Raw genomic sequence first — 126,248 nt, 5'->3', positions numbered from 1 at the left:
TGGGAGCCGGGGGGCACAGGCAGGCCAGGAGCACCTGGGAGCCGGGGGGGGGGAGGCACAGGCAGGCCAGGGGTACCTGGGAGCCGGGGGGGGGGGGGCACAGGCAGGCCAGGAGCACCTGGGAGCCGGGGGGGGGCACAGGCAGGCCAGGAGCACCTGGGAGCCGGGGGGGGAGGCACAGGCAGGCCAGGGGTACCTGGGAGCCGGGGGGGGGCACAGGCAGGCCAGGGGTACCTGGGAGCCGGGGGGGCACAGGCAGGCCAGGAGCACCTGGGAGCTGGGGGGGGGGGGGCACAGGCAGGCCAGGGGTACCTGGGAGCCGGGGGGGGGGCACAGGCAGGCCAGGAGCACCTGGGAACTGGGGGGGCACACAGGCAGGCCAGGAGCACCTGGGAGCTGGGGGGGGGGCACAGGCAGGCCAGAAGCACCTGGGAGCTGGGGGGGGGGCACAGGCAGGCCAGGAGCACCTGGGCGCCGGGGGGGCACAGGCAGGCCAGCGGTACCTGGGAGCCGGGGGGGGAGGCACAGGCAGGCCAGGAGCACCTGGGAGCCAGGGGGGCACAGGCAGGCCAGGAGCACCTGGGAGCCGGGGGGGGGGGGGGCACAGGCAGGCCAGGAGCACCTGGGCGCCGGGGGGGCACAGGCAGGCCAGGGGTACCTGGGAGCCGGGGGGGGGGGCACAGGAAGGCCAGGGGTACCTGGGAGCCGGGGGGGCACAGGCAGGCCAGGAGCACCTGGGAGCCGGGGGGGCACAGGCAGGCCAGGGGTACCTGGGAGCCGGGGGGGAGGCACAGGCAGGCCAGGAGCACCTGGGAGCCGGGGGGGAGGCACAGGCAGGCCAGGAGCACCTGGGAGCCAGGGGGGCACAGGCAGGCCAGGAGCACCTGGGCGCCGGGGGGGCACAGGCAGGCCAGGGGTACCTGGGAGCCGGGGGGGAGGCACAGGCAGGCCAGGGGTACCTGGGAGCCGGGGGGGCACAGGCAGGCCAGGGGCACCTGGGAGCCGGGGAGGGGGCCACAGGCAGGCCAGGAGCACCTGGGAGCTGGGGGGGCACACAGGCAGGCCAGGAGCACCTGGGAGCTGGGGGGGCACACAGGCAGACCAGGGGTACCTGGGAGCCGGGGGGGCACAGGCAGGCCAGGGGTACCTGGGCGCCGGGGGGGGGGGCACAGGCAGGCCAGGGGCACCTGGGAGTCGGGGGGGGGGGGGGCACAGGCAGGCCAGGGGCACCTGGGAGTCGGGGGGGGGCACAGGCAGGCCCGGGGTACCTGGGGCTGCCCCTCGGCCGCCGTGCTGAGGTGGGAGCTTACAGGAACAAATGCTGCTGCCCCCCCCTTGCCCCACACCACCACTGAACCCACACCCAGCCGGAAGGGAGACACCTACAGACGGAGAAACTGAGGCCCAGCAGTCCTGGGACTGCCTGGCGCAGCCTCAGACTCTGGCTGCTGCCGCCCTCCCCTCCCAGAACCCCCTGCGTCCTGCGCCGATGCCCCAGGACAGGCCTCGCCTCCACCCCCCGCCCTCAGGGGTGCCCCCTACTCCCCACCCCAGGCTTCCACTGCTCCCCCTTGCCCGCTGGCACGTCAACGCCAGTGGCCCAGGTCTCCAAGCCAGGGGGCCCCCAGACCAAACCCGCAGCAGCTCCTCCCCTGGACAGCCCACGATGCCCACCCAAGCTCAGGCCAGAGCCCCAAGCTGCCCCCGCCCCCTCCATCCTCTGGGGTGAAGACACCTCCATGCCCCTCTGACCTCCCCCTACCCCCAGGGCCACCAGGACCCGCTGCAGCCGCAGGGCACAGAGGCCTGCCCCTCCAGGCTCCCAGGCGCCCACCTCCCACCCCCAGAGCCCCTGCTCGGCCTCCGCATGCGCCCTGCGCCCAGCCCCTCCACCGTGCCCCTCGCCCACCCCGCCGCCCTCCAGCCCCCGCTCCTGCAGCCGCCCCCACGCCTGCCCCCTGGCTTTCACACGCCCTGCGCTGCCTCCGGGGACAGCCACGGCACCTGCTCCTGCCTGACGCGCATGCGTGTTTCACGACTGTGCCGGGCCCAGACCTGGAAGCGACGACCCCGGCCCCCGTGAGCTCGGGGAAGACGGTAAAGTGAGGGGCCGGGGGCTTGGGGACAGAAGGGCCAGGAAGAGGTGCCGTTGGAGCAGACGCCGTGGACAGCCGGGGAGAAAACGGGGCCGAGGGACGGACAGTCCAGGCAGAGGCCGGAGGGGTGGCTGGGGCGGCGAGGGGGCCCACGCGGCCAGGAGAGGCCGGGCGACGGGACGGGGTGTGGGGTGCAGAACGCAGAGGCGGCGGGCCCGGGACGGACTCGATGACACTGTGCGGGACACGTGGTGCTGTGCACAAAGACGCAGCCCCGCAGCCAACGCAGGGGGACCACCTGCTGCGAGCCACACCCACCCACGGGGCAGGCCCGCCCACCGGGCAGGGCAGTGGAGGCCGGGCCGGGGACCCCCAGGCCCTGGGCTCCGGCGCGGGGGCTCCCACCGGCTCCCAGGAAGCCCCGGGCGGGTGCTCAGGTTACGCCACCTCGCGGGGCCCGGGCTCCAGTTTCCTGCTCCCGTGGGGACACGGACGCGCACCGCCCGCCAGCTGGCCTCCCGCACCTGGACGGCAGGAGTCACCTGGGGAGAGAGGAGCCGGGCGCAGCACCCAGCAGCCCCCCCCGCCCCTTGGCCAGCCCACCTCCCGGGCCTGCTGCCCCCGCCCCATGGCTCGGCGCTCACCCCCACAGAGCGGACTCTCGTCCTTGCCCTTCCCACGTCACGTGATCCAAAAGGGGGACGTCAACCCCAACCCCTCCAGGGCCAGCGGAGCCCCTAGGGCTGTGGGAGGGCCTGGGCACCAGCGGGCGGGGGCTGGGGGACCAGGTGGTGCAGTGGGGTCTGGGGGCTGCAGTCTGGGTACAGAGTGCCATAGGGACAATAGGAGCTGGGAGGAGAGTGCACTGGGCGGGGGAGGGGTTGGCAGGGAAGGGGGCTGGGGCAGTGGGGGGACTGGCAGGGAAGGGGGCTGGCAGGGAAGGGGGCTGGCAGGGAAGGGGGCTGGAAGAGGAAGGGGCTGGGGAGGCGGGGGGGGCTGGCAGGAGAGGGGGCTGGGGAGGCAAGGGGCTGGCAAGATAGGGGGCTGGGACGGTGGGAGGGCTGGCAAGAGAGGGGGCTGGGGAGGCAGGGGCCTGGCAGGGGAGGGGGTTGGGGAGGCAAAGGGCTGGCAAAATAGGGGGCTGGGACGGTGGGGGGCTGGCAGAGAGGGGGCAGGAGAGGGGGCTGGCAGGAGGGGCTGGCAGGGAAGGGGGCTGGGGAGGCAGGGGCCTGGCAGGGGAGGGGGTTGGGGAGGCAAGGGGCTGGCAAAATAGGGGGCTGGGATGGTGGGGGGGCTGGCAGGAGAGGGGGCTGGCAGGGAAGGGGGCTGGGGAGGCAGGGGCCTGGCAGGGGAGGGAGCTGGGGTGGTGGGGGGGCTGGCAGGGGAGAGGGCTGGGGAGGTGGGAGGCCGGCAGGGGAGGGGCCTGGGGCAGCGGGGGACGCGGGTGGGCGTTGGCAGGGTACAGCGGGGGCAGCTCAGAGTCCTGCACGCCCACCCTGGCTTCCCAGCAAGCAGGGTCACCACGCCAAGCCCTCCTCCCACGCCAGCCCAAGTAGGGCTACCGGCCGGCCTGCGCCCAGAGCCCACCCAGGGAAGGGCCCGGTCTTCTTCCAGCAAGCGCACCCAGACCACCCACGGGCCCCAGCCAGGCGCACTGGGTCCCCAGCCTGGACCGAGGCGGAGTCCCAAGTGTGACGGAGCAGCAGCCAGACACGGAGACGCACAGGGCAGGCAGCTGGGACGCTGGAGCGCGGGCACTGCCTCCTGGCCCAATGCCCGAGGCCCACGACCCCGGCCTGAGCCCTTCCCACTGCGTCTGTGTCTGGCCCCCCGCGGGGCACAGCTCTGGGTGCCGGCGCAGGAGCTCCAGGCAGATACGTTTCCTGAAACCGGAGCCGTGGAGAGCTTGGCTACCATTGTCACCGGCAGGAGAGCGGGGAGCCTCCGAGGCCACCCCAGGCAGGGACCCCAACCCCAGGGCTAGGCCCGAGACACCCCCCAGACCCGCCATCCTGGCTAGGCCTCGGGGTTCCCCCCTGGAAAGAGGGAGAGCACCCAAGCTCTCCAAGCACCTCCCTGCAAAGCCCGTCCAGCCCAGACCCGGGCTCGGGAGGACAGGGACCTCGGCTCCGGCCTGGGGTCCAGGATTGGGACCACCGTGGAGCAGCCCAAGCAGGTCCTGCGAGCCGGGTGCCCCAGTGGTCCCTGCTGCAGACCTTCAAGCACCTGCTCACTGCTCGGCAGGCTCGCCGCTCCCACCCGCCCCGAGCCCAGGGACTGAGCCCCCGAAACACTTCCAGACCTCCCGGGGGCTGGGCGTGGAGTCTTCACCGTGCCCAAGTGCCAATGACGCCTCCCGCCGCCATCCTGAGCCTTCAGGACGGCCCCGCGCAGCAGAGCAAGGGTGTGGCACCGAGCAGACTGGGGACACGGGGGAGGGGGGTGTGGGGGCCGCCCTGAGCCCGTGACCAGGACCCCAGGGCTGGGGACACAGGAAGGAGGGCGCTCCCGGCCCAAAGCCTGGCAACGTCTCCCCAGCGCCCCTCGGGGTGGAAGGTGCTGCAGGGCACAGAGCCCCTCCCCCACAGCATCGCGCCAGGGCCAGCAGCCCCCGGGGCCGAGAGGGTCTCCGAGAGGAAGGACAGAAGCAGGAGAGCAGGTGCCTGGGGCCCGAGGAGCCCTGCAGGCAGGGGCGGCTCAGGCCTCCCAGCGCGGCCACGGCGTCCTGAGGTGGGTGAGTGGGAGGGGACCAGACCCCCCAGCCCCCAGCTCCTTCCAAGGGCCGGGCAGCACAGGGCGCAGTCAGCCGGCCCGGCCCCCACGGCACCAGGCTCGGTGTCCGCCCCCAGGCCCCCTGCACTCACCTGGGCCCGTCTGTGGGCAGCACCACCCAAGGGGCGGGGCAGCGGCTACACCCACACCGAGCCCACGGCGCCTGCCAGCCCTCCCCTGTGCATACCACGCCGCGAACACACAGGGGCCCCTGCCCATCTCAGGCAGCGCGTCCTCAAGAGCAGGCAGCCGGCCCAGGCGAGGGAGCACCGCACCCCACCCCAGTAGGCCTACGGGTGCCTCCTCCCCACCCAAGGCTCTGGCCACGCGTGTTCAGGCCAGGTGCAGCGCAGGGCACAGGCCGAGGGCCAGTCGCAGGGCAGGGGCGGACCCCACCTGGACTCCCCAGGCCCAGGGAGCGGCGCCTCCAGTCCTTCCACGGCCGGCCCACCCTTCCATCTCCAGCCGCCTTCCAGGCCCCCTCCCACCCCATCCGTTCCAAGCTGGCCCGGGGTGGTGTGCGCCGCTCCTGTGACCTGAGCCCCCTCCCCATGCCCAGGGGCTAGAGCCGCCCCACAGCCGGAAGACAGAGCTATCCACACGGGCCTTGCTCTCCCCGTGGGTGCCAGGTGCTGCGGTGGGCGCCAGGTTCTGGAGCGGTGCAGAGCAGCACAGCCGCCAAACTGGGACGGCGTGGCCACAGGGGCTGCCAGCAGATCGGAAATACCACGGGGCTGGCATCGCCATGGCGGCTCTGCGCCACCGCATGGCACGTGGGAAGGGGGTAGGCGGGGATGGGAGCCGCCCCCCCAGGTACCAGCACCCAACCCTGGGGAAGACAGGCGGGCAGGGGAAGGGGGCGAGCTGGCCCCGAAAGCGAGGCTCCCGGGCCTGCCCGGTCCCGCTCGAGCGAGGGGGCGGCCGGAGGGCTGGGGGAGGGCCACGAGGGCCACGCGTCAGCCCGCCACATTCCTCCAAGGCCTCCCTGCCCCCACGCCCGCCGCTGCCAACTCGAGCAGAAAACACATCCCCAGGTAGCGATTTGGAGCTGCGCTGGCGCCGGCCCAAGCAAAAATGACAGGCCGCGGGTCCTGCTCAGACCTGCCTGCGCCACGGCTGCGGGGGCGCCCAGGGCTGGGCCGGCTGCAGCCGCCCGGGGCCTGCGCCATGCCCGCTGCCCTTCCCACCACTGGGATGAGGGAGACCAGGGAGGGGGCGGCCAGAGGGGGTGCGGCCCTTGAAGTGGGGGCCAAGACTCTGGCCCCGAGCCTCCCGCAGGCTGGGCCAGCGAGGCCCCAGTGGGGCCGCGCCCAGGGTCCGGCCACGTGGTGAGGCCCCGTCCCCAGCTCCTCAGCTTCTCCTAGGCTCGCCCACAGACCCCAGCCTGATTCTCCATGCCAGCGCCCGCGTGGCAGCACCCTGTCTCATTACTGCCTGCACCCCACTTCAGCTCTAAGGTCTCCCGGAGCTGTGTGCCCCTGTGCACCATGACCAGAAATGCCCAGCACTAAGGAAACCTGAGGGGCCCACACAGGCCTCCCACGAGCTCCAGGAGCAGCAGCCGCTGCCTGCAGCCCCCAGCTCCCCCCCCTCCTCCAGCCCCTCCCGCCTGCCCAGCCACCCTCAAAGGCAGGGAGGGCTCCCCTCGCTCACCTAGCCCCTCCCAAAAGGGAACACGACCCCCCCCACCCCAACACTAGCCCAACAAGGGGGCAGAGAAGAGAAGGTCGCAGCACCTGGGACCCGGGGCCCCCCGGGGCTCAGCGCGGCGCGCTCGCGCACCCAGCCCTCCTGGGCACGGCCCCCGGGCATCCGGGAAACGGCGGGGCGGGCGCAGGCTGGCGGCGGGCCCGGGGCGGCTCCGCCAGGGCCTGCCCCGGACCAGCCCCAGCACGCGCGGTGCACAAGCCTCCGCGGCCTGCCCCGGCCCCAGGCGCCCCGCCGCGCCTCCCCGCCAGGGCAGCCACGCGCAGCGCGACGCAGCACACGCCGCGGGACGCCGCGCACACGGGCCGGGGCAGTCCACGAGGCCAGACCGGCCCACGAGGCCAGCCCGCCGCCGGACGCCCCGCCGCCGCCCCCACCGGGCCCACGCCGCGGCCCCGCGCGCCCACGTGGCCGCGGCGTAGACGGCGCCCCCACAAAGCGCACGCCCCGAGCCGGCCGCGGCGCCCCCTGCCGGCCCAGCCGCGTCGGGCGAGCGCGCGCCGGGGCCTAGGCCGCAGGTGCCGGGCGCGCCCCGGGCGGCCGCGGGGCAGGGGCGGCGGCGCGGCCCACGGAGGCCCGGGCGGCGGCGCGCGGGGACGCGAGCGCAGCACGAGGGGCGCGCGGGGCGGCGAGCACGTACCGGCCAGGCGAACTGGAAGGGGATGACGACGAGGCCCGGGTCCTGGTCGCCGCCGGCCCGCGCCCGGGCCCGTGCCCGCGCTCGCTCCCCCGCGGGAGCCGCCGGCGGCAGGTGGAAGGAGTTGCCGCCCAGCACGGGCGTGGCGCCGTGGCCGTAGCTGCAGGGCCCCGTGGGCGTCACCTTGGCCTGGTACTCCTTGAGGCACACGCGCACGTACGTGTCGCACTCGTCGTGGCCGCAGCCCCCCGCGCGCGTCGTCCGGCCGTCGCCGTCACAGCAGGCGCCGCTCAGCAGCTCGCCATTCACGTTCCGAAGCGCGCTCAGCTGCAGCTCGAAATAGCCCATGGGCCGCGCCGCCTAAAAATAAGGCCGCGGGAGCCGGGAGGGAGGCGCGGGCCGGGGTCGGCGGGCCCGGAAACGCCGCCCCGCCCCCACCCGCCCGCGCCCGCGGCGGCGCGCGCCCCGAGGACTGCGCGCTCGGCCGCGGCGGCGCCCGGAGGCGGTGCCCGCCCGGCCCCGAGGGGCTGCGGTGCGCCCCGTCCCGCGCCCCCGCCCGCCGCCGCCGCGCCCGCCTCACCTGCACGCAGAGCGCCAGCAGCAGCAGCGGCAGCCGGGGCCCGCGCCCCCGGGCCCGCGCCCGCATCGCCGCCGCGGCCCGCCGCCCGCCGGGCCCCCGCCGCCGCCGCCCGCGCCCGGCCCCGGCCGCCCGCGCCCGCGGCCTCGCCCGCCCGCCCTCCGAGCGCCGGCGGCGGGGGCAGCGGCGGCGGCGGGCGGGGTCTAGCGGCGCGAGCCCGGGCGAGCGGCCGGCGGCGGCGGGCGGCAGGGGCGGCGGCGGCTGCGGCTCCCGAGCTCCCGCGCCCGCGACCCGGCCCGGCTCCCCACGCGGCGGCGGCGGCGGCGGCGGCGGCGGGTCCGGCCTCGGCTCTGCTCGCCCGCGCTCCCGGCGCCCGCAGCCCGCAAGTTCGGGCCGAGACTGACAGCTCGCTCGCCCATTCGTCACCCGCGCACCTGCATATGCATGAGGGGGCGGGGCCGCGCGCGGGGTGGGGCCGGGCCGGGGGCGCCCGGGACTTTAAAGGCGGCCGCGGGCGCCGCCTCCCCGCGCCGGGCCGGGCGCGCGCCGCCCGCCGCTCCCGCGCCTCCCGGGGCGCTCGGGGGCTCCGCGGACCGCAACGCCAGGGCCGGAGGGGCGGGGGCGGCCTCGCCTGGCCCACGCGAGCCCCCCGGGGTCGGGAGCCGGGGGGCTGGGGAGCCCCTGGGGTCGCCGCGGCCGCCCCCTCCATCGGCGCGCCCCGGCCGTCGCCTGTCCCCGCGCAGAGGCCGCCGCCTTCGCGCACCGGGTGGGGCCGGCGCCTCTGCGCGCCCGCCTGCCCGGGGAGCCCCCAGCCCCGCGCCGCTCCCGCCTCCCCGACCGCAGGGGGCGCTGCTCCCCGCCGACGCCCCTCCCGCCCGCGCCTCTCGCCTGCCCGGCAGCGGGTCGCCTCCGCCGGGAGCTGCGCCGCCTGCTCGGCGAGGGCGCGGGTGGCCGGGCCGTGCCCTCGAGGGACGCCCAGCACGCGGGTCCGGGGTGGCAACGGGAGGAGCAAGGCCCGCGCGGCCCGGCGGGAAGCTCAAGGGCGCCCCTGCCCCGCCCTGCGCCCTTGTCTCTAGACCTCGCCCCCCACCCCACTGAGGGGCGTCCCTGGCCGAGGCTGCCGGCCACCTTGGCACTTAGGGAGGCCGGTGCCAGCTGGCGGGCCCATCATCACCTCCAGTACCAAGCAGGCCTCTCCCCAGGGCCCCACGCAGCCAATCCCTGCGAGGGGGCTGACTCCGGGGCTCCGAGGGCACAGACCACCGCCTGGAGAGCTTCCCGGGGGATGGAGCCTGAAGGAGGCCTGGTACTGGCCAGGTCCTGAGCTCGCAGTGCCACGGAGGGCACAGGCCACTCTCACTGGCATGGACAGGACGCCACCCCCCAGGCCCGAGGGGCGGGCCAGGCCTGTAGAGCTTCCCCTCCAGACCCCACTCTCCACCCAACTGTCCCCCACCTTAGCAACCCCCTCGAGGTCGCAGAGCTGCAGGAGCAGCTGGGGACCCTTGATAGCAGGGGCCAGCGTCCCCCACCCGTGCCCAGAGGTGGGGAGGCTGGGTGGGGGCAGGACACAAGGCAGGCACAGCCACAGGCAGTGACCCCTGCCAAACGAGGGAATGCTAGGCTAGGGTCAGCATCCTCCTGAGCAGTGGGCAGGAGTCCTGCCTGGGGAGGGGGCTTGCTGGGGACACTCCTCCCTTTTGCTCTGGTGGGGGGTACTTAGAGAGGGGGCGTCTCAAGAGCTCCCTCTCCTCCACCTGCCCCTGGCCCATCCCCAGGGAGCTCCTAGTGGGGTGGACAGAAGACGTGGACGAAGGACCCAGAAGGGCAAATGGCAGGGCTGAGGCAGAGGCACAAACCCAGGGGGCTGGGGGCTCTGCTGAGATCCAGGGGGCAGGCAAGAGTCCGTCCAGCATGGAGCTGGGACAGCACGTGCAAAGGCCCTGGGCCTGAGTGCTGAGCCTAATGCAGGCACGTGGGCAAGCTCAGTGATCCAGGCAGAGGCGTGAGGCACAGGTGAGTATGGGTGGCCGGTGCAGGGCCACGCTCGACCTCGACCAGCCTTCCTGCCAAGGGCAGGGCAAGTCCCAGAAGGCAACTGATGTACGTTTTCACAAAGATTCCTGGCTACTGAGGGAGGGGCATCACGGAGCAAGGACGTGGGCAGGGAGGTCTGTCTGCGGCCTCTGCCCTTGCGCAGGTGACGGGCTGGTGACTGCACCAGGGCCCGGCAGTGGATGCCACGGGCAGGGGGATTCCAGGGTAAGAGATGGAGTCGACAGACCCATTCCCTGGCGGCCCCTGGCCCTGCCCCCGCCCCTCTGCACCCACCTCCCAGGTTCCCGCTGGAAGGAAAGGACTCTGTCCACCAGCTCACTCCTGACCGGTGGGGGTTCCAGAAGCTTCCTCGGCTCCATCTCAGGATGACCTGCTCCCGTGTGGGCAGCTCAAACTGTCAGGAAATTCAGCCTCCCTGGAGCCCTCCCTGCTGGCCCGTCCTGCAGAGCTGGGGGTCAGGCTCCCTGGGCCCCGAGCAGCCCCCGCCCAGCCCGCTGCCTCCCTGTCCAGGGCGCAGAAGCTGCTGGGGCATCCTTTCCCCTCCTCCCCCCAACGGGGCCTGGGGGGCTGGGGGGCGGAAGACAGCCCACCTGTGCTCGGGAGGGGCTGGCACAGCCGCGGGAGGGGCGCCGGCCTCTGCACCCAGCTTTTCCATGGAGTCGCAGGGCCGGGGGGGTCTCCAATGAGGCCTCCACCACCTGTGCTGAGTAGGCTCAAAATACCTCGAGACCCCCGGGCCAGGGTTCCTGGCCCCCTGCCCAGCCAAGCTGCCTCTTCCCAACAAGCTCCCCCCGCCCCGTTCTGGGTCCACCCCGCAGTCTCCAGGCTGAAGGGGCTCCCTCGCAACCTCCCAGCTCAGGGGAGGGCTCAGTCGTGCTCTCAGCCGGGCACGGCATGGGTGGGGTTGCTCAGCCCAGCCAGGGGCTTCGGGTCAGGAGGGGTCCCTGGGGCCTGGCCTGGGCACAGCCTGCCCGGGCTCTGGGCAGAGCCGGTGGGCCTCAGCACGAGCCGTGCTTCCACCGTCCTGCAGTGCTAAATATAGCGGCCGGGGAGGGGAGTTTCCGGTTACACCCCCCCCCCCCAAGTGCCGGGAAATCGATGCCAGCTCCATTAGGCCCGCAGCGGTGCCGGCCAGCCTGCCCATCCGGCCGCAGGGCCGTGAGGGGCCTGGAGGAGGCCCAGGACACCTCATCGCCGCCGGCCCCCCCAGCAGCGCCAGGCCCTCCAGGCTGGCACCGGGGCTGCCCTGCAGCTCGCTCTCCAGGCCCCATGGGCAGGGCGAGGCTGGGGCTGGGCAAGGGGTACAGCCTCTCCCCAGCAGCCCTGCTGCTCGCCCGCCTGGACTCCCAGGAGGCCCCACCTGGGCGGCCCCACCTCGGTCCCAGGCCGCATTTGCATACAGGTGGCGCTGCCGTGGGCGCCAGGCCCATGGGCTGTCCAGCACTGTGCCGCAGGGGCCCCTCTTCCACTTCCGGCCAGGCTCAGCCAGGAGGCTCCCGGCCCGAGGTAGGGGGGGCCTGGGGACCCCACCCCGCGCTCTCGCGAGGGGTCTGCCTACAGCAGGCGTGCAGGAGGGCAGGCGCCCCCAGCCGAGAGCGAGGGGCCACCCCCGGACGCCGACTGTCCGGGCCAAGCCAGGGGCGGGGTGCGCGCTCCGCGCCCCCACTGAATGCCATCCTGTCAGCACGGGGGGGGGCACGGGGCGCCAGGTGCGAGGTGACGCCCCAGTGCCCCCCAACTGCCACATTCCAGGCTGTCTCCCCACCTCGCCACACCCCAGGTTTGGGGGACTCTGGGGAAGGGGTGGGCGGCACCCCCACCTCAAGGGGCCCCGGGCTGCAGACCCCATCACCACGCTGATGTCGGCAGCGATCGGATCTGCGGCCCAGGCCCCCTGCCCGCGGGGGCCCTGTCGCGTGCCTGGGCCCCTGGACCGAGCAGCTGCTGGACTGAGGCCCGCTGTGGCCCTCTGCGCGTGAAGGGGAAGGGGTGTGGGGCGATGGCCCCAAGCCATGTGCAGCCCGCGCCCTTCGGGAGACGGCGGAGGGGGCAGGGGCAGGGCAGGGACACACACCAGGGGCCAGCGGAGCCCAGGCGGGGCCCAGCACCCATGCCCCTGGCCCAAGTCGAGGGGGCTGCTTGATGGCCCCCGCCCAGGGCAGACCTGCAGAGACCTCCCTGCACACCCCGCAGGCAGGGCCAGGCGTCCCAGCTCAGCCAGGGACACCCCCAGGCCGGGGCGCGTGAGGACAGAGACGCTTCGCTTGCTCCCAGAGTTCGGAGCTGGCGGCTGCAGGCATGCGCTTGCATTGTCCCCTCCTCGGGCCGCTTCCTGGGCCACATCTGGGGTTCGGGGACGAGGGTTCCACAGAGCGCGCCCCTCTGCAGCATCGGTCACCCAGAGCTACTGAGGCCCACCTGGGGGGCCACACTCCCTCCACCCTCCCCACGTCAGTGGCCACAGCCCCTCCACCCTCTCCCAGGTCAGTGGGTGCGAGCAGACAAGCCAGAGCTACCCGAGCTTTTATTGGGCCTGCAGGGCGGGGGGACGCAGGGCAGGCCGGCCCCTGCCTGGACCCCTGGAGTCTCACCGGGGACCCGGGCCGGGGTCCACGTGGCTGAGGAACCACGAGATGCCGAAGATGACGCCGAGGGTCTTGGGGACGTCGGGGTCGTCCACGAAGGCCTGGGCACCGTCCAGGGGCAGGTGCACGACCTCGATGAGCTCGCCCTCCTCCTCCAGGCCCCCGCCCGGGCCCCCCCGCGCGGCGTCGGCCACCTCCGCGAAGAACATGGTCTGGCTGGAGCCGGTCAGCCCTACCCCAGACCTGCAGGGAGAACGGGGGACAGGGTCTGCTCGGCTACCCGCGAGGCCCTCCCGCCCCCACCACCTCCCTCCAGCAGGCCGGCCGCTAGGACGCCTGCCGCACCTGGAGACCCCCTGCCCTGTAACCTGCCCCCTTGAGCATGGGCTTTGACCACGTGATATGAGAAAGGGCACTTTTGAGACGGCCTCCTGGGTGGGCCTGGCCTGACCTGGCGAGGTCTCCTGTGGCCCCAGGGCTGACCGCACTCCACGGCCAGGGGGCAGGGAGCTCGGTCCCACAGCCACACGCATAGGCGCCTGGGAGGTGGCCCTGGCGTCCAGCAGCCCTGCCAGCAGATGGCCGCAGCCCGGCCAGTCCCTCAGCAGGGACCCAGCCCACCCGCGCGCAGACCCCGGACGCCTGCAAGCGGCGAGAAGAGACACGCCTTGAGCCACTGCGCCCGTGGCATGTCGTCACGCCGCACGGGGAAGCAGCCCGGCCCGCAGAGCTACATGCTGCGCCCTTGGCCGGGCTGGCTGGGGGCAGGGGCAGCCCCAGCAGGCCTGAGCCCCGAGCCCCCCATGCGGGACCCAAGTCGCAGGCTGGGAACACGCAGGGCCGGGGAACCAGGCCAGCGTGTCCTCCCTGAGAGGGCAAGGGCGGCAGGAGGGGCCAGGCGCTGGCCAGTGGGCAGGATGGCAGTAGTGCCCGGTGTCCGGGAGGGGACCAGGCCTGTGGCCCGGGAGGGGCCACCGGGGGCGTGCGCCCAGGCCTGACGGAGGTCCCTCCAGGCGGGCAGGAGCAGGTCCCGTCCCCGGCCCCCGCCTGCCCGGCAGCTCCAGCTGCTTCCTCCGCGCCTCCAGCCCTTATCTCCACAGCCCCTTCCTGAGGGCCGCCGCCGGCGCTGCCTTTGATGGAGGCCCGGCCCGGCGCTTCCGCTCCGCTTCCGCAGCCTGAGGCCAGAGCCTGCCCCAATCTCGGCTGCCCGCTTGTCGCCGGGTGTCCTCAGGGCCCTTCTCCGCCCCGGGCCTCAGCTGGCCACCTGTCACCTGTCACCTGTCCCCGGCGGGTGGGAAACCGCTCGCCTGGCAGGCCCGCAGCCACGGCACCCGGACCACCACTCGCGCCCTCCTCCTCTCCGCGGGGCGCCGGGGGCTGACCCTCCTAGCCTCTGCTCCCGCCACCCTCCCCGCCCGCTGGCCACGAGGCCCCGGAGCAGGGCGGCCCCAGGCCGGCCAAGGAGGACGCACGGGAGGTCGGGCCTGCCCCATCAGGCCCACGCCGTCCCCCTCGGGGGGGAAATCCTGCCTCTGACGAGGAGGCTCCCAGGCCACCCCCTGCCGCGCACGGGGTGTGCAGCATGAGGGGGGTCAGAGGCCGGGGGCTGCCCCTGCTCTCAGCCCAGGGGCCAGGGGCACGGGCAGGGAGCCTTGAGGCCCGGAAGCCACCTGCCAGGCCTTGGAGGGGTGCGCTGGGGGCAACGTGGGCTTCTGCCCCTTCCCCCGCGGGCCCCCCACCCCTCCCCCATTCCTAAGCCGCCCGGAGGACAGATCCGTGGCTCGCCCCGCCCCCCGCCGCCGGCCTTAATCCCACAGGAAGTAGCGGCATCTGTCAGCAGCAGCTGCCACCCGGAGCCCGGCCCCACGTGGCGCGGGCCGCAGGGGGCCCGTGGGGCCCACCAGCGCCACGAGCGGCCCAGGGCCCAGGTTCCGGCCCTGAGTACCCTCCCCGCACGCCCCCACCGGCAGCCCCCCGAGCCCAGCTCCCACCCACCTGTACGAGGCGACCCGGCGCAGGTTGGACGGGGCCAGGCGGTAGCCGCACTCCTCCCAAGCCTCCTTGCACGCCACCTCCTCCAGAGAGAGCCCGGGCTGGTCCACGAGCCCGGCGCACAGCTCGTACGTGACGCCTGCCGCGCCGGGCAGCTCGGGCAGTGGCCGCGGCGCGTCCTGCTCTGCGGTGGCCAGGGACCCTGGGAAGTGGCGCTCCACCTCGCCGGCATACACGGCTGGGGGGGCGGGGCACGGTGGTCACGGCCCCCACCCACGCCCCCATCACCGCCTCAGGACCCCCGGCCCCGCAGCCCCCCGGCTCGCACCCCGGCCCCGCAGCCCCCCGGCCCCGCACCCCGGCCCTCACCCGGCCGGAACTGCTTCACCAGCACGAGGCTCCGCAGGGTCTGGTTGAAAATCAGGACCGCGACGCTGCAAGAGGGGCGAGGGGCGGGGGGCGGGGGCACGCTCACACAGCAGCACCCCCGCTGGCCTGGGCTCCCGCCCCGCCAGACACACCCATCTCCCCTTCCCTCTCTGTAGCCCGGGAGGGCTGGACCTCTTGCTCTGGTGGGGAAACTGAGGCCCAGGCCGGGCAGGGCCACACGCTCAGGGCCAGGCCACGCCCACTGCACTCCGGCCAGATGGGGGGTGGCTGGAGAAGGACGGCTGGGCAGCTGAGGCCGGGGGCTGGTGGGACACAGCCGCCCCCAGCCGCCCGCCGCGAGCCACGTCCCTGTCCAGCCCAGGCCCCGACGCCAGGGCACGCGGGCGCCAGGACGGCCACTCCCAGCCCCGGCCACAGCGGCTGAGCAGGGCAGGCCCAGCCCTGGAATACAGGCACGGCTGACCCCTCGTCCTGGGACACAGGCACAGCTGGCCCCTTGTCCTGGGACACAGGCACAGCTGGCCCCTCCCCTGGCCCCAGGTCCCGCGGGCACCGTCCCGGCCACGGGGCTCTCACCTGTCGTGCGTCCTCATGAAGTCCCACGACTTCCGGACGCCGTTCTGAAAGAGGCACAGCAGCGGTCAGGGTGGGCAAGAGGAGGCCCTGGGGAGGCCGGACAGCCCCTGCAGCGTCAGACCCGACCCAGGGAGGCCACCGGGCCCACGGGGCCGGGCTGTGGCAGGGGTAGGGGAGGCAGGAGGCAGCCGGAGCTGAGTGGGGTGGTCGAGGACGGCCGGGCACTGCAAGGGTGAGGCAGAGAACCAGGGCAAAGGGTGCAAACGGTGTCCCAGGCACAGCACAGGGCACAGCGCCAGGCACGAGGGCGTGGAAGGAGGCATACGCTGTCACCAAGTGAGGGAAGGACAGGGGTGACTGGGCAGAACGGAGGCTGGGGAGACGGGAGGGGCGGGCCAGCCCAGGAGCGGGTCACCCACCGTCCTTGGCGATTCCATGGTGGGGACCAGACCGTGAAGTTTGGGGGGGGCAGCCACAACACCAGGGACACCCACCCCCTGTTCATGGCTCTGGCCACCTCTTGTGTGAATGTGGCCCCACGGCCACGCTGCGCCCTGGTTCTGGGCACTGGACAAAGAGGTGGGCAGGACAGGACCAGGGCAGGACAACTCAGGGTGGATGGCTCCAGCCATGAGGGGCACAAGGGACCCAAACCCAGCCAGGCGGATGCTGCTGGGCAAGGCAGCTCCCACTCGAGGGCCAGCGAGGCCCTGAGGCCAGGCCAGGGGGCTGCAGCGGGCAGTGGCCATCCCACCTGGCCGTGTACCCTCCCCGAGGGGGCCCTGCTGCTGGGGCTGGGACCTGGGCTGACGGTCGTTGGTCAGCTCTGGGGCACTGAGGGCCACGGCCCTCCCCATGGGGCTCCATCCAGGTGGGAGACACAGGAAAGGCAGCAAGGCCGCTGGAGGGCTGGGGGCCCCGTGAGGGCTTCCTGAGGTGGCCGGCAGCTCGGGGGTGCACCCAGAGGCCGGTGGCCAGGGAGGGTGGGCAGGGGGCCTGGGCTCGGCCCGGAGGCAGAGGCGTTCCTGGGGGCCGGCGCTGGCAGCCTCTGTCTCCAGGGGAGGGCTCCGGTGCCCTGGGGTGAGCCGGGCTGCCCAGCTGGCTGTTGAGATGCCGCCCAGTAGGGCGAGCCCAGGCCTGCCCGACCGCCCAGGCCGGCCGCCCCCGCCTGCCGGCCCCGCGGCATCGGCCTCCTTCCGGTCAGTGTTGCCCCATGCGGGCTCAAGGACCCTCTCGGCTCTGAGTCCACCAGAAACTTAGGTCCAGCCAAGGCGGGGTCCAGGGGAAGGTCCAACAAGGCCCACTGAGGCCAGCAGCGCCTCCACGGGTCCCCAGGCCAAGGGCATGGGGCAGGCTGGGGGCGGAGCTGGCTGGGGGCGGAGCTGGCTGGGGGCGGAGCTGGCTGGGGGCGGGGCAGGCTGGGGGTGGAGCTGGCCGGCAGCGGTACCTGGGCTACAGTGAGTGGCCAGTGTCCACGGCTGCCGACAGAAGGTTGCCTGCCCCCTCCACCCCCATGTGCTGCAGGTGCCAGCTCAGCTCGTCAGCAGCGCCCGTCAGTGTGGCAGTGGAGAGCTCTGCAGTGGCAGCCCTCCCTGAGCCCACCGGTGCCCCCTGAGACCACCCTCCAGGGGCTGTGCAGCCAGAGCCAGTGACCTCACACCCACCAGTCCTGCCGGCCAGTGCCAGGGCCTGCTGCCCCAGGCCAGCCTTGCCATCCTGGGCCGTCCCTCCAGAGCCAAGAGGACAAGGAATGGTGGGGGGGGGGGGTGGCAGGGGAGGGGAAGAGCAGCCTCCACAGAGCTGCCCCCAAGGGGCTGGAGAGACGGGGAGGCCAGGGGAGCAGCAGGGCACAGCACCCGGGAGGCCTGAGCTGGCCGAGGCATGGGGGCTACCCTGCCCTGGCCAAGAGGGCACGGGGAGCTGTAGGCAGAGGCGGCCCTGGGGCAGGCGGCCCTGGGGCAGGTGAGGCCAGCACGGGGAGAGCAAAGGTGAGGCCCGGGCCACACAGCACCCAGCGAGAGCCTCCCAGAGGTGCGTGGGGGGCGGGGGGGCAATGGCCAGACTTGGAGACTGGGCCCCGTGTGTCCCCCACTCTTTACACGTGGCTCTGGGGGAACCTGTGGCTCTCCTGCCTGCTCCCCCAGGCCACTGTCCCCTGGCCTGCCCGGAACTCCTCCATCCCCCCCTCCGCCCAGATATCTCCTCCTTCGCGGCACCGCCGCCAGGCCGCCACCTCCGGGAAGCCTTCCCTGAACTCCGCCGCGCCCAGTGGGTTGCACTGCATAAAGGGACGGATGTGGACAGGGTGGCTTCCGCGGAGGGTTGAGCGGTCCCCCAAGCCGTCCCTCCAAGACCCGTCAGACGCTCGCCCTTTCGCGAACCTGCGATCCGCGGGGCAGAGGCGGGGCCCACGCGCAGAACTCGGGCGGGGGCGGGACCCGGAAGGGCCGCGGGCTCGGGGGGTCACCTGGCGGTAGTGCAGCGTGAGTGGGCGCAAGTAGGGCGAGGCGGCGCAGCTGCCCACGGCCGCCCCCTCGATGCGCTCCATGGCGCGGGGCGCGGGGCGCGGGGCCCGGGGCGGTGCGGGCGGGAGCGGGCGGTGCGGCCTCTGGGCATGCCCAGTGCGCGGGCGGGGCGGGGCGAGGGGGGCGGGATGCGGCGAGGCGGGGCGGGGCGAGGCTATGCGGGGCGGGGCGAGGCGGGGCGGGGCGCGCCTGCGGGGCGCGCCTGCGGGGCGCTGCGCGCAGGTGCGCGTGTGGAGTGGGTGGGCGCGCAGGTCCGGCAGGGGACTCGGGCTGCGGGTGGGGGTCCGGGGAGCCCGCGGGGCCGCGGAGAGAGGAGGGGGTCGCAAGAGCGGGTGGGCTGGACTCGGCCGGGCCTGAGACCTCTCCGGTGGGAAGCAGGGCTTGGCGATGCGGGGACTCCTACGGGGAGGCGGGAACAGCTCTGGGGGGACGTGACCGAGTTGGTGCCTCCCCGCCGGGGTGGCCAGAACCCCGAGGTTAGGTCCCGCAGGGAGGGGCGACAGCCCAGATGGAATGGCAGGAGACAAGTGGGCAGGTGATGCCCGCCGCCCCCTCCCCCAGCACAGGGAGGGGAGGAGGGGTCCTTGGGAGGGAATGGGTCCCAGAACCTGCCGGACAGAGAAGGCCCTGGAGGGAGGCAAGGAGCGAGGAAGCAGAGGGGGAGGCAGAGCCTGTGGGCGGTGGCCTGGGGCCTGGGCGGGACTGGACTGACCAGCCCCCAGGGAGGCACTGCCCCACCCTGTCCCCGGGGCGGCCCCCTCCCTGTGCCCAGGGCGGACCCTTCCTTGGGGCAAGAAGCCGGGCCCCTGACTGCTCCTGGCTGTGGAAGGGCCCAGTGACCGGCTCCTCACTGGGCTGGGCCCTGAGGACCCCCGAAAGCCTGGCCTCTTTGAGGAGAGCCGTTAGCACGGCCTATCCGGCGCCAGCACTGTGGCAGGGGCGGGTAAAAGCGATCCCGCCTTTTCAAAACCCCAGCCCGCGGCTCGCTGTGCCCTGCCCTGGGGCAGCCGTGTGATCGCGCAGCCGGCACCTACATCCCAGGAGGCCCCTGCTGAGCAGCAAGCCCCCAGCCCGCGATGCCACCCCTCCCCGTCTGGGGGTCGCCCTGGCCCAGCCAGGCGTCTCCAGCGCAGTTGCCATCAGGTGGCCGCGGGGGCTGGTGTCACCGGGGGGCCGAGGGCTGTGGACATCCAGGATGGCCTCTTCTCCATGCCTGCTGCCCCAGCTGGGGGCGGGCCGGCCACCCGGCCACACCTGGCCCCTCTGCGTGGCTGCTGTGGACTTGGAACTGGGCACAGGCGGAGCAGCTCACAGCCCGGCCCCAGAAGCCTAAGCGGGCCTTTCCAGCACGTTCCGTGGTCGGAAGAGGTCAGGGCACCCCAGGTTGGAGGGGAGGGACCTGCTCAGGGTGGGACACTGGGGCCACAGGAAACTCGGAGCTGTCACCCCCACCCCCGCCCTGTAGGGTCGTGAGCGTCCCACCCTGGGCTCGGCCGCCAGGGTCCTGGGCCCGAGGGCCCACCCACCCTAGACCCATCCCAGAGGGCCACCACCCCAGCACCGCCACCCCACCTGGGCTCCCTCCCTCGCGCCCGGGCTGCGTCCTGCCGGTGCTTGCTGGGAGGTGAGGATGGCTGCAGGGAGGTGACGACAGGGACGCAAGCGGGGGGCCGCCTCCTCCCCACCCTCGCCCTGCTCTGATCCTCGGCTGAGAGCACCTGGGGTTAACCAGCGGCTCCTCAGAGCCCCCGTTGCTTCACGTTTTGAGGGAAAAATAACATTTTCATATTAACTCAGGCTGAGGCGGCTTGGGGTGTAGATGGCAGATGTATGGGCCTTTAAACTTGCGGGAAACAATCCGGCGGTTCCTCAGAACGTTGGACAGTGGCCGTGGGACCAGGCGGAGTTGAGTGCCGGGACACAGTGTCGTGACGGTGCCTGCTGCAGCCTTATTCACAACCGCCAGGGGTGGACACTGCCTCGGTGCCACCAGGGCAAAGGGGTGAGCAAGGAGCACCAGCCACACCGCGGGATACCCCACGGCAGGGAAAAGGAGCGGGTTTCTGACACGGGACACGGGCGAGCCTTGAGCGCCCTGCCAGGCGCGAGGGCACATGCGGCCCGCGCCGAGGCGCCCAGGGCAGGCACATCCGTCCAGACGGCCGACTCGGGGCCAGAGGGGGCGCTGGGGACAGGGCTTCTCTCTGGGGCAATGAGAATATCCTGGAACCAGACAGAGGTGTCGTACCGGATTGCACGCTCTCGTGTGCTTGTGTTCTGTGAATTTCACCTCGACTGTTTGAAAAGGGGAAGGTACATGGGGCGGCCTCAGGAGGGCTCCCTGCTGGCGGGGGCCACCAGCCTGTCCCCCCCGGGCCCGACCCCCCCGAACCTCAAGCGCGTTTCCCGGGCCCAGCGCGGCTCCTGGGAGCCACGGGGCGCACGGCCTCTCGCTCAGGGCACGGCTGTTCAGGTGGGGACGGGAGATGCCGGAGAACGAGCTGAAGGGCTGGAGTAGCACTGGGAGCCGCAGAAGGTTCCGGCAGGGATGCCGTGGTCGGGAGTGTGCACCTGGAGGCCCGCGCCATTGTCCAGGGCGGCCGGGGGTCCTGGGTCCCCACGTGGGATGGAGCAGGCGCCCTGGGTGACCTGCAGCTCGCCTGGCGCTGGGTGGGGCGTGTCAGTCCTTACTGGCCCCAGGCCCACCTGAGCGAGGCCACGGGGGCTGGGAAGCAGAACCCGGGGGTCCTGGGGGGACACGGCCACGCGGGCCGGGCGGGGCCTCACCCGGAGGCTGGGGACTTTGGACGTGGAGGAAAGTCGGACGTGGCCATCAGGAGCCGGGGGTTGGCGAGGCGGAGGAGCACCCCGTGGAGGGGGCTATGGGGCCGCCGGGCGCAGCAGGCCCCCGCCCGCCCGCCTCCTGGCCCCGGCAGTGTGGCGAGGCCGGGCCGCCGATCGGGCCCCCGGGGACCACGTGGCAGTTTGGGGCGGTCGTGCAGACACGTGGCCGCGTCCGAAGGATGGTGGGGACGGGCTCTCTCCGGTTGTTGCCGAGTGACCACCAGCTCGGCTGGGAACGGTGCGGTCGCTCCCTGCCTGGCTGTAGGCCAGCGGTCCCGCGTGTGGCCCCTGCGGCACCTCCCTGGGGCTCGGGGGCCCCCTGCCTGCCCCCCGGCCTCGCCGCCCACCCTTGGCTCCCTAGCAGACAGGACACACTCCCACCCCCGCCGGGGAAGGGCACATGCTCCTGTGCTCCAGGCGGCGGCTGCGGACGGGAGGCCACACCGGGGGCCAGGCCCAGCAGGGCCGGGCTGCATCCAGGAAGGCGTGGCCAGCGGCCTGGGCGGGTTCAGACGCCGCCGAGGGCCTGCAGGACTCGCTTCCGGGATGCTGAGCTGCCACCTTCGCCTCGTGAGGGGGTTGGGGGGCAAGGACGGGGGAGCCGAGGGTCGCCGCGCACAGGGCAGCTGGGGCCCTGGGAGCAGGACCCCCTGGAGGGGCCCAGGGGCCGGGCAGGGCGGGAGGTGGACGCTGCCTTCCTCCAGGCTCGACGGCTCCCGGGAGCTGAGGGTGCCGAGCAGGGAGCCCGTGGCAGGAGGGACGCTGGGGTGGGCGGGCAGGGGCGGCAGGGCCTGGACGGCCGGCTGGCAGGAATCCACCGGGTGCAAGAGCAAGTGCTCCAGAGGGTGGGTCAGCGGGGGGCACGGAGGCCCCCTGGGGGCCAGGGGGTGCAGAGTCCCCATGAGGGACGGGCGTGGTGGGGTCCCGGGTCGTGGCAGGTGAAGACTGTGCTCCGAGGAACGGGTGCCCCGAAGGCAGGGAGCGGGGCAGAGCAAGGCGAGCACAAGGTATGTGGCTCCGCCGAGGGAGGCGGGGCAGCACTGTCCGTGGGAGCCCAGCGGGGGGCTTGGCTCCCAGCCTCTGTGCCACGGCAGGGGCTTGAGGAAGAGCTCACACCTGTCCTTCAGGGAGGACGCAGGGGGGGAGGGGCCGGGCAGGGGCCTCTGCTGGCCCTTCGGGGCGAGGGCCCGGCACCCCCGCTGGGATGGGGTACCCACGGCCTGGGAACAGGGAGCCGAGGGCCTGGGGCGCAGGAAGGGGGCTCAACGTACAACTGCCCTGGCGCCCCTGGAAAAGCCTCCTCTTTCCACCTGACTTAGAAAGGAGTTTCGGTGAGGCGGTTCTCTTGCAGTTTTCATACTAATTTTTATTTTTATCCAAGTGATACGCGTCCACATCCAAAAGGAAGAAGTCAGGTGTTAGCCTACAGCTGGCGGAAACCAGCAGGTGCGTGCCTGCCCTCCTCCCTGGCCTGCCCCAGGCCACCGCCCCCAGGCCCCACCCTCAGCTCTGAGCTGATTTGTCCGCCGGCTCCTCAGTGTCCGACCTCGTGCTGCTGTTTCTTGAGCTTTCGCTTGTCTGCACGTCCTCTGGCCGCCTGGCCTGAGCACTGCGGCCGGCTCAGCTGCAGGTACGAGAAGAGTCACCCAAGGCAGCTCAAACGGTACGGGGCTGGCAGTGGCATGTCTGGAGGGGGTGGCAGCTGGGGTTGGTTAATTCAGGCCCCCGGTGCTGTCCGATGGTGGGCTCCACCACGCACGGGTGTGGGCCCACCTCCCCTCGTGGTGACGCTATGGCTGCCACATCCTGGCCATCACCTACAGACGCGGTGGCACCAGTGAGGAAGAGGCAAAGCCCTCGCTGTGAGGGCCCTTCCCCTCCAAGGTCTGCGTGGGGTTGGGGTCATCCTCCCTGGCCACGCACGGGCGCGGCTCTGCCTGTGAGGCGGCAAGGCTGCGGGGCCGCTGCGCCCACAGCGTGGCGGGATCTCCCCTTCCCTCGAACGCACGGCTCCTCCCTCTCAGTCGGTCCCCGCGGGGTCTCTAGTGGCCTCGATTTGGGGGCTGGCTTCCGGCGAGCGTGCACAGCTCCAGGTCTCAGTGCAGATGCTTTGGGGCGGCTCCTGCGCTCCTCCCGGGGCTGCGGCGCCCCCAGGCTGCTCCTGCCCGCCTGGGACGGCGCCCCTCCCGCCTCCAGGAGCCCCTTCCTCGCCCCCCTTGGCTCACACGTCTCCTTGCTTCACGCCCCTCGGTCCCCGGGGTCCTGAGAGCCGGTCAGCGCGGCGATGGGGTGCCCTGCGCGGCCCTTCCTCGGGTACCGACGGCCCCGTCTGGAGCCTGCGCCTCCCCCAGCTGCTGGAAGCTCCAGCGGGGCCTTCGGCCCGGGCGCCTGGAGAACCCGCCGCCTGGAAGCTGCGCAGCCCCGCCCCTTCCCTCCGCTCTTTGGGACGCCGGTTGGATGTTGCATTTTGTAGACTGGCCTAATTTTCTGAATTTTTCTCTTTTATCTTTTTTGTCCTTCAGTTCTACTTTACAAAGGGGTTTCTCAATTTTTCCTCCAACATGCCTACTTTTTGTGTCCACCTTCATCACTTCAATCTTCTCCAGGTCGTGCTGGTCCTCTTGGGGCTGCGCTTCACCGTGTGCGGGTCCTGTCGTGTGGATGCGGGCTCTTACTCTCTGAGGACACCGGCGCTGTTTTCCCCCTGGTCCAATGTGTACATTTCCTTTAATTCCCGGGGGATAAGGAGGGCCCTCTTGTTTTGGCCTCCGCCCAGCTCTGTGTGGCCTGTCGGCTGCACTGCAGGGGCACGGCAGCCCCTTTTCTGGGGTCCCCTGGTTTTGGCAGCTGGGGAGTCTTTCCTGGGGGGCCTTTGGAATCCGCACAAATGGGCGTCAGCCAGCAACTGCTCCCTGCCCCCGCCAGGGTGGGCGCCCGTCCCCGGGCCGTACTGGCCTTTGCTCTGTGGTGGGAGGTGGGTCTTGGCCCCTGGCGGGGCAAGTCCCACCCTTTGTTGTTTCTGCAAATGCAGGTGGAGTCTTCAGCAACCACAGCACAGCCAGCGAGGGGAGGGTCCGCCCCACGGCACCGCCGGGACCACATGGGCCGCCCCACCCGCGGCCCCACAGCGCCACCGCGGCCCGCTGGCCAGGCCGTCCTCAGCCTCCACCTCCTGTGGCCTTGACAGTCTGCACCGTCCGGCCAGTTCTTTGCAGAACGGCCTCGGCTTGGGTTTCCCATCGTGCTCTCCCGATTCTGTTGTGCATTTCTGGCGAGGGCACCACGGGCCGCGTGCCCCACTCGGGCCGCGTCTCGGCCGGCGGCTGATACGATCAGGCGGGCATTGGCGTGAGCGCCTCGCTGGGATGCCCCGCGCCAGGCACGGCGCTATGGACTGACGCCGCGGGAAGAGCTGCTCTGGGCGCTGCAGACGTGCGCCTTAGCCTCCAGCTTTGACCACTGACCCGCACCCACCCCTGGCACCTGCCATGGCGGTGATTTTCTGTTTGTTTTTCCATCTTTTTTATGTTTACAAGCAAACTTTCACCCTTCCCCTCCCCCTTTCCCCAATAGCCTCTGTCCTACCTCTGCGAATTCAGCACATCTAGTCACCTCTTAAGTGACACCTTACGGTTTTTGTCCCAACGTATCTTATTATTTTACTGTGTTCATTGCAGATCGCAAAACTCCACTCCTTTTGTTTCGTTTTTTCATTTTGCCCTTTATTATCTTTTTTTTAAAAGACACATAAATTACACAAAATCTATTCCTTTTTATGGCCAAATAATACCCCGTTGTGTGCAGGCCCCATTTTCTGTGGCTGTCTTTTGCTGGCAGACACGTGGGCTGCTTCTAGCTTTTGGCTGTTGTGAATTATGCCACGATGGACGCTGGCGTGCAAGTACTGTGTTTGCAACCTGTTTTCACTTACCTAGAAGTGGGATTGCTGGGTCAAATGGTAAATCTGCATTTAACCTTTGGAGGAAGTTGCTTTCACAGCGGCCGCACCATTTTACATTCCTGGCAGCGTCTAGAGTTCCAGTTTCTCCATATCATCCCCCGTACTTGTTACTGTTGTTTTTAATTTAAAAAATAGCCATCCTTGTAGGCATGAAGTGGTACCTCATTATGCTTTTAATTTGCGTTTCCCTAATGGCTTCACATTTCCTTATAAATTTTAGAACACATTGGAAGAGCCCTTTAAAGCCAGCTGCTGAGTTTTCACTGGAATTGCGCAGGGCGCAGATTCTGGGCAGGGCTCGTCTTCCCACACTGAGGCGCGCCGAGCTGCGCCGGGGACTCGCCTCCCTGCGTCCAGGTTTTCTCCCGAAGGCTCTGCCCATTGCTGGGCGGCTCTTCAGTGCCCCCTCTTCTAGCAGCTCCGCTGGTTTCTTTAAACGCTGAAACTGTGAAACGCAGCATACACACAGAACGTATGGAGTGCACAAGTCGTAATAAACCAAATGTGCGGGACCCTCCCTGCCCCGCGCCGTCCCCAAGCTGGACACTGCTCCTGTTCCCAAACCAGAGCGCACCCCTCTGGCACACCCCTCCAGCAGCTCCGCCACCCCGAGCCCACCGAGGACCGGGTCAGAGAAGCGGAGGCGCTCTGGGTACAGGGCTGGTTTCCACCTCCCCATGCAGCGGCGAGAGCCCCAGGGACCCCCGGGCCCCGCAGCAGGTTTCGGGCTGCTTCCAAGCCCCCGGGGCCCGGCGCGGGTCCCAGCCGACGTTCCTGGGGACGCACCCCCCATGGAGCCGTCCAGGCGCTGCCTCCCAGCAGGGCACGTGCTCCAGACTCCCCCACTGCGTCCTGGGGACTCAGCCCAGTATGGCCGGACCCCGAGGGCCGGCGTGCGGCTTTCTCCTCCTCATGCGCACTCGCCCGGCCGGAGCGGGTGCTCCAGGGGCTTCTGGAGAAGAGCAGCTCCCGGCACCTCCCGCGGCCGCAGATGCCTCCCCCGCCTCCTACAGGTGACGGCCCAGCTGGACCTAAAACCCCAGGTGGGAAGTCACTTTCCTCCAGCGCTGCGCAGGAACCGGCTCGCTGTCCGCCGCCAGCGTGGCTGCGCCACGTCTTGGTCGCTCTGAGGCCTCCTGTGGGATTTCATTCATGCCGATGTGAAGAACGGTCCGTCTGTACTAGAAAAGCGGGTGTGCTGTCTATTGCGTTACAAATGGGCCACCCCTGGCCTGTGGGTGCTTGACCGTCCAGGCAGTCACTGTGTGTGCGTCCCAGCCCCAGGTGCTGGCCGGTGGTCAGTCTTCGCAGGCTGTGTCTAGCTCTGTGTATCTCACGCTTTCTTATCTGCTGCGCCTCCCGCAGTCCAGTGGCGCCCTCCTCGTCCTTCGCAATGGCGCCGCCTCAGAAGCCGCCGCCTATCCCTGTCTCTGTCTTCCTTCCTCTCCATCTACCGAGTTCCTGGCTCATGAGTTCTTTCCTCTCCACCTGAGCCTCTCTTCATGGTCACTGAGTTTGTATCCACCATAATTACTGTTACTAATCTATCGATTTACTTTAGCTGTCTTATTTTACGTTTACTGTTTACTAAACTTTTGTTTTTTCCATTCCGACAATCCATTGAAAAAAATAGTTTTTATTTGCTGCTTTGAAAGTTACACGTTCTGTGTTTATTCTCTTGGTAGTTACCCATAACTTACTAAGACCCACATTTCTGCTTTCTTGTCCTGATGGAACATATCAAAATCTCAACACTGAAATGCATCCTCCTCCCCCGTGTGCTTTCAGCAAACTCTCTCCCACCTCCACCATTTTGGCATGGCCGAGGATTTTGTTCCGATTCATCCATTTAGTAAATACGTGGCCACCGGCGTGTGGCAGGCGTGGCTCGTGGTGGTGGCAGCAGAGGCAGAGCAGCCAGGGCCTGGCTGGAACTTCCGTTGCAGGAGGGGACCGGGAAAAACTAGAAGCAAGTACCTGGAGACGCGTGCAGATGGGCCGAGGGCTTCGGGGATGAGGGGCTCGAGACCAGGGGAAGGCAGCCTGGGTTAAGTCCAGAGGCAGCCAAGCAGGCGCCCGGCGACAAGGGGGCAAGCCGAGGCCACGGCGCAGAGCGCTGGAGCGGGCGGGACTGGCCTGTAGGGCGACGCTCACCTCGGCAGCTGTGTGGCCAGAGCTGGGGGGCAGAGGGGCGGGTGGCGCCCGGTGGAGCTGGTCACTGCTGCGGTACTCGGGGAAAGCGGTGGAGCTGGTGGGACCGCGTGGCCCCAAGCAGCCCCCAGGACACCTGCCGTCCAACTGAGGGACACTCAGCAGAGGTGGGGAGTGAACCGCGAGTGCAAGGAGCAGGGCGGGGGCCTCGGGGCAGCAGGGGACCTGGGCCTCCTAGGCGTGGGAGGGGAGCGGGGCCTGGCCACAGCCGGGGGGCCACGCTGCACGAGGTGTGGCCAGGCCCTGCCCCAGCACCCCGAGAGGCCACTCGGGGAGACTGTAAGCTGGGGGTGGGAAGCTGCGGGCAGGGTGGGCCCCAGGGCAGCCGTTGGAGCAACTGGGGAGGAAGCTCAGGGCAGCGGGGGCTGACCCGGGGGCCCCTGATGCCGGGCCAGAGGCTCAGGGGACGGCTCAGCGACTGGGGCCTGGGAGTCCAGCCCAGGCAGAAGAGCAGGTCAGCTCCTCCTCCTCGAGCTCGGTGCCTGGCTCCCCGTGGAGCTGGCCTCGCCGCGACAGAAATGGGCCGGGCTGGGGGGGGCCTCCTCCCCTGTGCAGCCCAGTGGCCAGTTCTCGCCTGTCTGGCCTCCACCTCGCAGCCCGGGCCCCCACAGGCCCATCCTGCACCTCCGCCCTCCCGTGCCGCCCGCCCCTCTCCCCCAGGCCCCCTCCCGGCCTGTATAGCCCGGCCTAGCCCCCCCCATCCCCTGACTTCCCGGCTGTGTGCCGGCTCTAGATCTGGGGCTTGGGCAGGGGGGTCCTGGGATCTGTGGCCCCTCCCTGCTCCCCTTCCCCAGGCCCCCTCTCGTGGGCGGGCCCAGGCCTGGGGGGGGGGAAGCCCCTGTCCCTCACAGGCACGTTCGTGGGGGCTTCGTGGCAGCCCCCCAGGCAGGTGCACCTGTCGACCCCATTTACAGGTGGGAAAACGGGGACACAGGTGGCACCACTGCCCGTCAGCAGCACCAGCCCAGGTGGGACTTAAAGGTAAGCCGGGGGCGGCCTCGGGGGTCTGGGGCTCCCACGCCCCTCTGCTCCCAAATGCAGAAGGTTCCCAGCAGGGGCTGCCATCGGGTGGGACAGGCGCCTCTGGGACCCCTCCCCCACCAGGCCCCCCAGACCAACACCGCACCCCGGGCCCCCTTGCCCTGACCCCCCACCCGGCGTCCCCCCACAGGGTGCGCCCAGGGCCCTGCCTGCCGTCACCCGCGTGGGAGGTAGGCCTGGCAGGCCCAGAGGCTGCAGGGGCAGAGGAGGGAGGGGGCCCCCGAGGCTGGCGGGGAGGGGGAACCCCAGGACCCTGCCCTGCCCCCTCCCGCCGGCTCCCACCCGCCCCGCCTGTGGACGTGCTGGGATCGCCCCGAGGCTGCTGGGGGCCCAAGCCCCCCACCCCTGCCCGCCAGGCGCCCCTGGGTCTCGAAGGGAAACAGCTCAGCCCAGAGCCCCGGGAGCGCACGAGCCCGGCGCGGTCGGAGCCCAAGCCCACCCGGAAAGCGCTGGCCCTGGAACAATGGCCTCCGTGCGACAGACTTTCCCTCTTGTGAGAGAAAATAGAGTTTAATAGAATGGGGATTTCCTGCATTTGTGGCTGCCCCGAGGAGTGATTCATGCACAGACCTCCCACGAGGAGAGGCCCCGTGCGCCCGGTCCAGAGCCCGCCAGGCTGGGTGCCCCGGCCGCCAGGGCCACTGCTGGCCCCAGCCCCGGAGGCCTGACGAGGGCAGGGGGCTGGCCGGCCACCAGGCGTCCTGGAGGAGGGGCCGCAAGGGGGCGCTTGCCGCTGTGCAAGGGCACCCGGGTGGACCGTGGCCGAGGGGCCGCGGGCCGCAGGTCAGGGCCGAGCAGAAGCCCTGTGGGCTTGGACTCGAGGCCCTGGCGAGGGCACAGCGGCTCCGGGCGGACGCGCCAGGCCTCTCCCATGGAACACGTCCACCTCGCTCTCCTTCGTGGAGCCTTAAGGATGCAGAAGCTTCCGGGACCAGCCTGCATCCCCTTCCACGGTGACGCGACGGTTTCAGACCCCTTCCCAGTGCATCCTGGGAGAATCTCCTGGCCAGCCTCCAGGCCCAGGCTGGTTCTCGGGGGTCCCGGGCCCTCGCTTCCACCCCGTGCCCTCTGGCTGCACAGCGCGGCTCCTGGGTGGGGTCTGTGCACAGCCTGTCCGCCCACTGCCCACCCTGCTCCCACTGCCCCCACCCAACACGCCGCCAGCTGCGGCCTCCGCGGCTCTCCTGGACGAGGCGGTCACTCCACCCAACCTCTGGGGCTCTCTGCCACGCCTTTCTCCCACCACTAGGTGCCGGCCCAGCCTTCCGCCCGGGCTCTGCCCTCACCAGGGCCGCGTGTCCGAGCTCTGCTCACACGTCCTGCCGTGGCAGCTCCCAGCTGACACCGCGCAGGGGTGGCCGGGGGCTCCTCCGAGCGGGCTGCGCCCTGGCCCGGGACCCCGCCTGCCGGGACTCCTTTCTCCCCTCTCCTCCCCAGTGCTGGCCCTGCGGGGTGGTCTGGGCTCCCCTCGCCTCGACGTGCCCCAGGTCTCCTCCTTGGCGATTCCGCTGGAGGACCTGAGGGGGCTCAAATTTGCGCCCTGGCTGCCCGCTGCCCGCCTCGCTGCTGGGCCCGCTCCTCGCGCTGTGTGGGCCCAGCTCTGCTGGCTCCTCGGGGTGCCCAGGCCTTCCCCACTAACCGCCTTGGAAGAGCTGCCCACCCGCTCTGGGCACCGCGGGGGCTTTCCACGGCCACTGTGCTGCTTCTGCATCCGCCCTATTCCGTGGCCAAGACACCCCGGCAGCTGGGGAGCGGGGCCCAGCCACCCTCCAGGCACGTGGTGAGAGCAGCTGGCAGGGTGCCGACGGCCACTTGCCTGCGCCCCCATCCCTGCTGCCCGGGAGCTGGACGCTGTTGGTCTCTCGGCTCCATGCAGGCCCCTAAGACCGCCAGGGACGCCTGCCGTCCCTTTCCAGACCCCCTTGCAGGATGGCGGCCGCGGCCGCTCTGCCCACGTAGGTCGTGGCAGGCGCTGGGAGGCAGTGGGGACGGCTGCTCACACAGTGGGCCCCGCGGGGCGGCCTGTCGGGACACAGCCACGCGGGCTACAGGGGGCGCCCACGCCGGCTCCCCCCCGAGCCCACGGAGCGGAATCCACGTATTAAATTCTGCTGCCAGGAACCCCCAGGCAGCTTGTTTTCCCGGCGGACAGGAGGGGCTCTGAGCGCCTTCTCAGGCAGCGCAGGGCCACGCGTTGGGGCAGCCCCCTTCTCCCACCGGAGCCGCAGATCCCACTCCCCAGGCAGGAAGAGCACGTGGCCCAAGGCCGCCAATCAGAGTGCTGCGCTGGCCGGGGGTGGACTGTCCGCCGGGCCAGGGTTCCCACGCCGCCCCTGGCACACTGCCGTCCGCTTCCGTGGGAGCTGGGGCTGCCCTTACCCTCTGTCCCCCTGGGGGTCAAGGAGGACTCAGACCTGGGGGGCCCCCTGTTGAGGACCTTCCTCCTCCTTCCTGCGCGCCCCCCTTTCCCAGGAGACCCCAGGACACTCCTGCTCCCTGCGCCTCCTGCGGCCGCCGGTCGGCTCGCCCCCTCCTCCAGGGTGCCCTCCTGCCCCCGCGGCCCGTGCGGGCCCCAGCTCGAGACTCGTCGTCCACGCCGGGGCAGCCGCCTTCGCCTCGGACCCGGGGGGCGGTCTCCACGTCGAGGCCTCAGCTGGGGGCGTTTCCTGCCCGCCCGCCCCCCACTTGATTCCTGCAGGAAGTGGCCGCCCCCTGAACAAAGGGGCCGGCGGACAATGGCCATTGAATTGGGCCGGGGCGCTCGGCGCGGGGACCTGCCGCCAGCTGCCCGCGCTGATAAGGCCGAGCCCCGCGCGTGGGGCGGCGCGGGCCGCGCTCCGCAAGCCGGCTGGGGAGGGGCGCCCGCTGGCTCGCTGAGCCCCGGACCCCGCCTCCCCGCCGGCCCCGCCCCGGCCTGCGCCCGGAGCGGGTTGAGAGCCGGTCACCCAGAGCCACGGGCGCCCTCCCGGCCTTGCCCGCCCCCGCGCGCTCGCTGCCGTATTCCTGGGAATGCTAGGGAGCCCCGGACCCCTGCGCCCCCCGCGGGACGGGGCTGCGCCCCCTCAGGACGCACGCTGCAGGCGGGGCCCCGGGCCCACCACCCCATCCAGGGAGGCTGCCCCAGAGCTGTCATTAGGAGAAACTGCCTAATGTGGGGGGGTGGGCAGGGGGTCCTGGCCTCCCCAGGGTTAGAGACGCACAGGCACGGAGGAGTCGGGAGGGGCTGGCAGGGCCGCGGGCACGGAAGGGGGTCGAGGTTTGGGGGAACCAGAGGCCGGCTCGCCCTCCCTGGAGCTTCCAGGGCACCCAGGCCCTGGGGGCGCGGGCGGTGGGAGGTGTCTGTGCTCAGCTGACCCCACAGCCTGAGTCCACAGCAACACCTCCTGAGGTCACTTTTGTGCCAGCCGGCAGGCCCCTGGCCTCTCAGCACAAGGGGAGCCAAAGTAAGGTCAGAGGGACACTTGCCGGCTGCAGGAGCCCCAAAGAGCTGCAACCCAGCCATGGGCGTGGCAAGGAAGGCTTCTTGGAGGAGGTGGCCATAGCGTCGGAGTTTGTCAAGAGAGGAAGGACCCAGCAGGTGTACAGGCTGGACTCGAGAAGGGTCAGGTGTTGGGGTGGGCAGGGAGTCCGGAGGTAGAGCGCAGAGCGGCCTGAGGGCAGCAGGGGAGACCTGGAGGGCGCGTCCAGGCCTCTCGCCCTCCTGCCTGTCCCACCGCGGAGGTCAGGGTGACTAGCCAAGGCGGTAGCGCTGGGGCTGGCGGGGGCACCGCGCTGTGGCCCCGGTGGCGGATGGGGTCGCGCCCACGGGATGGCAGAGGTGCCGAGGGGCATGGGGCTGCGGCGAGGGGGGCGGCGGCCGCTCGGCAGCCCGGGGTCCCGCCCTCAGGGCCTGGCCCCCTCTCCACCTGCCGCCCCCGCTGCAGGCGGCGCCTGGGGCTCCCCCCACCCGGGGCACTCGACCCTCGCCCTGCCGCCCCTCCCCCGCCTCTCCACGGCCGAGCCCCCCCCCCCCCCCCCGCCCCTCGCTGGCGGCGCCCGCCGCGCCCTCTGCGCCCTCGCGTGGGGCGCGCCCCGGACCCCCGCCCGCCCCCGCCCGCGCCGCAGGAAGCGGGGGGCCGGCCGGCTTCCGACCCCCGCCCCTTATCTGCCCCCGCCGCTTCCTGCGGCCGGCGAGGCGCCCGGACGCCAGCGCGGCAGTGACTCACCGGAGCCGGCGCGGGGACGCCCCGGCCCGCGGAGGGGCGCGCCTCGGAGCCGGGCGCTTGCCGCCGCCGCCACCGCCTTCCCCGTCCTCTAGGGTCCGGCTCAGCTGCCTCCGCCCTCCTCACCCGCCCCCCAGCCCACTTGATGTCGCCCCCAGCCCGAGCGCCCACCCTCTGCGGCCAACGAGCGCCTTCTGTTCCTGTAGAGCGCAGGGCACCCCACGTCCGTGGGGCGGGGCCTGGCCACCTCTCCCCTCCTCTCCTGCGCCCCGCCCTCACCTGGACGCCTGGGGAACCCTACCTGCCTCCTAGTAAGCTGGAACCTTCTGTACCCCTTTGCAGCCTGGCCAGTGCCTCCTCCTCCAGGAAGCCCTCCGACCCCAAGGGCTACACACCTCCCATCCTGGGCCTCTAGATGGCTGTCCTTGCCCTTCCCATCACGATGTCATCAGTCACCACACCCCCCTGCACCCCCCACCGCACACCCTCTCTCAAAGGGCCGGGGGCGATCTCCGCACGCCCCTTCCCAAGGGGAAGGGCCTCTCCTCCCTCGGCAGGCCTCGGGCCGCCCTCCGCAGCGCACCAGCGCCCCCCACGCGCAGCCCGCGGCCGGGGCTCCCTGGGGCACACGCACAAACGCACGCAAAACCGACAAGACGGCCCTCCGCACAGAGGCATGCGCGCAGCCCGCGGCGGGTGGAGCCCCCACGCGCACGCACGCCCACGCAGCCGGAGCCCCCTCCCCGCTCCCGACGGCCGGGCCATCCTGCAGCGCCGCCTGCTGGCCGGGGCCGAGCGACCCCTCCGTCCCCAGCCCGCCGGGTCCGGTCAGCCGGCCTATGTGCGCATGCGCGCGCTGCTGCCCACGCGACCCGGGTCGTGGGCCCCCACGCCCTTCCCCCGCGTTCGCAGGACCCCCGGCCAGGGCCAGGCTGGACACACCGTGGGGGCCCCCAGAGGGCTCTGAATGCCACTCCCACCGTGGCCTCTCCACCACCCGCCTCCCTCCCCAGCCTCCTCCGCGCCTCCGGCCCCTCCTCGGGCAGCTAAATGGCCGCCCCAGCCTGGGGACCCAGACCCCTGCCCGCGCTGCTCGCCCCTCCCCCAGCAGCAGCCAGCGGGGCCTTGGTGACAGCTGGTGGCGGCACTGGTTTCCCATCCCCGCCCCCCCCCCCCCCCCCCAAGGACCACGGCCTGGAGAGAGCGAGGCCGCTCTCCAGGCCCCTTGCCGCTCCGCAGGCTCGCTGGGCGCTGCTCTCCCGTTTGATTTCCCCCTCGCATCTGTGTGCACACGCGTGCACGCTCAGCCCTGAGGAAGGGGCCTGTGTGTTGAGGGCACACAGCTGGGAAACGCGCTGTCCAGAACGCCTGCCCAGCAGTCCCAGGCGTGGGGGAGGAGCCAGGATTGGGGCTGGGAGGGGGTCAGTTACAGAAACATGAGTGTTACCCCCTCCGTTTCCCATCCATGATAGGGCTGGGAGTCCAGCACCTGGACTCATGTGGTCCTGAGCAAGGCCAGCGTGTGCGTGTCTCCACAGGTGTGTGCACCTGCACTGCTGACTGACCTTGAACAATCTTCCCGCACCTGTGGTCGACCCCGCCCCGACCCCTCCCCTCCAGGAAGACCCTCTGGAGCCGCCCCCAGGAGGCCTCCCTGCCAGTCACCACCCTCCCCATAGCCAGACCCCACTGGAGCTCCCCCCACCAGCTGCGCCAGGGGCAGTGTCAGAGCTGGGGGGGGCGTTTTGTTGACCAGGCAAGGTGGTGGTGAGGGCTGCAGGCAGGGCAGGGGTTATGATGTCAGAGCTGGGGTCAGGGTCAGGGTAAGGGCTGGCCCTGGGGGCCCAGCCAAGCCTATTGTGTGAGGACAATGGCTCATGAGGCAGCCCCTCCTGCAGGAAAACCTTCAAGAGCCTCCCCTCTGCCCCACGCCCACACCCCCACCCAGGCACCTCTGACAGCCTGGGCAGGCTAGGGCCCTTGCTCCAGGTGTGGAAATGCCCCCCTCCCGCCCCCACAGCCCCAGGACCTGGCCAGCAGGCACTGGGTTGGCCCAGGCCCAGGCCCACTGGCAGGGGGAGCCCCTCTTCAAGTCCACGTCAGCTGGGAAACGCCCCTCAGGGGTCCCCACTCCTCCCAGGAGGCAGAGTGCCCCTGGAGGCCAAGGGTCACTGTGTGTGGGGACAGCACAGGGGCCTGCAGGGTTCACCCCAGGGCAGGTGGCTCCGGGCAGGGGAGGGGGCCACTAGGAACACCGGTGCCTCTCAAGGTAGCAAGGCCAGAGGCTTGGGGGACCCCACGGCAGGGCAGAGTGGGGGCCCAGGCAGCTGGCTGCGGACTTCCTTGCACCCAAGCAGTGCAGATGGGGCTCGGTCCCCACAGGCCCACAGGGTCACACCGCCGTCCCTCCCGGGCAGGGCTGGGACCCCTCGTGCCTGCCGTCTTCTTGCTGCTGGGAGAGCAGGGTCCTTGGACCCGAGGGGACCAGGTCGGGGGGACACAGTGGTGCCCACGCGATGGTCCAGTGTGGGGAACACCAATCCACTCCCCAAAAGCCCCTCCTTCCTCTAGCCACGGCCCAGGGGACACCCCATGACAGGCAGCCCTGGCGCCTGGCCGGGCAGGGGTCCCATGAGAACTCAGGCCGTACTAAGAGCCCCCAGGCGTGCCCGCAGCCTCTCCAGGGTCAGAACCCAGGCTAAGGCCCTGGCACCCACACCTCCCCGAGGGTTGTAAAGTGCTACGTGTGGGCGCCCACCTCTTCCCCCTGCCTCAAGCAAGCGCTTTCTGTGGCCACCGGGACAGCCCAGCTCTGGCCCCTGCCCCTCAGGCCCTGGTGGCTGAGACCCCCACAGGGCCTGCACAGGCCGCTCTCCACCAAGTCCAAACTGAGCCCCAGCCCCAGGGCCCCACGGGCACACCCCACCAGCAGCCTCCACGCGGGGCAGCGTGGCACAGCACAGACTAGCCGCAGGGGCCAGGAAGATGGGGTGCAACCTACTTGGCTCGAGTTTTGACAGGCACCAGGAAGGTGGAGCAGTGGTGTAGCTGGGGGCCGACAGCCCTGGACCGCCCCCTACCCCTGCTGGATGCTCTCATCTAGCCAGCGCAGCCAGGGAGGCGGCGAGGGCGCAAGGGCACACGGCACCGACGTGTGCAGTCGTGTTACACGGCCCCTGGCCTCAGCCGGGCCCCTGCTCCTGCCCAGCAGGGAGCGCGTTCAGTGCAGGCTGTGCCCTGGGTGGCAGGTGCTCTCGACAGCAGCAGAGGCTGGGGCGCCGGAGGCTTCTGCTCAGGGATGGAGCTGGGCCCTGCAGAGAGCAGCTCTGCAGCTTCCAGTTGCGGGGGAGGCACACTGGGCCCCACCACCGTGTCCTCCGGAGCCCAGCTCCCACCCACCCCCAGCGATGGACCAGCACATCTGAACACACAGACATGCGTGAGCACGCAGATGCCAGACACTGCCCTCTTCTGCACGGTGAACGCATGCTCTGCAGCCATCCAGCTGGCACGGCCGGAGAGCCCCCTCTGCCCAAGCTCCCGGAGCCTGGGACTGGATACCTGGCAGGGGAGGGGGCTCCCAGGAGGGCAGGGCCTCTGGGGGAGGAGACTGCGGTTGTGTAGTACCCACACGTGCACGGTGCATGAACAGCCGCGTGCTCCTTAGTGCAGGTGGACACAAACGTGTGAACAGCATACATGTTCAGGCACGGACCGCAGGCACCTGTGTGGGCTGAGCCGATGTGGGCAGCACCAGGTGGGCTGCCCAGGGGCTGGGGCTGTGTGCTGACCTTGGGCTCCAGCTCAGCATCCACGACCTCGGTGGCCCCTCCCAGGGCCCCTCCATCCTCAGCCCCTCCCCAGTCCTCTGCTGCAGGCTGTGGGGCAGGCGGGTGAGCGGGGGTATGACAGGGCAGGACCCTGGTGCTGTGCCCGATGGGGGAGGTGACTGCCGCTGGCTCCGGCCCCAGGCTCATCTAGGCCACCCACCCCCGATGGCCCCGCCTGCACCTCAGCCCTCCGCCCACGAGCCAGTCACAGCCAAACCCAAGCGGGGCCAGCCCTGCGCCTCCAGGGCAGGCGTGGGCCTGGACCACCTGGGGCCCGGACAGGGGGCTGCCCACCCAGCCCAAGATGCTGCCGCTGCAGCCGGATACCTCCAGGGACCAACTCCCAAACCCTGCAATGCCCTTGGCTGGGCGCCCAGTAGGGTCTGGCACAGCCCATGGGGGTCCGAGTTCCCCGGAGCCCGGGACTGCAGGCGCTGGGAGGCCCCTGCGGTGACTGGTTCCTGCAGCTGATGCCCCCTGTGCCCAGGGGCTGTGCACGAGTTGCAAGGTGCCCCAGCCGCCTGGGGCTGATGCCAGCACGCTCTCCTGAGCGGCAAGGCCGGCCCTGGGCCCACGGGAGGCACTCTGGGGTGGCGGGGCCCCATGGCCGGCTCTCAGTCCCACGTCTTGGGCTCGTCCTCTTCAGGGTTGGCTCCATGCAGGGCTGGGGAGGGACGGGGTGGGGCTCCCCCCCAGGTCAGAGGCCGAGCATCTGGGGGAGGGCTGCTGCAAACCCACCGCCAAGGGCCCGTCCGGGGCGCTCTCCCCTGCTCAGTGGCCTGGAACGGTACAGCAGGTTCCCGCTGCCGCTCTGTCCTTGTGGCCCTGCAGCTTAGCCGCCTGCCCTCAGCATCCAGTGCACTGCGCCCTCCCCAAGCTCAGCCTGGACCACGGGCATGTGGATGGCGGGGGGCCCAGGCTGCAGCGGGTGCCGCATCACTGCACACCCCCTCCCGGCCCGCAGCGCAAGTGCCACGAGGGCGCCCGGCCTGCGCCTTCCGTGCCTCCTGCCAGGCCTGACACCCGGCATGCCTGCGCACGGAGGCGCCGAGGGCCCGCAGCTCCACGGAGGGCAGGGTGGGGAAGCCAGCCTCCCCAGGCCGGGCGGTCGGGGCCGAGAACCACTCCCAGGGTGACACGCAGGGGCCGGGGCGGGCTGGCGCACCCTGTGGTCTCCGTACCACGAAGTGGACAGTGGAGCCATGTGCCCCGCTTCCTTCCCGGGGTCATGGCCAGGTGGACATCCCCCCGGACAAGCTGGCAGAGCCCACGGGCCGCCAGGCTCAGCTCACCAAGCAGCCCGTGCGCTGGCCAGGGGCGCAGCAGCTGACAGCCCCAGACCCGGCCTGCGAGGGTGGAGGCAGCCTGTAAGACCCCTGGGGCGCCTCCCCCGGGCGCCAGCTGCCTGCCACCTACCTCCCCTGCCCCTGCCGCCCCCGAGGGTCAGAGCTGGGCAGCATCACCAGCCCAATGCGGTGCAGGCGCAGGCCCAGGCGCCACGCCCCGGAGCCACGCCCCCGGAGCAGCATGCACTGAGCATCTCCTCTCGCCCCTCCCCAACCCCGAGCCTTGTACCCCTCAGGGCCCCTCCCCCTGGCTCCTCCCTCCCAGGGCTCCTCCCCCAGGGCCCCCCCCCAAGGGCACCACCACTGCACCGCCCCTCTCCGTGTCACGGGTCGCCCTGGCCCTGCCCGGGCAGCTCCCGCTCTACCAGGCCCTTCAGAACGGCCACAACGAGCCCTTAGAGCCACCCATCCGGGCAGAGGGCCCTGCCCCAGGGCTGTCCTCCCACCCCAGCAGGGCTCCACCCCAGGCACTGCCCCGCCCTCACCTCCGCCTGCACAGCAGCCCTGGCTCCAGCGCCACGCCCTTCCCACCGAGACGCCCAGCAGCGCCCGTCTGCCCCGTCCAGCTGCCAGTGCCCCCACCCACGAGCACTTGACACACCAAACGTGGGTCACCCACCCCACCTGCGCCAGGCAGGACGCCAGGGCCCTTGACTCTGCAAGTTCTGCCGACGTCCCCTCGAGCACCCCAAACCTGCCCACCTCTGTCTCCACCCCAAGCCTGGTCCCCCGGCCAGCCCCCCAGAGGCCCCGCTGCTCCCTGCCCGCCTGCCTGCTGCCTCGCTGCCCGTCCTCCTCCTGCCCTGCTGGGGAGAACACGCCCCATGCAGCCAAGGACCCCGCAGCCAGGCCCCGCCCAGCCCGAGGGGCTCTGCCCCATGCAGGACGGCCTATGGGCTCCCTCCAGGAGGGAGGACGGCTCGGCAGGGCACGCCCAAGCCCATCCTCGCCGTCCCACAGCTGGACTCGAAGGCCCGATGCAAGCCCACATGGGGCGAGGAGACCTGCTCCAGCTGACCCCCCACACGCCCACGGCCACACCCGCTCCAGCTGACCCCCCACACCCACACCTGCTCCACCTGACCCCCGCACCCACGGCCACACCTGCTCCAGCTGAGACCCCCCTGCACGCCCACGGCCACACCTGCTCCAGCTGACCCCCCCATGCCCACACCCACACCTGCTCCACCTGACCCCCGCACCCACGGCCACACCTGCTCCAGCTGATCCCCGCACCCACGGCCACACCTGCTCCAGCTGAGACCCCCCTGCACGCCCACAGCCACACCTGCTCCAGCTGAGACCCCCCTGCACGCCCACGGCCACACCTGCTCCAGCTGAGACCCCCCTGCACGCCCACGGTCACACCTGCTCCAGCTGAGACCCCCCTGCACGCCCACGGCCACACCTGCTCCAGCTGAGACCCCCCTGCACGCCCACGGCCACACCTGCTCCAGCTGAACCCCCCCTGCACGCCCACGGCCACACCTGCTCCAGCTGAGACCCCCCTGCACGCCCACGGCCACACCTGCTCCAGCTGAGACCCCCCTGCACGCCCACGGCCACACCTGCTCCAGCTGACACCCCCCTGCACACCCACAGCCACACCTGCTCCAGCTGACCCCCCCCTGCACACCCACGGCCACACCTGCTCCAGCTGACCCCCCCCTGCACACCCACGGCCACACCTGCTCCAGCTGAGACCCCCCTGCACGCCCACGGCCACACCTGCTCCAGCTGAGACCCCCCTGCACGCCCACGGCCACACCTGCTCCAGCTGACCCCCCTGCACGCCCACGGCCACACCTGCTCCAGCTGACCCCCCCCCGCACGCCCACGGCCACACCTGCTCCAGCTGAGACCCCCCTGCACGCCCACGGCCACACCTGCTCCAGCTGAGACCCCCCTGCACGCCCACGGCCACACCTGCTCCAGCTGAGACCCCCCTGCACGCCCACGGCCACACCTGCTCCAGCTGACCCCCCCCCCCGCACGCCCACGGCCACACCTGCTCCAGCTGAGACCCCCCTGCACGCCCACGGCCACACCTGCTCCAGCTGAGACCCCCCTGCACGCCCACGGCCACACCTGCTCCAGCTGAGACCCCCCTGCACGCCCACGGCCACACCTGCTCCAGCTGAGACCCCCCTGCACGCCCACGGCCACACCTGCGCCAGAGACGAGCCTCAGACGACCTCTGGTCAATCCAGATCTTTCTGCTTCTCTGCAGTGGTCCTCCCACCACCTCCCAGGAGCCCCGGATGCAGTGCCACAGGGGGCGGAGGGTGCCCGGAAGGGGAGGGGCCTGGCCCGCTGGGGCTGAGCTGTGGGGGCTTCCCCCCTCCCTCCCTGGAGGCTGAGCCCAGTCCCAGCTCAGATGGGTCCACCCTGCCTTGCAGGGCAGTGGGGCCAGACAAAGGCCCCACCAGCTGCTCCGCCTGCGCCTGCTGCTTCGCCTGCGCTGGCTGCTCCACGCCTGCTGCTCCGCCCGTGCCTGCTGCTCCCCCACGCTGGCTGCTCCGCTGGTTCAGTCCGCCCTCTGGCTGAGTGGGGCCGGGCGACTTTGGGGGCTGCTGGTGGGCTGCTCCAGGCAGCACCCTCAGAGTCAGCTGCCGTGGCTGCTGCTGGACAAGCGCTGGGAGCACGGCGGGCCCACGGCCGCCCGGCTGCACAGACACTCAGTGCAGTCTCCTTGCTGGGTGGAAACGTTCCATACATTGCTCAAAACATGATCCTGAGGAGGAGGGTCCTCAGGGCCCGCTCTGGCCTGGGATGCGGCTGGCGGGCGGGTGGGAAGTGCAGCCTGCTCTTCACCCGGAGGTGCGCTGTTGATGCACTGGCTACAGCCATGGAGCCCCTGGGCTCCTGTGCAGTGAGGCCCACGCGGGGTCTGCTGCCGGCAGGCCGCCCTGGCCACAAGAGGCCCTCAGTAGCCGTCGTCGTCGTCGCCATCACAGCCGTAATCTGCAGGGCACAGGGACAAGGACGGATGCCGTGTGCTCGTGGCGATGCAGCCCAGGCCGGCTCCTGCCTCCCCTCCCCGTGAGCCACCCCCGCGCCCGCCTGCACGGCCTGGCCCCACTGAGCCTCGGACCCGCAGCAGGACCAGGTCGGGTCCTGGGCTCAGCCCTCGGCGCTGGATGCTCCCAGCTCAGGGGCGGGGGGCAGCGCAGCCACGCGCCCATGTGCAGGCAGGAACCGCAGCCTCTCTGCCTCAGGCCAGTGCCTTCCAGCACCTTCAGGGCCTCAACACTGATGCGGGCAGTTAACAAGCGTCTTCATGCAAAGCGCTGCCCTCCAGGGTCAAGGCCTGAGTCTGGGGTCCTGGGGCAGGTGGCGTGTGGAGCCCGCCCGGCCCGCCCCGCGCTGCCCTCACCCACCGCTGCCGCCCATCATCTGCAGGGCGCTCACGCAGTGCTCCCCCTCCTCCTCATCGGGGTCGTCATCGTCCACGTCGTCGTCCGCGTGATAGGACACGGGTCCACTCTCCACCACCACGGCTGCCGGCCTGGCGAGCTCAGCCCCAGGGTCGGGGGTTCCGGGGGGCCAGGGCTGGAACAAGGGGCAGGGGGCTCAGGGAGGCCGGGGGGCGACGCCGCTGGGCATGTACCGTTGGGGGGACCCCACCAAGGCCACGCCAGGGGCTGCTCCCCCGAGTGGCAGCATCCACTAGTTGTCAGGGGAATGGCTCCCACCCCACGAAGCCCCCGTGCAGACCCCACTTCAGCAGGTGCTCCTGGCCCTGTGTCCCCACCCACCTCGGGCATCTCCGCCACATGAAGCAAAGGAGGGGGCTCCCCGAGGCCCCAGGCCCCTCCCGTGGGCTGCACCTGCGCCCCAGGCCCCACGTACCTCTCCCACTACAGCAGCCTTCTTTGCTGCCTGGGTCGGCACCAGTGGCCTCGACCTGGAAAAGAGAGCACTGTGGCCTCAGACCACGCCTGCCTGCCACGGCCCACAAGCCACAGCCCACACCCGTCGCGGGGGTGGGGGGGTGGCAGGAGGCAGGCCTGAGGGTCCTGGACCCTGGAAGGTACTCTGAGGTGCAGCTGCCTCATGCCTCACCCAGCAGATGCCACTACCAGGGTTCCTCATGCCAGCCCCTGCCTTGCCCCCAGCAGCTCCGCTGCAGGCTCCACGCAGCACAGGGGCCAGGAAATGGGGGGACGAGGGAGGGGTGGGGGGAACGGGGGGACGCGGGGGACGCGCCACCCGCAGAGCTGCACCTCCAGAGGCTCCCGCAGCCACAGGCCCCCTTCCCAACGACTCCCACAGCCCACGTCGTCTGACCCGCCCCTCTCTGGGGAGCAACCACCCCCTCTAGGCTGGAGCGGCAGCACTCAACGAATAAACCTGGCTGGGTCACCCCGAACTCCCAGCCTTCGGTGCCCCCTGCTCCACGGAACCAAGTCCTGAGGCACAGCCTGCGCCCCCTGCACCCTCAGCCTCCCTGGCCTTCCCTCGCCACTGCATCACCCCACCCGCATGCCAAGCCACAGCTGCTGCCCCGGGTGCACCCGACCCCGAGAGGCCCCTGGCTGCCTGGAGCTCTCCATCAGGTCCACGTGCCCCCGTCTGGGGGCCACACCCCTGCCTCCCCACAACTCCCTGGGCCTGCGCAGGTGCCATCCTGTCCTGCTTGGACCCCACCTCCTCACACACCCCCTCCCGAGCGGGGCCCAATGGGTCTGTGGGCTTGTGGCCGTGCTCTCCAGGTCTCTCCACTAGGCCTGGCCTGGACCGGCTGCCCTGGGCAAGGGGCACAGCGCACACTGGAGAGAGGACCCCAACCCCTGGTTCTGGCCTAGGGCAGATGCCCCCAGCCCAGCAGGGCTGCTGCCAGGGTAGAGGGCACGGAGCGCTCAGATGCTGGAGGCGGCTGGCACGGGCACTGGCCGTGGCCGGAGGCGGGGTGGGGACGTGGCTGCCTTGAAGCTGGTCTCTGCACACGCGTCCTGAGTGTGGCACTGACACTGGCGGCTGGGGGCAGAAGGAAATTCCGGGCCCCAGGGGCAGAGCTGCTGGTCCCTAGCACATGAGGAGCCCCCGCCCCTCAGCAGCTGCGGCCAGAGAGCAGGACACAGCACGCCAGGCTTACGGCCACGCAGTGCTGGAAAGGACTCGCAGCTCAAGCGCTCAGCTGAGAGAAGGAAGACCGCAAATCAGAGACTCGACTTAGAAACTGAGGAGAAGAAAGGAAATAAAGACTGAAGCGGAGAAAATGAAGTAGACTAGAAAAACTAAAGAGAGCACCAACGAACCCAAGAGGCGGCTTGTTGAAAACACTGATTCCCCAAACCAACAGCCAGACTAAGAAAGAATGTTTAAAAAAAAAAAATAAGAAAACACAAATAACTAAAATCAGAAAGGAAAGGAAGACATTGCTACTGAATTACAACCACCGAAATAAAAAAGATCTTAAGAGGATACAGTGAACAACCGGGTGCCAGCAAACTAGACAACTGAGATGAAACAGACAAACGCCGAGAAACGCGTGAGAGCCGACACAGACTCTGGAAGAAACAGAAGACTCAATGACCAGGCACAAGTGGAGAGACTGAGTCAGTCACCAAAATGCTTCCAATAGGGAAGCGGATATGGCTCAGCAATTGAGCTCCTGCCTACCAAATGGGAGGTCCCAGGGCCTCCTGGAAAAGGCAAGCAAGACAGTGAGCTGGTGTGATGGGCTGGCGCAGCGAGCTGATGCACCAAGATGACGCAACAAGGAGAAACAGAGAGGTAACAAAATCGGGAGCGGAGGTAGCTCAAGCGACTGAGAGCCTCTCCCAAATGGGAGGTCAGATCAGTTCAGTTCTCAGTGCCTCCTAAAGAGAAGATAAGCACACAGCTACCAAAAAAAATGGGGGGGGGAAGAGGGGGAGGATAAATAAAATAAATCTTAAAAAAACACACAAAACCTCTCAACAAAGAGGAGCCCAGGGCTGAAGGCTTCGCAGGTGAATTCTACCGCTCGTTCCAAGAATTAACACCAATCCTGCTCAAACTCTTCCAAAAAATTGGAGAGGAAACAGTAGTACCTAAATCATTCTGCGAGGCCAACATGCCCCTAAATATCAAAGCCGGATTAAGACACTGCAAGAATCCTACACGCTAATCTCTCCTATGGACATAGATGCAAAAGTTCTCAATAAAATACTAGCAAACCAGGAAGTGGACTTGGCCCAGTGGTTAGGGCGTCAGTCTACCACATGGGAGGTCTGTGGTTCAAACACAGGGCCTCCTGACCTGTGTGGAGCTGGCCCACGTGCAGTGCTGATGCGCACAAGGAGTGCCGTGCCACGCAGGGGTGTCCCCCGCGTAGGGGAGCCCCACGCGCAAAGAGTGTGCCCATAAGGAGAGCTGCCCCAGCACGAAAGAAAGTGCAGCCTGCCCAGGAATGGCGCCGCCCACACGGAGAGCTGACACAGCAAGATGATACAACAAAAAGAAACAGATTCCCCTGCCGCTGATAAGGATAGAAGTGAACACAGAAGAACACAGCAAATGGACACAGAGAGCAGACAACAGGGCGCAGGGGGGGGGGGGGGGGGGGGGAAGAAATAAATAAGTAAATCTTTAAAAAAAAAAAAAAATACTAGCAAAGATCCAACAGCACATCCGAAGGACTACACACCATGACCAAGTGGGATTTATTCCTGGTACGCGAGGGTATTTCAAAGTGAAAAAATCTATTCATGTAACATGTTAACAGAATGAAGGGAAAACCACACGATCATCTTGACTGACACAGAAAAGGCCCCTGACAAGGCCCGCACCCCTTCCCGAAACACTTAAGGAACCGCCTCCAAGCGATGGGGGCATCTATGGAGAGCCCGCTGGTCCACCCCCAGCGGTGGGGTTGAGGCTCTCCCCCCTGGTGCCCGTCATGTTCCCAGCATGGCTCTGGCAGAGCGGGTGGGCTGACTGGCATGAGAGCCACTAGGTCTCCCAAGGGGCTGGTGCAGGCGATTGCTTCCAGACCGTGGAGCCGGCAGCGAAAACCCGCGGCCGGTCCCAGCACACAGGGCCGTGCGTGCCGCAGCGCCTATGGGTGGGGAGGCGCCTGCTGCTGCAGGGAGGAAACGGGAATCCCTGCTTCTACTGCTGGAATGACAGTGAATTTCTTGGCAATTTGGGTCCCTTTGAAGCTCAGCCATGTTCTTGCTCGTGAGAGAGTAGACATGCAGCCGACAAAAGCGACGGGCAGCTCAGGGTCTACAATGGAAGTCATTTTTAAAGAAGTAACAAAAGACGTAAAACTTTCTCTAGTTGCAGATGACACGACCCTACATATACAAAGTCCTGAAAGAGCTAATAAATGAATTCAGCAAGGTGGCAAAGTATGAGATCAACACCCCAAAACCAGGAGTGTTTCTATACATGAGCAATGAATAATCAGATGAAGAAATCAAGAAAAGATTTGGAGACTGGATGTAGCTCTGTGGCTGAGTGCCTGTTTCCCAATTACGAGGTCCTGGGTTCAATCCCAGGTACCTCTTAAAAAGAAAAATGAAAAATAACTCTCATTGGGGAGCGGATGTTGCTCCGTGGTTGTGCACCTGCTCCTCATTTACAAGGTCCTGGTTTGATCCCCAGTGCCCCCTTTAAGGAAATACTCCACTCACGATAGCAACTAAAAGAGCAGACTGTTTAGGGATGAACGTAACCAAGGGCGTAAAGGACTTGTCTGCAAGCCACAGGTGCGACAAGGACACCTAAGGAACTGCAAGGACGCTCTGCATTCATGGACGGAGACCAGCGCTACGAGGTCAGCGCCACCCACACTGGTTTACGGGTCCAACGCACTCCCAGTCAAACTCCAGGCCTTCTTCTGCAGAGACGTAAAGCCAACCACCGGGCTCACCGCGGGCAGCGGCCGAGAGCCGAAGCCCTCGTGAAGAGCGCAGGGCGCACTCGCTGAGGGCGGGGAGCTCAGCTCGGCATGGACAAGGGCCCAGGCTCAATCCTGGAACCTCCTAAAAACACGAAGACCTCACCGCGGTAATCAAGGCACAGACCAGGGACAGAGCTGAGGGCCCAGAAGTCCACCTGACCACGTGTGAATGGGCCCTGGGGCCTGGGGAGACGGGGGAGGCCAGGTCTCCAGGGGCAGCCATGTGCGGGGAGCTCCCTGACACCCCAGCTGCAGCCGGGACCCTGCAGCCCTGGCCTGGGGCCCCCGTGGGCCGTGTGCAGAGTGGCAGTCCAGCCCCAGCCGAGGCGAGAATGCGTACCAAGCAGCACGGCACCCAGCCTGCTCCGCTGGACCAAGGCTGACCGAGGGCGGATGGGGCTGGATGGTGCGAGGGCCACAGCGCAGGCGGTGGGCGCCAGCTGGTGGCTCGGTCAAGGGCAGCCACTCCACCCGCCAGCCGCGGCGCTCACTGGGAAGCCCGCTCTCCCCAGCTCTGTTCCCCCAGCAGCTCCAGATGGAGGAAAACTGCAGGCCCAGCAAAGCCCCGGGCTCACCCCACCCTCCCTGGGACTGGGCAGGAAGGTCTGCCCTCGCTGGGGCCCGCCCCCCTTGGGGACCTTCCTTGTGGTAGGACCCCAGGTCTGGTCCCAGGGCCCAGAGTGCCCCCTGCCCCTGCCCCACATGAGCCCAGGGCACGAGGAGCGCCCGTGCTGCCCGCAGGTGCCCACACTGCAGGGCTGGCTCTCCCCTGGGCCAGTGCGTCCCGAGGTGCTATCGTTCCTTTTGTCAGGGAAGCCGTCCAGCGGCCGTGGGCTCCCCAGACTTTCCAGAAAGCTCAGCACTGAGCGGGGTGACTCTGAACCTCAGGCCATTTGGGGGCCTCCTTTCAACACCCCAGCCCCAAGCACCACGTCATGAGACAGACGAACGGCTCTCGTAATGGAGAAAGAAACAAAAACATCAACATCGAGAGACGGCAGATTGGGAAAACCGCTTGTATAAAGACATTTCCTGGGAAATGGATGTGGCCCAACTGATAGAGCGTCTGCCTACCATATGGGGGATCCAGGGTTCAAACCCTGACCCTGTGGTGAGCCGGCCCATGAGCAGGGCTGTTGTGAACAAGTGCCCTGCCACGCAGGGGTGTACCCTGTGTAGGGGAGCCCCACGTGCAAGGAGTGCACCTGCAAGGAGAACTGCCCCATGTGAAAAAAAAAGCACAACCTGCCCAGGACTGGCGCTGCACACACAGAGAGCTGATGCAGCATGATGATGCAACAAAGAGAGACACAGATTTCCAGTGCTGCTGACAAGAATGCAAGCGCACACAGAAGAACACACAGTGAATGGACACAGAGAGCAGACAACTGGGTGGGGGGGAAGGAGAGAGAAATAAAAAAAATTATTTTCTGCACACACACACACACACACACACACACACAGCTCTTCCAAACCTATAAGAAAAGGCCAAGAGTCTAATGAAACACAGGCAAGGACTCAACCAAGTCTCAAAAACAGTGCTGTGAAAGTATTACATAGATATGGCTATATAGCAACAAAACTCCTTAATAAATCAGTAATTGCAGAAGAATAGCCAGAAATAGCAGCTGTGTACAGCAGGGGAAACAGATTGAGAGGTGGAAAGTTTTCTTATTATTACCAAAATAATGAAAATGCTCTAAAAACGACTGAAGAGGTGAATGTACAACGGTGCGATTATACCCAATACCACTGATTGTACATTTTGGTTGGATCACTTGCTTCCTGATACGTATCAATAACACTGATTAAAGAGTATTGTGAGACACAGGAAAAGATGCTTATCCTCAACCATGAGAAAAGGAGGACAAATGGAAACATCCTCGCTTCTCTGATGGATCATGATTAAAATCCAGGAATGACCATGAAAACGGGGAGGTGGGAGCGCAGACTCCACCCGAGCCGCAGGCGCACCTGCGGGTGCTCCGGGTGCTGCAGCACAAGGGGGAAGCGAGGAGTAGGGCCGGACCCCACGCACCACGCAGCAGCGGGCCCTGAGCCAGCTGGACTGTTCGTGCACTGAGCTGCCCTGGCGTGTGCCGCAGACCACACACGCGAGGCGGGGCCGAGCCGAGGCCGCAGCACCCCGACTCGCCTGCCCCACGCAGGGACACCATGGGTGCGCACTTCCCCCTCCGCTGACGCCTGCTCTGGCCCCTTTCCCTCCCCTCTACTTCGTGGCAGGAAAGGGGCTGGGGGCCTGGCCCAGGGCTGCCCCTCGGGACGTCCGGCCACCGTCTCAGAGCCTCTGGCCCTCCCACACTGCAGCCTTCGGAGGCCTGGAGCCCCACACGGGCCGGGCGCACAGGCAGGCAGGCAGGCCCCGGGGCCAGGGCCTCGCCAGGCCAGACGCCACGCCCTTCCCAGTGTGTGGGTGGCGACCCCCACCCCGCAGCGGCTTGCCCCCACCCGAGTGCGTCTGCGGAGCATGGTACCTCTTGCTCACGCTGACCGCAGGGTCAGCCCTGGCCCTGCTGGCCGGCGTTCTCCTGCGTGCCAGCTTCCTGGAGCCGGCCCTCTCCTCCGGCTGCGCGCCGCCCCTCTGGGGGCTGCCCCCGGCCTTGCCGTCCAGGTCGCGCAGCACGTTGTAGTTGATCTTACTCGAGATCTTCTTCTGCTCCAGCATCTTCTCGATGGCCTCCCCGGCCGTGCTCGCTTGGATCTGCTCCCGCTTCTTGCAGGACTTCTTTGGCTTAACAGAGACACAGATAAGGACTCCTGCAGGGGCCGAGCGACCCCAGGGGTGGGCCGGGGCTGCAGACGAGTGACTGGTGGGGGTGCAGGGACCCAGGGCCTCGGCTTACGCAGATCCACGGGCTCAAAGCAGTGGGGGAGGCCCCAGCGGACCTGCCCCCAGCCCCTGCGCAGGCCCCGCCCAAGCCCCGTGGACGAGACGGAGGACACTGCTCCCTGGGCAGGAGTCACCACAGCTGGGACAGCGCCCAGATGAGATGTGGCGCGCCCCAGAGCAGCAGCCCCAGGAGCGAAGAGCCGCCTGGGACAGCGGTGCATGGCGGCCAAGGACGCCACGCCATCCCTGCGCTCCCTGGGCGCCCTGCCCCTGTCCTGGGGAGCAGCCTGAGTGCCGGGGGCTCCCCGAGGGCAAACTCCACACCACCTCCCGCCTGCTCTGCTCCTGGCTCTGAGAAAAGCGCGCACAAGGCCGTTCCCACCGGCCCCTGGCCTCGCTCGGCTTCGAACTGGGCCCAGACAGCAGGCCAGGCCCCCGTGATACTGCCCAGCTACGACCAGCACGAGGGGCGCAAGCCTGCAGGGAGGCTGAGGCCAGCCCTCTGCTTCCCAGACGCAGCGGCTGCCCGACATGGCTCAACCTGTGTGTCCAGGTCCAATCAGCCTGACCCACCAGCGCCCCAGAGCCCTCCCCAGCAGGAGGGCGGCCCCTGGTGCCTGGTGGGCAGTGCCGCCTCCTGCCACCTGGTGCAGGGCCTGGCCCTCCTGCCCTGGGGCCCTGAGCCGCTGTGGAGGCTGCACCCGAGCAGACTGAGCCCCATACCTTGTGCTCCTTGTAGATGCCCAGCTCCTTCTCCTTGGCAATGCGCGCCTCTTTCTCTGAAAGGCGAACAAGCAGCCAGCGTCAGCGGGGACCGAGTCACAGCCGGGGTGGGGCAGGCCGGCACTCACCCCTCTGCTCCTTCAGGTACTCAGCGTTCTCCCGCATCCACAGCTCGGCCTTCACGCGGGCTTCTGACTCGCTGAGGATGTACTGGGGACAGAGCACAGGGCGCGGCTCCACCACCTTCCACGCCGACAGCCACGCAACAGCCTCGTGCGCGTAACTGTCAAGGGTAGAGGGGCTTGGGCGGCAGGGGGCGAGCGGACCAGGCCGTGTCACTACCGCCTGCCCTGCCCACGCCAGCACGCTGCTCCTTCCTGCACAGGGCACCGCAGGTCCGTCCCACTGGCCCGAGGGCCCGGCCCCGATCGGGACACGGGCCCTGGAGGACCCCAGTCAGGTACACAGGAGCAGTGCCCACGCAGGAGGGCAGCAGGCAGCTGGCCCCAGCACCTGGGCACGCTGGCACCGGGGTTTTAGGTCAGGGGCCATTCCGAGTGGAGCCAGCCAGTGGGGCTGGCATTTGCTGCCACAGTCGGGCTGCCTTCCGGTGGGTGGGGTGCGTGGCGTGGACGGGCGCAGCGTCAGACTGGGCACCAGCGGCCGCAAGGCCCAAGGCAAGGGCAGGCCCTGGGCTTCTGGGCTGCCTGGCACACGCCACTCGCCTCCTCCAGGGCCGCGCGAGAGGAGCACAAAGCGCTTACTTTGTCAATTTCGAGGTCGTCGATGCCGCTGAGGTCCAGCTCGCCGTCCTCCGAGGCGTCCTCTAGGGGAAGCAGCCGTTCAGGGGCGCGTGGGCCACGAGAGCACGGGCACCCGGGCTTGGCCTCCAAGGCTGGGCGTCCTCACCCCGCGGGACACGCGCTTTCAAGCAGCCCTTTGGGGGCCCATGGCCCAGCAGACCCCGACTCTGGCAGCTTGGCTGCGGCTGCCAGCACCGCGGTGCCCAGCGAGGACAGCAGGGCCCGGGCTCAAGCCAGAGCTGAAGAGGCCCCTGCACGCGAGGCCACCACGGCCTTTCTGGTAGGAAACTTGGTTTTCACAGGCACCCTGACGAGGCGTCAGCCGGGTGGGGGGCCTGGGCTCAGGCTGACCCCCTGGCCCAGGGGGCGGGGCCGGGCTGGCGGGGGGCGGGCCCAGGCGTGGGGCCCTGTGTGATGTCCCCAGCTAGGCCAAGAGCACAGTCTGCACAGCCTGGGAACAGGGCAGCCCTGCTCCCCACCAGCCTGCTGCCCGGGCTCACTGAGCCCCTCCCCCCCCAGCCTCCTGACAGGGTCTCCTGCTGCTCTCGGCCTCAGGACAAGCTGCTGCCCCTCAACCCCACCCCCACCAGTCTCCCACCCTGTCCTGCAGTGGCCCCATGTGCTCGAGGGTCACACTGGGTCACAGCTCCCCCTCCCCCCAGGCTGCCCCAGGGCCTTTGCATGTGCCTCCACCCGGAGCCCCGGGGGACCCACCCTGCCCAACAGCAGCTTGTGCTGCAGCTGCACCAAGGTGCTGGGCCTGCACGACTGACTCTCTCCCACCAGAATGACCGGCCAGCCGTCTCCAAGCAGCCCTCACAGGGGCCACACCTGGCGGCTGGACAGGCAGGCCAACAGGCAGGATCTCTCCCACAGCTGTCAGCGAGTGGGGCCGTTTCGGCACTGGCCTCGGGCATGGCTCTGAGAAGGGGGCGGAGGGCAGCAAGGCCGCCGCTCCGCCCTGGCCCACCGTGTGGGGGAGGCCCGAGGCTGTGGGGACCGGGGCGCACCCTGGGCACAGAGCGGAACCGCGTGGCCTCAGGCACCTGGCCAGGACCCTGGTCAAGCCGGAAGGGGACAGTGAGTTCCGCAGAGGGCAGCGAGGCCCCGGCTCCCGCTCTGAGGCCCAGGGACACTCCTGGCCAGCAGAGACTGCTCCTTGAGGGAGGAGGGGCCCTGCTGGACTTGCCCTTCCAGGTCCCTCTCGGGGGCTCGGGCCAAACCCGGCCTGGACAGCAGGGCGACGGCCTCTGCACTGCAGGTGCACACTCTCCTCGCCGGCCAGCGTGGGCCTGGGCGGTGGGAGCTCCGCAGCCTCATGCTTGACACCTGTTCACACCCAGAGATGCACACCGCCCTCAAAGGCGCTTACGGAGACAGCGCAGCCCCCTGTGCGCGGTGCCCGCTCTCCTGCAGGCGGCTTCTGGGCTGTGGGATGACACCAGTGCCAGCCTGAGCAGTGTCCCCAGGGTGCAGGGCCCCCGCCACCGTAAGGGCCAAAGCCCGTGTGCAGCATCGTCCGACCCCGGGGTGTGCCCTGCGATGGACACAGCGTCAGCTCAAGCCCCGAGGCACAGCCGCCATGGACAGAGACCTTCCTGCCACGGTGGACAAGCAACGTGAGCCCTGCTGCCCAAGGCCCTGTCCACAAAGCGGCCACGGCGTCTGTCCCTTGTAGGAGGCCTGCTGCGCCAACCAGCACCAGGGTCAGGGTAGGTGCCTGCCCTTGCCGCGCCGCAGGGGAGTCCACCCACCGCACGAGACTTGGCCACACAAGTGGACAGGGGGTGGGTGGCCAAGGAGCCTGGTGGACCTGCCCTGCCGAGGAGGGCAGCGGCTGGAGTCCACTGCCCAGCCCCCGGCCTGGAGCAGGCCTTCCCTGCCTGCCCCGTCAGCCCCCGCCTGGAGCAGGCCCTCTCTGCCCTCCACTGCCCGGCCCCCGGCCTTGAGCAGGCCCTCCCCCCCGCCCCCCCCGCCTTCCCTGTCACCCAGGCCTTGAGCAGGCCCTCCACCGCCTGGCCACCCGCCTGGAGCAGGCCCCTCCCTCCCCACCCTCCCAGTAGCCCCAGCCTGGAGTAGGCCCCCTCCCCGCCCGCCCTGCCCACCCCGCCCTCCCCCGCACTCACTGGGGTCCCGGCTGTGGGAGGAGATGCACTCGCGGATGGACTCTGAGATGCCCAGGCTGGCTGCCGTGGGCAGGGGCCCCAGCAGGCACTCCAGGGCCGGGGGTCTGCTGCCCCTCCCGGCGGCCCCCGCCGACTCCGGGCTGCCCGGCGGGCGGCCGAGGAGCTCCTGGTAGAAGTCCTTGTTGAGGTGGCTGGCGGCGGCCTCCAGCTCCTCGTCCTCGGCGTCCTCCTCGCCCAGCAAGCTGGACGTGCCGTCCTCTGCGGGCCCTAGAAATAGGTCCACAGAGCACCCATGAGCCAGGCCAAGCACCACGGAGGACGAAGCCTCGTGGAAAAGGAAACCTCCACCACGCACAGGAGACGCTTCCTCTACAGCGTCACGCAGCGAGCAGCAGCACCGGGAGCCGAGCCTCTGTCGGGGAAGCGAGGAGAGGCCCCGCAACCAACGGGCCACAACAATTGGACATCCACAGCCAAGAGTGGACCTCGACCTGCACCTCACACTTCACGGACAAGTTAACTCAGGACGGATCACAGAGCCAAGTATGAGTGACAGCTGCAAGTGTGACAGACTGTGGATGAGGCAAGTTTCTTAAATACGACACCAAAACCCTAACTGACGAAGGAAACACTGATGAACTGGATTTTATCGAAGAACCTCTGCTCTCTGAAAGATGCTGTGAAGAGGCCAAACCACAACCTAGACCGGGAGAAAACACTTGCTAATTACACTTAAAAAGGACTTTACCTAGAACACATAAAGAACTCGCAAACTTCCTTAGCGACAAAGCACACAGCCCCACTGAGACATGGGGATGGCTAGAGCCGCCCTTCGTCTGGAAGTCACAGGGACGGCAGAGATGCTCGGGGTCTCCCGGCACACGGAGGCCGACGGCGGGACTGGCCGCTCCAGGCGCTGCAGGGGGCGGTGGTGCTGGAGCCTCATGCCGCTGACGAGGATGGTGCATCTGCTTTGGGCGCCCCCGTGGTGTAGCCATGACGCCTCATGGGCAGGGCCACGGGCAGTGCCATCTGTCACAGCCCCACACGTCCTTTCCAGGTGCAGCCACCAGGTGTGCTCGTGGGTGGGCCCCCCACAAGAGAGAGGAAGGCACCACCGAGTCACACAGAAACAGAACCCTGAGGAAAGCGGATCTGGCTCAAATGGTAAGAGTGTCCGCCTACCACACAGGAGGTCCGCGATTCAAACCCAGGGCCTCCTGACCCATGTGGAGCTGGCCCATGTGTAGTACTGATGCGCGCAAGGAGTGCCGTGCCACGCAGGGGTGTCCCCGTGTAGGGGAGCCCCACGCACAAGGAATGTGCCCCACAAGAAGACCTGCCCAGGAAAGGCAACGCACACACGGAGAGCTGATGCAGCAAGATGATGCAACAATAAGAGACACAGATTCCCGGTGCCGCTGACAGGAATGCAAGCGGACACAGAAGAACACACACCAAGTGGACACAGAGAGCAGACAATGGGGGGGAGAGAAATAAGTCTTTTAAAAATCTTAAAAAAAACCAACAGAACCTTGAAAGAATGACCAAGTGGAAAGAGCCAGACCAGAGAAAAAAGAATGAGAATGGGTAAAATGGCTGCTATTAGAAACAAGGAAGCGGAGGATGTGGAGAGGGCCCTTGTTCGGTGCTGCGGCGCAGCCGGCGGCTCCTTGCAGGTGTCGCCCACCACGCGGGCTGCCGTTCCCGCCCTGGTGAGAACCCAGCAGAACTGAAAGCAGAGACTCGAGACGACACACCGGTGTTCACAGTGGCACCACCGACAACTGCCAACAGGAGCAACCCAGGTGCCCGCCAACCGAAGGACGGTCAACAAACGCGGTTTACACACGCGATGGGATGCTAACAGCCCTAAGAAGGAATGAAGCTCTGATCAAACGCGGTTTACACACGCGATGGGATGCTAACAGCCCTAAGAAGGAATGAAGCTCTGATCAAACGCGGTTTACACACGCGATGGGATGCTAACAGCCCTAAGAAGGAATGAAGCTCTGATCAAATGCCGTTTACACACGCGATGGGATGCTAACAGCCCTAAGAAGGAATGAAGCTCTGATCAAACGCCGTTTACACACGCGATGGGATGCTAACAGCCCTAAGAAGGAATGAAGCTCTGATCAAACGCGGTTTACACACGCGATGGGATGCTAACAGCCCTAAGAAGGAATGAAGCTCTGATCAAACGCCGTTTACACACGCGATGGGATGCTAACAGCCCTAAGAAGGAATGAAGCTCTGATCAAACGCCGTTTACACACGCGATGGGATGCTAACAGCCCTAAGAAGGAATGAAGCTCTGATCAAACGCCGTTTACACACGCGATGGGATGCTAACAGCCCTAAGAAGGAATGAAGCTCTGATCAAACGCGGTTTACACACGCGATGGGATGCTAACAGCCCTAAGAAGGAATGAAGCTCTGATCACACGACGACGTCATGTTGAGTGGCTAAGCCAGACACAGAAGGACAGACAGTGTGTGGTCCCCTGAGGGGAAGCAGACTAAGCAAAGTTACCACGTCGAATCTAGAACCCGGGTACCAGGGAGCGGGGCGGGGACAGGGCCTGGGAGTTAAGGCTTAAAATGCACAGGAATGAGGGAAAGGTTTTGGTTATGGAGGGTGGCGATGGGAGCCTACATTGTGAATGCAGTAACAGCCCACGTGAATGTGATTAAAAGGGGCTGTATCTATGACAACAACAAAGAAATCCATGGACTTGCGCTACACAGTGAACCCTGAGTTAGCCACGGAGTGTACTGTATAGTACAAGTATAAAAACGTGCTTTCATCAGTTGTAGCAAGTGCCTGACACGGATGCAGGGTGGTAGGTCGGAATTCTGTATTTTATTCATGATCGTTCTATCAACGCACAACTTGCCTAATAAACACAACTTTTAAGAGTCTATATCCCATGATTCCAGGTATAAAGTCCGAGCACATGAGTGGCTACCTGGACGGGGAAGAAGGGAAGGGCTGCCAGTGACAGGACAGCTCCTCGACCCTTGTGGAGAAGGTTCAAATTCACTACATCTGTGCAGTTTACTGTGTCAATTATAACCCAGTAAAGCTGTTAAAAACCCATTTAACGGCACAACTTTAACAAAAAGACTTGCTTGTGAAGCCTTACTCTACATTTTAAATGGCCTTCTTTTAAAGGCATCATTTTAACAGTTCTCAGCAGCAGGTGTGAAACCAGGGCTTTGTCATGTTGAAAAGCATTTCCCTGGGGAGAAGACCAATAAGAATTTCCGGGAGCAGGGAAACCACTGGAGTGGGGCCCCCTGGCCAGGCTCCTACCCCCACCTCAGCGGCGCCTCACTAGGCAGCCGCCCCACAACATCCCAGTCCCATGTCCAGCCCGGCCGGGAAAGCTCCCCAGAACCCGACCTCCACCTGCCTCTGGGCACAGAAACCGCAGCTAGGCTGCTCAGGCACCCAAGGAAGCCTCACCGATGCGACCCACAGGCCAGCCCCGGGGCCCCGAGCCCTCGGCGCACTCAGTGGCACCAAGCAGCCAGGACTAGGCATGAGGAGAGGCCGGAGAGCAACGCCCGCACAGGCGCAGGCCACGGGACGGGCCAGGAGGCTGCAGGGCAACAGTCCTGCCCAGGCGCAGAGTGCCGCACTTCCAAGCTGGACCAGACTCAAACCCAACCCTCAGCTGCATGGAGGTGAGCAGGGGACACAGATGCCGGGAGAACAGCAACCATGACTGGGCACTCGCAGCCCGCAAAGGGGCGCCCAGGGCCTGGCGCGGACTGCGGCAACGCCGCGCAGAGCTCTGCCAAATCCCACCCAGCCACGGGGATGGATGGCGGACAGCAGGGGCCGGGGACACAGCAGAGGGTGACGGGCAGGCTCAAGGACAACAGGACACTGACAGGCACCGCTCTGGACCCTGCAAATGGGTCCCCGGAGTCTCAGCAACGGACTTTCCATGGGCCCCAGGGAAATGAGCCAGCAGCGCTGACAGCAGAGGCACCGGCCAGGGAGCAGTGCCCTTGCAGGGCTTAAACACAACACGCACAACCCTTCCACGTCGACGGCAGACAACTCTTCGGCATCAAGCACTTTGACAAGCCTGTGTAGCCTTCTCCACTCTCTATTTCCAGATGACGTTCATCAGCCCAAAACAAAACTCATACTCGTTTAGCGTAACTCTCCATCCCGTCCCCACCCCTGGGAACCACGGCTCTGCCTCTAGGAATCTGCTTACGGTATTTCTTACAAGAGACACACAGTATCTGCCCTTTTTTGTCTAGCTCATTTCCCTTAACACGATACTTCGAGGCTCACCCACGATACAGCAAATACCAGCACTTCACTCCTTTTCGTGGCTGAATAACACCCCTTCGTTTACTTCATCCATTCCTGAGCTGATTAGGTTGCTTTCATCTTTTGGCCATTGTGGATAATGCTGCAATGAACACTGGTGTGCAAATATCTGTTTGAGTCCTTATTTTCAATTCTTTCAGGTACAGACCCAGAAGTAGAATTTTTGGGTCATATGGTAATTCTACACTAACTTTCAGAGGAACTGCTAAAGTGTTTCACAGCAGCTGTATCCTCGTACATTCTCGTCAACAATGGACAAGGGTTCCTGTTTCTCTACATCCTCTCCAACATGTTATTTTCCAATTTTTGAATAATAACCACCCTAGAGGGCATAAATTGGTATTTCATCATAGTCTTAATTTGCATTTCTCTAACAACTATTGATACTGAGCATATTTTCGTGCATACTTACTGGCCATCTGAAAATTTTCTTTGGAGAAATGGCTATTCAAATCCATGTCCCTTTTTTGGTTTTTGTTTTTCAATTCATTTTGCCTTTTTTTTAAAAAAAGCTACATAGACCATGCAATTTTGTTTTTTAATGTTTAATGTTTAATGTTTACCAGGACAACTCACCAAGGTCAAAGACGTGAAGTTGCCATGTTTAAAGAAAATGGGGGGGGGGGGGGGGAGGGAATCACTCTGAAGACTACCAACGTGGTATACGGTAAGAATGCACACTTTAACATAAACCCCGTATACAAACAGTAGTTTCAAGAACCGACGTCACTCCTGGCTTGTAGAAATGATGCTCTGGATTTCAGGGTAAAGTAGCCACCCTCGGCGCTCCAGGTAGCAGGAACCTTGCCATCACTTCCCAGTTCTCCCCAGGTCTGCAGTGACTTTTCCAGACTGTCCGTGCACCTACTCCTGTCATGCCTCCAAGGACCCGGGCAGACAGCCTGACGCGTAACTCGTGTCCCGCCTCACCGAGGGACGCTTCCACCAGCCCTGGCCAGAATTGCCGCCTCCCCCGGTCCCAGCGTGGCGGAGGGCCTCGCATTAGCCCTGCGCTTCTGGCTGTCGAGAGGCAAGAAGGCCGCGGCTGGCCACGTCCCACTTTGAAATTGGGATGTCTGTCTCTATGTTGTCAAGTTTCAGGAGTTCTTTATATATTCTGGATACTAAACCCTTATCAGATACATAGTTTTCAAATATTTTCTCCCATCCTCTAAATTATCTTTCCATTTTTTAAAAAACTTTTGAAATAATTCCAAACTTACAGGAAGATCGCAAAACGAACATAGAAACGGCACGCTGAACCGCAGTGCTCCCCACACAGATACCTGGATGTACCACCACTGGAGTTCTGCTACACAGCAGGCCATCTGATCTAGTGACACCAGCCCACCAGCTACGTTTACCCATGTCTGTTTCACCTATCGTCTACCTATCTAACATGAGTAGGTTGTACACATCATCATGTTTGTGATATCCTCTGATGAACAGAAATTCTTAATTCAGATAGTCCCCTTTTATCTGTTTTTACTTCTGTTGCTTACATATTTGGTATGAAATCTAAAACTCCATTGCCTACCACAAGGTCCTGCTGATAGTACCCTATGTCTTCTTGTAAGAGTTTTACATATTAGCTTTTATATTTAGGTTGTTGACCCATCTTCAATTTTTTTTTTTTAAATAACTATGCTCAAACACACATTTATTAATCAAAATAGGAACCATTACAATCAACATTTTGCCAATGAGAAATAAGTTTGTTTAGACCTATAGCATAAAAATCCATGCTTCAGGATTCAACAAACTCTAGAAAGCATTTTCTGCATCCTGCTGTCTGTGGAAGCGTTTTCCCTGCAACAGGTTGTCAAGATGCTGGAAGAAGAGGTGGTTGGCTGACAAGAGGTCAGGTGAATACGGCAGATGAGGCAAAACTTTGTAGCCCAATTCGTTCAACTTTTTAAGCATTGGCTGTGCGACATGCACTGGGGTGTTGTCGTGAAGAGTTGGGCCCTTCCTGATGGCCTATGCCGGCTGCAGGCGCTGCAGTTTTTGGTGCATCTCATCGATTTGCTGAGCATATTCTCAGGTGTAATGGTTTCACAGGGATTTGGAAAGCTGTCGTGCATCAGACGCGCAGCAGACCTCCAAACAGTGACATCACCTTTTTTTTGGTCCAAGTTTGGCTTTGGGAACTGCTTTGGAACTTCTGGGTCCAACCACTGAGCTGGTCATTGCCGGCTGTTTTATAAAATCCAGTTTTTGGCGCATGTCACAATCCGATTGAGAAATGGTTCGTTGTTATGTACAGTAATAGAAGACAACACTTCAAACGACTATTTTTTAAATTTTTGGTCAGCTCATGAGGCACCCACTTATAGGGCTTTTTCACCTTTCCACTTTGTTCCAAATGCCAAACAACTGTAGAATGGCTGACGTTGAGTTCTTCGGCAACGTCTCATGTAGTTTAAGAGGATCAGTTTCAATGATTGCTCTCAACTTCGGATGGCTGGCCACTATGCGCATCTTCAATGCTATCGTCTCCTTTGCAAAACTTATTGAACGACCACTGCACTGAACTTTCGTCAGCAGCTCCTGGCCAAATGCATTGCTGATGTTGCGAGTTGTCTCTGCTGCTTTACAACCCATTTTGAACTCAAATAAGAAATCACTAGAATTTGCTTCTAACATCATTTCCATAGTCTAGCAATTTTTTCTTCTCTTTGGCAGACAGTTTTGAATCTCCATCAATAGTTTTTAGTAAGTTCAACAGCTCATCTTTGGTTGTCTTCTGTGTACTACTGGAATAATCATTTTGATCCATTCTCTGGCAATAAATATATCCTGTGTCTCTGTTTGGATCTCTTCCCTTCTGCATGGCCATGAGCTTAACACTAACAATTTTATGTAGAGTTCCAGGAATCTTAAAAACATCTTTTTGATGATCAATTAGAAAGAGTACTAGAAGATCAGTTTTGCCTTTGGATACATTTTTATTGTCAATGATAGCTTTCGAGAATATCCTTTTCACAACCATTCGGTTGTCACTTTCTTTCTGTAATTTAAATTCAGAAGGATGTGCTGCAACAGCCATGAAATACAGTAGTCTTCTAAATTCTTCTCTCTTTTGAGACTCCAAAAGCTTTAGAAAGAGCTGAGTAGCTTCTAATGCTATTTCAGTCTTCCCATTCACCAAGAGTTCTGCAATTGCATTGTGAACATCAGGTAAATGTCTTAACAGAGGTTCCCTGGTACTGTAATATTTGCCAAGGGCATCAAAGAGAAGTTCTTTTATTAAGTCTGTTCTATCTGGTTGCTCAGGGAAGTTTCTGCTTATGTCCACCACCATCTGGTCTGGAAGGTATTCTAAGCAGTCAATTGCTGCAGAAAGCCACTCATCTTCCTGAGAGTTGCTATAAGCCTTGAGAATCCCTCGATCCAGATAGCTACTATCGTAGATCAAGTCAGGATGCCTCTTGGGTTGAGGAACTTTAGGTACAACCTCTTGCTGTTTGAGTAAGGACTCAAGAAGTGGAAGGTCTACAAGTTGTAATAGGCGCCCAATTGTTTCCTCTTGCCATACTTCATTAATAACTTCTGGAGACAGGGCTGCAGAGCTATTTACATTAGGGAAGTTAGCTGGCTTTAAACTCAGATTTTTCCACAGATCCTCTAAACTTGCTGATTTCAAATCAGATGACTTAAATAATGCTTCTGCATACCTGGAAGGTGAATATAGTTTGTTCTCTTTGCCTAACTGACTGTCTTGGTCAGGTATTGTGGTAAACCTATAAAGGCTGCAACTACTATCTTCAAATGTAGGTTTTTTGTCTTTTCCAAAGACTTTGGTTGGAACTGCTTCAAACACTTTGTAGTCCATAAGTGCTTGACACACTTTCACCACTTTGGCCCGAGGAATATCTACATCACCAAAATACTTATTCTGAATTAGATGAGAAAAAATGACATCCACAGCCTCTGAACCAACAAAGCAGTCATTGTGCCGTTTTAAATGGTGCCTTCGTCTCTTCACTTCCACCTGTGCGTGAAGGGTGCTTATAATGCTGCTCCATATATATGTGGCTCCAAATGACTTCTGGGCTACAGTGAAACTTGTTGTCTACTCTCTGTGTCTGCTTGTCATCTTTTCTCGTCTTTCTCTTTAGGAGGCACTGGGAACCGATCCTGGGACCTGGAGGCCTCTGCGCGGGGCTCTGGAGAGCCGAGTTCAGCGCGGTTGCCTTCTCCCGCACCGTGGCCATGGCCGCCGCCGCCGCCGCACAGCCGAGGCAGCCCCCACGCCACCTTCAATTAATTTTTGTACGCAGTCATTCTTTTCCACGTGGATTTCCAGCTGTCCCAGCACCATTTGTTGAAGGGATCACTCATTCCCCATCGAGTGGACTTGCACCCATGTCAAAAATCAACAGGCCACAGAGGCGTGTATTTACCAGTGGACTCAATTCTACCATTGGTCCGTAAGTCCGACCTTATGCTGGCACCACACTTTTAAATTAAGGTAGCTTTGTAGTAAATTTTTAAATCAGGAAATGCAAATCGTCCAACTTGTTTTTCTTCAAGATTGTATTTTATTTGTTGCAATTCTATATGAATTTGAGAATTGACTTTTCCATTTCTGCAAAAAAAGGCTGCTGGTATTTTGGTCTGGGTTTCACTGAAGCCGTAGATTGCATCAGGCAGCGTTGACGTATTAACGCCATCAAGTCTTCCACACGAACAGGGGATGTCTTTCCATCTATTTCACTTTAAAAAAAAAAAAGATTTATTTATTTATTTCTCTCCCCCCTGACCCCAGTTGTCTGTTCTCTGTGTCTATTTGCTGCGTCTTCTTTGTCCGCTTCTGTTGTTGTCAGAGGCAGGGGAATCTGTGTTTCTTTTTGTTGCGTCATCTTGTTGTGTCAGCTCTCCATGTGTGCGGTGCCATTCCTGGGCAGGCTGCACTTTCTTTTGTGCTGGGCGGCTCTCCTTACGGGGCACACTCCTTGTGCATGGGGCTCCCCTACGTGGGGACACCCCTACGTGGGGGTACGGCACTCCTTGCACACATCAGCACTGCGCGTGGGCCAGCTCCACATGGGTCAAGGAGGCCTGGGGTTTGAACTGCGGACCTCCCATGTGGTAGACGGATGCCCTAACCACTGGGCCAAGTCCACCACCTCATTCTTTTTTTAAAAAGCAGTTTTATTGAGACCTATTCATATGCCATACTATTTAAGTCTTCTTTAGTTCCTTTCAGCACTGTCTTGTTTTCAATATACGAGATTTTCACCCCCTTGGTTAAATTTATGTCCAGGTATTTCATTCTTTTGGATGCTGCTGTAAAAGGGAGTGTCCTGATACCCTCTCCAGACTGTTCTTTCCTGGTGTACAGAAAGCTGGTATCAGGGTACTGCGGGCCTCAGAATGAGTCAGGAAGCATCTCTCCCCTTGCATACTCTGGAAGCAATGGAGGAAGATTTTGCCCCCTTGGTTAGATTTGCTTTCCTGTGCCTGTGGTGCTCTAATGGCTACACTCATGTGTCAACTCAGCCAGGTCCTGGCATCCAGCTGTTTGGTCGAGTCAGTTGGCTGATCTATGACTGTCGACACCTACAACTGAGACCGCCTTCAGCAACGAGACGCCTCATCCAATCAGCTGAAGCCTTGAAAGGAGGAGGGAGGAGTCCTGCAGTCGGACAGAACTGCCATCCCTGCCTCCGCGGGCCAGCTACCCCGGGACCCACTGGAAACCTGCGTCGGCGTCCCCAGCTTGCAGCCTGCCCTTCGAATTTGGACTTGCCCACCGTCACGGTCACGTGAGCCAATTTCTATTAAAAAACAACTCATTGCATTTACGTTAGATCTACGCATATACAGCCTGTCACTTCTGCTTCCCTAGAGGAACCTGACTGAAAAGTCGAGAGCCAGACATTCTGAGTAGTACATCCTTGTAACTCTGAAGTCTACTTCTCTCTCCTCTCTGGCATTGCTGGCTTTTGTTGTTGTTGCCAAGGAATGGAGCCGTCAATCTGGGACGTTTCCAAGCTACTTTTGCTCCCAAACCCGAAAGGATAAATGGGGCAGGGGAGGGAATTGGGCGCCGCCTCTTCCAGGCACCTCTGCTGCTTTGCCTGAGGGGCTGGAGCAGGGCCTCATGGGGAACCCACCACCAGAAGAGGCCGGTCAGAGCAGTGGACTCTAGAGGCTCCGTCCTGCGGAACACGAGCCGCCCCAAGGGCTTGGCTGCCGACACCTGCCTGTGGCTAGGGCCAGAGGATGAGCAGCAAGAGCTTGATGTTCGTATTTACTGCAATTTACCAGCCTCTTTCTCCAGTTTTTCTCTGGATGCCGCACAGAGCTGCACTAGACTCCAGGGTTTCAAAGCAGTGGATTCAGATGGTTCCTGCCAGCTCAACAGCGGTTTCGTGGAGGAACTGATTCCTGGAGTGTACTCCTGTTTTCTAGAGCTTTTAGAACTCCCTCAGACAATTCTCGTGCTCAAAGAGGAAACACAGCCTGAGACTGAGGATTCTGGAACAGCAGAATGCAGGGAAGGCAGACCAGGGAATGGGGCTTACCTTCACTGCCTCAAATGTGCATGGCTACAAAGACAGCAGAACCAAGGGAAGTGGATATGGCTTAGGCAATTGGGTTCCTGGACCTCCATCTAGGAGGTCCAGGGTTTGATGCCCAGGGCCTCCTGGTGAAGGCAAGCTGGCCCACATGGCGAGCTGGCGCACGCAGAGTGCTGGCCTGCACAGTGTACTGCCCTGTGCAGGAGTGCGGCCCCATGTGGGAGCGCCAGCCCACTTGGAGAGCTGGTGCAGCAAGATGACAGAATAAAAAGAGACACAGAGAAGAGAAATAAGAGACGCAGCAGATCAGGAAGCTGAAGTGGCACAAGAGAGTAATCACCTCTCTCCCACTCCGGAAGGTTCCAGGATCGGTTCTGGGAGCCACGTGATGAGAATACAAGCAAACACAAAAGAACACACAGCAAATGGACGCAGAGAGCAGACAACGAGGGGGGCAGGGGAATAAATAAATCTTTAAAACAAATTAAAAAAAACCCCCAAGGACATGACTCAAAAAGTGAGAAAACAGTGAAACGAACTCAGAGCATGGAAGGGGAGAGAGGTGAGAACAGAAACAACTGCCTCAGCAGGACAGAGCTAATGAGCAAACACAAAACCGGCCCGGAGGGAAACCACCAGCCTAGCTAGGAAGAGATCATAAGACAAACACATGCAAAGTAAGAGATGGTGAAGAAAGAAAGAAAACACGGAAACAACAGAATCCACACAGCTGACGGTTCACCCCAGAGAGGAGGCGCCCACAGAAGGCACAGCCTTCCAGCCGAGCCTGCACCCTGCGGAGGCACCTGAGGCGCTGCCCGAATCAGGGAGACGTGCCTCTGCCACCAGACCGAGCCGAGCCACGGGCCCAATGAGGGGGCGTTCCAGGCCTCAAAACCGGAGCACACTCCGAAAGTCGGGCACGAGCAGAAGGCACATGACCGGGGCCACGGCCTCGCACCAAGAGGAAAGAGAAGCGGAAGGAGGGGCAGCGGAGGAGAGGCCATGGTGACGCCACAGAGGAGGGGTCCTTGGGAACCCGGGTTGCCAAGAGAGCAGGGCCCAGACACGCCCGAAACCAAAACGGGTGTGCCCAGGCCTTCCTGGTGAGGAGGGGCACCACAGTCAAGGGGCACGCGCCCAGGGAGTGCAGCCACCTGTGGGAAGGGCAGATGGAAGGGCGCCCCGGGGCCAGGACTCAGGCGAGGAGCAGGCCAGGTGTGCGGTGGGCAAGAGGACATGGGAGGGGACAGGAACAGGACACTGGTCTAGGCAAGGCCACACCACGGACACGGTGCTGGCGGCCTGTGGGTGGGGCTGAGCAGCAGGGGCCAGCGTCGGACAGGGACCCCGCACGTTTGGTGTGGGAGGCTGGGGGACGGCTGGGGGCAGCAGGGTGGTGTGAGGTGTCAGGCCGGGCGGTGGCCGGGGTCCTGGGCCGCAGAGGGATCCTGCCACTTGGGAACGTGAGCAGGGGGTGCATGGGGGCGGCCAAGGCGGAGCAGCCGTGAGGGCAGGGCTGGACTCACCATCCTTCGCCAGGTTGGCGAATGTGCCCTTTGCCTTGGGCCGGCTGCTCTCCAGCTCAACCTCGATCGCGTCCTGGTAGCTGGAAATCTCCCCTGGAGCGTGAGGTCAAGAGTGGAGAGTGAGCACACGTGCAGCTCCCGGGGGACTAAACAGGCTGCACAGTAAGACCAGCCAGGTACCTTCCACTTCCTCCAGCTTTTTGGACAGGACTTGCTCGAGCTGAAAGAGAAGAGGAGAGCACTGGGCAATGGCAAGGGACCGCAGCCTCGTGGCACTGGCTTGGCCCCACTCGTCTAAAGACGTCTTGTTGGGCACTTGCTCCGTCAGGTCAAGGGAGCGAGGAGCAGGAGGTCCACGGCCATGTCTGCCCCCGAGGGTGCCTGGTCCCTTCAGGGCTGCAGGCTAAAGATGCAGCTGGGCCGAATGGACGGTGGCTACATGGTGCCCACCACCCCTACCTGGAGGACTGCAGCAGGAGAGGAGTGGCCCACACCCTCTCCAGAGCACGGACCCCGCCTGCTGCCCCTCTCCCCACCACCTCCAGCGGTCCCCGAGGTGTGTGGCACCATTTCCTGCCAGAACCCTGGCTGTGTCAGAACTACTAACGCCTCTAGCTGGTATGTGGGGAAGGCTTGTGCTTCCAACTTTGGGGTACCTTCCAAATCACACACTGCTTTTGCAATCCATCTCACAGGACAACCTCCAGGGCAAGGGCAGGACCGAGCACGTGGCCCAGGGGCACTGCAGGGCCATGGAGCAGCTCTGGGATGCTGAGCTCCTCAGCGGCTGCATGCCCTCCCTGTCCGGCCCTGCCAGCACCTGGGGGGCCAGCCCAGCCCTCTCGCCCCACAGGGGCCCTCCACACTGCCCCAGCACCCTGGGGCCCAGCATGCAGCAGCCACATTGCCACCCAAGCTCCTGGAGCTGACGCCTGAGGTCCGCAAGGTCAGGCCAGGAGGCAATGCCCACGAGGCAGCATGACGGGCATGGGAAGGAGGCAGGCAGGAGCAGCGCAGAGCCCGGGTCTTCTGGGCAGCCACAGGCCTCGGGGACAGGCAGCCCAGGCTGGGGCGGAGGATGCAACGGGGCTCAAGGCACACTCCAGAGGCCTTCCTCCAGCCCCAGCCCTTCTTGGCAAAGCAGGACCAAAAGGCCTTGCAGACCCAGGCACAGCAAGAGTGCCCAGCAGGCAAAGCGTTATCTGAGGTGTCAAGGACACCTGGGTGCCTGGGCTCCCAAGGGTGGGCGGGCTCCGAGATGCCATGCCCCGGTGGGAGCACCCGCTGTGTGTGGCAAGAGCTGCCCAGCCAGTCCCGGGAGGCACCTGCCCAGAAAGAAAGGCTCCCAGCTGGTGCCCACCCGCAGTCCCCAGCTCGGCTTCCTCACAGCCCACTCCCGGCAGCCTGCCCTGTCTGCTCGTTTGGGGCCCGCAGTCGCCCCAGCTGCCCCTGGGGCATGCGGCTGAACAGAGACTGGACAAGGACAGAGCTCAACCTCAGGAGCAGCGACACCACTGGGGCGCTACCTGCTTCATGCGCAGCTTCCTCTGCCCGGCGGTGTAGGAGGGGGGGTCGCACTCCTCCTCCAGGTCGATCTTCATGAACTCGTCGATCGTCAGCTGGCTGGTGGGAGTGTCTTCAAACTCAGTGAGCCTGAAAGACGCCAGTGGCTGGGACCCGAGACCTTGAAAGGCTCGTTTCTGAAACTCTGAGCTCACAAGATGGTCCTGCGAAGGCTGGGGCTGCTGGCACCGAGCACCACGCGCGGCCAGAGAACACCCCAGGCACCTTTCGGCAGCTTCTCAGTCCCTGCCCGGTTCCGCCAATAGCTTCGGTCCGAGGGAAAAGAGCCCAGGTCCCTCCTCGCTCCCACACGTGGGACCCAGCGTCCTGCTGGTCAGAGGACAGGCCGGCAAGGGGGGCCTGAGCCATGCCTCGCCTCTCCTCACGCTAGGGCATGCAGCAGCCCCCCACGGCCGGCAGGCACAGTGCACACCAGCAGGAGCAACTCGCGGTCTGCAGTCTACAGCCACCGGAATGCTTAATGAGAGAATTCTTGAAGAGAATTAGAGAGGAAGGACGTATCTAAAGGAAGCTAAAGCTCCCTGTCTTTGGAAACACGGTCAGACGTTGACGGTGCGTGACACGCAGTGGCGGGGCTGCCTGGCCGTGCATCATGGCCAACTTGCTGGGGTCACTTGGGTGGTGCAGTCATCAGAGACAGCACGTGAGGGGGTGGGCCCTCCTTCAGCAGCCAGAGCAGCCCTCTCACTGCATCCCAGCTCCCCAGGGAGAGGGGACCCTAGGGCTCCCAGAGGCTGGGCTGGGTGCCCCCGGGAGGGCCTGCTCTGGGGGCCACTCGGCACCAACGCACATCCCACACCAGCCCAGCGTGGGAGAGGCTGGAGCTCCACCCCGCGCAAGCTGCCGTGCCCAGGGCACCCCAGCCAGCAGGGAGGCAGCAGGGTCTAGGAAGGGTCTGAGACCCGCGCCCACCTGGGGCGTGCCTGCACCCCCCGAGCCAACGAGCCCCTCACCTCTTCCTCAGCGTGGACTCGCACACCTTGACCACGCTGATGACCTCCTTGACTGTCCTCCGGAAGTCGTGCATCCTCGCTGCAACCAGAAGAGCTGGGCAGAGAGCACGTGGGAAGCTCAGGGAGTGCGGGGACGGGAGCCCCGCTCTCACCGGGACGCCAGGCCTGGGCCTGGGTTTCCAAGTGGGGCTAATCCCGCTGCCGCTGGCACGGAACGCTGGTACTGGGGGGGGGGGGGTGCTCCCGGGGGTGAGGAAAGGCTGGCTCAGGCCGTCGGCCCAGGGCAGGCACAGCACGCCGGAAGCCAGAGCGGCTGCAGGTGCAGGTGCGGCTGCAGCCGGGGGGCAGAGAGGTGGGGTAGGGGCAGGGCTGCTGCCTGCAGGAGGCCCAGGGTCTCCTGACCTCGAGGCGTCCAGTGAGAGCTGGGCCAGAACCAGGCACAGGGGCAGGGCCGGCCGCCCCTCCCGCTCTAGGGCTGTTGCTGTCTCAGGACCGGAGCAGGCCAGCGGGGTCAAGAAGGGGGCGGGAGGCAGCCCTGATGTGGGGCTAACTCTGGAGACTGCCAGGCCCTACGGCTCTGCCGCTGACACCTGGGGTGAGCGGTGCCTGCAGCTGAGCAGCCAGGGTCATGGGAAGGAGGGCGAGGGGCCGAGGGGCCGCGTGGGGCCCAGTGCCTGGGAGCCTCCCGCTCTGAAGGGAGGAGGGGCCACCGTCGCCCAGGCCAGCCGCCCTTGTGACCCCCAGGCAGCACCGCGTCGCCGAGGAGGCTGTACCTGCGCCACAGAGGCCCGAGGGGCGCCGGCCCGTGTGCATCCAGTCCCGCTTCATCCTCTGCAGCAGCCGCAGGGCCGTCATGGACACCTCATGGTTCTTCTCTCCAAACTCCAGCAGGTGTGCGAAGCGCGGGATGTACAGACAGGGGTCTGCGCAGACGCCAGGCTCAGTGCGGCCGCGCCAGCCACCCCACCGCCAGCCCCTGTGCCCCCGCCCCATCCTCCCAGCCCCTCCTCACCAGAACCCTAACCTGCTCTCCCTGGCCCCTCGCCCTTGCCCACTGCCCAGCCAATCCCCACGGCCCACAGTCGCCCAGTCGAGGCACGGGGAGCCCCTCCCAGGCGCCCACCCGCAGGCTGGTCCTCGGGGCCTCAGGGTGGAATACCGGGTCGGAGGCGTGAAGAGGCACCAGACGCAGGGCCAGCGCGAGCCGGGGCAACCGGGCGCTTCAGCTGGAACACTGAGGACGAGGGAGCCGCACACACGCACACACCCACCTGCCACTTCTCAAGTGCCGGCTCTGCGCACGCAGGAGCACGCTCACGACTTAGGGGAGTGCCACACGCACACTGCGTGCGCACACCTGTGTGCACAGTGCCCTCCTACACAGGCCCTGGGCGGGGTGCTGGGAAGACAGCCTGTGGCGCCTTTGCCTACAGGGTGGCAGGACCGCCATGGAAGAGGATGTCCCCAGCTGCTGGAGGGTCCTACAGTCTCCTAAAGGGCGCCGAAGAGACTTCCCTGGGTAGGATTATCCCAAGGGTCGAGGCCTAGCAGGAGCCCACCAAGGGTCTGGTGAGGGCGTGGGGCAGCACGCGGCTGGCGGGGCCCGTGTGCCCATTACTCCTCCATCGACCTCAGGAGGCAGGCAGACAGCCCTAGCCCCATCTCCTGGAGCCCTGAGCCCCCCTTCCTCCCTCCCTGCCAGCCTGCACTCACACAAAGGAGAAGGCGGGGGCGCTGAGGCCACAGCTGGCGGCTCCCAGAGTGGCCTGGGCTGCGGGCTCTCCCCGGCGCCGCCAGTGCTGGCCAGCACTGGCCAGCACATGGACGGTGCAGCCAGCGACACCCCCAGGCACGCCAGCCCACTCCCCACGCAGGCAGCTGCTGTCGCCCCTCTCTCCTTTTCCGGGGAGAAAACTGGGCCCAGAGGCCATCAGCTGCAGGGGACCCGGGACCCGGACCTCCACCTTTTTGCTTGTTTTTTTTTTGATGATTAGGTTGCTACAAAATGTATTTTTGAGAAAAAAAGATACGTTCTTAAAATAACACAACTGTTAACATTATTTAACGTTTGATGAAACATCAACCACCAGCGCTGGGAGGAAAAGCCTGTGAAGAGGGCTCGTCCCGATTTGGATGGACTTCAACTCTGATTAACTCCTGAAGGAGACAACTCTAAGTTTTAAGTGTCAGTAACTATTTCAAGATAAATAAACCAAGAAGCTGAAATGGGGAAGGGGGAAGAAAACTGGGTAATTCCAATTAGGAAAGATGATTTCAAAAGAAAACAATAGGGGGTAGCGGTTATGGCTTAACTGATAGAGTGTCTGCCTACCATACGGAGGTCCAAGGTTCGATCCCCAGGGCCTCCTGACCCGTGTGGTGAGCTGGCCAATAGGCAGCACTGCCCGAGCACAAGGAGTGCCATGCTGTGAGGGGTGTCCTCCACCATAGGGGAGCCCCACGTGCAAGGAGTGCACCCTGCAAGGAGAGCCGCCCCATGCGAAAAAAAGTGCAGCCTGCCCAGGAGTGGTGCTGCACACAGGGAGAGCTGACACAGCAAAATGACACAATAACAAAAGAGACAAAGTTTCCCGGTGCCACATAACAAGAATGCAAGTGACACAGAAGAACACACAGTAAATGGACACAGAGAGCGGGCAATGGGGGGGGGGGGGGGAGAAAAATAAATAAATCTTAAAAAAAAAAGATAACAATAGGGAGCAGATGTGACTCAAGCGGTTGAGCACCTGCTTCCCACATGGGAGGTCCCAGGTTCAGTTCCTGGTGTCTCCTGAAAACAAACAATAAGCAAAACAAATGAAAATACCAACTCAGGGGAGCTGATGTGGCTCAGTGGTTGAGCACTGGCTTCCTGCATACAAGGTCCCAGGTTCAATCCCCCGCCCCAGTACCTCAAAAAAAAAAAAAAAGAGGTCATCATAAACGACAAACATAAATCACACAACTAAGTTAAGTTTGCAATTGGCCTGACTAAGAAAGGCAAAATTCAGGTCACACTGTTTACACAAGACCTAAGACCAAAATAAGGCAAAAAAGTTTTAGCACAAAGGCTGGGCCAGGAAGGGGCCTCAGCAGAACTCGAGGCAAGATGCACAAAAGGGACAAAGAAAGACATTCTCAAACAGAAAGAAGCTAAAGCAGTCACAGGCCTGCGTGCACACAGTAACAGAGCAGAATTAGAAAAAACAAAATGGATTATAAACAGGAGGGAAGCAAATTTGGCTCAATGGACAGAGTGTCCGCCTACCACATGGGAGGTACAGGGTTCAAACCCAGGGCCTCCTGACCCGTGTGGTGAGCTGGTTCATGCACAGTGCTGATGCAAGCAAGGAGTGCTCTGTTACACAGGGGTGTCCCCCTCATAGGGGAGCCCCACGTGCAAGGAGTGCACCCCGTAAGGAGAGCTGCCCCGTGCAAAGAAAGTACAGCCTGCCCAGGAGTGGTGCTGCACACACAGAGAGCTGATGCAGCAAGATGACGCAATAAAAAGAGACACAGATTCCTGGTGCCACCTACAAGAATACAGACAGACACAGAAGAACACACAGCGAATGGACACAGAGAGCAGACAACTAGGGGGGAGGGGATAAAAATAAAAAATAAATCTTCAAAAAAAAAAAAAGAGAAACTTAAAAACCGCAATAGGCAATTTTTAACCTAGCTCTTTCAAATTTAAGGAAAAAAGTTAAACTAGGAGAAGCGAACACCACAGGATCAATATAGGATATATGTTTTAAATTCTGTACTCTACAAAAAAGAATCATTCTTTCCAAAAATCTGTGGAACATTTATAAAAACACCATACCGTAACACATTCCAGAGAATGGAAATCTTGCAGGTCGTGTTCTCTGATCTCAGTTACAATAAAACTAAAAATTAATACACAAAAAAGGAGATAGACACACTTTCCTCACCCCTGAAACAAACTATTAGGAAATTTAAGAAAATTCTCTTGGATAACTTTATAGACCTAAATGTTTCCTATAGTTAAGCAATAAAAATGAAAACAACAAACTGAGTAGTTAAAAAGAAAATTAAAAAATCAACAAAATAAAATACTTAAAATAGGCAAAAGGGACTAGTAAAATGATCACGACCAAAAAAACAATTTAAGAAAATAAAACTAAGGGCTTGTGTACTGCGAAAAGGTCAATTAACACACAATCTTTGTCAAGTACAAGCGAAAAGAGAACAAACACAAACAAACATCAGGAACCCACTAGACAGGTCACGCCATAGACAGGATTTTAGACACGGAGCAACCACCAAGCACAGCTTTGCTGCGGTACACGTGAAACTCGAGGGGAGAGGAAGCCCCCCTCCTCCTTGCTCACTGAAGTGACACTGCCCACACGCGCGTCCTTGCCCATCTCGGCCCCGCAGCCCAGAGGAGCCCACTCCCCACCTCGCACACGACAAGCTGCGCAATCCTACGACAGTCCCGTGCCCCTTTGGTGTCTGTGAAGCCCACCCAGGCTGTCGCTGTGGTTTATTCATTCTTGTTGCCTATGTTGTAAAATCCAGTTCTTTGCCCATTCTGTTGGCACAAGTCGAAACTGCTTCCGACGGGGGGCTGGGAAGACGCTGCTGGGAGAATGCTGGGCGTGGCTTTTGGTGGAATGTGCCACGAGTGGCATTCCTGGGTCTTTGTGTGGGCTCAGCTTCAGGGACAAGCGGCTATACCAAGTAATGCTCACACCATCGGGGCTCCAGCTGCTCCTGAGCATCGCCAACCAAGGAGCTCAGCCACTTTCAAGGTTTCAGTGCCCCAAATGACAGTTTTTGCTGCTTACCAGCTATTTAAAGAGTGTATTCCTGTCTTTTCCCGTTTTTGTAAACTGGGGCCACCAGCCTTTCTCTCCCTTTTTTCTTCCTGATTTGTAGCTCTTTATTCTGATACAGTCCCTTGTGGGAAACAGATATGGCAAACAGCTTCTGAAAAGGACTTTTTTCTAGGGAAACATTTACTACATTAAAGTAAGATGGAAACTTGACCAGACCAATGGCCAGGGAAGAAACCTAGAGCTCACGTTTGGCTCCTGAATGGGCTTTCCCACTGATGAGTCACTGAGCTGTTTGCTGGTGTCCTGTACGTTTTTCCGGACATGAAAGTATATGAAAAACACAGAAGGCTATCTGTACAGACTTGAGCTAGGAAGCCATAAAAGCAAAGGCACAGGAGCGAGATGTTTAATCCAGGCTTGGATATCTCCCCCACACCCAGGGGCCATGCCAGGGCATCGAGGGCACACAGAGGGAGCTGGGAGCAGTGCTGGGCCCAGCAAATGCTTGAGCAACAGCCAGTGTCCGCTCTAACTACCCCAGGACAAAAAGTCATGCTTAGTGTCAAGAGACAAACCGACAAGCTTTCCATCTAACACCTGGAAAAGGGCAAGGCAATGATCACCTGGGAGCTTAGGGCCCAACACCAAGGTGCCCACCTCCCAGCTGTAGTCATGAGCAAGTTGCTAACCTCTCTGTGTCTCTGTCTCAAGAAAACGAGGTCCCTACTTAATCAAGGTTGGTATACGAGAGCCCTGAGAACTGGGTGTAAGTGCTGTGTTTGTTTCTGATATCTAAAAAACTGAACTGCAAAATGCACTTGAACAAATCAATTACAAAAACACCATGAGCAATTCAATAAAAAGGAAAAAGCGTAAAGTTTTCAAGAAAAAAAAAAGTCAACTGTGTATTAAATTAACAAAGACTACAAAAGCCGTGGGGTAGTGTCAAGGGTGTCGGTAAATAGCGCCCCTCGCTCACTCCCAGGGGTCAGAAAACTGCACAGTGCAGGGAGGGGCCCACAGCCCCATTCGCTTCCAATTAAAGCCCCGCAGACCCAGCCAGCTGCAGCACGGGCCCTAATGCAGAACACAGCGCAGGCCGGACCGTCCCGGAAACCGCAGAAGGAGCCGCCGCGCTGGTGACAGCAGCTTCCTACCAGAAAGAGCCTTAGTCCCTCTCCTCACTGGCTCCTTGCACAACACCTGGGCCTTTCCGTACCGAGACCCCGCGAGGGGCGCGGCAGCTCCCAGCGCTCGCCTGGGGCGAGCCGTGGGCTCTCGAGCGCGGGGCGCCGGAGGCGGGGCCAGGGCGGAGGGCGCGGCGGGCCGGGCAAGGGCGGCGTGCGTGGTGGGCGGGGCGCTGGAGGCGGAGCAAGGGCGGCGTGCGTGGTGGGCGGGGCGCCGGAGGCGGGGCCAGGGCGGAGGGCGCGGCGGGCGGGGCGCCGGGGGCGGAGCAAGGGCGGCGTGCGTGGTGGGCGGGGCGCTGGAGGCGGAGCAAGGGCGGCGTGCGTGGTGAGCGGGGCGTAAGAGGCGGAGCAAGGGTGGCGTGCGTGGTGGGCGGGGCGCCGGAGGCGAGGCCAGGGCGGAGGGCGCGGCGGGCGGGGCGCCGGGGACGAAGCAAGGCGGCGTGCGTGGTGGGCGGGGCGCTGGAGGCGGAGCAAGGGCGTGCGTGCGCGGCGGGCCGGGCGTAGGAGGCGGGGCCAGGGCGCTGTGCGTGGTGGGCGGGGCACCGGAGGCGGGGCCAGGGCGGAGGGCGCGGCGGGCGGGGCGCCGGGGGCGGAGCAAGGGCGGCGTGCGTGGTGGGCGGGGCGCTGGAGGCGGAGCAAGGGCGTGCGTGCGCGGCGGGCCGGGCGTAGGAGGCGGGGCCAGGGCGGAGTGCGCGGCGGGCGGGGCTGCGCGGCGGGGCGGGGCGGAGGCAGCGCCCGCGGCCCCGGCCCGAGGGTCGCCGCGCCCATGCTGCTGCCCCTGGGCTGCCTGCACGGCCGCGTCGCGCAGTGCCTGACCTCCCTTCTCCTGCCGCCAGAGCCCCTCCCCGGGCCCCGGCGCGGCGCGAGGGCGCGCGCGAAGCCGCCGTGCGGCGAGGCGGGCCCCGCGGCCCTGCCGGGGAAGATGGCCGCGGAGCTGTACCCCCGCACGGCCGCCACGGCCACCGACATCGCCAACAGCAACGCCGCGGCCCCCAGGAAGGGCGGCCCGCCCTGCGCCCCCGCGCCGCCGCCGCCCGCGCCCGCGCCGCCGCCGCCCGCGCCCAGCAACAACAACGCCGAGGGCCCCAACTGGCAGTCGCTCCACCCGACCCTGCGCGAGAGGTGAGCCCCGCCGCCCCGCCGCCCCCGCCGCCCCCGCCGCGCCCGCCGCCCCCGCCCGCCGGCCGCCCCCGCCGCCCCGCCGCCCCGCCGCCCCCGCCCGCCGGCCGCCCGCGACCCCCAGCCCGCGTCTCCGCCCTTTGCAGGAACGCGCTCATGTTCGACAAGGAGCTCATGGCCGACGTCCACTTCGTCGTGGGGCCGCTGGGGGCGGCCAGGAGGGTGCCCGCCCACAAGGTGGGTAGCAAGGCTCGGCCGCCGCGCCCGGCCCGCCCCTCCTCGCCGCGAGCCCGTGGCCGGCGTGCGCCGCTCGCAGCCTCCCCTCGCCCCCACCTCCTGCCCCCGCGGCAGCCACCCTCTCTCTCGCCCCCAGTACGTCTTGGCTGTAGGTAGCTCCGTCTTCTACGCCATGTTTTACGGAGACCTTGCAGAAGTCAAGTCGGAAATCCACATACCTGACGTGGAGCCCGCAGCTTTCCTGATCCTGTTAAAGTAAGTCTGCGCCCCTGAGGCGGAGGCAGGGCGGTGGCTCTCCCCTGGGTACCGCTCCCGGCCGGAAGTGCCAAAGGTGGCAGTGGGTTTCCAGGCCAGAGCTCTGCACAGGGCACCCCCACCCTATGGGTGCCTGAGCAGCTCCTGGCTTTCCCAGGTACATGTACAGCGATGAGATCGACCTAGAAGCGGACACCGTGCTGGCCACTCTCTACGCTGCCAAGAAGTACATCGTCCCTGCACTGGCCAAAGCCTGTGTCACCTTCCTGGAGACGAGCCTGGAGGCCAGGAACGCCTGCGTCCTGCTCTCCCAGAGCCGGCTGTTTGAGGAGCCCGAGCTGACACAGCGCTGCTGGGAGGTCATTGACGCGCAGGCCGAGATGGCCCTGCGGTCCGAAGGCTTCTGTGAGATCGATCGGCAGACGCTGGAGATCATCGTGACACGGGAGGCGCTCAACGCCAAGGAAGCGGTGGTCTTCGAGGCGGTCCTGAACTGGGCCGAGGCCGAGTGCAAGAGGCAAGGCCTGCCAGTCACCCCGCGGAACAAAAGGCATGTTTTGGGGCGAGCCCTCTACCTGGTTCGGATTCCAACCATGACGCTGGAGGAGTTCGCCAATGGCGCCGCCCAGTCAGACATCCTGACGCTGGAAGAGACCCACAACATCTTCCTGTGGTACACGGCTGCCAAGAAGCCCCCCCTGGAGTTCCCCCTAACCAAGAGGAAGGGCCTCGCCCCGCAGAGGTGCCACCGCTTCCAGTCCTCGGCCTACCGCAGCAACCAGTGGCGGTACCGGGGGCGCTGCGACAGTATTCAGTTTGCGGTGGACAGGCGTGTGTTCATCGCAGGGCTGGGTCTGTACGGGTCCAGCTCTGGCAAAGCCGAGTACAGCGTGAAGATTGAGCTGAAGCGCCTGGGGGTCGTGCTGGCTCAGAACCTGACCAAGTTCATCTCTGACGGCTCCAGCAACACCTTCTCTGTCTGGTTCGAGCACCCAGTCCAGGTGGAGCAAGATGCCTTCTACACAGTCAGCGCCGTCCTGGACGGCAGCGAGCTCAGCTACTTTGGACAGGAGGGCATGACTGAGGTGCAGTGTGGGAAGGTGACCTTCCAGTTCCAGTGCTCCTCGGACAGCACTAACGGTACTGGGGTCCAGGGCGGCCAGATCCCCGAGCTCATCTTCTACGCCTGACGCCCACTAGGACACCGGCTGGCACTGCCCGCGCACCACTGTCACCACCCTGGGAATGGGCCCAGGGGTGGCACCACCTGCCCTTCCTCTCCAGGACACGGCATTTACTCCTCAACCTAAGGGCCTAAGACAATCCTAAGACTTTGCTTACTTCGTAGCTCCTCTCTAAGTAGACAGCTGTAGCCTGAACCTGAAATAGAAAGCTTTTCTACTGGTCAGGCACACGCCTGTCTCTTGAGTCTCTGTAGCCGGGCCTCACGTGTCCACCAGACATTAGGGGTACATCTAGCGGAGGGCAGCAGGCCCCGGTGTCCCCAGGGGCGCCCACACCGCTTGCCCTAAGGGCCCTGCCATTCCCCCACCTCTAGGTTTGACTTGAGACCATCCTTTCAAATCCAGAATGGGGTGTGGAGGGTGGAAAGCTCTTAAAGCAGTCCATCTACTTAAGTGGATTTTCACAATAAAGTTTTAATAACTTGATAGCCAGGTGTAGACCCGTGACTGTGAGGAGTCTTACACCGGGACATTCTGCCGCTCATACAGCCACGGTAACGAAAAACTGTCTCCCAGCACTAAAGAGAATCTGAGCTCTCTGCCAAGGGTTCCTATCTGGTCAGCGGCTAGAATGCTCTGGAACAGGCCAGGGGGCACGTTGCCTCTGGCAGCTCAGACAAAGCCTAACTGCAGGCATCAGGTGGGAGGGGCGCAGGCCCTGGAACAGCCCTGCGCCCGGCTGGTGAATGCCGCTGCCATGCGCCTCGGGACGTGGGTGTGCAGAGCCCTGCTGCATTCCCTGGGCCTGGCCCCGAAGAGCACGGTTCTGCTCGGCACAGGGGTATGTCCAGCAGGGGCCCCACCCCGAAGGACCCCAGCCCACCCTGGTCCCGCGTGCTGCCCCCTTTGTGTGGAAACCCTTGTTCAGATGCTGCCAGGCGAGTGAGGAGGGGGCACTCGGAGCAGGGCATGGACCCCGAGTCCTCTGCTCGGGAGGCTCCAGCCCTGCGCAGTTCAGGACCCCTCACTTCTGTCTGGTGGGCGCCACACAACTTGCACAGTGGCACCCGCTGTCCACACCCTCTTCCACAGCACCCTGTGACCACACGCAGCCCGGAAGGACAACGCAGCGTCCTCCCGGCACGGGAGGCACGCCTCCTGCCTGGGGCAGCCCAGCCCCTGTCCTCCCGCTGGGGGTCACGGGCACTGTGGCGTCTAACTCCACACCCCTCCCTTCCTAACCATCCCGGCACGTACCTATTGCCGGCGCGTTGATGCAGAGCTCTCTGGCCAAAAGAAGAAACGTCTTCCCCAGCACGTACACGTTCACCTGCGACAAAGGAACGACAGCAGCGTGGACTTGCGTTCAAGGAAACGCCTGGCCTGCGTCCCCCGGCTTCCTGGCTGTCTGGGGCGCCACACCCCTCCAGCCAGCACGCTCCCAGCCAAGAAGAGCCCTGCGGAGTGCAAGCTCAGGGCCGCCTCGCCGCTGCCACGCCAGCTCCACACCCACACCCACTCCCCCACTCCGATGGCCTGGCGGCCTGGCCCCAGTCGCCTCGCTGGGGCTGCAGTGCCATCTTCGTTGTGATTCTCCACACACATCTAGAGAGCTCCACTGCCTCCCGCCTCGAATGCAAGCCCCAGGCTCCTCTGCCACAGGTGCGCTACCACACCTGGCTCAGCAGCCTGCTGGGCAGGGGGCCGGCTAGATGGGGGAGTGCCTGCCTGGAGGGGTGCACGCACGGCTTCGCGGGCAGGATAGCCAAGGCCTGCGGCATCTGCCGAGCCCGCCGTGGACTGGGCTCCACCCTGAGGGTCAGGCCTTGTCGGGGGCGTGGGAGGCACCAGTGACCTTGACCCCAGCAGAGGGGGCAGGCCCTTTGAAGACCTGTGTTGACCAGAACCGTGGAGAGTGGGGGGAGCGGATGCTGAGCGGGGTCTTGAGGGACAGCTGGGGAAGAGGCCGCCCAGGCAGCGGGCAGCTTGAACAAGGCGTACGGGCGGGAAGGCCGCACCGAAGGCCTGGGTGCACCAGCCTGAGCGCGCGGAAGCCTCTGCGTCCTCCTGGGATGGAGGCCTCTTCTCAGCTGGCCTTGGACCTCTGCCTCGCCCAAGCTGGCCACCAGGCTGAAGAGCCGGCGTGTCCTCCAGGCAGCTGCCCAGCAAGGGCACTGGCCCCTTCAGGCAGCGTGGACGGCTGTGCTGGCGCCCTGGCCTGGTGGCAGTCTCCTCTGCCCGCTTCCCGGCCGTGGCTCGCAGCACTGCTCTGCTGAAGGAGTGCTGCAGCCCAGGCGCCTCCGGAGACACCAGCGTCCAGCATGGGCGTCTTTCCAGGGCACACCCTCCCCGGGCTCCTGGACCTCACATTCTCCTCGCGTCCTCAGCTTGCTCCTCTCCAGTCTACAGCTGAGGGGCCCAGGTCACTGCTGCAGCCCCATCCCTCCAAACCTTCACTCCCCTAGCTTGGTGTCTGAGGCAGAAGTTTGATGGCAAGAACCTCAGTGCTGCAAGAAAGGATTTTCTAAACACACTCCAAGTTAAAAAAAATAATAATAAATGGGAAAAAAAAAGGCAATGCATTGAAAATGCAGCTATTTTCAAAAACGTCATTATTTGTTTACTGGGATTTGGCAGCTCGCTCTTCTGGCAGCGGCCTGTCAGGGCAGACAGCGCTGCCAGTTCCTTTCCAGGACAGGAGCTTCCCAATGCAGGAAGCTACTAGACTCCTCTCTCTGCCCTGCCCCCCTCCCCGCCCCCCCCCAGTAGTGCCCAAGCACTTCCAGAGCTGCTCCCAGCCCCTCGCCCATCTTTGGTATCACTAATCCTGGGTTGCGATGACGTCGTCGGGTCTTGCTCTGACCCAGCACAGGGTATTTGAAGCGGGGAGTCACTGGATCATCACAGTTCCTGGAGGTTATTTTCAGCCTGACCACTAAATACTTTGGCAACAATTTCTGAGAGATGCCATTGAAAAAAAACAGCTGGGAGGACAAAAATACTAGGTACCTCCTGATTCCAAGCAGCACTGGCCTGTTGGCCACGGCCAGTAGGAGCAAGACCCCAGGGCCCAGAGGGGGCACGCAGGCTCTGAGCACTGTTCTCCGAAGGTCTAAACCACACAGATTCTGCCTGAGTCTCCGTGCTGTGGCCAAACTCATTTCCAAGAAACCTCAGCAGCATAATCTCTGCAGGGACAGCAGCCCGCTCCCCCCCCCCCCCGGCCTGGGCCGAGGCCTGCCCCCAGCATCCCCCCGACACGGCGGCCCACCAGGCACCTGGCAGCCGTCACTGCGCTGGTCTTTACAACACGTGCAGTCGTTTGCTCTGGTATCCAGCAAGTTCTCTAAATAGACTATAAATGTAAGCTTTTCACATAGTCTAAATCCCGTGCCCAGAACAGAGTTGACCTCGTTCTGGTGTGGGAAGCCCTGGCCCTGTGGTGCCCTTGCTGACAGCGCCCCGCCCGCCCCTGCCCCTGCCTCAGCCCCAGCAGGGCTAGCTCCACTGTGGTCTCGGGCAGGGGAACCAGACTTAGGAAGAGAGCAGGTGTACCTGGAGCAGGTCGCTGAGGTCGAGGAGCATGTCTGCAGGAGGAGTCAAGGAGCCTCTGCACCCACCGGAGCCCAGGTGACCCACGAGCGTCAGCAAGGCCAAGACTGTACGCCTGGGGAACAAGGCTGCGGCTGCACACAGCACCTGGCTGTGACGGAAAAGCCCTGATGGGAGCGTGAGGAGGAAGCACTGGGCTGGCCAGAACCCCCCAAGCTCAGGCGCCGTAGGAAGGAGACCCCGTGAGCCCTGCCAGGACCCAGGGTCTGGGGGGCGGCCGCCTGGCTGCACTGCCTCCAGAGAACAGCAGCAGCCCACGGCCTCAGCCCCTCCACTGGACGTCCACGCCAGCAACCAACCTTCCCAACCCCTCGAGCACTGCCTGAGCCCTGCTGGGTGTCAGGCAGAATCCTGGGAACAGAAGACACAGCACTTCCCTGCCCCAGGCCTGGTTCTGGGGAGACGCTCAAGACTCGCCCCCACCCCGAGATCGGGCAAGTGCCCAGCTGGCAGCCCGCACGGGGCCAGGGGCAGCTGTGGGGACTCTGAAGTGGCGCCTGTCCTCGCACGCCAGAGGTGACCAGCACGAAGCAGGCATCCTCAAGAATACAAAACCCAGACGGAGCACCCCAGCATCTGTGGTGGGTGGGCAACAGACCCCAACGTGGACATGCCTTGGAGCCTGATCTGCGACCCCGTGGGTACAAGCCCGCCACAAGGAGGGCCTCGTGCAGTCGTCCTTCAGTTAGGGCGCGGCCCGCCTGACCCGCTGCTCAACCCCGGGTACTGGAGGCCTTCGGGAGCAGGAGTTCAGAGACAGACGCCAGGGGGAGGAGCCAGCGCCAAGACGAGCGGGGACCCAGAAGACAAGTGGAACAAGGAGGACGCGGCCAGGTGATGCCCAGGAGCCAGGATTGCCGGCAGCCAGGACAGCACTGGGCCCCGGAGCAAGCAAGTGTTCCAGCCTCAAAACCACCAGACAATAAATTCCTGTTGCTTAAGCCAACCCATTAGTGGTCCTTGTCCCAGCGGCCAGGACAGGGGCAAAGGGTCAAAAGGAGTTAAAATCCGTGTCTTTCGTGGGCCTGCTTTGTCTTCACGATGGAGCTGGACCACAAGTCCAAGACAGGTCTTCAGGCACTCTCAGGGACCCACCACGCCGTGGAGGAAGGAAGCACACCACGCTCTACCCACACAGGGTCACAGGCTGTGTGCCAAGGGTGCCACGCTGCTCCTCCATCTCTGAAGGTGCTTCATCACTGAGCTCAGCAGCTACACGATGGGCGCCACCAGAGCAGAGGCCAGCGGCCAGCGAGGAAGAGAAGAAAACACGGGCACAAGAGCAGAGGCCAGTGGCCGGCAAGGAACAGAAGAAAACACGGGCACCAGAGCAGAGGCCAGTGGCCAGTGAGGAAGAGAAGAAGAAAAAGCCGGAAGTTCATTCTTTGTATCTACCAAAAAATTGATAAACCCTTGCTACAGTGATCAAGGAAATGAAAGGAGTTATGATGACCGATGCTATAGACATGGAACAGATAATAAGAATACCATGAACAACTTTATGCAAACAAACTGACAACTTATATGAAGTGGACAAACTCCCTGAAAAATATAACTTATCAAAAATGGCAGAAGGTAAAAGAAAAAATCTGAACAGTCATATGTCTACTAGATGGCTTCCCTAGTAAATCCTAACAAAATTTTGAGGAAGAAATGACTCCAATTTCTCATAAATGCTTTCAGGAAATAGAGGACGAAGAAGCAATTCCAACTCATTCATGAGGAGAACATACTCCTAATACCAGGACCCAGCAGACATTACAGAAAGAGTCAACCACAGGTCTGGAATGCAGATACAAAAGTTTTAACAGAATATTAGCTAATCAAATCCAGCAATATAGAAAAGGATAATGAATGGATCACAAAAAAGCGGGGTTGATCCCAAAGTGCAACTTTGGTTTAACATTATAAAATCAATCAGTGTAATTATTGTATTATACTGTAATTATGAATAAAGTTTTAAAAAGAAAGGATTTGAGAGAAGGGAACTTCCTCAATCTGATAAAAGGCATTTACAAAAAATCCACAGCTGTAAGTATATACTTATCATACTTAATGAGGGAAGAGTGAAGGTTTTCCCCCTAAGAGAAGGAGTGAGGCAAGGATGTACTCTTCCTCCTTCTACTCAACATTGTACTGGAGATGGTAACAAGTACAATAAGGAAGGAAATAAAAAAGCAAAAAGCACAGACACTGGAGAGGAAGAAGTAAAACTGTATTCACAGACAGCATGACTGTTCTAATAGGACTGGACATATTAAGAAGGACATTTAGGAAAGCCATACAATACAAAGGGAATATACAATATCTACCGTGATTTTTATACACTAGCAGCAAAAGATCTGGTGGAGATTTGCTGGCGAGGTGCACAGGGGAGCTGCCCAAGATGACTGCACGCTCTGCATCTTGATAGTGGTTGGGATACACGATCTACATCTATCAGAACCCTGTCAAGGCTTGTGCATTTTACATGAATTTTACCTCAAAGAAGAGTAAACAAATCCTGACCCCTCAGTGAAAGTGAGTGTCCACTGAAGGGCTGGGAGGACACATGCCAGCAACCTACTACAAGAGCACCAGAAGCCACCTGGGGAGGTGGACGGTGGGTGGGGATGGGGACACCTGGGGCAGACTGAGGGTGGCAGTGTGTTCTCGGTAGACCCTAGAAGGTGGGTGGCTTGTGTCAACTGTACAATTCTGTCAACTCAATGTGCTTGAGAGTTTTCCAAATAAAATATTGGGAGAAAACTGTGTATTTTAAAAAGGAGATGATAAGAATTACACTTTTAAAGTTGTAATCTATCCAACAAATAAAATAATTGAAATAAAATGCTTTTTTTGCAATGGAAATAACAGCACTTGACTGGATGACACTTTCAGAAAGGACCACCTCACTCACTGCAACAGCTAGGAAGCACTCCAGGGGGCTTCTAGATAGCAGACGCTCACCCTTCCGACACAAAAGCAACGAGTAATCCTTGGAATTATCTACTTCTCTCAATGGACACCCATACTTCTGCCACAGTCCATGAGTAAGTCCCCCAACAAACAGCATTTTTGGGAACCATTTGGTGGTTTCTGCAAGTCTTCTCTCTGATGAGGCCAGTGAGACCCTTCGTTGTGCTGGGACACAAGGCCACCAAACCTGCTGGCCTGAGGTCAACGTAAGCCAAGGAGAGTCCCTGTCCAAAGACCAGGGGCCACTGCCTGCAGAGCTCCATGCAAGCATGTCTGTTGAGCATATTTTGTGGCCTCGAGAGTCTACAAAGACCCAAGCACACAGCCTCCCCCATTCCTCTCTGAGGTTTTACAAGCACATGAGGCACTGAAGCAAGGTGTTCAAAGATTGTGCCTCCCCAGCCCCTGGTGTCCAGAACCCACTGGCTCTCCTGGTCGCATTCTACCAATGCGGGACGGGCTGCAACACACTTGCTGGAAAAACACAGGTGGAACCTGATTTAAACTCATCCTCAGTAAGTGGAAAAGTTCATGGGGATTTCAATGAGGCAGACTGAAAGTCAAAAGAACCGGAAATTTCTGAGAACAGCTTCACATACAAATGTTTCTTCTGGATGCCCAAAGAGAGAAAACAGTCAGATGGAAAAGTCTGAAAGACACCCAAGGAAAATTACAGAGCAAAATCCTTTATACCTACAAATGCACAAAATCTTCAACAAAATGCAGGCAAACTGAATCCAACAGCATATTAAAAGGACTATACACCATGACCAAGTATAATTTATTCTAGGAATGCAAGGATGGTTCAGCATAGGAAAATCAATCAATTTAAGACCACCACATTAACAGAATGAAGGGGAAAATCCCATATGATCATCTCAATTGATGCAAAAATACATGAAGTCAAGCAACCTTTCATGATAAAAACACTAAAAAAGCTAGAACAGAAGGGAACTTTCTCAAAATGATAAAAGGCATTTATGAAAACCCGGGACAAATATCATACTCAGTGGCAAAGACTGAAGCTTTCCCACCTAAGATCAAGAACAAGACAAGGATGCCCTCTGTATACTTGGGTATATGCCCAAACAACTGAAAGCAGTGACTCAGACAGATATTTGTACACACGTGTTCACAGCGGCATTATTCACAAGAGCCAAGAGGTGGAAGCAACCCAAGTGTCCCTCAATGGAAGAATGTATACACAAAATGTGGTATACACAAATACTGGAATATTACTCAGCCGTAAAAAGGAATGAAGTCCTGATGCATGCGACAGCATGGATGAACCTGAGGACATCGTGTTGGGTAAAATACGCCAGAGGCAAAAGGACAAATAAGGTATGATCTCACTGATAGGAAATAATTATAATAAGCAAACTCACAGGGTCAGAATCTAGAATATAGGTTACCAGAGGATAGACTGGGGTTGAGAACGGGGAGCTGATGCTTAATTTGTAGAGAATTACTATTTAAGTTGATTGTAAAGGTTTGAAAATGGATGGTGGTGATGGAAGCACGTTATTGTGAGTGTAATTAACAGCACAGGATTATACAGGTGAATGTGTTTAGAGGGGGAAATGTTACATCGTATGTTACTAGAATAAAAGTTAAAAGATAAAGCATGGGATTAACACAGTGAACCCTACTGTAAATGACTACAGTTAATAGTACAAGTGCAGGAATGTTTTTTCTTGAATTATAACAAAAGTACACCACCAATACAAGGTGTTAATTAAGAATAGAGTGATTATAGAAAAATACACCTAATATAAACTATGGATTATAGTTAATAGTACTATTTTAATACTTGTAGCAAAGGTCACTACTGTTAAAAAAAAAAAAACCAAATGTACAGTTACAAAAAAGCGCTATCATGAATTGTAACAAATGTTCCACAACCGTGCAAGGTGGTGGTGATAGGGTGGTGTATGGGAATACCGTATCATATGCATGGTTGTTCTGTAAACACATAACTTCTCTAATAAAGAAAATGAAAGAAAAATGTAACGGGAGTTGTTCAATAGAAGGAAAATAATGCCAGATGAAAGCACAGAAATGAGGACAGAATGAAGAACAAGGGAAACTACTGAACTGTGTATTCATTAGTTTAAATGTGTGAACTCTATAGTATATGAATTATATTTCAATAAAGCCGTTGCCAAGGACTAATAAAATTGAAAAACCCCCTGGCAAGATGGTCAGAGAAAAGGGGCAGGGAGCAAAATAACCAATGTAAGACATGAAAGAGGCGAAATTATTGCAAATGCTATGAAAATTAAAAGGATAATAAGAGACTATTATAAGTAACTTTACTCAAATAAGAATGAATGCCTTGCAAAGTATAACTTACCAAAATTGAAATAAGAGGAAAGAGGAAGTCTGGATAGTTCTCCAGCTAGTATAAAAACTGAATCCATTAAGAAATGTGGAATTATTTACACACACACAAACAGAAAAAAAACAAAACTAAAGGCCAGGTGGCTTCACTATGTATTTTCCAAGAATTTAAGGAAGAAATAGTACCAATTATCCCCAAATCAGTGAGAGAACAAAAAAGGAGGGGCACGCCCTCACCCTGATGGGGACTTTATGGGGCTCATTCTGGCTCTTTTGGAGGCCAGCATCACTGTTAGCAAATAGCTAAATATCACAAGTAAATCCTTCCTTCTTGGTAACCTTAAATATCAAAAGATCCATCTATATGCTGTCTACAGGAGACTCACTTTACATACAAAGTCACAAAGAGATTGAAATTAAAAGGGTGGAAAAAGATATTCTATGCAAACAGTAATCAAAAGAGAGCAGGAGCAGTTATATTGTCATCAGCCAAAATGGACTTTAAGTCAAAAAAGATTACAAGTTGAGGAAGAATATTATATATAAACTTTAAATCCAGTAAGAAGATGTAACAATTATAAATAGGCACCTCATAATAGAGCCCCAAAATACATAAAGCAAAAATTGACAGAATTGGAGAAATAAACTGTTCTACAAAAATACTTGGAGACTTCAATACAACACTTTCAATAACTTCTAGAACATGTAAGCAGAGGATCAGTCAGGAAATAGAGGCTTGAACAATACTATTAACCAATCAGACCCAATGGACATATAAAGAAACATTCCACCCAACAACAGCAAAATACACATTCCTCTCAAGTACACATGGAACTTTTTCCAAGATAGACCATGTTAGGACAAAAACCACCTTAGTAAGTTTTAAAATATTGAAATCATACAAAGTATTTTCTTGGACCACAAGGAAATAAAGCTAGACATCAATAAGAGAAAGAAAACTGGAAATTTTACAAATATGTAGAAATTAAACAACACAGAAAGCAAAAGGGAAATTAGGAAATGTCTTGAGAAGAAAAATGAAAACACAATATAACAAAATACATGATATGCACCAAATGCAGTGGCTCAAAGGGAAATTTATAGTTCTAAATGCCTACATTAAAAAAGAAAATTTACCTAATTTCACAGCTAAAGAAACTAGAATAAAACTAAACCCAGAGAAGCGGACTTGGCCCAATGGATAGGGTGTCCACCTACCACATGGGAGGTCCGTGGTTCAAACCCCGGGCCTCCTTGACCCGTGTGGCACTGGCCCATGTGCAGTGATGACGCGCGCAAGGAGTGCCGTGCCATGCAGGGGTGTCCCCCGCGTAGGGGAGCCCCATGCGCAAGGAGTGCACCCGGTAAGGACAGCTGCCCAGCGCGAAAGAAAATGCAGCCTGCCCAAGAATGGCACTGCACACATGGAGAGCTGACACAACAAGATGACGCAACGAAAAGAAACACAGATTCGCAGGGCCACTGATAACTGATAAAGATAGAAATGGTCACAGAAGAACACACAGCGAATGGACACAGAGAACAGACAACTGGGGGTTGGGAGGAAGAGGAGATAAATAAATATTTAATAAATAAATAAACTAAACCCAAAGTTAGTAGAAGGAAGGATATAGTAAAGATTAGAGCAGAAATAAATGAAATAGAGAACAGAAAAAATAAGTGCGAATCAACAAAACCAAAAGTTGTTTTTCTGAAAAGATCAATATAAATGTCAACCCATAGCCAGCCTGACAAGGAGAGGACACAAAAAACACTAATATCCAAAATGAAAGTATGATATCTCAATAAAACTGTTTAATAAATAAATAAATATGCAAGAATAGCCAGAAACTGCAGCTACGTACAGCAGAGGAAAAAGAGAGAGATTGAGGGATGAAGAATTTTCTTTTCTGTTTTTTGTATATTATTATTATTGAAATAATGAAAATGCTCTAATAGTGACTGAAGTAATGGATGTACAACTATGTGATTACACCAAGTACCACTGATTGTACACATCGGATGAATTGTATTCTTTATTAATATATATTAATAATATCGATTTGTTAAAAAAAATGAAAGTGTGGACATTACTAATGACCTTAGCAAAATAAAAAGGATAAGAGGGTACTATGAACAATTCTATGCCAACAAATTGGAAAACCTAGATGAAAAAGACAAATACCTTAAAACATACAAATTACCAAATATGATGCAAGAAGAAACAGAAAATCTCAACAGACCTATAACCAAGTAAAGAGATTGAATCAGTAATCAGAATCCTCCCAACAAAGAAAAGTCCAGGACCAGATGGTTTCACTGCTGAATTCTACCAAACAATTAAAGAAGATTTAACATCAGCCCTTCTCAAAATCTTTCAAAACTAGAAAAGTGATTACTCTCTAACTCATTTGATGAGGCCAATAGTATCCTGATACCAAAACCAGATAAAGACAACACAAGAATAAGTATTTCAAACCAATATCTCTTAGGAAAAGAAGCGAAAATCCTCACAAAAATTCCGGAAAACAAAATCCAATAGTACATTAAAAGTATTATACAGCATGACCAAATAGGATTTATTCCAGAAATGAAATGATGGTTCAACGTAAGAAAATCAGTGAAATAAACCACATTAATAAAATGAAAAGCACAGACACACAATCATCTCAATTAATGGAAAAAATGAATTTGACAAAAATCCAACATGATGAAAATACTCAGAAAACCAGAAATAGTAGGGAAATTTCTCAAAAAGACAAAAGGCACTGATGAAAAACCCACAGCACACCTGCTACTCAATGGTGAAACCACAGAACGCTTCTCAGGATCAGGAACAGGATGAGGACAGGACGTCTGCTGTCAACGCGACTCCAACACTGTACTGCAAGCTCTGACTCAAGCAAGTCAGGCAAGAGAGTAAGGAAAAAAACATCCAAGTTGGAAAGGAAGAAATCAAATTATGCCCATTTGCAGAGCACACGACCTTATATACAGAAAATCTTAAAGAATCCACAAGAAAGTTATTAGAACTAAAAAACAAATTCAGCATAGTTTCTGGATACAAGAAAAACACATAGAGTCAGCTGGGATCCTATACACAGTATTGAACAATCTGAAAAGGACATCGAGATAGCTATTCCAGAGAAGTGGATGTGGCTCAACTGATAGAGCGTCCGCCTACCACACAGGAGGCCCAGGGTTTGATAACCAGGGCCTCCTGGCCCGTGTGGTGAGCTGGCCCAAACACAGTGCTACCGCACACAAGGAGTGCCATGCCACGCAGGGGTGCCCCCCGTGTAGGGGATACCCATGCGCAAGGAGTGCACCTCGCACAAAAAAAGTGCTGCCCACCCAGGAGTGACGCCGCACACACAGAGAGCTGATACAGCAAGATGACGCAACAAAAAAAAACACAGATTCCCAGTGGCGCCTGACAAGAATGCAAGTAGACACAGAAGAACACACAACAAAGGACACAGAAAGCAGACAATGCAGGGGGGTGGGAGGAAGGGGAGAGAGAGAGAAAAAAGGTAACTATTCCATTTTTTACAGCACCTAAAAGGATAAAATACCTAGGAATAAATTTTCCCTAGGAGATGAAAGACTTGTATATGGAACACTGCAAAACACCACTGAAAGACATTAAAAAGACTTAAATGGTAAGAAATCCCGTGTTCATGGATTAAAAGACTTAAATACTTATGTCAATGCTGCCTAAAGCAATCTATAAATTCAACGCAATCCCTACCAAAATGCCAGCAGCCTTTTATGCAGAAATGAAAAAGATGATGCTCAAATTCATACGGAATTGCAAGGGACCCCAAATAGCCAAAACAATCTTGAAGAACAACAAAGTGGGACACACACTTCCTAACTTTAAAATTTACTATTACAAAACTACATTAATTAAAACAGTATAGTACAGACATAGAGACCAATGAAATAGAATTGAGAGTCCAGAGATAAATCCACACCCCTATGGCCAGTTGATTTCCAACAGGGTTGCCAAGTCTATTCAATGGGAAAAGAAGAGACTCTTCAACAAACGATGCGGGGTAACTGGAAACCCACATGCAAAAGAATGAATGTGGACCCCTACTACTGACCATACACAAAAAGTAACTCAAAATGGATAAACGACTTAAATATAAGAGCAAATAACATAAAACTCTTAAAATATAAGGAAATATCCTCAGCACTCTGTGGAAGGCAATGGATTCTTAGACTCTACCCAAAAGTTCAAGCAACAAAGGAAAAATAGATAAAACGGACTTCATCGAAATTAAAAACTTTTGCGCATCAAAGGACATAACTAAGAAAGTGAAAAAACAACCTATAGAATGGGAGAAAGTATTTGGAAAACCATATATCTGATAAAGAGTTTACCATCTAGAATATATAAAGAACTCCTACAAAAAACCCAATTGAAAATGGGTCAAAACAGGGAGCAGGTATAGCTCAGTGTTTTGAACACCTGCTTCCCATGTACAAGGTAGTCCTGGGTTCAATCTCTGGTACCTCCAAAAAAAAAAAAAAAAGGGCCAAGGATCTAAATAGACATTTCTCAAAGAAGATATTCTAATGGCCAGTAAGTATATGAAAACATGTTCAACATCATTAGCCATTAAAGAACCATAAATCAAAACTACAATGAGGGAAGCAGATTTGGCTCAATGGATAGAGTGTCCACTTACCAAATGGGAGGTCCAGGGTTCAAACCCAGGGCCTCCTGACCCGTGTGGTGAGCAGGCCCACGCATAGTGCTGATGTGCTCAAGGAGTGCCGTGCCACATGGGGGTATCCCCCGTGTAAGGGAGCCCCACACCCGAGGAGTGCGCCCCATAAGGAGAGCCGCCCCATGAGAAAAAAGCGCAGCCTGCCCAGGAGTGGCACGGAGAGCTGATGTGGCAAGATGACTCAACAAAAAGACACACAGATTCCCGGTGCCACTCACAAGAATGCAAATGGACACAGCAGAACACACAGCGAAGGGACACAGCAGATGGGGAACAGGGGGAAGGGGAGAGAAATAAAATTTAAAAAAAAAAAAAAAACTACAAGGAGTTACTACTTCATACTCACGAGGACAGCTATTATTTAAAAACCTGAAACAAGTATTGGCAAGCATATGAAGAAACTGGAACCCTGTACATCGTTGGTAGGTACGTAATATGGTGTAGCCAGTATGGAAAACAGTTTGGCAGTTCCTCAGAAAGTTAAACACGGAACTACCATGTGACCAGCTATTTCACGGCTAGGTACATGCCGCAAAGAACTGAAAGCAGGGACTCGGGGAGATGTGCATACCAGCTTCATCACAGTATTATTCGTAATAGTCAAAAAGCGGAAGCAACCAGGTACCCATCAACAGAGGATGGACAAACAGAAGGGCGCGCGCAGCCTCACGGGCATGGCGTGCTGGCTCCTGCTACCACAGGGGTGCACCCTCAAGGCTCCACGTTGAGTGAAAGGAACCAGACACAGAAGGACAGACCCGTAGGCTTTCTCCTACAGGAAACACTTAGAATAAGCAAATTCATCGACAGAAAGCAGAATGGTTACCAGGGTGGGGTGGGGGGATGAGGAGTTATTTCTAAATTAGTAGTTTTGTTTTGGGCCAATGAACATACAGTATGGAAAGAGTGGTGAAAGTGACACAAGATTGTCCACGTGTTTCATTTCAAAGAACAATCCACTTAAAAAGGATAAAATGATTTTTGCTATGTATATTTTACCACAATTACAAACAAAATTATTTTAAACTACTAAAAGAACATCTAAATAAGGGAATATTTAACAATTTTATGATTCAATATTGTTAAAATGAATGTCAGTTCTCTCCATCATGATCAATCAACTTTCAAAATCCCAGAATGTTTTTTATAGCAATTAACAGGTTGACTCAACCATTTACATAGAAATACAAAGGGCCAAGAATAGTCAAGATGTTCTTGAGCAGAAAAACAAAGCTTGTGATCTTAAGGTACCTTTGAAACAGTCTGGCAATGGACAAGGATGGACCGTAAGCCCGTGGAGGGGCAGAGGGTCTCCACACATGGCCTGAGCCACCTGCACCCCACATGGAAAGAAGCAAGTCTGTCCTCAACATACACAAAAGTCAACTCCAGGTAAACCCTAAAGCTAAATGGGAAACAAGACAACAGGGCTTCTAGAAGGTGCTCTAGAACATCCCCGTGCCTCCGGGTGGGAAGGACATTAATCACGGAGGTGGGTGCCCTGGGCTTCGCTGAGTAAGAGCTGCTACCAGGGGTGCCTCTGCCCAGGGACGCAGCACGAGGGAAGGACAGTCGCCACACAGCCGTGCAGGCCCTGGCGCCTGTGACGTCAGGAAGGCAGGCCGCCACTCCCCTGCGGGGGCCGGTGGGCTGGCTCCAGCTGGCAGCCACTCGGAACCACCCTGGCAGGAGCAGCTGTGGCGCTGGGCCGCGGGGCGGCGCGCCCGGCTTCGCTGGCACGGCAAGCAGGGCCAGCAGCTGGCCTCGGGCGCTACGGGCCCTGGGGCTGACGCTGTGGCCTCCGGAGGGCCCGGCAGCAGTCTGGCACCTCCAAGCGTCTTTCGACTGCTGAAAGCATTTTGAATCTGGCTGCCTCAGGAGGGGAGGGGAGCGAGGGCACCAGGGGAAAGCAGCGCCTGCCCAAGGGACAGGTCAGGGTGGGCAGGGGTCTGGCCGTGCCCTTACCTTCCAGCCAGGAAGGACCCCCCAGCCCCCACGTCTCACGCATGGGGTCTGCTGCCGAAACCCAGGGTGCCCCGAGCTCACCTCTCACAGCCTGAGAGGAAGGCGAGGAAGCCTGCCTGGGGAGGGGGGCGGCCCAGCTCTGGGCCCATGTCCCCCCACCTCGCCCAGGCCCGACCCTGGATGCCCCTCGGCCTCGGCAGCACAGAGGGCCTGGGCCCACGCGGGAGGCATGCCCCCTGCTGGCTGCTCACCCTAAGCTCGTGGGTGGCAAGGATGTAAGACCCAGCTGCTGCAGGTGGGAACCAACGTATGGGCTCTGTCTTATTTTTCAACAGTCCTTTCAGTTGGAAATTATTACAAAACAAAAGGCTTAAAGAGAAAAATAAAAGCTGTTGAACGAAAAAACACAACTTTTAGGAAAACATACTGGCCAGATGTGACTTGCTTGTAAAAGCACAGGGTCTCAGGGCCAGGCCAGGGAACGTGGCGGGGGGGCCCAGGGCCAGGCCAGGTAATGCAGGGGGGGGCCCAGGGCCAGGCCAGGGAATGCGGGGGGCTCGGGGCCAGGCCAGGTTGCAGGTGATGGGGCGGGACTGCTGCTGCCCCAGTAGAGCAGGAGGGAGTATCCCTCCAGGTGCGCAGGGGTCCTGCAGGCAGACGGGATGCGCAGATGGTGGAGAGCCCAGCACGCACAGGCTGGACTGGCGGCTGCACTGTCCTGGTGAGCTCTGAGGCCCCCAGGCCTCCTGAAGACGAGGCCAAGACCAGGGCAGGAGGCCAGTGCTCTGCCTGGGGCGGAGGGCGGTAGGACACCCCCAAGAGAGGGATGTATCTCACATGTATCCCCACCCACCCTCTCAAGGGCACTCCTCCAAAAACAGCACAAAAACGGCAAAAACCAGCAATGTGACAGGCCTGGGCAGCCAGGGCGAATGAATTCCCTGCCGAGGCGCACAAGCCAAAGGATTTTCAGTGCCTCTGCAGAGCAGGACAATGGTCCCGTGGTCACTACACGGCCCATGGCACAGGGCTCTGCGCACACCAGTGCTGGACAAAGGTCCTGGTGTTCAGAAGCAAGCAGTGCAGCCCGCGCCCCAGCGACTCCCCAGACCACAGGACGCACTGAGGCAGGACACACGTGCATCCTGCCCTCCGCTGGCCCCAGGGGGGCTCTGCAGGAGCCAGAACCCGGCCCAGAGGCTCTGCCCGTCCTGCAGGCCCCAGTGGACAGAGGCGGCGCCGCCCTCCGCACAGGGCGAGAAGCTGGCTAAGCAGCGCCTTACATCGGGTCACGTGCAGAGCTGCCAAGGAACAGAGAACAGGGGCCTCGTGGGGCCGGGCCTCCGGGGCACAGGTGCGCCCTTGACCTGCGCAGGCGCCTGGTGCCCTCGTCGCCCCCGGGAGGAGATGCACATGAGGAATGGACGTGCTTTGGGATTTCAAACTGCGCGTTCTCAGGAGAGCGAGACAGGGCCGCCCGCGCGCACGCCCCAGGAGCCCTGCGAGCGGGGGCAGAACGCCAAGGCCCCCGGTGCGGCGGACGCCAAGGTCACCAGCAGAGAGAAGGTGCCCTGCGGAGCTGGAAGGAACAGGACAGCGCTCAGGAAAGGGAGGGCAGGACTCTCCCAGAGACACTGGGGACCAGGTGGAGCCAGGAGGGAGAAGAGGGGGCGGTTCGGGGGCAGGCAGAGACGAGGGAAGCGAAAGCGCACACGAGAGGACTCAGGAGCCCCACGCGCACAAGCAGCTGTGGGGGACGAGGCCGTGAGGGTCCCTTCACCATGCACCTTCCGCACCCCAAGCGCACAGGCAGGATGATGCTGCCTTCGGAGGGAAAGCACGAACGCCGCTGCCGCGCACACGAACCGGTGGCACGGAAGGCACAGGTGCGACAGAGCCAGGGGCCGTGGAGCTGTACCTTCCAGGCTGCGGGAAGGCAGCCCTGTGCCGGCACCCTACATCCAGCCAGACTACTAAGGCGGGCAGAGAAGAGACCTCGGATGTTCAGGGCCCAAAACGATTTGCTGACCAGGGGCCCTTCTCAGGGAGGCATCGGGCAACGTGGAGCACCCCACGGCAGAGGGGAAGGCAGCTCCAGAGCGACGCTGCTGACAGCACGGAGAGCAGGCGCAAAATGCGGAAGAGGCAGAGAGCTCTGGGAGAGGTCCCTTCAGGGAGACGATGAGGGAGGAATTCTCCAGGGGGCAGGGGGCAGGGGGCGTGGGCTCAGGATGCTGGCTGGCGCGCTAAGCACCAGGTGCTCCAGAGCAGGGAGTGCATTGTGGGGGAGGGCACCACCGAGGAGCATCCCGGGCACGAGTGGGTGGGGCGGCCTGGCACCGAGGGTCCCGCACAGCTGGTGCCCCAAACCGAGAAACTTGAGAAGGGCTTTTAGGCAGTTGTAGACCCGTGCAAGGAGATATTTAAAGGATCAACTAAAAGAGGTAGAAGCAGCTCCTCTGGGGAGTGGGAACAGGGAAGGAGGGGTGTGGTCTGCTGCCTGTGGTGGAGCTCCTGAAGCAGGGACCACCGCACGCTCTGTAAAGGGCCAGAGGGTACGTATTTCAGGCTCTGCAAACTACAGTCTTGGCCATGACTACCGCTACACCCTGTGAATGCAGCCACCGTGGCTGAGATCGAATAAAACTTCATTTACAAAAGCAGGAGGTGGACCCAATTTGGCCTGCAGGCTGCAGTTTCCTGACCCCTGCTTTAAACAATGTGCTTGTATAACTTTTACATAAGTAAAATCTGAATTTAAAAACATGAGCCCAGAGCTGCCAACCAGCAGTAAGGCAGAACTGCCCTGGCAAATTCCAAAAGCCAGGGCATGGGGCTGCTACAGGTGGGGCTGGAGCACCCTGCAGGGAACAAGAGAAAGCAGACCACCGGGTGGGGGGGAGCCTGGGAAGAGCACAGGGGGGATGGCAAAGATAGCAGGAGGTGTGACAGTAAAACAGGGTATTATGAACGAGGAAAAGGCAGATTTGATAATAAAAGGCACTTTTAGGAATGAAAAATAAAATCACTGAAACTTAAAAGTTGAATGAATAGATCAAACAACAGAAAATCAGCACACTAAAAAAAAGATCTGAGGAAATGAACCACAACTTTGTAGAGTAGGAGAGACGAAGGACTGGAAAGAGGTAACTGCCTGATAAAGTAAAAACCTCCAACCGGCCAAACCTCTGAGCAGAAGGAGCCGCCACGAGCCTCATCCAGGAAACCACCCTGCTGCCTCGCGGACTCCGACAGCCACGCCGGGCGGGCGCAGCAGCAGGGTGCTCCCTGCAAGCATCCCCCGCAGCGTCCCTCTGGGGGTCCCCGGGCCTCGGGCAGGAGCGGTGGGCACTCAGCATCGCTCGGCGCTCTCGGGGCCCAGCCCTTCCCTGGGCGCTGCACACCTGCGCCTCGGCCGTGCCCACCTCTGCCCAGACGCTGCAGGTGACGGAAGCGGGCGCGCAGCCCTGGCCGGGGCCTCGGGGTGCAGCCCCGGGCACCCCCCTCCCCGCCCCGGGCCGAGGAAGGATACGCGGCGTGCCCTCGGTGCGGCACACCAGGTAGAGGCAGGCGGCGATGACGTGCGCCGTCCTGCGCCCGCGCGTCAGGTGCTTGCCCACCGCCATCTTGAAGAAGTTGAAGGCCGTGTCCAGGCAGTGCTGGTTCAGCTGCAGCTGGTTCCCCAGGTGGTGGATCTGACGCCGCCCTGGGGACAAGAGCCCGGTTACCGCTAGTTGTAACTTCTCATTACCTGACACGTCAAATGGAAGGTGTCACGTGACCCCCCGTCCATTTTAAATTGAGAAGACAGATGCCTTTTTCCTGGTAAGTTTTTTCATTCACCTTTTTAACGTATGTTCCAATAACACTTCATTTCCAGGCAGTGAAACTGAACTTTCCTACTCCTACTTCACTTTCAGGCAGGTCGGCTCCTGTGGACCGCCGGCACCAGGCAGCACACCCGGGGTGCACGTTTCCTGAGAGCGCCGCAGGGCTCTGTCCACCTGGCCCCCCCGGCCGCCACCCTGCCGTGCCCCCCACGCTTCCAGGCCAGGACAGGCAGGGGCGCTCAGGGCCAGTGTGGCAGGCTACGGAGGGGCCGACCCAAGACACAGGGGGTTCCTAAGGCCCCCACCCAAAAGCTACCGGCAAAAGGCAATGCTGGGAAGGAGGGAGCCGTGTTCTCAGAGAAGCTCGCTGAAGCGTGGGGGTAGCTTGCCAGCGCAGGTCCCTTGAGACAGTCCAGTAAGAAGTCAGTGTGTGGGCCCAGCCCGACAAGACGGCAGAGGGACAGAGGCTGTGGACAGCCGGCAAGGACGGGCAGACACCTTTCTCAGAGCTCCAGAGGCAGGGAAGGACGGCAGGCGAGGCCCAAGCCAAGGAAGAGGTCGTGGGCTCTCATCCCACCCTGGCTGACCGCCTCTCCACCCCCGCTGGCGCAGCACAGAGCCCACCTGCGCTCCCGGTGCAGGTCCCTGGGCCCGGTTCCAGAGGGAGCAGAGTGACCCTGGAGCACATGCCGGGAGCACGGGGCCTGGCCCAACCTCTGGCCGTGGCCTGAGGGACTCGCCATCCGTCCAATGCCCCCGGTGGAGCGACCTCCTACAGAGGCTGTGGGAGAGCAGTCGAGCCGTGCTGCCTGGGAGGGGACTGCTGGCCACAGGCAGGAATGTTTCCTAGGGAGGAGGGACATGGGACCCTCTAGCCACACACACAGGCCCCAGACAAGACAAGCAGAAAGGATGGGGGAGGCCCCTGGCTTTGCCCCGAGCTACTCTCTCAACTCACAGTAAGGACAAGCCCCGAAGCAGAGCACCTGCGCAGGGCCACCTGCAAAGACTGTTTTTGTTTTTCCTTCTTTTTTTTGGTTAGCTCTTGGCATCAAGGAAAGCTCTGTCATAACACTAGCTAGATAAAGCTTAAAAAAACAGATGTCTCAGAGTCTAAATTCCAGCAATAACACAAAAGAGTATCAAAACGCCCAGGTTTCAACAAAAGGTTACAAAACATAGAAACAAACAGAAAGCAATTGCCCTAAAATGCTCAAAAAGCTAAAGGAAAACATGGACAAAACTAAATGATAGATGAACACAAAGAGAATATCGGCAAAGAGATGGAAATTATAAGAAGAATACAGAGCTGAAGACCACAGTAACAGAAATTAAAAATCCCCCAGAGGTTCAACAGCAGAAGGACGAGCCAGAGGACCTGAAGGTAAGACAACTGAAATCACCCAGTCTGAGGAGGAGGAAAGAATGAGGAAAAGTGACGGAGCCTACGGAGCCAGGTGACCAGCAGACGCAATGTGGGGGCCCAGAAGGAGAAGGAAGAGAACATTCCAAGAAATAATGGCTGAAAACGGCTGAAAAAATGGCAATAATGTTAAAACCGATTTAACAAAAGACATGAATATACATACCCAAGATGAACTACAAACAGGATAAGCCCAAGTAGACCCATGGCTTATAATCAAACTGTCAAATCCCAAAGAGAGAATTCTGGAAGACAGAAGCAAGGTGTCACATACAAGGAGCCTTAGTAAGTTTAAGTGCTGGTTTCTCATCAGAAACCACGGAGGCAAGAAGACAGTGGGAAGACAGATTCAAAGTGCTGAAAGCAAAAATTACCAACCAAGAATTCTGTATCCAGCAAAACTGTCTTCCAGAAATGAGGGCAAGATGAATTTATTTCCAGATGAACAAGAGCTGAGGAGTCGTCAGCACGAGAAATAACGCTGAGGGCAACAACATGGGCCAGCACTATTGTACTTCTGGTTTGTAACTCTACTTTCTACTTCCTATAGGTCTAAAAAGTAAATGCTTAAAATGGAATGATAAATCAACAGTTTTGGATGCAAACAGACATGTAATTTGTGACAAGAACTACATAAAGGTGGGCGGGTGGAGGGGTATAGGAACAAAGTTTGTGTATACCACTGGAGTTATGTTGGTATCAAAGCAAATGAGATTGTTACAGATTTAGGATGTTAAATTTAAGCACCATGGTAACTATTATAAAAAACCACCCGGAGAATGTGCAAGCTCACGGAGAGAAATTAGAACACAGGTTGCTAAGGGCGGAGGGCAAGGGAGGGGGAGTTCACGTGGAATGGGTGTGGGGCTTCTGTTTGGGGTGACACAGCGGAAGAGTGACTGTGATGAATCCCTCTGAACGGCACACCTGGGTGGTTAAGACGGGAATGTTTATGTTGTGTAAATATTCCCACAACTGAGAGAAAGGGAAGAGAGGGAAGAGAGGGCGGGCGAGCAGACATCGCTGGGGGGGCCGCGTGGTTGACAAATGCTCAGCACAGCAGCCCCCCCGAAGGCTGTCCCAGGAGCCGCTGGCTCTCAGGAGGAGGGGCTCCTGCGGCAGCGCTGGCGGGCCGTGCTGCCAGGCCACTGGGTCACACTGCACCTCGTGCGCTGCCCAGCGCCGGCCGGCTCCTCTGGCCCCCGGCGGCAGGCCCCGGCCGCACCAGCAAGGCCTGGTAGGAGCACCCACGCCCTCCACTTCCAGTCCAACAGCCAAAGCACCTGAGCAGGTGGAGCAGGGCTGGCCACCTGCTTCCAGACAGGCCCCAGGAAGGCTGTCCTGGCAGGCTCGGGCCCGCCCTGGGGGTGTCACACGGCCCCGTACTTCGCAGAGCCCAAGGCCAGAACCCAGGCTCCCCACGAGAAGGCCCGAGGCACACTCACCTGAGTGTTCTCCAGAACACCTGATCACTGCTGCACAAATGTGTCAGAAAAGCAAGAAAGGCTGAGGAAGTGGCACCCAGCAGAGAGGCCAAACGCGACGTGGGAGCCTGGGACGAAGGAAGACATCAGTGGGAAACCGAGGAAGCCCACACAAGGCCTGCAGCTCCACCCGCAGCACTGCCCGGGGCTTCTGTCCTAGTTCTCGTCCTGCCCATGGTTACAGAGGGCAGCCTCAGGGCAAAATGGGGCTGAACTGGCCTCTGAGCAGCTCTGCAGCTCTTCTGAAAGTCTAAAATTATTTCTAACTAAACCCCAGCAGAAGTAAAATAGTAGCAGTACCAAAACTTGTGAGACACAGTGAAGCCTCGTAGCTTTAAATGCACATATTAGGAAAAGAAAGTGGGAAGCGGCTGTGGCTCAATCAGATGAGCTCCCATATACCATATGGGGGTCCTGGTTCGGGGGTCCTGGTTCTCGTCCCAGGGCCTCCTTGTGAAGGCAGGCTCACCTGCATGCTGCGGGGTGCTGCCCAGCCCACAGAAGCCAAGGAGAGCCAACTCAGCAAAAGAGGGTGACGCAACAAAAGAAGGGAGACAAGTAAGAACACAGAAGAGCCCACAGCGAATCGACAGAGCAGAAAGCAAGCAAGCCACAGGGGGAGAGGGGATACAAAATTTAAAACACAAGAAAGTCTGAAAAAGCGATTGAAGCTTCCATCTCAAGAAAACTAAATAAGAATTGCAAACTAAACCAAAAATAATAAAGAACAGAAACAAATAGAAAATAAAAAGAACAAAATAACAGATGACTCTACAAAAGATTAATAAATTGGTCCAATGCCTTACAGGATCAATTAAGGAAAAAAGAGGAGATAAAAGCACAGACTGCCAATATCAGAAATGAAGGAGACCTCTCTAGGCCTGATCAGCTCTGAAGACCATGTACGAGGACCCTAGGAACAGCTCTAGGACAATATATTTGCCAACTCATATCAAACAGAGAATGACTTAAAAAGTACATTTTACCACAACCAGCAAGAACCATGAGGCCAAACACTGTAGGACAGCACTTGGCCGGCACCCAGAGGCACGCTCAGAGCCGGGGCAGCAGCGGGCTCCTGGGTGACGGAGGGCGCGCAGTACTGCCAAGCAGTACAGACGGCTTGTCTGCACAGATGGTGGGGGCACCTCCAGCCTCGTCAATTACGGGATGTCACCGAACACTCAGAAATGGTGGGCGTGGTTTTAGGTCACGCAGAGCTCATGACTTTAAAAAAGGCAAAAGAAAGAAGTCTGAAAAGGTGGGGAGCCTCACTGTCTAACGGGTGAAGATGACCAAAACGTGGCGAGCCCTCACGTTTCCAGGCTGCTGCTCCCGGCACGTGACTCAGCGTGGCTGAACCCCGAGACCCCGACACAGGACGTTCAGCCAAGGACACCGGACATGGGCACGCCACGTACGCATCTGAGGCGCCTCCAGAACGAGGAAGCAGTTGGCCGAGGGAACAAGGAGGGGCTGTGTAGTGGGGAGGGGGTTTCCTCTTGAGGGCAGGGGAAATGTCCTTGTCCTGGATGGTGGTGAGGGTCGCACGCCACTGAACTGTGCATACTGCGGGCCTCTGCCTTCAATATTTAAAAATCACCAAGTATTTGCAAAGACCTACTGGCTGCCCAGCACCGACCAGTTCCCAGAGTCAGTCACCTTCCAGCTCAGACGTCACTCCCTCAGACACCCTCTTCCTGGCGCCATCCCGCCTGCCCTGCACAGGGGAGCATCCTGCAGGCACATGGTGGTCTTTCCTCCGTACCTGGGAGGGAAGCCAGAGCTGAGCCCACATTGCTCGGAGAACAGGACACACAAAGGTGATGTACACACGGAGGATACGCACAGGGCACACTAGGTGGATGGACACACGTGGGGAAGGTGAGAGCTGTAATCTGGCCCTGCCGAGGCCACATGTATCTCCGCCCTGCAGACCCCAACTGGGCTCCCTTGCCCCCAGCACCAAGCCCCTCTCCCCTGTAAATGGACAGACCCCACCAATGGACATGCCATGCGGCCTGCTCATCCATCAAAACAAGAGCAGCGCCAGAGGCCACGGAAGCGCACCCGGGGCGGTCACCCAAGTTTGGCTGTTTTCTTTTCTCTGTGGAATAGGTAATCTTTGCGCACAGGACAGTGTATAGAAGGAACAAGAACAAGCAGTCAACAGCCGCCCAGTTCCCCTCCCTGCAGGCAACTGAGCTGACTGATCCCCAAGTCCCCCCATACACAGCCACAGGCACAAGTGTGTCTGCTCCCACTTCTTTACACAAATGGCTGTATACCACACACGCTGCTGTGTCCCTTGTTTTTTAATAGGCAGAGGTTTGAACAAGCATTTTACCAAGGAGGACTTCCAAACAGCTAATAAATACATGAAAAGTAAAAAAACAAAGTACAGACCCGTATCTTTTATGAAGCAGATGCAAAACTCCTCAAAAAAAATTCTAGGGAGGGAAGTACATTTGGCTCAACTGATAGAGCATCTGCCTACCATATGGGAGGCCCAGAGTTCAAACCCAGGGCCCTGACCCATGTGGTGAGCTGGCTCACATGCAGTGCTGTTGCGTGCAAGGAGTGCTCTGCCACGCACGGGTGTCCCCCACATAGGGGTGCCCCATGAGCAAGGAGTGCACCCCCGCAAGGAGAGCTGCCCACAAAAAAATGCACAGCCTGCCCAGGAGTGGTGCCGCACATATGGAGAGCTAACACAGCAAGATGATGTAACAAAGAGAGACACAGATTCCCGGTGCCGCTGACAAGAATGCAAGCAGACACAGAGGAAAACACAGCAAATGGACATAGAAAACAGACAATGGGGGGGGGGGGCAGAAATGGGAGAGAAATAAATAAAAAAGAAAATCTTAAAAAAAAAATTCCGGGGAATTGGATGTGGCTCAGATGATTAGGCTCCAGTCTACCATATGGGAGGTCCCAGGTTTGGTTCCTGGGGCATCCTGGTGAAGGCAAGCTGGTCCACACAGGAAGCTGACACAAGACGATACAACAAAAAAGAGACACAGAGGAAAGACAGAGACACAACAAACCAGGAAGCTGGGGGGGCTCAAGCAATTGAGCGCCTCTCTCCCACGTTGGAAGGTCTTGGGATCAGTTCCCGGTGCCTCCTAAAGAGAAGATGAGAAGAGAAGACAAACAGACACAGAAGAACGTGTAGTGAAGGGACATAGAGAGCAGACAGTGAGCACAAGTGGCAGGAGGCGGTGGAGAGGGGAATAAATAAATAAATCTTTAAAAAAAATTCTAGCAATATGAGCCTAACAGCATATTAAAAGTATTATACACTGTGACCACATGGGACTTATCCCAGGAATGCAAGGCTGGCTTAACATTCCCAAATCGAGTAATGTAATATACCTTATTAACAGACTTGTAATGGAAACCACATTAACAGAATTGTAACGGAAACCACAGCGCGACCTCAGTAGATGCAGAAAACGTACCTGCCAAAACCTAGCACATTTCATGATAAAAACACTCAGCAAACTAGCAAGTGAAGGCAACATCCTCAACCTGTGGACGGCATGAAGCAAACAAATCCACAAGTAACATTATACTTAATGGTGAAAGAGCAATCACTTTCCCCCTAAGATCAGCACCAAGACAAGGCTGTCTGCCCTCACACTTCAATTCTACATTGTACTAGTTCTAGACAGGGCAATTAGGCAAAAAATGAAATACAAGGCATCCAGGCTAAAAAGGAAAGTAAAACTCTCTATTTACAGATGACACAATCTTATATATAGAAAATCCTAAGGAATCCACTAAAACACTTATAACTAATAAATGACTTCACTGATGTTGCAAGATACAAGATCAATATATAAAAATCAATTTTATTTCCATGCACTAGCAATGACCCATCTGAAAATGAAATTAAGAAAATTTCATTTATAATAGGGTCAAAAAGAATACAACTTAGGAATAAATTTAACAAATATAAGTGCAAAATGTACATCTGAAAACTACAAAACATTGTTGAAAGGAGTTCAAGATGACCTAAACCAATGGAAAGACATGCCATGTGCATGGATCAGAAGACTTGCACTGTTAAGATGGCAATACTCCCCAAATTAATCTGTGGGTTCAACAAATCCATATCAAAATCCTAGCTGCTATTTTTTCAGAAAATAGTGAAAACTGATCCTAAAATTTATATGACAAGGTACATAAGTCAATAAAATACTAGAAAGGATGAATAAAAGTTGCAGTACTAACATTTTTTACTTTCAAAACTTTTTTAAAAAGCTACAGTTATAAAGACAGCATTGTACAAGACATATAGATCAACAGAATTGAGAAACCAGAAATAAGCACCTAACATTTATGATCAACCAATTTTTTTCAGGGGTACCAAGTCAGTTCAACGATGAAAGAATAATATTTTCATTAAATGGTGCTGGGACAACTGGATATCCATACGCAAAAGAGCAAAGTTAGAGCTCTACCTCACACCATATACAAGAATCAAAATGGATCAAAGACCTAAATATAAGAGGTAAGACTATAAAACCTTAGAAGAAAGCTTAGGAGTAAATATTCACAACCTTGGATTAGCCAATGATTTCTTAAGATAGAACACCAAAAAGCACAACCTATACAAGAAAACACACCAGACACCATCAATATGAAAAGCTTTTGTACTTCTCAGAAACCATCAAGAGAGAGAAAAGGCAACCCACAGCATGGGAGATAAGAAACTTGTATCTAAAACATATAAGCACTTTAATGACTCAATAATAAAACAACCCAACTTAAGAGTAGAGAAAGGATCTAAACAGATATTGCTCCAAATTGTTATGGACTAGTACTTTCATAAATCACAAGAAAATTGCCACCACAATGTCAAATTGCTATAAATTTGTTCTTTCTGTATGTATCTTGACCCAGACCAGTAACAAACGGGGGACCAAGCAGGGTCCACGGGCCGCCTCCTGCAGAGCCTTCCTAAGAGCCCAGGAGGCCCCTTAGGCGCTGCCTGCACCAAGGTGTGGGGGGTGTTGCAGGGCCTGGCACAGCAGCGCTCGGGGCTAGGAGCTCAAGGCCCCCCCCCCCCCCCGCATCCGCCCACCCTCCTGGACGCAGCCCCAGGCAGCAGCACTGCCGTGGCAAGTACCGTTCTGCAGGGTCTGCGCTCTCGACTCCTTCCCCAGGTTCACGTGGAAGCCGCCACCCAGCGTCGGGGCTTTGCCGGCACCTGGAAACACAAAAGACCAATTAAGACCAACGGGCCGAGCCTGGTGGAGAAGGTCTGCTGCGCCAGCAAGCGCGGGTCAGGCTGCCGCGACTCCGAGTCCAGTGCGGGCCGCAGCCTCGACCTGGACCATTGTGTGCACTGGCCAACCCCGTTCCTGGAGCACAAAGCCCTCTGCTGCGCCCAGAGCCAGTCCTTCCACAGGCAGCCCACCTGCCCACCTCCCAGGCCGGCGCTGGCGGTCAGGCCAGGACAGCTGAGGTGGCCTTGCTCACAAGGACACAAGTGTCCCACGTGCCCAGCCTGGGCCCTCTAAGCCCTCAGAAGCCCAAGGCTCAGGCCCACCCTCTGCCTCCTCTCAGGTGCTTTATTTTGTTGGCACTGGTTTTCCAAGCTTTAGAATTTTTGTACTTGAAGTTTTTAAAACATGGAAAACTCAGCAGAAAACAACAACCACTCACAGCCACTCTACCCAGGGCCAGCACAGCTAACATCTTGGCATTTTTGTGCCCAGCACCTCCCACCCAACTTTCATTTTAGAGAAAAGGGGAAAATAGTTTTAATAAAAACTGCAATAGTTTTAATAAAAATGGCTCTAAGCTTTTAATAAAAAATCCACTCCATACTGCATTCAAAAAAGGACAATGGTCAAAGTATAAGACCCCTGGTGTCCACCCTCCAGCTTCCATCCCCCGTGGCTCCGTGCTGAGGCAGATGGGGTCGGGGGGGTGGGGGGGGGAGCGCTGGCCCGGGCTCGCCCAGAGACGCCGGTTAAGTGCACAGGGGGCCTAACTGCCTCGGCCCCTGGCTCAGGCTTCCAGCCCAGCCCGCCCCTCGGCCACCCCGCCCTGCACTGCCAGGTGCCCGGGCTCTCTGGCACACCCGGCTACCTCAGGCTCAGTGCCGCCTCCCGACTCTCCCCAACACCCCGAGTGACACTTCCTGGGGCTGCCCCAGCAGCCCGTCTCCCTGGGAGCCAAGTGCTGACCTGGGCCTCTCCCATCCCATCCTCAAGCTCCCCGGCACAGCCCAGCTCATCCTCTTGTGGGCTGAATCCCACATGGAGAAGAATCCAGCCAGCCCAAAGGAGGGGCTCGAAACAGGTCTGCTGAGTCGATCAACAAACACCATGACAGGGAGTCTGAGTGCAGGGGATAAACCTGGAAGCGTACACAGCTAGTATGAAAATTCAGCAAAACTCAGGATGCTAAACTGACAGGGAGTGGGGATGGTAGAGGGGCTGAAGCCTGAAAGAAAGTTAAAGGCAGAAAAAAAAAAATTTTAAGCATCATCTCTGGCCAAAAGCTGCAAGCTTATGAAATCCTTACTCGTCAGATGCCTTTCTTTTAGGAGGTACTGGGGCTTGAACCCAAGACCTCATACATGGAAAGCAGGTGCTCAACCACCGAGCTACTCTCCATTCAATGCCCATTTTATCTGGTGCCATGTTATTCCTTCCACTTCCAAACATGGGAGACTTCTCAAGAAGCCAACGTGGAGGTCGCAGGGCCAGGGCAGCTGGGCCTCCCCTGTCGTCTGCTCGGCACAGCCAGGCCCAGGCCTTCCTTGCAGACAGTGCGGCATGGCGCACCTGCGAGCCCAAAGGCAGCCACAGAGACCAGAGAGGGCACCCCAAGGTCGGAACGCCAGAACGCGGGGCCTGCGCAGCCCTGGGGACAGCCTGGCCGGCACCGCACTCTGCGGACTCTCGGACATGGTAGGCCAGCATTTTAAAATAATTCTGTAGTAATTTTTGACCTAAGGAAGGGGTTTTTGCCGCTGTGGTGAAACCCAAGAGGACACACTTGTGTGAGGCTCGGCAGCTGAGCCCCAGGCCCTGACAGCTCAGGCGGGTTCACCGGGAGCGCCACGTGCCGACAGCGGCTGGCGGCCATGGGAACTGGCTGCCCTTGGGATACACGCCAGTGGGCATGACACACGAGCAGGGCCGCGGGGGGCAGCCGGCCCCCTGGGCAGGCCGCTACTGACCTGTCTGCAGGGGCGCGAGGGGACAGGTGAGGAAGACAGCACTGCCCACCGCCATGGATGTCCCAGCTGCCAGCAGGCGCCCCGTGTGCAGGGCACGGGGACGCCACTGTGCTTGTCTGGCTCATTGGCCTGCCCACTCCTTCCGGAATGCCTTGAGGACCCGGCTTTCTCGGCATCGGATCCCAGGCCCCTGGAAGCCAGAGCGCTGGGATGCACCTGGGCGGAGCTCCAGCCTGTCCACAGGAAGGGCAGGGCCCTGCCACCTGGAGAACAGTAGCTGGCTGCACCACTGGAGGTTGGTGAAACGCTGAGCTTGATGTGGAGGCTTAATTCTCAAAGGACAGGCACAAGAGGTGAGGAGACAGTGGCCTACAGTCCAAGAAAATGAGGACGCTGGGCGGGCACCTGGCAGGGGAGGCCCACCTGGGAGGCCAAGGGGCTGTGGCCAGCAGGTCGCCCCCACTCCCCGCCCCGCAGACCCCAGGCACCTCCCCAACCCCCCCACCCTCCACCCCGGCTTCCCTGTTGTCGCGGGGGAGGGAGCTGGAGCCTGGGAGGCAGAGACCAGCGCCTTCCGCTTCAGGCCCTTCGGGCACCTGCTCAGGTGGCTGGCACCGGCGCAATCCCCTGGCGGAGCCCCGGCTCCACACCACCTTCCTTCACCCTGGGGGCTCCAGGGTTCCATCTCTTCCCCACCTGAGCGTCCACAGCTGGAGCGTGAGGGCAGCGAGCTGTCATCAGGCCAGAGGGTGCACTTGGCTCAGAGCCCTCCCACAAAAACCCTCGGTGTTTGCTGCGATGACGGTGACGGTGGCCCCAGGAGGCATGGTCTTGGACAGGGGACACTGCGATTTGTAGCAAAACCGCAAAAACGCACCCCTCACCCTGGCCACGGCACGCTCAGGGTTTCGTCCCTGGGAGTCACCATGGAGAACACACAGAGGCCTGCCACGGAGGCCAGAGGCAAGGAGGAGGGGACACAGGAAGCCAGCAAAACCCAGCACTGACTCTTTGGAAAGATGGATAAAATTGATAAACCTCCACCAAGACAGACAAAGGAAAAAGAGAGAGAGAACGAAAGAAGACACAAAATACCAGTATCTAAAAAGAGAAAGACCATCACAACAGAACTTACAGGCATTAAAAGAATAATAATGGAGTACTACAAACAAGTTGTATTAGCCAAAGGGGTGCTGATGCAAATACCAGAAATCGGTTGGCTTTTATAAACGGTATTTATTTGGGGTAGAAACCAGACACAAGGCCACAGCATAAGTTACTTCCTTCACCAAAGTCTGCTGCCAGGTGTTGGAGCAGGATGGCTGCCAACATCTGCCAGGGTTCAGGCTTCCTGGGTTCCTCTCTTCCCAGGGCTCATTTCTCTCCAGGCTCAGCTCCTGTTTTCTCCACAAGGTCAGCTGTAGACTGTGAGGCTCTCTAGGCTTTGCATCTCTCCACAAGGTCAGCTGTAGACTATCAGGTGACCGGCTCTGTCTCTCTCCCGGGGGCTCGACTCTCTCTGGGTTCAGCTGCTCTGCTTCTCTGTGTGCTCACTTCCCGGACTCCAGCATTAAAACTTCCAACTCTGTCCTTTGCCACATCTTTTCTCACCCACTGATGTGACCCAATCAAAGCCCTAATCATAATTTAATCAATCAAAAGTGATACCTCTGGCAGACCAGTTTACAAACATAATCCTGTAAACATTTTTGGAATTTATAAACAATGCCAAACTGCTACACAACTCTACACATAATTCCTCAAAAACCACAACTACCAAACTCACCCAAGATGAAATGGATAGCCTAAATAAACTATAACCTAAATAAACAGTGACAGGACCTCCTGTTGCCCTGGCTAACCCACCCTTCACTGGCTCAGCACAGAGCCCACCTGCGCTTCCGATGCAGGTCCCTGGGCCCGGTCCCAGAGGGAGCAGAGTGACCCTGGAGCACATGCTGGGAGCACGGGGCTTGGCCCAACCTCTGGCCGTGGCCTGAGGGACTCGCCATCCGTCCAATGCCCCCGGCGGAGCGACCTCCTACAGAGGCTGTGGGAGAGCAGTCAAGCCGTGCTGCCTGGGAGGGGACTGCTGGCCACAGGCAGGAATGTTTCCTAGGGAGGAGGGACATGGGACCCTCTAGCCACACACACAGGCCCCAGACAAGACAAGCAGAAAGGATGGGGGAGGCCCCTGGCTTTGCCCCGAGCTACTCTCTCAACTCACAGTAAGGACAAGCCCCGAAGCAGAGCACCTGCAAAGACTGGGAAAGGGGTTTCTTCTTTTCCCCTCCTTTTGCTTCTTGTTAGCTCCAGGCATTCAGGGAGAGCTTTGTCATACTACTAGCTGGACACAAGCTTGGCTTAAGGGACAGACAGCTGAGAATCTAAATTCCAGCAATAACACATTAAAATATCAAAACGGGGGAAGAGTTTGTGGCTCAAGCAATTGGGCTCCCATCTACCACATGGGAGGCCCAGGGTTCAATGCCCAGGGCTTCCTGGTGAAGGCAAGCTGGCCCACGCAGAGAGCTGGCGAGCGAAAGATGACACAACAAGAAGAGACACAGAGGAGAGACAATAAGAGACGCAGCAGACCAGGGAGCTGAGGTGGCGCAAGAGATTGAGCACCTCTCTCCCACTCCGGAAGTCCCCAGGATCGGTTCCCGGAGCCGCCTACAGAGAAGACGAGCAGACACAGAGGAACACACAGCGAATGGACACGGAGAGCAGACAAGGGGGTGGGGATAAATAAATCAATCTTTAAAAAAAATAAAAATGTCCAGGTTTCAACAAAAGGTTACAAAACACACAAACAGGAAATGATAACCAGGAAAAGGAGAAGATTAAAGCATTAGAAACCACCAGCGAGGAGGATGAGAACTGGGAGGCGCCACACAAAGTCATTTAAATAGCAGTTCTCAGGAGCTGGTGGCGTTCAGGGGGCGAGCGCCTGCTTTGCATGTACGAGGTCCCGGGTTCAACCCCCAGCACCTCCTTAAAAAATTTTTTAAATTTTAAATTGAAAAAAAAAAAAAGGATCCTGGGGGAGGGGATTGGGGAATTATTGCTAAATGAACACGAATTTTGGTTTTGGATGATGAAACAATCTGGCAATAGATAGTGCTCAAAGTCACACAGTATTGTCAATGTGCTTACCATCAAAGAATTGTCCACTTAGAATGGTTAAAATGCTTTCTATCTTACATATATTTTATCACAACTAAAAACTTAAAAAATATATATATTTTAAATGGCACTACTGTTAACTGAGAAACAACAAATTAAGCTGCAAGGCAACAAAAGCATTTATTTGGGGATTTTAAAATTGCAACTTGGAGTGCACAGACTCAGTTAGCAACCCAAATTGTGTCCCATCTTGGTATTTACAGACAAGAGGTTTTTTTAAACTATGTTTTTTATTTATTTTTCAAAGATACATAGATAACACAAAATATTACATTAAAAAATATAGGAGATTCCTATATGCCCCACTCCCCACATCCCCCACTCCTCTCACATCAACAACCTCTTTCATCAGTGTGATACATTCGTTTTATCTGATGAATACATTCTGGAGCACTGCTACACAGCATGGACTATAGTTTGCATTGCAGTTCCAGGCAAGAGTTTTTAAGAAAATTAGACGAGCTGTTTGTGGTTGGTGGTTATTTGGGGTACTCCAACTGTTTTCAGGTTAGATAGTTAGCAAAGTTCCTTAACTTGTGGTTTTGCTGTACGGTGTCCAGAAGTCCTTGGGATTCTGAGGAGCACTGTTGCACACTATATAATATCTGTTTGATATGTGCCTCACAGACACTCTATTTTAGATCTCTGCCAAGTAACTCTATTTTGTATTATATCTTTTCATACTACATATGCTTAAAGAACTGAAAGAAAACATGGACAAAGAACAAAAAGAAATCAGGAAAACAATAAATGAACACAAAGAAAATACCAATAAAGAGATGAAATTATGAAAAGGAGCCAAACGGAGCTGATGACCAAAGGGGTTCTCTGCAGGGGTTCAACACATGACTGGAGCCGGTGGAAGAAAGAACCACAAAGCTGGACAACAAAACAATAAAAACCATCCAGTCGGATGAGGAAGGAAGAATGAAGAAAAGTGAACAGGGCTGAGGAACTGTGGGGCACCACTGAGTGTAGCAATATACGCATTGTGGGAGTCCCAGAAGGAGAAGAAAGAAGAAAGGGGCATGAGGAATATTCAATGACATAATGGCTGAAAACTTCCCCAGTTTGATAGGAGACAAGATTATGCACATCCAAGACAATCAACTACCTCCACATAGGATAAGCCCAACTAGACCCACACTGCTGCACATTATAATCAAACTGCTGAATGCCAAAGGTAAAGAGAGAGTTCTGAAAGCCGCAAGAGAAGCAAGACGTCCCATACAAGGGAGTAAGATCAAGCACTGATTTATCAGAAACCATGGAAGCAAGAAGGCAGTGGGATAACATAGCTAAAGTGCTGAAAGGAAAAAATTACCAACCAAGAATTCCATATCCAGCAAAGCTGTTTTTTTGTGTGTTTCTGTTTTTTAAACAAGGGAGATTAGGACACTCCCAGATAAACAATAGATGAGGGAGTTGGTCACCACTAGAGCAGCCCTTGGAGAGATGCTCAAAGGAGTTCTGTGGGTTGAAAGGAAAGGACACAAGACAACGAATCCAAGCCATGGGAAGAAATATAGGTCTCAGGGTAAACGGAAATGCCAGCACTATTATCTTTTTGGCTTATTAATTCAACTTTTAAAATTTCCTACAGGATCTAAAAGACAAATGCATAAATGGAATGATAAATCAGTGACTCAATGTATAAACATGCAATTTTTTTTTAAAAGATTTATTTATTTTTTTCTATCCCCCCATCCCCACCCCAGTTGTCTGTTCTCTGTGTCTATTTGCTGCATGTTCTTTGTCCGCTTCTGTTGTCAGCGGCACGGGAATCTGTGTTGCTTTTTGTTGCGTCATCTTGTTGTGTCAGCTCTCCATGTGTGTGGCACCATTCCTGGGCAGGCTGCACTTTCTTTCGTGCTGGGCGGCTCTCCTTATGGGGCGCACTCCTTGCACGTGGGGCTCCCCTACACAGGGACACCCCTGCGTGGCACGGCACTCCTTGCGCGCATCAGCACTGCATGTGGGCCAGCTCCACACGGGTCAAGGAGGCCCAGGGTATGAACCGCAGACCTCCCATGTGGTAGATGGACGTCCTAACCACTGGGCCAAGTCCACTTCCCTAAACATGCAATTTGAGGTGAGAACTACATAAAGATTGGGGAAAGGAGTACAGAAACATAGTATATACAATTGAAGTTAAGTTGGTATCAAAGCAAATGAAATTGTCACAGATTTAGGAAGTTAAATTCAAGCCTCAAGATAACTACAAGGAACAACATGCAAACTTACAGACACAGAAATACAGAGTGCACTTGCCAGGCATGGGGACAAGGCAGTGGGGAGTTACTGTACAGTGGGTGCTTTCTGCCCTGCAGTCCCACTCCTGGGTGACCACCCCACAGAAGTGAAACCTATGCTCCCGTAAAAAGCGATACACAACCACCTCAGGCTGGCAACAATCCCAAATCTCCTTCAGCAGGTGGATGGGTAGCCCGTTCACAACATGGGGTGATGGCTAAGGTCACGTGTGCGCTTGGCCAGGTTTTGGTGTCCAGCTGTCTGGTCAGGCCAGCACAGGCCTGACAGTGACTCTGAGGACATTCTGTGGACTAAAATCATCAAGCAGTTAGCTGCATCCATGGCTGATAACATTTGCAACCAACTGAAGAGGCTGCCTTCCTCAATGAGACATCTCATCCAATCAGCTGAAGGCCTTCAAGGGAGAAGCGAGGATTTCAGCAGTCAGAGAGGATTCCCCGTCCATTCCACCAGCCCCTCCCCCCCCGGGGAACTCACAGAAGACCTTCACTGGCGTTCCCAGCTTGGGTCTGCCCTCTGGAATTTGGACTTGCCCATCCCCACAATCTGTATAACAAAACTCATAATGATATGGATGAGAGGGGACTTACTGACATTCTATTCATGAACTATTGAGATTAGTAATCAAAGAAAATGTGGCATTGGTGTGGAGAAAGTGGCCATGGTGGCTGCTGGGTGCGGGGAATGGGAGGAAGAGATGAGATGTGGGGGTGTTTTTGGGACTTGGAGTAGTCCTGGGTGGTGCTGGAGGGACAGTTACTGGACATTGTATGTCCTCCCATGGCCCACTGGGTGGAACATAGGAGAGTGTGGGCTATGGTGTGGACCATTGACCATGAGGTGCAGCGGTGCTCAGAGATGTAGTCACCAAGTGCAATGAATGTCTCATGATGATGGAGGAGATTGTTGTTAAGGGCGGAGGAGTGGGGTGAGGAGGGTGGGGGGTATATGGAGACCTCATATTTTTTTAGTGTAATATTAAAAAAATAAAGACAAAAAAAACTCATAATGTTTACATAGTCTATCTCCTGTGGGTTCTGTCTCCCTGGAGAACCCTAATACACATGGGGAAATACGGTAGGCACAACATTAAGGCAAACTGAAAGAAACCAATTCCAAAAGGTCTGTTTCCATTTCTTTGACACAACTGTATGAATGGGGAACGGATGAGTAGTTGCCCGGGATAGGTAACAAGAAAAGAAGGTTTTTCAGGTGATGAACTTTTCTTTCAACTCACTGTGGCAGTTATCTGAATCTACAAATGCGTTAAATTCATAGAACTGTACACTGAAAGGCAATTTTACTGTTTGTTAGTTTTAGGGGGCAGGGGGCATGCCCACTGCGTCCAGGCCACCGCCAGAGTCCTCCTGCTTTCTGTTCTTGCAAACTCAACTTTTGAAACCAAAGGTATATACAAGCACTTAGCTGAAAGAGCCAACCAGTTCTGTAAAGCTTATGACCTAGCCCCGCAGTCCCTCCGTACACCAACCCCCCCAATCCCACGTCCAGCCTTGCAGCGTGGGTTTTGCCTCAGTTTCCCCCAGCAACGCGGCCGCGGCGCCCCCACCCGAGGTTACCGGGCCCTTCGACCTTCTCGGGCTCCCCACCCGCGGCGCGCGCATCTGCACAACAGCTTTTCCCGCCGGGCTCCGCCGGCGCCTCGGCGAGGACACGCGGGGCCCTCACCTGGCCCGGGTGCGCCGCGGCCGCCTCCCCCGGCGGAGGCCGCGGACCCCGGGGCCCCGGGCGCCGGCAGGTGCACGCGCGCGGGGCAGGGGCGCCGCGGAGCGCCGCGCGGGACTCACCGTCCAGAGACACGAACTGGCCCACGGCCGAGGAGCCGCCGCCGCTGTTCTCCACGAACTGCACCTCGGACACGATGATGTTGTCCTCGAGCACCGAGCCGCAGCCGGTGCACACGGCGTCGCCGCGCGCCGCGTCCAGCTCGATGTCGGTGCCGCCGCAGGCGCGGCACACGCGGCCCGCCATGCCGGCGGGGCCCGAGCGCCCCCCGCGGCCCGCGCCGCGCGCCCGCCGCCCGCCCGCGCCGCCCGGGCTCTCGCGAGGCCGCCGAGCCGCGCCGCCGATTCGCGCCGGCAGATTCGCCGCGCCGCCGGGCCCCGCAAACGGCCGGGGACGCGAGCCGGTACGGGGGCCGCGGGGAGGCGCGAGACTCGAGTCGGCGCTCTCCCGGCCCGGGCGCGGCCGCCGGGCCCCAGCGACACAGGCCAGCGAGCCGCGAGCGCCCAGCGAGCGCCCAGAGCCGAGCGAGGCCTGTGGGGAGCGGGCCTGAGGCCTGCGGCCGGAGGGGCGGGGCGGGGCGGGGCGGGGCCTCCCGGGGGCGGGGCCTGGGAGCGCGGCCTGCAGGGCCGGGCGGAGGGCGGTGACCCGAGAGAGAGCGACAGAGTCTGAGGGGCGGGGCTCGGAGGCGGGCTTAAGAGGAGACCGGAGTCCTGAGTGCAGAGCCGGACCGATCGGGTGGATCGGATGGGACAGGGCCTGATGGGCGGGTCCTGAGGGGACCGGAACGGGGAGTGCTGGGCGGGACCTGCGGGTATGGGCTGGGGGCGGGGCCGGGGCGGGGCTTGAGGGGAAAAGACTGGGGAGTGCTGGGCGGGGCCTACTGGCACAGGAGCTAAGGGGCGGGGCTTGAGGGGGACCAAGATGGAGAGTGCTGGGCGGGGCCTGAGCCGCGGGGTCTGCCGGAACAGGCCCTGGGGGCGGGGCCTGAGGGGGACCAGAACGGAGAGTGCTGGGCGGAGCCTGGGGGATGCGCCGATGGGCGGGGCCTGAGGGGGCGGAACGGAAGTGGAAATTCCGGTTAAAACGACCACAGACTTTTGCAAAGAACAATGATCCTACATTCCTCTAGAATTATCTCCTCTGCAAGGGTAATCAAATTCTAGAAGAAAACACTCAAGAAGGGGAGACTTGCCCTTCTTCATTTCAAAAAATCCTGTGGAATTATGGCAATTAAAACCAGATGGAATTTGTAGAGGGGCAAGATTCCAAACAAACACAAATATACAATGATTTAGGGACTTCAGAGCAATGCAGAAAAGATCGACTTTTCAATAATGTTAAGAAACCGGCTTTTCCTTTCAAGGGGAAAAGTGTAAATTCAATCCCTACCTCACACTGTTTCAGAAACAAATGTCAACTGACATTAAAAGCTAAAAATGAGGGAAGCAGACTTGGCTCAAAGGATAGGGCATCCGTCTACCACATGGGAAGTCCAGGGTTCAAACCCAGGTCCTCCTGACCCCGTGTGGTGTGCTGACCCACGCCCAGTGCTGATGCCCTCAGGGAGTGCCATGCCACGTGGGGGTGTCCCCCACATAGGGGAGCCCCACGCGCAAGGAATGCGCCCTGTAAGGAGAGCCACCCAGCACAAAAAAAGTGCCGCCTGCCCAGGAGTGGGGCCCCACACACGGAGAGCTGATGCAGCAAGATGACACAACAAAAAGAGACACAGATTCCCAGTGCCACTGACAAGAATAGAAGCGTACACAGAAGAACACACAGCAAATGGACACAAAGAACAGACAACTGGAGCGGGGGAGGAGGGATGGGGGGAGAAATAAATCTTTTAAAAAAATAAAAGCTAAAAATAAATAATAAAAATTTAAAAGTAAAACTATGGGAGTATGAGAATCATAACTAAGAGAATATTTTAAATCTCCAGTGGCTGTGTCATGGGGAATGTGCTGGCATCTGAACCCTCTTCTGGGTTCCAGCAGCTGCCAATGCCAGAAACTCAAGTCCCAGCCACCCCATGGCACGGTGCAGGCAAGTGAACCAGCAAAACTATAATACGATGGCTTGAAGGGTCATGAAAACATACAAACCACACAAGAGGTTAAAGCCATAAGAACGTCTCTGCTTTGAAAACTCTAAATTAGAGGGTTTTCTTCTTTTTATTGTTTAATAAATTATTTCAAGCATACCAAAAAGCAGAAACTAGAAAAATACCCAAGGAAACATCACTCAGCTATATGAAAGTTCAATATTTTCTCATATATGCTTTTTAGCTCATCTCTTAAAAAAAAAAAAATCTAGGGTGGCTGTTAAGTACACACAACTAGGGAAGCAGGTGTACCTCAGTGGCTTGAGTACCTGCTTCCCATATACAAGGTCCTGGACTCAATCCCCAGTTATCTCCTAAAAAAACCACAAAAAACCCAGCACCTAAAAACCCAAGTGTCCATCAACAAATGAATGGGTGAACAAATGTGGAACATACACACAATGAAATATCATAAAAGAAAATGAAGTTCTGAGACCTGCTGCAACAAGGAAGAACCATGAAAATTTCAAGCTCAGTGAAATAAGACATATCAGGACAAAATATTGCAGGAGGTCACTTATAAGAGATGACTAAGAAAATTCACAGAGACAGAAAGTAGATTAGAATTTACCAAAGGATCATAGGGAAGAAAGGGGAGTGCATGCTTGGAAAATTTAAAAAACAACAACACAAAAAAAAACAGAGCCTGCATCTTCCCAGATTCCATTCCCCTCTCTCCCTGCCCAAAAATAACCACCAGCCTGCAATGGGTGGTTTTCATCAGTGATGCAACAATTTATGTTACAGTTATCTGTGGATCTATAAACAATGTATATGATTATTTTGTATAGTTTTAAGTTTTATATAAATGATCACATACCTAACCTTCCACAACTTACTTTTGCTCCCTCGTTAATGTTTGAGATTTATTTACATTGACACATTACCTTTTGCTGCTGTGCAGGCTTTTGTTGAAAAAACAAAAAACAAAATAGAGCTTAATTCTAGTTATCTGTCTCCTGCTGAGGAAACTGAGGTTTTGTCTAAGTCCCCTGTGATACAGAAATGGTGCAGGGAACATGTCTCTTCAACTTGACCAGCTACTGCCAAACTGAGCTCCAAACCTGTATGAAATTACAGTCCAATAGTCCAACATTACTCCATATTTTTGCTGATTCTTGGTATATTAGTTATCTATTGCTATGTAACAAATAGTCCCAGACTGCAGCTTAAGGCAATGTGATGGTTAAGTTCACATGTCAACTTGGCCAGGTGACTGCATCCAGTTGTTTAGTCAGGCCTGATTTTTACTGTGAAGACGTTTCATGGACTTAAATCATCGATACATTGATTGCATCGTGGCCAATAACATCTACAGTCAACTCAGGAGATTTTCTAATCCAATCTCCTTAAAAGAAGAAGTTATGATTTCAGCAGTCAGAAGAGAGAATTCCTGCCTCTACTCCAGCCAGTCCGCTTCTCCTGGAGAACTGATCAAAAGCCCTCATAGGAGTTCCCACCTCACAGCCTCCCTAAGCAATTGTTGCTTTGTGCATCCCCACAGTCACGTGACACAATTCTTACGAAAGTCTCTTTGGAGTTTTAGCTCAGGTCCGTCTCACAGGGGGTCCAGTGGGTCCCTGGACCCATTCTGTGGTTATTTCCCCAGTTACAGAATGCATTATTGGAAGAGACATCCTCAGTAACTCAGAACCCCACATTGGACCCCTGGCTTGAGGAGCAAGAGCTATTATTAGGAAATGCCCAGTGGAAGCCACTAGAACTACTCCTACCCATCAAAATAGTAAATCAAGCAATACCAGGTTTTTGGAGGATTGCAGAGATCAGTGCCGTCATCAAGGAGTTGAAGGATGCAAGGGTGGTGATTCCCACCACATCCCATTCAACTCTCCTATTTGGCCTGTACAGAAAACAGATGGATCTTGGAGGATGACAGTGGATTATCGTAAACTTAACCAGGTAGCGACTCCAGTTACAGCTGCTGACTCAGATGTGGTCTCATTGCTTGAGCAAGTCAACACGTTCCCTGGTTCCGGTGTGCAGCTATTGATCTGGCAAATGCTTTTTTCTCAACTGTTGTTAGTAAGGACCAGAAACCATTTGCTTTCAGCTGGCAAGGCCAGCAGTATCCCTTCACTGTCCTGCCTCAGGGGTATATCAGTGCTTCAGCCCTATGTTTTAATATTGTTCACAGGAAACTTGATCATCTCTCCCTCCCACAAGACATCACACTGGTCCATTACATTGATGATATCATGTTGATAGGACCTAGTGAGCAAGAAGTAGTAATTACTCTAGGCTTATAGGCATTTGTGCATCAGAGGATGGGAGATAAATCCAACAAAAGTACAGAGGACTTCAAGAAGTGGATGTGGCTCAAGTGATTGGGCTCCCATCTACAATATGGGAGGTCCAGGGTTCAATTCTTGGGTCCTCCTGGTGAATGCAAACTGGCCCACGTGGCGAGCTGGCCCAAGTGGAGAGCTGGTGCAGCAAGATGATGCAATAAAAAGAGACACAGAGGAGAGACAATAAGAGAAGCAGCAGACCAGGAAGCTGAGGTGGTGCAAGTTTAGAGCACCTCTCTCCCACTCTGGAAGGTCCCAGGATCAGTTCCCAGTGTCACCTAAAGAGAAGACAAGCAGACATAGAAGAGCGCACAGCCAATGGACACAGAGAACAGACAACGAGGGGATGGGGGGAATAAATAAATAAATCTTTAAAAAAAAATACTGGGAACTTCCACCTTGGTGAAATTTCTAGGTGTCCAGTGGTGTGGGGCATGTTGAGATATCCCTTCTAAAGTGAAGGATAAGCTGTTGCATCTGGCCCCTCTTCGGGCCATAAAAGGGGTGCAGTACTTAGTTGGTTTCTTTGGATTTTGGAGACAACACGTTCCTCATTTGGGTGTGCTACTCTGGCCCATTTACCAAGTGACCAGAAAAGCTGCTAGTTTTGAGTGGGAACCAGAACAAGAGGAGGTTCTGCGACAGGTCCAGGCTGCGGTGCAAGCTGCCCTGCCACGTGGGCCACATGATCCAGCAGATCCAACGGTGCTAGGAGTGTCAGCAGCAGATAGAGATGCTGTCTGGAGCCTTTGGCAGGCCCTATAGGAGCATCACAACGCAAACCCTTAGGTTTGCAAAGCCCTGCCATCCTCTGTAGATAACTGCTCCCCTTTTGAGAAACAGCTTTTGTCCTGCTCCTGGGCCTTCACAGAGACTGAACGCTTAGCCATGGGCCATCAAGTTACCATGAGAACTGAGTTGCCTATCATGAGCTGGGTATTGTCTGACCCACCAAACCATAAATTTGGGCATGCACAGCAGCACTGCATAGTAAAGTGGAAGTGGTATACATGAAATAGGGCTCAAGCCAGTCCTGAAGGCACAAGTAAGTTACGTGAGGAAGTGGCCCAAAGGCCCATGGTCACCACCCTGCCACGTTACCTTCTCTTTCCCAGCTCACAGCTTTGGCCTCTTGGGGAGTCCCTTGCAATCAGTTGACTGACGGAGAGAAAACTGGGCCTGGTTTATACATGGCTCTGCATGATATGCAGGTACCACCTGAAAGTGGACAGCTGCAGCACTGCAGCCCCTTTCTGGGACATCCCTGAAGGACAGTGGTCAGGGCAAATCCTCTCAGTGGGCAGAACTTCGAGCAGTGCACCTGCTTGTTCATTTTACTTGTAAGGAGAAATGGCCAGAGGTGCATTTGTACACTGCTTCATGGGCTATTGCCAGTGGTTTGGCTGGATGGTCAGGGACTTGGAAGGAACATGATTGGAAAATTGGTGACAAAGAGGTATGAGGAAGAGGTATGTGGATTGACCTTTCTTTTCATTTGCCTTTTTTTTTTTTTAAGATTTATTATTTTTTTATTTCTCCCCACGCCATTGCTGTTTTTGTTGTGAGCTGGTCTTCTTTTAGGAGGCACCAGAAACTGAACCCAGTACCTCTGATGTGGGAGAGAGGGGCCTAATTGCTTGAGCCACCTCTGTTCCCTGATTTTTTGTGTCTCTCATTGCATTATTTGCCTTGTGTCTTTGGCTACATCATCTTGTTTTGCCAGCTCACTCCATGTGCCCATCACTAGCTTGCTGTCTTCTTTAGGAGGCACCAGGAACCTAACCTGGGACCTCCCATGTGGTAGGTGGGAGCTCAACTGCTTGAGACACATCCACTTCCCTGATATTTGCATCTTATGTGAATGCTCACCAGAGGCTGACTTCGGCAGAGGAAGATTTTAATAATCAAGTGAGTAAGATGACCCGCTCTGTGGCTAGTGCTCAGCTTCTTTCCCCAGCCACTGCTGTCATTGCCCAATGGACTCAGGGACTTCCCCCACACAGGCCAACCTGGCTACAGCCACTGCTGAGTGCCCAGCTGCCAACAGCAGAGACCCACACTCAGCCCCTGTATGGCACCACTCCCCGAGGTGCCTGCCTGGTGTTTACATTGGACCACTTCCATCATGAAGGGCAGTGATTTGTTCTAACTGAATGAACACATACTGCAGATATGGGTTTGCCTTCCCTGCATGCAATGCTTCTGCCAAAACTACCATCTGTGAACTTACCAAATGTCTTGTCCACCACCCTGGCATTCCACACAGCCTTGCTTCTGGTCAAGGAACCAATTTTACATCAAATGGGCACGTGCTCATGGAATTCACTGGTCTTACCATGTTCCCCATCACCCTGAAGCAGCTGGACTGACAGAAGGATGGAATGGCCTTTTGAAGATTCGATTACAGCATCAACTAAGTGGCAATACCTTGCAGGGCTGGGGCGGTGTTCTCCAGGAGGCTGAGCATGCTCTATATCAGGAGCCACTCTGTGCCTGTTTTTCCCATAACCAGCATACGCCAGTCCAGGAATCAAGGGGTGGAAACGGGAGTGGTACCATTCACTATTACCCCTAGTAATTCACTAGGAAAATTTTTTCTTGCTGTCCCTGCAACTAAAGCCCCTGGCTTGCAGCCTGCCCTAAGGATTCTGGACTTGTGCATCCCCACAGTCGCATGAGACAATTTTATAAAATCTCATACTATTTTACAGATATCTCCTGTTGGTTCTGTTTCCCTAGAGAACCTTGACTATACAAATGGTCACAAATATTTCTTCCCTATTTTGTTATGAATATGTTTGTATATATACATAAAGCAAATATCTTTTTGTTTTCTTCCCTGTCTTAGCATATGACATAAGTTGTACTAGTTTCATGTCATAGTATTTAAGTTGTACGATATCAAATTTAAGAGGGAATATTACCCAACGACATGCACCCTATCCTGGGGAGAGTTAGTGTGTTTTCAGTTCTAACTAAGAGAGTTGAGTATTTTTAGGTAAATTTTTTTAAACCTTTATTTTGTACATTTAATAATTGAAAATATAAACAATTAAAAACTAAAAAGAATAAATACATACATTTCTCAATTAAATGTACTAGATACCTATAAAAATTTTGAATCATACAATATATGATGCAATGTATTTGGCTCATAGTAATGCAACCATGCAGCATTTGTCCTTTAGTGCCTGGCTGGCTTCACTCAACACAACGTCCTCCAGGTTCATCTGCGTTGTCACGTGCTTTAAGGCCTCGTTTCTTCTTACAGCTGCATCGTATTCTATTATGCAAATAGGCCACAGTTTGTTTATCCACTCACTGGTTGGTGGGCACCTGGGTTGTTTCTGACTTTTGGCAATTGTGAATAACACTGCTATGAATATCAGTGTGCAGATGTCTGTTCAAGTCTTGGCTCTCTGCGGTCACCCCTCAGGCTGAAGTGTGGTTTGCTGGCCTGGCGGGGGAGCAGCCGCGGTAGGCCTAATTCCAAGCCGCTGCCCCCATAATAGGGTGGCTGGTCGGACTCACCACCACCCCTGAAGGGAGCTCGGCATGGGCGCAGAGTGCCCTCGGGTCTCCCCTTCTCGGCAGCCATGCTTCCACGGCCGCCCCTCCTCCTGGATAGCGCCACACGATGCCTTATGAGGCAACACCCTTCTTCTTCTTTCTCCCTGCGCAGGCGCAGGGCGGAAAATTCCAGTCTGCCTTTTCCCCCCCCCCACAGCAGCAACAGCCAGGCACAAGGCGGGAAACTCAAGTCTTCCCTCTACCCCAGCAACAGCAGCCCCCAATCCCTAAACCCTGCCACTTCCCCCAGCAACAGCAACAGCCAATCCCTAACCACCACCCCTCCCCCTTCCAGTACCTCCCACCGACCTTTCTCCCCAGTAACTGCTTGCGGCAACCAATCAGAACATGGCATAAGCTTCGACCAATCAGCCTTCCCCAGCCCCTATAAGACTGTAGCCACTTCCTCAATAAAGTTGGACCTGCGTGTTTACCTCGTCTCCGCGGTAGTTCTTCTGCCGTGCGCCCTCCAGTCCTGAGAGCCCCCGACAAGGGCCTGGCCTCCCTTGTCCCCAGTTCGTCGCCTGCTTCTCCGGGCGACCCCTTCGTCACCAGCTTCGCCGGGCGACCCCGTCAGCCGAACCGCGCAACCCCTGTGAGACCAACCCCTCGTCTGCTGCCGGACCAACCCCTCGTCCCAAGCCGGACCGACCCCTCGTCCAAAGCTGGACTGACCCCTCGTCCGCAGCCAGACCCCACCACCACCGACCGAGCAAGCTGCCGCAGCTGGCGCCCAACGTGGGGCAGAGTAAGGACCCCCTTCACCTTGCTCCACTGCTCGTCGTTCTCCTCTTCCCCTAAGGAGCTCTTAGTTCCACTTTCCCCTCGTCGGGGCCTTCTCTTGGCCCGCGACCACCGTTGGAGCCCCACCGGCTCCGACCCCTCGTCTCACCGCGCCCCTTGGCTCCCATCGCCGCGCTCTCAAGGTAAGGGCCCCTTCTCTTATCGGCTCCAAAAGGCCATTAGCAATGGGTAACATCCTTTCTGCTAAGCAAGCCCCGCAAGTTCGGGCCCTCGCCGGTCTCCTAGACACTCACCGGTGTAAGATCTCTTTGAAACAGCTCTAAGTATATTGGGACCTTCTTCTCCCCTTTAATCCGTGGCTTACCACGTGTCAGCTCTGGGACCCGGATACCTACACTCGCCTTATAGATAGGGTCACTTCTGCTGTGTAGCAGGAAGGTAAAAGATTCCCTCCTGGCTTATTACCAGCGCTTTTTACCATCCGCTCCTGCCTTCAAGGCGCCCCTACCATCGACTCCCCCTGGCCGCGCCACCGCCGCCGCCGTGATTGTCAGGACAGCGACTTTTAACCGGGATCCTGATCGGGATCCTGATGCCAGCTCTGACTCCGACTCTGAATCGCTTGTCGAGCGCCTTAATAACGCGCTCGAAAATTGTCCCCCTAAACAGTGTAATCTTGCAGTGTCGAGCGCCGGTGAAGATGGCGAACTTCCACCTTCTTCCTCGCTCGAAAAGGGGAAGCACTCCCAAGATGGCGGGCTTCCGCCTTCTTCGCCATCCGAAAAGGGAAGGCACTCTCAAGATGGCGGACTTCCGCCTTCTTCCTCGCTCGAAAAGGGGAGGTCCCTTTACCCCTCCCTCCCCCCGACGACTTCCTGCCTGGGTGGGCCGGAAGCTCCCTCCCCGCCATTTTACCCCTCCGCGCAGGACGGTCCGCGGCCATCTTGTAGCCCACGGCCATTTTGTGGCCCACCGCCATTTTGTAGTACCGCTGGGGACGGCCCACAGCCATTTTGTAACACCGCATGGGCAATGGCTCCTCTCGCGCCCTCCGCGCCAGCGGCCCCCCCCGGCTCCGCCTCCCCCCGGCAGCCCCCTCCATCTGATCCGTGGCAAGCTGCCGCACGCGCGGCCCCCTCTAGCCTATTTTTGGACCCGTATTCCTCCCCCGCCAGGGCACCTCCGCCTACCTCCCTGCCGCCTCCTACCACCTGCTTTCCCCTTAACGTGACTCCCACCCCTCAGCGCCCCTTTCCTTGGTACCCACATGATGCGGAAAGTGTTAAGCAGCTCCGCAAGGCTGTTAAGGAGGACGGGTTAGGCAGCCCTTATGCTCAGCATTTGTTAGAGGAGATGTCCACCCTTCTGTGCATCCCCCTCGACTGGCTCCAACTGGCCCGTGCCATCCTCACGCCCGGCCAGTTTATAAATTGGCGCGCCCATTTTCATGCCGAGGCTGAAAAGCAGGTTGCGGCCAACGTCGCAAGGGGTGTTAATCACCCACCAGAAGCCTTCACCGGCACTGGTCAGTTTAGCCAGGCTGCGGCCTACTACCTCGCTCCGGCTGGCTTCTGGCTTCAGATTCGTGAGGTCGCCCTATGGGCCTTTCGCGCCTGCACTGCCAGTAGTGCTGACAAGTTCACTAAGCTCACACAGACCAAGGATGAGGACTTTTCTACCTATGTTTCCAGAGTCCTCTGGGCATGTGAGCGCAGGGTCCACGATGAACAGGCTCAGCGCGCCCTCGCCTGTGAAATTATCCTTGAAGGGGCCAGCCCCATTTGTCGACAGGCGATCGCTCCCGTGAGGGAAAAGTCGATAGACGATTGGGTAATTGCCTGTAACGGCCTCGACCAAGAGGATGCTTCTTTCGCCAAGGCTGTCACGAGAGCCATGACACTTAACTCCTCTAATTCTAACCTTACTGTTAGCTGCTGGCTATGCCTCTCCCCCTCACTCCCTCTCTACGAGGCCATAGCCACCAATGCCTCTTACCAATCTTCTGATAGCAGCAATCCCGCCTCTTGTAATTGGAACCAAATGAAGGTAGGACTGACAATCCAATCTGTCTCTCAAAGCGGGCTTTGCGTCACCAGAATCGGAGGCGCTGTTCACCCCTCCATGAAGACTCTTTGCAACCTTACAGTCACCCCTAACGTAACCTCAAAATTTCTTTTACCCCCCAATAATACAAGATGGCTGTGTTCCTCCACAGGTCACACCCCGTGTCTTAATGTCGGCACCCTCAACTCCACCAACGAAACCTGCGTGCTCGCAATCATACTCCCCCGGGTTTTCTATCATACCAATGACCAATTCTTTGACTCCTGGCAGCACTATCTTCTTCCAGTCCATGTGCAGGAAAGAGAAATCATTACCGCCATTACTATCGCCTCTCTTCTAGGTCTTGCAGGAGCTGGCACCGGAATTGCAGCCTTAACCACTCACAGCACCGCTTTCTAATCTCTCAGGGCAGCTGTCGACGAGGATGTCGCCTGCCTCGAAACATCCATCCGCCACCTAGAAAAATCGCTTAACTCCCTATCCGAAGTGGTTCTTCAAAATCGTAGGGGGTTAGACCTCCTCCTCCTCAAAGAGGGAGGCCTCTGTGCCGCTCTCGGCGAGGAGTGCTGTTTTTATGCTAACTACTCTGGTCTCATTCAGGACAATCTGGCCCAAGTCAGGGCCGGCCTGGAAAAGCGAAAAAGGGCAAGAGAATCCCAAGGAGGCTTCTCCTGGGGATTCAATGGCATCCTCCCCTACATCCTCCCCTTCGTAGGCCCCCTAATTATTGTCCTCTTCGCACTGGCAGTCGGACCATGGGCTATTAGAAGGATCATCCAACTCGCCAAGGATCAGGCTAATGCAATTTTTAGCACATACGTACAGGTCAGCTATCAGCGACTCGCCACTGCCGAGGACACCCCCCCCCACTTCATCTTCTCGGCCTCCTCCTACCCGACCTCTTCCTGCTCACTCTTCCCGCAGGTGCCCCAAGTCTTCTGTAACCGCGGCCCCCCATGCCGCCATCGCTCTCAAGCAGCTCCAGCCCCGCTAAACGGCCCGCAACCCACTTTCCCCTGCCCACGGCCTGCTTTCTAGCATCTAATAACGTTTCTACTTTTGCCTCCCCATACTTCTGCGGAGCTTCCTCCTGTCTCGACCTCACTCCTCTTCTCAGCCATCCAAAGCATCCTTTCTCGTCCCCCGCCCCCCTCCCTTTTTGCTTAAACCCCCATTGCGTTGCAGATTGGGCCGCCCCATGTCAGCCCGCCCCGTTAACATCGGCCTCTCTCGCGCCCGTGGAGACTTTGGCCTTCTTGTTGTCCTTGCCTACGTCTCCACCACTCCCGACGCTGCCGCCACCACCGTCGCTGGTGCCCTGACGCGACTTGTCCTCACCGCTGCGATCCTCCAGACCATCACACAGTCTGCCTCTGCCGCTCTTCACCGCCAAGAAGAGATCAACTACCTGTAACACGCTGTCATCCTGGACTTTTAACAAGCAGATGGACCTTATAGCCGCCGAGATCAACGAGAATTAGACATTGGCCACCCTTGCTTGCAACGGCAAGATACCACCCCCCAAATTGTACATTTATATCTCCGTCATACTCACCTCCCTCTTCAGCCCTGCTTCCCTCATTGCTTACTGCCTCTTGCGCCTCGACTACTTGTTGCTGCTGCCATCCTGGCCCTTATTTGAAAAGAAGAGGGAGCTCTCAATTCCTCTGGGTCTATGCCCAGTAGTGGTATTGCTGTGTCACGTAGCAAATCTATATTCAACTTCTTTAGGAACTGCCAAACAGTCCTCCACAGTGGCTATACTATCCTGCATTCCCACCAACAGTGGATGAGTGTTCCTACCTCTCCATATCCTCTCCAACACTTGTAGCTCTCTGTCTTTTTAATAGTGGCTATTCTGATAGGTGTGAAATGATATCTCATTGTAGTTTTGATTTGCATTTCCCTAATCACGTATTAGGGAAATGTTGAGCATTTCTTCATGTGTTGTTGTTGTTGTTGTTGTTGCCATTTGTATTTCTTCTTTGGACAAATGTCTATTGAAGTCTTTTGCCCCTTTTTTAGTTGGGTCATTTGTCTTTTTATTATTGAGTTGTGACATCTCTTTATATATTCTGGATATTAAACCCTTATGGGATATGCGATTTCCAAATATTTTCTCCCATTGAGGTGGCTACCTTTTCACCCTTTTGACAAAGTCCTGTGAGGTGCAAAAGTGTTTAATTTTGAGGAGGTCCATTTATCTATTTTTTTCTTTAGTTGCACGTGCTTTGGGTGAAAGGTCCAAGAAACCCCCACCTGTTACAAGGTCTTGAAGATGTTTCCCTACGTTTTCTTCTAGTAGTTTTATGGTCCTGGCTTTTATATTTCATCAATTTTGAGTTGATTCTTGTGTAGGGAGTGTGATAAGGGTCCTCTTTCATTCTTTTGATTATGGATATCCAGTTCTCCCAGCATCATTTGCTGAAGAGACTGTTTTGTTCTGTTAATATGGACTTGGTAGGTTTCTCAAAAACCAGTTGGCCATAGAAATGAGGGTTTCTTTCTGGACTCTCAATTCTATTCCACTGATTGATATCTCTATCTTTATGCCGGTACCAAACTATTTTCATCACTGTAATTTTGTTATATGTTTCAAGGTCAGGCAGTGAAATTCCTCCCATGTTGCTCTTCTTTTTTAGAATGTATTGGCTATTTGGGTGCACTTTCCCTTCCACATGAATTTGGTAATTTGCCTTTTCTAATTTTGTAAAGTAAGTTATTCGGATTTTGATTGGTATTGCATTGAATCTATAAATCACTTTGGATAAGATTGACATCTTCACAATATTTATTCTTCCAACCGTGAACGCAGATTATCTTTCCATTTGTTTAGGTTTTCATTGATTTAGCATTGTTTTGTAGTTTTCTGCATATAGGTCCTGTACTTCTTTGGTTACATTAATTCCTAGGTATTTGAGTCTTTTGGTTGCTATTAAAAATGGAATTTCCCCCTGATTTAGTCTGTAGATTGCTCAGTACTAGCGTACAAAAACATTACTGATTTTTGCATGTTGATCTTGTATCCTGCCACTTTGCTGAACTCATTTATTACAAGTAGCTTTGTAGTGGATACTTCAGGATTTTCTAAGTACAAGATCATATCATCTGCAAACAATTTTACTTCCTCTTTCCCTTTTTGGGTGCCTTTAATTTTTTATTGTTGTCTAATTGCCCTAGCTAGAAATTCTAGTACAATATTGAATAAC

The 126,248-nt window shown here is 59.2% G+C and overlaps 5 protein-coding genes across 7 annotated transcripts in view; 1 reads left to right on the top strand and 4 right to left on the bottom strand.

Moving 5' to 3' along the window:
- Positions 1-8,498, bottom strand: part of JAG2 (jagged canonical Notch ligand 2) — a 60,042-nt gene extending 51,544 nt beyond the window's left edge. Inside the window, exons 1-8 of the mRNA XM_058294904.1 lie at positions 8,384-8,498; positions 7,793-8,223; positions 6,953-7,572; positions 1,112-1,187; positions 699-995; positions 504-579; positions 313-389; positions 77-196 (exon numbers count right to left, since the gene is read on the bottom strand). Coding sequence (XP_058150887.1) covers positions 77-196; positions 313-389; positions 504-579; positions 699-995; positions 1,112-1,187; positions 6,953-7,572; positions 7,793-8,223; positions 8,384-8,498 — 1,812 coding nt within the window. The remainder of the gene's footprint in view (positions 1-76; positions 197-312; positions 390-503; positions 580-698; positions 996-1,111; positions 1,188-6,952; positions 7,573-7,792; positions 8,224-8,383) is intronic.
- A 3,856-nt stretch (positions 8,499-12,354) lies between these two features.
- NUDT14 (nudix hydrolase 14) lies at positions 12,355-17,961 on the bottom strand. Its single transcript, XM_058290811.2, has 5 exons — positions 17,858-17,961; positions 15,391-15,434; positions 14,794-14,858; positions 14,428-14,662; positions 12,355-12,675 (listed from the first exon to the last, which is right to left on the bottom strand). The coding sequence occupies exons 1-5, from the start codon at positions 17,936-17,938 to the stop codon at positions 12,435-12,437; spliced, it is 666 nt and encodes a 221-aa protein (XP_058146794.1). The 5' UTR covers positions 17,939-17,961; the 3' UTR covers positions 12,355-12,434.
- A 21,585-nt stretch (positions 17,962-39,546) lies between these two features.
- BRF1 (BRF1 general transcription factor IIIB subunit) lies at positions 39,547-112,525 on the bottom strand. 3 transcript variants are annotated; one of them, XM_004474924.4, is made up of 18 exons: positions 112,311-112,525; positions 102,976-103,056; positions 94,634-94,807; positions 79,043-79,074; positions 76,745-76,817; positions 67,474-67,623; positions 66,701-66,794; positions 65,690-65,816; positions 64,344-64,383; positions 64,164-64,256; positions 51,748-52,014; positions 49,583-49,644; positions 48,947-49,028; positions 48,819-48,874; positions 47,740-47,996; positions 41,203-41,257; positions 40,731-40,902; positions 39,547-40,314 (listed from the first exon to the last, which is right to left on the bottom strand). In XM_004474924.4, the coding sequence occupies exons 1-18, from the start codon at positions 112,492-112,494 to the stop codon at positions 40,277-40,279; spliced, it is 2,037 nt and encodes a 678-aa protein (XP_004474981.1). In that variant the 5' UTR covers positions 112,495-112,525; the 3' UTR covers positions 39,547-40,276. The 3 variants fall into 3 exon arrangements, with proteins under 3 accessions (XP_004474981.1, XP_004474980.2, XP_071069651.1); XM_004474923.3 differs by having other exon boundaries at positions 40,762-40,902; XM_071213550.1 differs by lacking the exons at positions 102,976-103,056; positions 112,311-112,525 and adding an exon at positions 97,800-97,906.
- LOC105744306 (DEP domain-containing protein 7-like) lies at positions 58,629-60,434 on the bottom strand. Its single transcript, XM_058290803.2, has 2 exons — positions 60,240-60,434; positions 58,629-60,160 (listed from the first exon to the last, which is right to left on the bottom strand). The coding sequence occupies exons 1-2, from the start codon at positions 60,319-60,321 to the stop codon at positions 58,731-58,733; spliced, it is 1,512 nt and encodes a 503-aa protein (XP_058146786.1). The 5' UTR covers positions 60,322-60,434; the 3' UTR covers positions 58,629-58,730.
- BTBD6 (BTB domain containing 6) lies at positions 73,414-75,973 on the top strand. The gene is made up of 4 exons (XM_058290794.2): positions 73,414-73,814; positions 73,958-74,048; positions 74,185-74,303; positions 74,461-75,973. Exons 1-4 carry the CDS (start codon positions 73,459-73,461, stop codon positions 75,491-75,493), a joined length of 1,599 nt encoding a protein of 532 aa, XP_058146777.1. The 5' UTR covers positions 73,414-73,458; the 3' UTR covers positions 75,494-75,973.
- Positions 112,526-126,248: the final 13,723 nt, after the last annotated feature.

This window comes from Dasypus novemcinctus, chromosome 3 (assembly GCF_030445035.2).
Source record: "Dasypus novemcinctus isolate mDasNov1 chromosome 3, mDasNov1.1.hap2, whole genome shotgun sequence".
In the NCBI taxonomy this organism is placed as follows: domain Eukaryota; kingdom Metazoa; phylum Chordata; class Mammalia; order Cingulata; family Dasypodidae; genus Dasypus; species Dasypus novemcinctus.
Note: the sequence above shows the minus strand (reverse complement) of the source record. Positions and strands in the feature narration are given on the sequence as shown.

Coding starts and splice junctions, on each gene's coding strand:
- BRF1 (XM_004474923.3), bottom strand. CDS start 112,494: ATGGCGGGCCGCGTGTGCCGCGCCTGCGGCGGCACCGACATCGAGCTG. Junction 47,997..48,818: donor GCATCTACAAGGAGCACAAG/GTATGGGGCTCA, acceptor GTCTCTGTTAAG/CCAAAGAAGTCCTGCAAGAA. Junction 41,258..47,739: donor GCGGTCAGCGTGAGCAAGAG/GTACCATGCTCC, acceptor TCTCTTTTCCAG/GTCGAGGCCACTGGTGCCGA.
- BTBD6 (XM_058290794.2), top strand. CDS start 73,459: ATGCTGCTGCCCCTGGGCTGCCTGCACGGCCGCGTCGCGCAGTGCCTG. Junction 73,815..73,957: donor CACCCGACCCTGCGCGAGAG/GTGAGCCCCGCC, acceptor CGCCCTTTGCAG/GAACGCGCTCATGTTCGACA. Junction 74,304..74,460: donor GCTTTCCTGATCCTGTTAAA/GTAAGTCTGCGC, acceptor TGGCTTTCCCAG/GTACATGTACAGCGATGAGA.
- NUDT14 (XM_058290811.2), bottom strand. CDS start 17,938: ATGGAGCGCATCGAGGGGGCGGCCGTGGGCAGCTGCGCCGCCTCGCCC. Junction 15,435..17,857: donor TCACGCTGCACTACCGCCAG/GTGACCCCCCGA, acceptor TGCCTCTTTCAG/AACGGCGTCCGGAAGTCGTG. Junction 12,676..14,427: donor CGCCGGGTCGCCTCGTACAG/GTGGGTGGGAGC, acceptor TTCTCCCTGCAG/GTCTGGGGTAGGGCTGACCG.
- LOC105744306 (XM_058290803.2), bottom strand. CDS start 60,321: ATGGCCACGGTGCGGGAGAAGGCAACCGCGCTGAACTCGGCTCTCCAG. Junction 60,161..60,239: donor GCCTCCAGGTCCCAGGATCG/GTTCCCAGTGCC, acceptor GTTTCACTGTAG/CCCAGAAGTCATTTGGAGCC.